The sequence below is a fragment of the Nyctibius grandis genome, chromosome 1 (assembly GCF_013368605.1).
Source record: "Nyctibius grandis isolate bNycGra1 chromosome 1, bNycGra1.pri, whole genome shotgun sequence".
Taxonomy (NCBI): Eukaryota; Metazoa; Chordata; class Aves; order Nyctibiiformes; family Nyctibiidae; genus Nyctibius; species Nyctibius grandis.
The window spans coordinates 79,876,925-80,006,870 of NC_090658.1; the positions used below are offsets into that span (position 1 = coordinate 79,876,925).

At 42.5% G+C, this 129,946-nt stretch overlaps 1 protein-coding gene across 1 annotated transcript; it reads left to right on the forward strand.

The window, feature by feature from the left end:
* The first annotated feature begins 30,160 nt into the window (after nt 1-30,160).
* Nucleotides 30,161-93,165, forward strand: SEC63 (SEC63 homolog, protein translocation regulator). Its single transcript, XM_068409504.1, has 21 exons — nt 30,161-30,354; nt 50,560-50,659; nt 51,520-51,634; nt 55,351-55,463; nt 58,080-58,141; nt 61,720-61,778; nt 62,520-62,570; nt 65,083-65,191; nt 66,745-66,839; nt 69,560-69,692; nt 70,867-70,959; nt 77,451-77,605; nt 79,400-79,547; nt 81,316-81,398; nt 82,954-83,013; nt 83,239-83,397; nt 84,109-84,267; nt 85,221-85,322; nt 90,485-90,583; nt 91,439-91,543; nt 92,047-93,165. Exons 1-21 carry the CDS (start codon nt 30,231-30,233, stop codon nt 92,188-92,190), a joined length of 2,268 nt encoding a protein of 755 aa, XP_068265605.1. The 5' UTR covers nt 30,161-30,230; the 3' UTR covers nt 92,191-93,165.
* The last annotated feature ends 36,781 nt before the right edge of the window (nt 93,166-129,946 follow it).

Here is a 129,946-nt window from a genome sequence, read left to right on the forward strand (position 1 = left end):
CATGGAGAGAGCTGGGTGTCTCACCTGATGGTAGTAGCCTTGTGCACTAATGGTAGGATGTGGCTATTGGGAAATTTAAATCTCAGTGTGTCACTTGTAGGAAGGCTGGGAAAGTTGCAATGCCAGCGTGGGAGCTGCGGGTTCAGCTGGAAAACTAGAAATGGTTCTGGTTGCCTGTATGCTTGGCAGAGGGACTTGAGAGGGAGTAAGCACAGGAGAAAGGCAAGCAGGTAGATCGGGGGATTTACCCAATGAATGGAGCAGGGGCTCAGAGAGTGTGGAAATGAGTGTCTGTAAGCACACTCAGAACAAAGTGTTTTGGAGGGAGAGGCTGCTGAAGTTCACAGGTGGTTGAAACCCTGAGAAAAGGGTACAAATGGGGCCTTGATTGCAGCTGAGCTGGAAAGGGGAGGCTCTAGCTCCTTGGTGGAGGTGAGGTTGGGGACTGGTAGCAGGGAGATGGAGCATCTGAGCCCAGGTCCCCCACTGGGCTGTGAGGGGACACGCAGGTGGGCTGCCTGCACAGGTTGGGAAGGGGAGCAAGCACTGGGGTGGCAACAGGGACTTGCTTCTGAGTTACTTAAAAGCAACTGCTTTCTTCTGTGAGGGTACCTGAATAGTGTGATGCTGTGGATGGTGTTGAAGTAATCCTGGTTCAAAGGCTCTTTACAAAGTTCCTGTTCTATTTCAGGCTGAGTAAGGGTTCCTGTTCAGCACTAAACAGGGGACTTTCTTTAAAACAAACCAAAAATAGTTGTTTTGTGTAATGGCTGCTTTTTTCCATCTTTATTAAATGCCTGCTATGATCACAAAATGGCTTCAGTTTCCTAGTGTTTTGTTTCTGGTGCTTACTGTCCAGTTAATCAAGTACCGTTATATCTTCTTGCTTTTCTGCTAATTTATACATTAGTTTTCATGCCCTGATTATAGAGTTTCTCTGGAGTGGTAAGCTGTGTGATCAGCAAAGTCACTGCTCTCCTTATCAGAATGTATAGGTAACTTTCCAATTTTTGTTCGTATTGTGAATTTTCCTTCTGGGACTGGTGTAAGCATTTTTAGCCCGATCCTCTCTAAGTTTGTGCAGGATGCACCTTCTGTATTTTTGCCAGTGTAAAAAGTTACACATTTGGAAGAGTGGAGCCAATAAATTCAGCAACTTCTCTGAGGCGTTGCTTCTCCCAGCATCGTGATCAGTGTCTGTTGCTACTTGCTGGAGTCAGCCAGGATGATTTATGTGCAAGTAGTAGCCTTGTGTTGTGCCGAGAGTTGAAATGCGGTTGCTATGTTGGAGACCCTGGTCTAATCCAAGGCAAAAACAACATGTAAAGAAAGACTGATGACCAGAGTCAGTTGTGTGATAACTTTTTCCAAGTGCAGGTGTTCAATACAGAGATACCAGCATCTCTGCTGGCCATCAGGAGGGTTTCTAGCATGATCAGTACCTGGGACTGGGTGTGGGCTTAAGGAGCTGTCAGACCAGCATCTTCTGCTATGACACACAGCTTCAAGCCCTTGCAACTGTTCTGCTTGAAAGATGGTGCTGATCCAAACTGGTTGCCCCCAGCATCTGCTTTGGGGCCAGAGAAGCTGCCTGGGGCACTTCTGATTTCGCTGCCCAACATGAGCGTGTGGGAGCACCCACGAGCACGCATGCTTCTCCGGACGCACAGTGGGCTATGATGGACCTTCCTATCTTGCACAGATTAGAGGTGAGGGAAGAGGGAGGTTTTTGTTTTGCAGGGAGATTTTGTTACTTTCAGCTTTACACAGAGAAGAAAAAGCTGCATTTCCCTCCCCCTCCCCCCTCCCCGATAAAACAATTTCCCCACTCCTGTTTCCTGCTGAATCCTTGCTTTGATGTATTGGTGTATGGTGTGCGGGATGGGAGCTTGCTTACCGCAAATGTCATTGGTGTTTTACAGGGCATCTCCACTCTACACGGACACAGACAAATTGCTGAGGCTGAGGGGAGGCCATTTGGCATTGGTGAGCGCTTTGCTCTTTCACCCTAAGCCTTAACTGTGTTTCTTTTCCTCTTGTCAGACCTACTTAGAGACCCCTGGAAATCACCTAGTCCAAGTCCCTGCTCAAATAGGGCCATCTCCAAAGTTGGATCAAGTTGCTCCTACTCATTTCTCTAAGCTGTGGCAAGGATAGCGCCAGGGAACTGGCACCGTGGGGAAGGAATATAGGAATACTCGAATAGTATAGTATAGCTTTGAAAGGAGCCTGCTGCTTGAAGTGTGAGCTAGGTTTGGGCTTTTTCGCTTCTGTGCATTTTCCTTGCAAACAGGACCGGGCAGAATAGGGCTGACGGGGTGGCAGGACGGCAGGGATGCTGTTGCAATGTTTTGCAGTGTCAGAGACGCAAAGTTGCATCAGGTAAACTGCGAATTATTTTTTTTAAAATAACTTAATGAGTTGTGGTGGAAATAAGTTAAATAGTTAAATGAACTCTGAAATTTTCCCCTATTCCCATCGAGGTGAAAATATTGGAAAGCTCTTTCAAATATTTAATAAAAGAGAGATACTCGCTGGTAGCTTGGTTGAAGTTTTAACTTTTAATACTGAAAATTCCCCTCTGGTGCCAGCACAGTAAGTATCATGGATTGCTGCAATTAAACCAGTGCCTTAAGTTATTCATAATACCCTTTCTGGGCAGCATTCCCACCCGCTTAATCTGTGCCATACAGGCGTTTATTAGAACTGACTGTTGAAAAACGCCAAGCTAAATCGGACACTAAAAAAAAAAAATCAATATGATGCCCTAAACTGGTTTAATATGTCTTTCCTCTTCAATAATCCTACACGTTACTGATTTATTTGCTGTAATGAACATGCCATTCAACTGAAACAAGATTAGCTGCTTAAACCGCAGCATTAAGCAACTTTAATGCTGCTTTATGTTTCATTGTAATGCTCAGCACTTACAGTGGTGTCTCTTTCTCTCCTCTGCAATAAAGAGTTTGTGTGAGGATCACAAAGGGCTCTGGAGTGGTGTTTTGTTAAAGCATTTGAAGCAGTAAATTTGAGTCGGGGTTGCAACGCGGCACCTCCTTCATCCAAACCTAAGTGGAACCAAACTGGTGAGCAGGATTAACGCATGAATTTATATTCCCTGCAGGATTTTTCCGGGGTTAACCATGAAGTAAATGGCTTATGTCAAACTGATCTAGGTTAAGACAGAGAGAACAGCCACTGGCGATCAGAATATTCCTTTGGACTTCATTCAAAATATTTTTTTCAAGCATTTGAAACAGTAGCAATTTACTGTGCTGCAGGAAAAACAGACTGCAAGGAGCGGGCGTCTTGGTTTTGCAAGGAGGAGTCCTAAAATAGATGACGTAGACTGAAGATTTTCAAAAAGGAGTCTATAGAAGGGGCAGGGAAATACGAGTGATACAGATATTTTATACCTGTCCGGTATTGTATAATGTATAACAGAAAGTCTGTTCTATTGTATTATACAGGCCAGGTCTGAAAAGTTTAAGCTCTCCAGTTTCCAGGTAAAACTGTGTGTTCTTCTCTTCCTACTACAGGGGCAAGCCTCGACTGGGAGTCTCTGAAGTGCATGGGTTTCGGTTACTGTTTCTTTCTTTCCCTGTCTCATGAAAAGACAGCTTTAGACAATTACTTTCCCTTCTTGTTGATTAAGAAGCAAGTTGTATTTGTTAGGGCATCCATATATTCTCCATAGTTCTAAAAATTGCAATGAATTTTCTGTTTGCAGTACAATGTTATATTTCTCTTTCTTTGGAAGACTATGATGAGTTGCCAATATATATTTCAGCAGCTTTTTAGGGTCTTGGAGTCAAACTTAGAATATTAAAACCAGAGAGGTGAGCTTCAAAGTATTGCAGAAGTGTGCTGAGTTGAGAGCAATTATTCAAATGTGTAGAAATGAGAAAAAATGTCAAAAGTAGTGTGTTTGCACCGTGCTGGAGTAGGTTTTCAAAGGGAGGTTGTGGTTCTCACTCTTGGAAGTGCATGTTTCTTCTGAGGAATGCTGCTTTTCTCCAGGTGATCAGAACGGAGGCTCGAAAGTGATCTGGCAAAGGGAAAGTCGAGGGATTGAAGGTAGCTATTTCTGCAGGAGGAAATGCACTCTGGAAGCCTGTTAGGAGGAGCAGCCTCACTTTGCATTGCTCCATTGAAAAAAAAATAGCCTGAAGATGCTTTCAGAACATCTGCCTGAAGGGTTAGTGCTGAAATGCAAAGAGAGTGCTGGTGAGTGTTGGCAAAGATATTAGTTTGCCACTGATATGACACTTCTTCATGGAAAAACAGAATCTCAGGGTGAATGGGATGGAGTGCCCTGAGAGGAGCATACATGCTTCAAGGGGAAAAAAATGTCCTCAACAGGTGGTTTAAGCTGGTCAGGGGATGAATAGTAACAGTATGTCATTTCTACAAAACTTGCATGCGGTGCATTTTTTCTCAGTTATCAGGAGCCTGCTCAGCACCGTTTGCTGTTGTTGTCCAGCCTGCGCAGGTCCAGGTGATGCTTGCATCTAGCCCCTGGGGTCTGGTTGCTCTGCATTACAGCAGCCTGTGTCCCTAGTGCATAATATGCTTTTTTTTTTCTGTTACACAGATAAGGAGCATATAAGGAGCTGCATTTATTGCAGCCACTCATGTGAGTTACTTTAGGTCCACTCATAAGCTCCCATGCTCGTATTTAAAGACCAAGTGCTTTCCGCGATCTCCTCAATCACGGCGATGGAAGCACTTGGACCGACCTGTCTGATGTCCAAGCAAGCATCAGGAGAAGGGACAGTGAGAAGGAAGGAATGAGGGAGCAACAGTGAAACCGAGCAAGAGGAAGCAGGATTGAATAGTCCTGGGAAAGCCTCTCCCCTGCCTTGGCTTGTATAATGGGGGCTTATACAACACGTAACCCAATCTGACCCTGACCCTGCCAGTGCTCAGGGACTATATTTTTACTAAGATTAAGCTTTTCTTTTCTTTCTTTTTCCTGGAACAATTTCCTTGGCTTTTAGCTTGCCTGTTGCTTAGCTGGCTGGCAGGGCCAAGGCAACCTCACCTTTTTATTTCTATGATATTTAGCCAGCTGCAGCCCAGTGTGCGCCCAGCTTCCTCTGTGAAGTCCCACAGCAGCATCTCACCTGGGAAGGCTGCTGGCAGGAGGTTCACCACCCACCAGAAATGGTGTCTGATCTCTGCTGGTAACAGCACTGTTGGGGAAGGAAGGAAAAATGTGGCAAACACAACACCACCCTTCAGTTTAGCAAAGCAACTGCAAGCTCCCTAAATAAAATGGGTGTCTCACTGCTCGAAAGGCTACAGGACCTGCCAGAGCTCAGTTTCTCCAGGAAGCTCAGGGCTTTCTGCCTTTTGGATTTTTATTCACGATAACGTGAGGGACTAGAGGCTCTGGCCTCAGGCTGCCATCAGCAGCGCTGCTGCGTCTTTGTGCCCTGGGCAGTTGCTGGGGTCTGCCTCGCTGACAGCCCCTGCCAAAGCCCAGCAGCCTGGTTTTACGCTGGCAGCTTTAAAGCATCTTTCCCTGTGACAGCTGTCCCCACATCTATGGTATCCATGGGGGAACAGGTAGGACTTCTGAAGGGAAAAACGATAACCATTTTCCCCCATAGTGACTTGGGAGTCCAAATCCAGCCTTCAGAAGTGTGGTCAAACCCACTGACCCACAGTACAGTGTAGTATCCCAATAGCCAAGTTACTTAGAAAGCTGAGTAGGGCTCCTATGAGACTTACTATTTCTGAATAATATTCCTTATTTTTCAGCTCTAAGGGGGTTTTTGAAAATACTTGGTCAAGTTCAGCATTCAAATGGTCTTTAGTTCATGTTTGTCAATCTTATTTCAATTGTTAGTCTCCTGTTTTTTCACTAGTGGGGCTTTGAACTTGCTTTATTCAAGGTTTGCTGTATAGGTTATGTGAACTTGCTTTTCCCGCTCCCCTCTCATGGAGCCCTTCTGTGCAATGTGTGGCAGCCCTGAGGTTGAAAACTACAGCTCCAACTCAACCACAGGCTCTTAGGGTCAATGCAAGGGTGAGCATCCCAACATCCCTGGCTGGTGCTCTGCACCAGACCATCCTCAGCTTCTCTGTCTGTTTCTTCTGGCTTTAAAATCTACAATCAACATGTTTCAGGTGTTCTCCTGTTCTCCCAGGCCTTGGTGTCACGTCTTCCTGCTTTAAAGTCCATGATGTTTGCTGGTTCTTCTGGCTCCATACCACTGAAACGTAACGGAGTAACATTTGCTATCTCAGAATGGTTTCTGTACCCATGCTGCTCTATCTTCAATATTTGCAATCCTGATTCAAGCAGGGCGGGTGCAGCATCCTGTGGTTTCACCAGATGGGAGCTGTGTTCTCACGATAATGCAAATGACTACGGCAGCTTTCCCCGAGGAAGCGTTATTCAGCTGACTGCGAGGGACAGCAGAGATCCACGATCACTAGGGTCAGAAAGCAAAGAGAGGTCCATAGCCTGAGAGGGCAAAAGGGACTATCGAAGGTGAAAGCAAGTTTACATAGACTATCGCTCAAAGTGCTGAGCAAAGATGATCTTGCAGCAAAATCAATTTAACACTTGATATTTTGCAGCACAAGCAGATTGTAGCTTTTTATTAGGAAGCGTTGCTTATCCCTCACAGGAACCCAAATGTTTCAAAAAGAGCTTTACACCTGAACACTGAGATTTTCTTCCCAGTAACACTTTCAACAGTAACTCCAAGTTCACAGTCACTGAAAGCTACAAATCCTTGAGCTTTGCAGGGGGCTGCAGGGTACCGGAGCCCTTAGTGAGCAGAGGCTGTTCCTGCACACCCGTGGGGCACAGGGCTGAAAGAAAAGCTGCCCACAAAGCTAATAAGCAAATTTGAACGTGGCTCTTCTCAAGCAGAGAGCAGGGAGGCACTCCTATCCTGCCTGGTGTCAGTTTAGAGGTTGAAGCAGTACTGACAGGTTTCATTTTCTCTGCAGAAGCACCAGGCCTCCCTTTGCAGTTCACTTGGCTGTAGGCTCCTTTCCTCATATGGCTGCTGTCTGGCACCTGCAGCCTTGCTGCTATTGGGGCTGCTAGCAATGCTCCCGCTGCCCGTCCGTGCAGGAGGGTCACAGGCACCAGGCGTTCATCATGGGTTGTGCAGCACGAGCATAACGAGGTTCTGGTATGGAAGTGGACGTCCAAGGCACTAATGATAACAGTAATCGTTGGCTTTACGTCTCTGCATAGAGGCTTAGAGAGTCCCAAGAAGCAGTGCCATCAGTGTGCACAATACCTGCATCCTCAAAGAGCTGTGTAGTGGAGGCTGCTTTGACCCAGTGCCCCATGTGTGCCAGCCTTGCTGGGGAGCGCGCGGCCGTCTCACACAATGGCTGGACAGTGAGGAACTGCTCCAAAAATGGAGCTCGTGAAGGGGCTTCCCATGCCCAGTTAGAATCATAGAATCACAGAATGGTTTGGGTTGGAAGGGACCTTAAAGATCATCTAGTTCCAATCCCCTGCCATGGGCAGGGACACCTTCCCACTAGACCAGGTTGCTCAAGGCTCCATCCAACCTGGCCTTGAACACTTCCGGGGGGGGGGCATCCACAGCTTCTCTGGGCAACCTCTGCCAGTGTTGGCTTTCTGGGATGCAAGCACACGTTGCTGGCTCATGTTGAGCTTCTCGTCAACTGTCACCCCCAAGTCCTTCTCCTCAGGGCTGCTCTCAATCCATTCTTGGCCCAGCCTGTATTTGTGCTTGGGAATGCCCCGACCCATGTGCAGGACCTTGCACTTGGCCTTGTTGAACTTCATGCGGTTCTCACAGGCCCAGCTCTCAAGCCTGTCAAGGTCCCTCTGGATGGCATCCCTTCCCTCCAGCAGTTCCTTTATAACAGCTTTTCTCTTGCTTCCCTTGGCAGATTGTGTATGAAAGCTGACCCCCAGTGACTGGTAACAGGGGCAGATTCCTGCTGCTTATGCATACAGATGTCTACTCACTTCAGTTCAAGTGAAAGCAACCTCTGTAACAAGAGGTAAGAAGTAAAACCACATGTTCTTCGCTTTCCACTGGCGATGCAGAGGGACTGCGGCTCTCGGATGGGGACCAGGCTTCTCCCTTGGACTCTGGGTTTATCCCTAGGTGGGGTGACCGCCCCGCAGCGTGCACCTTGCTGTACAGCAGCCAGCGGTCTTGCATGGAGGTAGGTAACCTCAAGAAAAAAGCAAAGCATATACAGATGTGCTCTGCTTCTGCCTGATCTCTCGCCTGCTCAAGGTTTTTGCTGCTGCCATGTCAAGAAGGCTGTAAGCAAAATGATCACATCATGGGGATTCGGATGCATGGCTGCTCTGCATGAGGATGCCAGGATGTGACCCATGTGCTCTGAGTTTGAACTATTCTGCATCAGCTATAAGATCTTGAAGGCACTTAAGCTGGGCAAAACCATGTTTTCTTCTCTGCTATGGTTTGTATTTATGAACATTTCAATTCAAGATCTGCACATTTCTTTCCTGAAAATGTATGTTGACCCAGCTGCAAGTGCTGAGTAAAGGAACAGCACCATCCTTTGCATGACTGGGGCAGGAATTAAGCTGTATGTTATCTTAATGGTCTGACACTATGAAGCTCATATTTTTACACTGTAAACTCATTCCTAGGGGACAATAAGCATAAGACAACATGGACAGGTATAGAAGTGACAGATAAAAATGTCTAAAATAGGTTTGTAAATATGTATATGTATTTCTTTTTCTGCTAAGTGCATCTTCTTGATTTCGGAGTGCATTACTGCTTAGCTCCTGTACCGTGAGTCAGACGATCTGTGAGATGGGGGTGCACAGACTGTACTCGCTTCCAGCATCTGAGGGGGAAGATGAAGGAAAAGGGAAAAAAAAGTAGAGATTGTTAGACCTAAGACTAAGAGACCTCATCTTACTCACTGGTATAAAAAAAGGTGTATGCTGCTAAAAGGGGATAAAAAGAGCATAAATTCCAGTCAGATGTGCCTCTTGTGAAAAATGACTAATTAAATGACATTGGTAGGTTAAAAATAGACCTTGCTTTAATGGGAAAATATTTCAGAGGTCATTTAAAAAGAAATCAAAAACCCAGGAAAGATGAAGAGAGTATGACTGCCTGCCTGGGTTTTGTTATTTCTTAGAAGTAAATCTCATTTTGGGGGCAGCTTTCAAGAACAGCAGTAAAGCCTGGTACATGTACAATAGCTGTGCTCATACAAACAAGTGCTGTCCGGGGCTCACAAAGGGGCCGCAGAGGTCAGAAAACAAGTGCTGAGTGGTGGGTAAATGAATTCAGTCTCTCCTGACCTTGGAGCAAAGCCTCCTGTGCCTACCAGTTTCAGAGGGACCGACCCAAGACTTGCCCTCGTGGAAGAGGAGCCTTTCTGCCCTCACCCCACACCAGGAGGGATGCTCTGGGAGGAGGAAAGCCACCTGCTCCCTGCACACACTGGCAAGCCCATGTCTTCCCGAGCCTGGCGTGAGCCCAGGGGTGGCCAGACAGGGTCCCGGCCGGCGGAGCAGCCCGGCACCGCTCGTACCCTAGTGCAATGGAGATGCTTTGGTACATTTCTTGTGTTGTTGAAACACATGCCATGGGCATCTGCAGGTTCACAGCGATGAGCTTTGGGGTGACGACTGTGTAAGAGCAATGCTGATTGAAGAACATCAGAGCTGCTGTAGCTCTGATGCTGTAGGGTCATCTCTAGTCCAGGAGCCTGCCTCCACTGTGCCTGACAGTTCTGGCACGATGGGTAGGACTCATCATGTTCAGTTCACACTCTCTATGCTGGTCTTGATTTCCAAAACCTTTGCCATTTCTCTTCTGCAGTTGCCCCAGTAGCACATACGCCCCAAATAACTATTTCTCAAACCATGTGCCTGAACACCTGCAGGATGAGGTTTTTTTGAAAATTAGTTTATACACTGAAAACATTAAAAGGATTAATGCAAAGGGGAGGCGTTTGATCTCTTTCACCAAATAACCATATCAAAAGCTCTTTTCAACGCCTTTTGTTGAAACATATAAAAGTCATGAACTCCTCGGCTGCTAGCCAAATACATCAGAGCGTATGGGCCAAAGTGTTGTCCAGTGTAAGCTAATGTCCCTCTGCTGATCTCCAGCGACTGAACTTTCGCCATGCCTGGATTCAGCCTCTGGGGATTAACAAGACGTTTGTATGACCGATAATGCTGTACGTTCTGCAAAGAAATGGGATAAATGTGTTTGAAAAAAAACTGTGAATGTATTTGAGAAGAAGAGCTAGCTCCTGAAATACAACAGATATTACCTCCAAGAGAAAGAGACTGACAGACTGTCTATCTTTGAGATGATTAACAGGAAAAAAACAAAACTATCTTTTCTAAAAACCTGGGAAATTTTATTCAAAACCTCACTTTGCTCCGAATACTCTGATTTTGACTTCCTGGTGTTTGCCAGGGAAGGTTGCTCCCTGGTAAATGAGAAGTTCCCTTCAGGTCTTGTTATAATAACAGCAAAGCTTGATTGTGGGAAATTGTCCCTCTCCTCACCTGAGCCAATGGTTCAAAGAGAAAGGAAGAGGTTTCCTACTTTTTCACCCTGTATTTTACTTCAGAGCTTTTCCAGCTAATTTGGAGGAGTACTGAAAAAGGCAAAGTTAAAATTACGAGGGTGCTTTGCAGCTGCAGTGAAGTTTATTACCAGGAGCAGGACTGGCACAAACACTTGGTGAACACTAAGGAAGCCAAGGAAGCTCCCGGTGCAGCCAGGAGGAGCTGGTGGAAGAGGTTAATGGTGGTTTCACAGGTCCCAGAACAACCACAGCCACCTCCTGGGGACATGTGCCACCAGCCCAGGGGCATGGTGAACAGGAACCACCAGGGAGCTGCCATGCTCAGGCAATCGCTGCCAAAATGGGCAGGAATGTGGAGGGGAAGCAGGAGCTCAGAGCAGTGCATGGGTCATGCAGGGTTGGGTGTCCTAGCAGTAGCCCACCTCTTCACAGATGTGTACCCAGGGCAGGACAGTTGGCACAGCTCCTGGAGTCCGCAGGGTGGAAGAAACTCTTCACTGTGTCCTGTAAGCAGCTGCTTCTGCCCGCTTTTCACACAAGTCCTTGGTTCTTCCCTCAAGTGCTTCCTTGCAGCCTTTCAGCCACATCCATAAGCAGCCCTCCACTTGCTGCTGCTATGTGAGCCTGCAGGGGTGGCTTTAAAGAGTCATCCATCATCATTCCAACGGTGGTTTGATTCCAGAATCATAGCCCTTACTCCATGCAAGCTATAAAATGAATCCACATCTCAGTATTGTTATGTACATCAAATATATGCTGGTCCTCCTCACTGTATCACAGAACCACAGAATGGTTGAGGGTGGAAGGGGCCTCTGGAGGTCATCTTGTCTAACCCCCACCTGCTCAAGCAGGACCACCTAGAGACGGTTGCCCCAAGGTGAGTCTACGCTGAACTTCCTAGTTACCTGCTTTTGCAGGGGCACCTCTGAAAGTGAACCCGGTGGTTCTAGGAAGCTGCTGAGAAGGGACAGCTGGGTGTGAGACCCCACGCCCAGCTCCTTGCTGGGGCAGGATGGTGTCCAACATCATCCTACAAAAATCTCTTCTTGGTCACCCCGGGTCCTTCAGGGGCTGTGGCTCCTTCTCCTGATGCTGCGGCTGTCCCATGATGTGTTTCTGGTGGCACCTGACCCCAAACGCAGGTGTCTTTGGGGCAGATTTGGTGTCTAAGCTCCTGCTGTGGTCACTGGAGGTTAGGGTGGTCCACAGTGCGGTGGCTGGGAGCCCCACGTCTGTGTCAGGGTGAGCTGAACAGCTCCTTAAATGCTTGCTGACCCCAATCCACGGTGAACATGGGACACCTGCATGGCGGCACTCCTCCGTTTTGGAGCCAACCCTAACCTGGGTCTTGACTCAGCTTGCTGTTTTAAGTGGTGTTCATTCCGTCAGTGTCTGATTTATCCTCACATAATAAAAAAGAGACATAGCAAGCCATTCCCTGCTTGTTTGTCCCCCCTCTCTGCCACAGCCCAGCACTTGGCTCTCCATGATCTCGGACTGTGAGAGCTAAATATGCATTTCTTTCCCCATTCCTGCCATCCTCTCTGCCCAGGTCTTTGCAGGTCACTTAACCATGAGAGAAGCTGCCGCTGCTGTTGTGTGACACTCGATGCCTGTTGTAAACATGGGATGGTTAAAAGTGTGTTCTCAAGATGGTATTTCAACAAAAAAAGCCCTCAATGAGTAACAGGGCAAGCACATTTCTGAGTTTGGCCTCCTGGGGAAAGCAGGCTTGTGTGCTCACTGGGTGTGAATGCAGATTATGTCCTCCTAGCTTTTGAACTTCTTGACAAGTCTTAATCAAACTGGACTTGGGGGAGACAATGCAAAGAAAAATGAGTTCCCACAAGTTTCGTGATAACGGCAGCTGAGAAAAGGAAAGAAATTACCTAGAAATTACCCCTCAGAAAGGTTGCAGGCTGACCTCACTGTCGGTTAGACATGACAAAATTTCCACATGATGGAGCCTGTACAAGTCCCAGCCTCAGGGAAAGCTTCGATCAGACTTCCCATCTTCCTGGGCACCACAATCAATTGACCACAGAACACAAACGTGGCTTCATTAGTTCCAGTACTTGGGAGCTACCTAAACCAGCCTGTCAGTTCTGGTTTACCCCCCTGGTCTTTCTGTGCCATGCTGGCAGCACTGCGGCCTTCCTGGCCCTGGTGCATCTCCCAGACTGGTGTGAGGGCGAAATGACCAGCCCCAGGCAGTGGTGGAACCACTTCAGCAGGATCTCAAAAAGGTCCGGTCCATCAGAAACTAAGTGCCCACAGTGCTGACTACTGCTGTGTTTCTCTAATACAAAGGGATTTTCTTTCCCCTTGGTACCAAGGAGTTTTATGCTGAGTTGACTGAATAAGACACTCCGGCAGAATAATTTCCCTGAAAGATTAGCAAAGTCAAATATTTCCTAGGATTCCTATCATGTCTGAAATCTCTTTATCCTGCATATGAATTACTTTTTTCCTTTTAAACTGACACACACACTAAAGCTGAACCCAATACTTCCTCTCCCAGCTGTTGCTGTTTAGCTGCTCCCCTCTCTACTTAAAAAAATTTTAATTTTTTTTAAGGCGAGAGCCTGAGAGAGGTCAGCTGGAGTGTAAGTGCTCTGCTTTTCCCTTTCATTAGTGCAAGTGATGGCTACCCACGGATTTCAAATTTGTTTCAGCTCTTACTGGGAGCTCTTTGCAACCTGATGCAGGGATTGATTGTTGGTGAAGAGGCTCTGCAGTAACAAAGGCAGAAGTCAGGCAGGGAAGGTCTGACATGTGAGCTGTCAGAGGTGGTGTCACCGCCAGCTGACCCATCATAAGACCTCCGGGGAAAGCCAACGGGCGCCCTGCTCGGGAGGTTCTAGTGCCCTGCTTCCCGCTAGCTTGTGCTTGGAAACAGATTGACTAACATAATAGAGTGATTTTGTAATCTGTCATAATACCATAAGCTACAGATCCACAGACTTTGACCCCTCGCAGGTATAATGAGCTCCTTTATTCAGCTGCACATGCTCTCTCGCTGGGGAAGAGAGAGGGGGGCTTTTTCTAATTATATATCCAAAGCATATGTTTTGCCCAGAAACAAAGCATTATATTCATTAGTAAAATCCTATAAGCCAGGCTCTTTTTATTAGCCAGTTAACTAATTGACAGTTAAGAACGTGTATTAATATCACGGTGTAACCATGCAGTCACTTAATCTGACAGCTTTATTAAAATCGTAGCATTGCCCCTCTAAGTTGCTACAGCGAAAGGCTGTAGCATTTGCATTAGAAACCCCGGTGTTAAGAAATGTATAGCTCAGCTGTAAAAAAAATCAACATGACATCATACAAAGTCCCAGCCTAGTGGCAATATCCGTTAAATCCTTTGACAGAGTTGGAGAAGAGTGCTAAAGGTCCTTTCACTGGTCTTTAAAAATCTGCTCAATCAATTTTAAGTAGGTTTTAGGAGCACACAAAAACACGTTAGGACATTTTCCTTTTTGCTTACTAATTCAGAAAACGATCTCATTGTAGCATTACACACCTGAAAGAATAATGCGGAACGCTTGGTGCAGTTCAGGCAGGGGGTGTATGCTATGCCGGGCAGAAAGGGGAACCCGAGTACAGCCATGGATGTGGCACTGGACACAGCCCTTCCATTTGCTGTGGTAGTTTAAAAAGGTAAATGACTTGTATATGGAAAAACTTAGAAAATAAATACTGGTAATGGAATCAATGTCATCATGGTATGATGACATTGTACAAATTAATCTTACATCCTCACTTCATCTAGGTAATAACTCTCTATAGTAGCCCATGTTTGAAAAGGTTGTGGTCGCAGATTTCTGTAATGAGTTACAGAGCTTTCATGAGGAATGATAATAAAAGCTCTACAGAATTACATTATTCCCTTCATTATGCTTGCACAGCCTCTGCATTTGGTTTGCAGATCTTTGTCACCTGGTGCCTGATATATAAGATGGAGAATACAATATGACTTTGGGTTTGTCAGCCTGATAGTTACAGAGAGGAAAAAAAAAAAAGCAAAATGGAAATCAGTGAAAGAAAAATAAATATGAAAACACATAATGGTGTTTTTACAGGTCTTTATTTCATACAGGTTGGCAGAAATCAAGTTAAAAAAAAAAGCTTTAAAATACACCTTCACTGAGCAGCAAAGCTGCCTGTTGTCTGGGCATGCCACCCCCACTGCAGCTGCGAGAGTTGTGTTTAGCTGGGCTGAAGCTATTGTATATCTATCTGATGACCTGGCATGAATCACTAGGTGGCCAGGACCTTCTGGAGTGGTGGCCTGGCCCCGTCCATAGCAAAGATGTGCATGTCCCTGTCCCCGCTAGGTTAGGCTAAATCCTTCTGATTCAACCATTTACCTGTGCTCCCTGCCTTCTGCACCTCACTCTCCCATGATCATTATTTTAGCTCACTGAGCAGAAGATCAGAGTCTGGCAGCAAAGGCCATCTCGCTCCTGATGCTCTGGGTACACAAATCAGGCAGGCACTCAGCGTGCCCAGAGGTGCGCAGCTGTAAGTTGCTGATGTGCCATTTTTTCATGAGCTGTCCCAGCTCCTCACCAGTAAATCTCACTGCTGCAGCTGCCCCATACTGGGAGTGTCACAGGCTGGGCTGCTGCTGTGATGCACCAGGACAGTTTCAGAGCACTCCCTGGCTCCACTGCTTACAAAAGAGCCTTCACCCCAACTTCATTTATTGCAGACTTCCTACTTTTTACCATGGGCAGCATTGAAGTACGTGTCACGGAGCTGTGTGGCCAGGCCAATCCTGCAGCCAATTCCCGTTGCAGGAAAGGTCTCAGCTGGGATGGTCGGAACCAAGTGGAAATCACCTTGGGCTGGACATTTCTGACACAGAAGCAGAAAAGTCAATGTGTCCTCAGGAGGTTGTTGATTACACTGCAGACAAGAAGGCTGTTCATGAAAAAGGCAGTTTTCTGAAGTGAAGAAACCTCTCTACCAGAGGGAGGGGGTTGAAGTGAGTGGGTGTGCATGAATATAAGCACGTCTTGCTGCTTTCACTGGGCAGAGGCAATAGGAGAGGCTATCCAGAGAGAGCACGTGAGCCTAGCCACCTCCCGTAGCCCGTTTCCCCCTTTCTCTGCTGTATCTAGTGCTGCAGTCCTAGGGATGTTCAGGGGTATGTCCTGGCCTAGTCCTTATAGTATCCCTCCATGGATCTATTGTCCATCTAATCCTTTATCAACTTGCTGATACCGTCTGACTCCCCCAGCCTTGTGTAGCTGCCAGCAACAGAAGTTCACTACCATCTGTATAAAGAATGTCTGTTTTAAACCAATATCTCCTCCTCGTTTCCTCCAGTTCCCCCCATGCTGATGCTGCAATACATGCGAGCAGCTCTTCCGCTGGGCTGTTGTTGCCAAAGCTTCGTAAACCTCCAACACGTCCTTTCTCGGCCACCTCCCCTGCAGAGTCCCAGCCTGCCTTCTTGCTCCCTGTTAAGACGACCGTAAGAAGATCTCCATGATTGTTTTGGTTGCCCTTCCCTGTGCCTTCTCTGGCTCCACTTTCTATATCAAGGGTATATACCAACAAGCGTCTGCCACAAATGCGAGGTGTAGATCAGTTCAGCCAGTAGGTACTATTTTTAAAGTCCTCCTTTTTTTGCCATGACTTCTCTTTGATATTGCTTTTTAATCTTAATGAAAAACAATTTTTATCCTTTGCCTTCTGACACTTTAATCTAAACCCAGACACTCTTGCCCCTTAAAAATAAGCAGTGGACAAAGTAAACCAGAGAACTGTAGTTAATTATAAATCGCTAATGAAAGCTGATAAAAAGTCTCTGGAAGCCAGCACAAGCCCCTGTGCATAACATTGCATTCATGGTTTTGCAACTATTCTTTGGGCAAACCTTGCATTGGTATCAGCCAGGCAATGGTGTCAATGGGAGTTTCGCCTGATCACTAGCAGCATGATTGAGATTATTGAGGAATAAACAAAATGTCAGGGAAAGTCCTTCTTAAACGTTCAAACAATATTCGTTAACAAAGCCTAGCCAGGGTGAACAGTCGGCAGCGTTATGCTGTGCTAAGCTGCTGTACCTTGGAGCAGGCTTGTGGGGTGGACCATAATATCACACTTCCTGAGCATTTTCTGAGCAGCAGAGGAGTAAACAATACCTCTAATGCCAAATCAGAGGTAAAATGAATTAGGTGGTGATAACCCTTTAAAAAGAAAAGGTATTTTGTGAGTTTCTGTGCAAAGACCATTTGAGCTCTAAGCTTCATAATCAGCTTGGAAAATAGTTTAACCCGCAGGAATCTTTGTGACTTACTTCTGTCTTCCCCAATTTGCACGGTCAACTATCAAAACAGATGTTGTTTCAAGAGCTCTGAATGCCAAGTAGTAAGTAAAATTTACAAATTATTTCCTGTTTCTAAAGGCAGTGCCATCACATCATTTTTAGGCCATTTAAAATTATGGCATAAAATAGTTAATTTAAACAAAAATGGGAAACTCGGAGGAAAAACAGGGGGGGAGGACTTTTCAGATAATCCACTTACTGCATCTTTGTTGTGCCTATTCTCCTAATACCTCTGAGTCCCAGTTGCTGGATTTAACTGCAACACTTATTAATTTCCAGAGAAGCAGCAGACATGCTCCAGCTTTCAGCGTGAGTATTCCCAACGTTAGCGCTCTGTCGTGGTGCCTGTGAAGCCCTGTGGCAAAGCCTGCACTTCCTCAAGGGCAAAACCCTCACGACTGCTCCCTGCGTGAGGCTGGGGGAAAGGTAGAGAAAAGGAGAGAGAGAAAGAAGAGAAAGAAAGAGAGGAAGAGAGAAAGATGAGAAAAGAGAAATAAGAAGGATGAGAAAGAGAAGGAAGACAGAAAGAAGGAGAGAAAGAAGAGGAAGAGAAAAGGGGTTTATCTTCACCAAGGGCCTAGAAAGACTGGAGAGAGACCTCCCTTGGGCAATGTGCTACAGGTCAGCGTTTTGGACCTAGGTCAGTGGAAATACTCAACCCCTAAAGCATTGCTCAACTTCAGTATTGCATCCTTACAATTTCTCCCTCGCACTCAACAGGAAAGAAGAAAGTAGGCCAAAATGACAACCAAATTGATTCCTGATGTAACTCAATCACTGGATTTTCTCCTAAGGGTATGACTCCAGGGAATCACAGCCCAAATGACTCAGATGAGCATAAGCTCTTATCTTCCCCCTCTCCTGGCTCTTCTGGCACCACACTTTGTTCAGGAGCATTGTGGGGTTTTGGGCTGCCATTAACCTCTATACAACTGAGATACAAGCTGCCAGCAACTTGCTCCAGTACTTTTTTCCTGAATTTGTCACCTCTCAGGAAAAAAAACCCTATTTCCTGTCATCTGTAACTACCCACTGCATGAAGTTCTGCGGTACTTAACACACTGCCCAGGAAAGCTCTGTTTCCACATCCTACTGATTTCCACACCATTGCCCTTCAGCGCTTCTCCGCTGCCTCCCTCACGCCATTGCTATTGGTCTGGCCAAATCCTTGTGCCTAGTCGGGGGTGGATCTAGAGAAGTTTTTGTGGAAATCGCACCAAAATATTAGGAAGCATGCCAAGGAAAATATGATATATATCTTTTCTCACCCATGTTTGGAAGCAAATCAGACCTTGGGGGGGACAAGAATGTGGTAATCCCAACCAGAGGGAGTTACACTCTTGTAGGCAGCCCAATAAGAGGTTAAAACATGGGACCTTTCTTCCTTGTACGGTCATGTTAGATGTGTTGTACAGCTCAACTCCTCTATGGTCCTGCGCAACTGATAGTTTTATTCCCATCAAAGCCAACATGCAAATCTGAAGAAGACAGGTCCACTGTGGTTCCAGGGTGGATCACTGGGCCATCAATTTGAATCTGGCTGCTCTGCCAGAAATAAATAAAATAGCAGCAATAAAAAGTGCCAGTGAGAAAGGTATTTGCAGGGAAGTGAGTGCAAGCACTCACCTGCCCTAGTGGAACTAGCTGCAGGCACCTTCCCTCCCAGAGTGTATTTCTCTTCATGAGAGTCTTCTTTTGGTTCTTGGCTCTTCAGGTTGGTCACACACAACTTTTTCTGACTGGAACTAATGGAATGGACCATCTTGTTCACAGAGGAAGAACATTTCTAAAATAGCTGGGCCAAACATAAAGGCTCCAGTGTGACACTGCCTGCAGAGTGGACCAGAGGCAGAACAAAGGCAGGGATCTGCCTGGCCACCCCACACTGCTGGGCAGCCTGAGGTGGATCCCAGCTACACACACAGTGCAGATCCTGATGCCTTCTCATGCCTGTTGCTTTTCCGAGGCTACAGGTGCTTCTGAAGCTCTTACAAAGAGTTATTTTGTTAGCAATGCCCATTTCAATGAAATATGCCATGCAAACCTGTTATCTTTTCTCTTTCTCACCTACACACACTAAGTGCCTTCTTCCTTTGTTGGTTTAATGACCCAGATATGCTAGACTTATATAATGTCACATTGCATTTTGCAATATATATACCTATAATATATACCTATAATATACACCTATATATATATATATACCTATAAAACCAGCAAATCATTGGAAATCCATCACTTTCTTATCAGACTTGTTTGGCAGCAGTGTGAGCTGGAGAACTTCCCAGTGCTGTGTTGGATTGCCATTGTTGTAGAAAAAGTTAGTCCAAACTTAGCACTAGCAGCTTAAACATTAATAGCTAGAGTAGACAAAGCCTATAGATTGTGGTATATGAACTGTAACAACCATATTACATCATGCTGAATAGCTAACTACAGAATGGGCCCAAACAGACATAAGAGGATGTGAAATGGGATATAGAACTGTATATTGTATAAGAAGATGACCATTTAGCAACTGCTTAGTAACGAAACAGCAAGTAAATCAAAGCAATAAAAAGCAAGAAGACCCCAGACCTTAATATTACTATTGGTCTGAAGTGTTGCGTGAAGGGTGGGGAACTTAGATTGTAAGGGTGTAATTGCCCAGGGATTTCTTTGTTCAGGGTACCTCTTCGGAGGCACCCAGCTTGAGTTGTAACGCTACTAATAAAAAGGACTTTATAGAAGAATCTCTTTTCGGCTTATTGATTCAGCGGAAATGTAGAGTTAAGCCCTGTTACAGTGGCTGGCATGCGTAATTTCCGTAATAGTTTGGCGACCCAGATGGGACTCTAGGCAGCCACCACTGGACATTGGACCCTCTTGTCTCCAAATGTCCAGCAGCCGGCATTGGGTGAGTTCACCTGGGAACTTTGGGGACAGGAGGCACCAACTGGTGAGTGTTAAAATTCCACTACTAAATTCTGGATATTCTGGGTTTGAGTGGGTTCAAGTCCGATCTCGGAAGTGTGCTAGGAGAGGTGTGCACAGCCTGATCAGCGTAAGGGGCACAAATTTGGCATACAGATATAGGGAACGTACCCAGCACAGAGAAGGGGATGCCCTTAGCCCAGCTACTAGAAGATTGGAAGAAAACAGATGGCACTGCAAGTCTGTCAAAAAAATGAGCAATAGCATTGTGCCAGGAGGAATGGTCAGTGACGACTGGATGGGGGGGTGGCCCCATGAAGGATCCTTTGGCCAAAACAAATTAACTTTACTATGACATATTCTGGAAGATGAAAAACCTTATCAAATGGATTTTTGGTATGTATGGGACGACTGGGCATATAACCGCCATAAAGAAAGTGGTTGGAAAAGTTCACGGAGAACCCGGGTTACGACTCTAGCTGCAGCAGTCATACGTGATCCAACAGATATGCTTGTGGAATCTCCTCCACCCTATGCACTCCCCTCTCTGCTTTCTTCTAACCCATCTTTTGCTACTGCTTCTGCCACTTCTCCAGCTACTGCTTCTGTTAAAGTTCTTCCAAATCTAGCTGCGATGCAGCCTGTAGTAGGGGGAGCTAATGCTCCCCCTCCAGTATTGCATGTATTTACTAATGAACTCTGGAATCCAGGATATTTGGATGTGTGGCAAAGTAAAATGCCTAAATTGAGGGAAGATGAGGATCGGTGTACCTAATTCTTTTCAAACATTTGTACTGGATATAATCCGTCACGGGGGGATACTCAAATATTATTGAAGGAGTTATTTCGACCTGATGAAAGAGATAAAATAATTGAAAATGATGCAGAATTGATGTGACAAGCTGGGGGAAATGGGAATCCCTGGCTGGCAAATGATCCAAATTGGGCTTATAATAATGCAGGAGACAGAGCCAACTGTCAGACAGCAATTCTGAATTTAGTGGAAGTTATTAGAGCTTGTGGAGCATCGGGAGTGACCTGGATGAAAGTACAGGAACGTAGGCAGCAGCTAGATGAACACCCTGGTGACTACTGGGGATGATTATGGCGGGCTTTATTACAATACGGAGGAATGACTTTAACAATGAGCTAGCAGCAAGTGTATTTGTTGAACAAGCCACCCGAGATATATGGAAATATTTTAAAGAACACATGCCTGGGTGGCAAGGGGAGACATTACAAAAGATCCTAAGTGTGGCGGTGTTTACGTTCGATGGACGGGAGAAAACATAGAGCTGAACTTGCAAAGGAACAGAGGAAAAGCAACAAGAAGGTGGTCTTTTAGCAGCAGCACTGGCACAGAGTTTACAACTAAGAGGCCGAGGGAGGGGATTTCCCCCTTGAAGAGAACGAAGCAGGGAAAGAGGGAGGTCGGACCCAAGATTTGAAAGAGGAATGAGAAGACTTGGAAATAACTGGGAGGAAAAGTCTCATTACTGGGGGAAACTTGGTCACTGGCAAAGAGAATGCCCATTTCGTCCAAGGGAGCCTCGAAGGGAACGGGACATGGGAGGTGTAAGACAGGAATCAAGAAGTAATCTGCAACGACTGGAGGTGGGGGACTCAGAAGATTCTGTGGAAATTGGAGTGTGTGGGATGTGGAAAGCTCAGCCGAATCGTAAGGGACATAATTGGGAAAATAGAAGGAAAGGAAGTGGAATGTTTAGTTGACACGGGAGCAACACTATCCCTTTAAAATTTTGTACCAAAGGGATCTGTATCACAGGACGAGGTATTAATTTAAGGGCTAACGGGAATAAGAGAACGTTTTAAGTAAACCATTACTATTAACAACAGGAAACGAAGGGGTGTGGGGAAGATCTGTAATAGCAGAAGAGTCCCCAGCTTGTTCACGAGTCAGAGATCTCCTCCAAACCCGGGAGGTACCATCACCTCTGTCACCCGGGGGCACTGATTCGGTAATCGCGGCTGGTGCGTAATACCCCGAAGGCCAGGACCCCGACCTGGAGATGCCCAAAGCCCTGGAAGCGGCGCGCAGGGAACCGCGGAGCGAGCGGGGAACTGACGTGGGAACCGCGGGAACGGGCACCCCCGGGCACGTCACAATCAGGGCAGGGGCGCCCCCTGCTGGAAAGCGGGGTCCTCTCCCCGGGAAGCAGCGAAAAGTACTCAAAAGCAGAAAGATCCGAACCTTGCCCAAGGAGTCTTGAGAGTGTGTAAATCACAGAATCAACCAGGTTGGAGGAGACCTCTGGGATCATCGAGTCCAACCGTTGCCCTGACACTACCCTGTCAACTAGACCATGGCACTAAGTGCCGTGTCCAGTCTTTTCTTAAACACATCCAGAGATGGTGACTCCACCACCTCCCTGGGCAGCCCATTCCAATGTCTAATAACCCTTTCTGAAAAGAAATTCTTCCTAATGTCCAACCTGAACCTCCCCTGGCGAAGCTTGAGGCTGTGTCCTCTTGTCCTATCGCTAGTTGCCCGGGAGATCCCCACATAACACCCCAATATTACCAGTGAGAAAAAACAGATCGGCTAAAGCTGGGGATCCCGAGTGCCGACTTGTTCAAGCTCTGAGAGCAATTAACCAGTATGTTAATTAACCAGTGCCAGATCCCTCTACTGTACCCTTGCAAATACCGCGTCGGGCCAAGTGTTTCACTGTGATTGACCTGACCGCAGCATTCTTCACTGTCCCCATAGATGATGAAAGCCAGCCCTTGTTTGCTTTCACTTGGAAGGAACAACAGTTGACGTGGACTCACCTTCCACAGGGGTTTACTGGGTCTTCCACCATATTTTCTCTGATATTAAAAGAAGATTTGAAGGATATTGAGTTACCTACTGGATCAGTTTTAGTGCAATATGTAGATGACTTACTAATAGCAAGTAGGAATTGTAATGACTGTTTAAAAGATACTATACATTTATGTACTGCCTTAGCAACCAAGGGACATCTTGCATCTCCATCCAAGCTCCAGCCACGTCAAAATGAAGTAAAACATCTGGGATTCATTTTAAAGGAAGGACAGTGGGTAACATCCAGAAAGAGTAAAAGCTATAATTTAAATTCCTCGTCCAGTTATGAAAAAACTGCTACGAGGAATTTTAGGTGCAGTTGGGTTTTGCTGACCGTGGAGACCATGATTAGGGAAACTAACCAAATATCTGACAGAGGCAACAAAAAATGAAGAAATAGAACCCATGACACAGGGGCTAGAACAGGAAAAAGCCTTTGGAGCTATAAAGGGGGCCTTGGCTTTGGCACCAGCTTCCAGACCACACAAAACTTTGATCTGTATATACATGAACGAAAAGGGGTGGCTAGTGGAGTGCTAATGCAGAAATCAGGACCTAACCAAAGACCTGTGGCATATTATTCTGTTTAACTGGATTGGGTGAGAGCTGGAGCTCCAACATGCATTAGATCAGTGGCAGCGGCAGCTACAGTAGTGGAAAAAAGTCGATCTTTAGTATTAGGGCACCCAATTACAATTTATGTGCCACATGAAGTTGAATTACTTCTCAAGCAACACGCGACATATGCCTTGTCTCCCCAACGTGTACAAAAATATGAACTAAATCTTTTGAATGCAGATAATGTGACTCTAAAGAGATGTAATATGTTGAACCTGGAAACACACCTACCAATACCTGGAGAAGGGGAAGAGCATCACTGATGTGACATGGTAATCCACACCATTAGGAAGCCACGAGCAGATCTCACCAACCTCCACTTACAAAACCCAGATCTTGTTTTATTCACAGATGGATTGTTCTACTATTTACACGGGCAAAAAAGACTGGCTATGCAACTGTGGACCAATGGCAGGTTGTAGACACCAGACCCCTCCCAGCAACGGTTAGGGCTCAAGGGGCAGAGTTACTCGCGTGAGCCCAAGCAGCTCACCTGGGAAGCAGAAAGCAAATAACCATCTACACAGAGTCAAGGTACGCTTTTGGCGTACGCCATGCAATAGGCATATTGGGGAAAGAACCGGGGTTTCTCACCTCCTTGGGAAAAGCTGCGGCTAATGGAACAGAAATTTGGCTTTTGTTGGACGCAATTCAACCTCCCAAAGAGATTCCTGTGGTTCACTGTCCAGCCCATACAAGGGACACTACCGTAACCAGCAAAGGGAATGCCTTAGCTGATACAGCAGCGAAAGCTGCGGCTTGTCCACCTGCGGTGAAGATTATGGCAGTTACTTCAGGTAAGAGCTCATGGCCTGATGTTGACCATCCAAAAGAATTATACCAATCAGATGTGACAAGTGATGAAAAGAACAGTGGGAAAAGTGGGACGCAGTGGAAGATGAAGATGGAATATGGAATTGGGAAATGGACCATGGGTGTTCTTCCCATTCCAAAGACTGCAAATAGATTATGCTGATATGCCTGCAGTGTGTGGATACAAACATTTGCCAGTGATAGCAGAAGAATTAGCAGGATGGGTAGAGGCTTTCCCAAAAAGAAAAGCAGACACTGGGGGAGTAATAAAAGCTCTCCTTAAAGAAATCATTCCTAGGTATGGAGTACCAGATTCTATTGAATCAGACAGAAGGTCGCATTTCACTGCAGAAATAATTAACTGACTTTATAAGAGTTTAGGGATAGAAAAAAGATGGCACACTCCTTATCACCCTCAAGCATCTGGGCAAACAGAAAGAATGAATAGAACTATTAAGGAAAGAACAGCTAAAATGTGCACACATACAGGGTTAAATGGCCAGAAGCATTAACTTTAGCCTTATGGGACATTCGGAACGCCCAAGGCAGCCCTTAGGACTATCACCCACCGAATTTATTTTTAGGAGACATTTAGCTATACCAGGAACTTATACCCCAGCCAAACCCAGCCTCCTGAATGGAGATGAGCATTTAACACCCTATGTTCTAAATTTACAACAAAGTTTCAAAACTAAAAGGGAGCATGTTCAGTGGTACCAACCCACCCTTCCAGAGATACAGGTACACAATTTGCAGCCTGGGGATAAAGTTTTAATAAAAGTATTTTCCCATAAATCTAAACTGGAACCCAGGTGGGAGGGGCCATTAAGTCTTACGAAGTTCTTACTTTGCTGTAGAGGTTACAGGGAAGGAAGCCTGGATCCACCATTCACACGTTAAATGGCTACCTGAGGATCATTTAGTAGATGAACAATGACCGGTGACAGAGGAATCTACCACAATCATTACTTTGGAGACTGAAACCATTTGAATTTCCGAAAGATGAAGGAGGTTTGAATTTTGTTTCTTTTCCAGAGCTACTTGGACATGGGACTCCCCAGATCTCTGGTTTAAGTAGACCGTCTGAGACTGTTAATAAGGGGTTTTACCCCACTTGGTATATATACCACCCTTATAGGAGAGATTATGGAGACTTTATGGATAAAGTTACTAACATTCGCTGTGCTTATTACACAGGTAAAGGGAATATCTAAGTCTGTACAGCCCCATTGCGAGCGGAGAGAAAACCTCCACTTTAACTTGTCACAAACCATAGTCCAAATTACTAAGAAAACAAACTGTTGGATATGTACTCACCTCCCAATTCACTCAGCTTCCAGCACTCCCCTGTTAGGGATCCCTGTACCAAATAACTACTTTCCATCAAGACCACTTTGATTCCCAACAATGGGAGGTGGTGGTCCCAGGAGCAAAGAGCAAATACGCAACATGTGTAAAATTTCAGGCCCTCCCCGGTCAACTTAAGCTCCTATACAATGGTACTACCCTTGTTGGCAACTTTAAGGATTGTAACCAAACAATGAAAATAGGAATAGTAGGAATACTTGGGGACTTCTCCAATACACCTTGGCCTGTACCTGAGGGAAAAGGGTGGGTTTGGATCCGTGGTAAGAGAGCTCACAAAACATTACAGGAGATCAGTCAGGAACTTCTACCTTGGGAGCTGTTACTCCTAACATTTCTATGTTCTCAAATTTGACTATGGAAGCAGGATCATGGCTACAAACATTTGTTCCCAGGACCAAAAGTAGTATCCACTAATAGAAAGGCCAACTGTATTCCACTCCTTCGCTAGACGACTTCTTCCCTGGTTGGGAGTAAGTGAATTAGAAAAGGCTTTAGTTAACATTTCAGCAGCAACAGAAATTCTTGGCAATAATACTGCTGATGCAATTATGGCATTACAAGAAGAGGTTTCACAACTCTCCAAAATTACACTGCAAAATAGAATGGCATTAGATACTTTGTTAGCTTCACAAGGGGGAGTATGTACAATTATTAATACCGGTTTTTGTATGTATGTTAACCAGTGTGGAAGGATTTCAGCCGATGTCCAGAAGTTGTGGGAACAAGTAAAAAATATACATAAAGTACAATTGGACAATACTTCAGCAGGATTCCAAGAAGTATGGCCTTGGCTCACCTCCTGGGTACCAGATTTAGGAGCTTGGGCAAAACAAATTCTTTATGGGTTACTAATTTTTATAATGATGATTGTACTATTGTTTATTTGTATTCAATGTTGTAACATTTGCTGTACTCAACTGTGTTCACATCTTAGAGGCTACAAATATTCTGCTCCCATACGATAACAGGAATGTTAATAAAAATAAAGGGAGGACTGTTGTAGAAAAAGATAGTCCAAACTTAGCACTAGCAGCTTAAACATTAATAGCTAGAGTAGACAAAGCCTATAGATTGTGGTATATGAACTGTAACAACCATATTACATCATGCTGAATAGCTAAATGCAGAACTGGTCAAAACCACCCTAAGAGGATACAAAATAGGATATAGAACCACTGTATATTGTGTAAGATGACCACTTAGCAACTGCTTAGTAACGAAACAGCAAGCAAATCAAAGCAATAAAAAGCAAGAAGACCCCAGACCTTAATATTACTATTGGTCCGAACTGTTGTGTGAGGGGTGGGGAACTTAAATTGTAAGGGTGTAATTGCTATTAATAAAAAGGACTTTATAGAAGAATCTCTTCTCGGCTTATTGATTCAGCAGAAACCTAGAGTTGAGCCCTGTTATGGCAGCTGGCATGTGTAATTTCCGTAACACCATCTGCCAGCCAGTCCCTGCCTCTGGAAATGCCTGCTCTCCAGACTCCATCGGCTGCGGGAAGGCAGTCCACCACCTCACAGAAGATCATGAAGGTCATGAAATCTGGGACACCACTTCCCACAGCTGTAGGCATATCTGCTAGATTGTAATTTCCATTTCACAATAATAAAATCTTCCATTCTGTTTGGAAACTACATATCTGTTACAGCCAAAACGTTCTAAATTTCACCATTCCTACACGCTAAACCAGTCTGACTGCCGTCTTTGCTACCTTAATAGGTTTGTTGTTGCTTTTCTTCTACAGAGATTATGGAATCTTGTCAAAGCACTCTTTCTCCTGCCAGTAATTTGGGTCTCTGTCTTGTATGGTTAGGAATTAAGGTAAGATCGAACTCAGTAGGCTGCATTTTTGTAACATTCCCTTGATAAAAGCCTGAAGGTGCACGCTTGGTAGAGGCAGTCGGCAGCTGACAATCTCCCATGAGATTGGAAACATCATCAGTGGGTGTCATCATACTGGTGACTGTGAAACCACTGTGCAAATGACCACGTTCATAACACCGAGCAATCTGAACCTGGTGCAGAGTGCTGAAGGGAAGCCAGGTGGACCACAGAAGTGTGCTGCCAGATGCCAGGGCCATCCCCGTGGTCGCAGTAACCCATTTGAGCAGACCCTGCCCACACGGAAGGGCCCGGTACGACTGCTAGTAGCATGACAGTGTTGTGTTGTGAAAGAGTGCTTTTCTGAGTTGATACAATGAGTGTTTTAAGTATTCAGAGAGCATTTTGGGAAGATCAAATTCCTCTCGTTTAGAAATAGTTATCTAATGGGGAGTTCCCATAATGCTATCTTCAGCTCCAGTGGCCCCAGCTGCCCCTGAAATCCAAGCAGGTGTTTTTTTTTTTAACCTGGATGACCTTCCAGACAGGCTGTGAGTGGAAAAAGCAACATTTCTTCTCCCTTTTCCCTGGGAATTAAGGGATCACCATCACTGTTTATGGGGAAATCGTGTACATAAAGAATGGCACTCCAATAAACCTTTGGGGTTTATGCTAGAATGGCCTCTGCTCACTGCTATTCAATTACTGGGTAACCCACCTCCTGCCCGGGGAGCCCTGCACTACTGGAGCCAGGCAGCAGGAATTATAATTCTCAGGTCCTCCTTTCCAGTGGCTCCTGGCTAATAGCTGGAACAGGCTGGCAGGAGAAAGTGGAGACAGGATGAGGCCACACACACCAAGAGGGCAAAGGAGCGATGTTGCCAACAACTAATAGAAACTCCATAGCTGGATTCCAAACCAATGGCATTAAGAAGCAGTCGATCACATCTGCAACACAAGCGATGCCTGCTTTCCTCCTGACCTGGCTCCTGGGATCGGCTGAATGCATTGACCAGAGATTTTCTACAGGGCACTTACCCACACTGTCTCCTGTGTGGGTTGTACAGTGTCTAGTAAGATCCTAGCTCACCCACTGCTGGGCCTTCAAGCTGGTACACTCAACGAGCCTTCCTCATCTAACAGGTTGAGTTCACAAAACCTGCAGGAACTTAATTGTTTTTGAGAGCTCTGCCCCTTTATCTGACTGAAGTAACAGACTCAGCAGATGAACACAGTTGCAGAAAGAGCATTTTCTCTGCTTACAAAACTGGGCTAAGTACACCTGCAGGTTTTTACCTGTCTTGCATCTTTTTTACTGTACAGAAGCTTTTCACTGCCTCACTGTGAAACATTAAGGACCAGAAACCCACAGAGGGAGGCGAGTTTCATGCATTCAGGTATCTTCCAAAACTGCTACCGCAAGAGTTGCCGTCACTGCAGAGGGTGTACAATACTCAAAGGCAGTGTATATAGTAAAAGACATAGAAGGAAATGTCTTAAACTTTGTCTATGAGCTCCACAAGGATCTAACTGGGACCAATTACAATGAGTATCAATGAAAAAAGTAAAAAAACCTTTTTAATTAACATAAAATCCTTTCCCAGAAAATGTAAAGATATTTCGTCCATCAATGGGTTACTGTGTCATGGCACCAGGACATTTGGTGCCACCCATTTGTTATTACCTTTCTCTCTTCTCACATCAGTTTTCCTTAATGTTGCAACAGCACTTTTTTCCCACTAAGGTATGCCTAATGACTCCCTCGCATGTGATGCCATCACAACTTCCGTGTCATGTTTTCTCATACTCTCAACTTAAAAGTACTGCAACTGTGAGATATTTATGAGATCACGCTTACGAGTGGCTGCACACTTGACTGTGAAGCTGTAGAGACGGGCATATTCTCATGAATGGGCATGATTAGCAGCCTTTTCTACTTCAAAGAGGTAACTTGCCATTAATGGCGTGATGAATGCCAACACAGTATCTGCCTTTTGATTTCACACCTTTACGGTCACATCCTCCTGTAGAATGTGATCATTCCTGCAACTTAATTCAGAACTAGACACATTTTAAATATTTGCCCTCACATGGCTGCTGAGGGTCCACCTTCCAAATCCAGAGGACTTCATGTGCCTGAACTACTTTCCTTACCCAAGTTCTTACACATCTTAAGAACACGGTGCCTTTTGGTCCCTTATTTACCTCCTGAATGCTGCTTCCTGGTTTCTACCTTCATCGCCTTCCTCTCTCCCCTAGCCCTGTCCCCCGCTCCCGTCCCCATCGCAGCCCTCCCTGCCCCGTGCCCAGCGCTGACCCCAGCCGCTCCCGCAGAGCAGCCCATCTCCAGTCCCACTTGGGATAAAACCAGCGCTGCCCCCACAAGCTCCTCCGCACCCCTCCCCGGCCTCCAGGCCCCAGCACTGCCCAGGGACACCGACTTCGCGCGGGGCTGAGGGCACGAACAGCAGGAGGCGGCCGGGGCGCCCCCCCACGGCAGGGGCGCCATCTTGCGGGGAAGCGGCGGCGGGGCGGGGGTCAGCACCCCGCTCCCTGCAGGCCACCGCTTTCGGCCAGTCGCCCGCGAGAGCCGGGGAGGGTCACGGCGCCCCTGGGGACAGGGACGGGGTCACGGACGGGACGGCGACGTGAGGGAACGCGACGTGACCGCCCCCGCCTCTCCTCAGGCGCCTCCCGCGGCGCGGCGGAAGGCGAAGGGCGGAGCTTTCGGCGAGCCATTCAGCAGCCGGGCGGGGGGGGTGGGCGCGCGCGCGCGCCGCTACAATGGCTATGGTGGCTGCACAGTGACACGTCTCCTTCCGCGTCGGCGCCCGGGAGGGGGCGGGGGAGCGCCCGTTCTCGCGGGATCGCGCAGCAGCTGGCTCGGCCCCGCGCGAGCCGGGACGGCGAGACCGGGTCGCCGGCGGGGACGCCAGCGGCGGGGGTGGGCGGGCGGCGCTGAGCGGCCATGGCGGGGCAGCAGTTCCAGTACGACGACAGCGGCAACACGTTCTTCTACTTCCTCACCAGCTTCGTGGGGCTCATCGTCATCCCCGCCACCTACTACCTGTGGCCGCGGGACCAGCACGCCGGTGAGCGGCCCTGCCCCCGCTCCGGGCCCAGCCTGCTCCTCCACCTGCCGCCGCGGGCCCCCCCTCCTCTCCCCTCCCCCTCCCCTCCTCTCCCCTCCCCCTCCCCTCCCTTCCCCCTACCCCCCCCCTCCCCCCTCCCGGCGCCGCGCGCCCCCCGCCCCCGCGCCGCGGCAGAGCGGGGCCGGGCCGGGCCGTGCTGTGCCGGGCCCGACCCGTCCCGCCCCGTCGCCGCCCCGCCGCCGCCCCGCCCCGCCCCGGCTGAGGCGCCCGGCCGGCCCTGCGGGGAGCCCGGGGGCGCGCGGGGGCTGCCGCTGTGGGGGGCGGCGGGCTGGCGGTGTGGGCGCTGTCAGCCATTGAGCGATACCGGGTGCAGGCGGCGAACGGGAGGGTCCGGGTCCGCCTCCCCGACAGCGTGCCCTGCTCCGCGCCTCTGCTCCTGCAGAGTCATTGCTGCGCTGGGGGCTCAGGCTTTGTTTTGGGGTTTTTGGTTTTGTTTCTTTTTTTTCCTTGTCTTCCCGTGGTGTTTCAGGGCAGATGACCTAAATTTTCGTCGTGGGAAAAGAATAAACTATTGAACGTCGTTTTGGAGTTGAGGCCAAAGAGAAGTTACCAGGCTCTGCTTTTGTGTGCTGTTAAGGTCACAGCGAGCATGAAAATGGGGCTTTAATTTTTCTCATTGCAAGGCACAGTTCAGTGTCCTAAGTGCTAGATTTCGATTCTGCCTCTTGGGATGATGCTTTGTCACCCAAATAATGGTAGAAAGTTTCTTTGAATACTTACTTATACATTTGATTTCCGCGGTCGTTTGTTTCCCTCTTTGTCTTTCCTGCATCCCTCTGTTCTTGGAGGAAGAAGGCATTTTGGTATATAGGCTGCCAGGAACACATTTTTAACTGCAGTTTTGACATGAAAAAGGCTGTAGAAAGTGTGTTTAAAGGCAGGATAGTAAATGCTTAGTAGAACAGGGTTGCTTGGTGCTGATTCCCGTCGCTGAAACTACTGACCTTTTGACAACACTTGTGCTTTGCAATCTGAGGAAAATCGCTTTCGTTCACTGCATCTTTTTACATTCAGTATCTGGTGGTTGTTCAGTGGTTTCGTATGCCATTTTAAAGGCTTGAGTGGTTCTGTTTAACTTACTTTTATATGTAAAAGAAATAATCAACAATGAAATCTTACTCCTATACCTTCTAGTAAGGAGTAAGTAGAAAAAAAAATTGATAGAACAAATGCTGTTTTGGTGCTAAATCATAGCTGTTTACAATCTTGGTTGCTGACAGACATGCCTGGGGCTTCTGACAGGGCACTGGCTAGAGAACCTCTTTGGAGGATTGATCTCTGCCCTCCCAATACTACCTGCTGGATGGCTGAGGAGTGTTCTTTCTGTTGGAAAGAAAGGTTTCTCTGCATTGTCTTGTTGAGTCCTGACTGTTGCAAGAGGAAGGCATTACTGTTTTGAAGACATTTTGTAATCTTTGGATTGTTTTTAACAAGTGGGGGATCAGAGAGAGAAGATAACTCTCCTTCTGTAACCTTTCCCCAAAACTCAAGATTTTTGTTCTGGTGAAGGGTGGGAGGCAATGGGGGAGAAAATTACTCTTTCTCTTGAATAATGTTTTACGTCCTCCGTAGTTCTTAGCAGCTGCTTCTTGGGAAAACCGATGTGACTTGTTTGAGAAGCTGCGCAGAATGGTATGGCCAGCAGTGACACTGAGTGCTGTTGACTTCACAGTTTCAAGGGGCTGACAGCAGCAGTAAAAGCCATAGAAAAGCTGTCAAACTTGGAAACACTTTACTAGCCTTACAGAATCACAGAAAATAGAAAAGTAAATTTGGAATATGGCTACACAGCTATATGGATTATACTCAATTTCCAAGGAGGCCTGCCATTAAACATGATTCATTTCTTTCCCTGTAGCCAGCCTTGTCGTGCGTGTGGAGGGCCTGCTGCATACTGTTCTGCAATTAGTACTAGATTCTTACAAAGCTGTATCAAACCATGCTTTCCAAAACACACGGTAAATTTTATTACGCTGTTGGTACAAAAATGAGTCAACGAAGTGAAAATCACCAGGCATGGCAGTGAATGGAAATGAAAGAATGATTTCTGCCTCATAATTGTCTTAATGGATTTTAAAATGTGAGTATAGTCCAATTTTTAGCATATGGTTTAATAGTGTGCCTACAGTTTCCTGGTTGAGTTCTGTTCTGCAGGCTCTTCTTTGAATAAAGAGTTGAGGTGTTGTGCAGATCACATTTAGGACTACTGGAGCGCTCCCATGCTGCATTGTGGTGTTGTAGTTGTTAAAGTGTATGGCTCCTGTGTGACATGTTTCCAGCAAAATCCTCTGAATAGTCTTCACATGACTTCGTATGTGTTCAACTGTACCTGTTCCAGCATTGGAACCAGGTTTCAGGAATAAGTTAAAACCTTGTGATGATCCAAAGTACCAGTTGTTTAGCCATGACTTCTTATTTTCAGAATAGTTCACTAAAAAAACCCCAAACAAACCAAAACACATGTATAATTTCAGAAGCTAAGAGAAGACCTGTGTCTTCAGAAGAGAAATTTTCCAGCACTGCCAGCTTCTGATTCCTATAATGAGCAGGAATATCTAGACTTTGGTAAGAGATGTTTATTCTGATACTAATTTAGTGCAGGTTTTCCAAGCAGTGAGGCACAGTACAGGGCCAAACTGAATAGGCTCTGCCAAGACCTCTGCGCTCTCTGTGTAGGACCAACTAACATTTTTGTTCTGGAATTGTGTTTTGCACTACCTCTGCTAGAAAGTCCAGCATAGAGGTGCCTTTGTGGTCCTGGGCAGAGTTGGTGAGGTCCAGGTGGACTAGCTAGCTCTTCCAGCATGCTGGGAGTGAGAAGACTGGATCAGAGCGAACTTCTGTGAAGGAAATCACGTGCTTATCCTCCTCACTTCAAGAGCCATTTGCAATGAGAACCGGAGTGCCTGAAAGGCACAGAACAGATTCCTTTTTTGGTAAAAACTAGGTTGGAAGATGTGCTTCAGCCACATTGATTTGTGAGAGCGGACGAGAGCTAGTCTGAAGTGAGAGTGTAAGGTTGAGCCTTCGGTGCCTGCTGCTTCCTTCTACAAATGCACTGCCATAAATTGCTGGTACTTGGTACAGTAGAGAGTGCCAGAGGAGGGAGAGGAACCAGAGTGCAAAACATTTCACAGCTCTCTTCAAATGAGATTTAGCACCAAAAATCTGGGAATTGCTGATGGTCTGTAACATTTTAGGATTTGTTCTGTGCTGTAGTTTTGTAGTAAAAGCCCATAGAGTAAACTAAAGAAAAAAAAAATCAGCGTTTGTTTTTGCCATAGTGAAGATTGAAACGTAACAATATATCTATACTGCTTTACTACTTTGAGAAGACTCAAAGTGTGTTACCTGGTGTCAGATTTGTAGCAGGATAGGTTTTTGTGGCAAGCCATTAAGATTTTTCTCTTAGTTCTTTTTAAAATAAGCTTTTGAAAGGCCTTTTCAATACTACTGCCTTGAAGAACAGCATGATTTAACTTCTTGTCTGTCTCAAGTCCTGAATAAAATTTGAGCTGCTTTTATTTCCTGGGTGTCTAAACCTGCTTCCCCCAGGCATTCCGAGACAGTCCATATGAAGTGTTGCTGCTGCCTGCAGCAGGGATCAATATTTATATTTGGGAGGGTTTTGCTGTGGTGTGGTAGTCACCCTGTGAACTGTCCTATAATTTCATTACCTCAGCTTTGATAAACCAAACAAACAGGTAATTGACTTTGTGAAATGGATTTGTTCCAATGACTTTATCTCCTCGGTGTTCATTGTAGCAATAATAAGGCTCTTGTAAAAGGTTAATTGTTCAGCTTTGTGTCTTGGGCTGCAGTTTCATAACTGCTTCAAGGTAGCAGTGCTCTAACAGAGCAAGGCTTGTATTTCTCCTCCTCCCTTGTGCCAAATGGAGCACCTGAGCAGTGTGAGGGACTAGAAGAAATTCATTTGAGCTAAAACTAATTTTTGGTGCTTTTTTTTGTGTGTTACTTTTAATGTGTATTATTTTCTGTGTAGGATTCACTTTGTGGATGTCTGGGATGGTGCAGGATGTGGCTGTGAGCTGGGAGGGGAGAAGACTTGTTTGGTGGTGGTGATGGCTTCAGGTGATGGTGAATCACAGAATCGACTAGGTTGGAAGAGACCTCTGGGACCAACCTTTGACCTAATACCACTGTGTCAACTAGACCATAGCACTAAGTGCCACATCCAGTCTTTTCTTAAACACCTCCAGGGATGGTGACTCCACCTCCTTGGGTAGCCCATTCCAATGCTTAACAACCCTTTCCGTGAAGAAATTTTTCTTAATGCCTAACCTGAACCTCCCCTGGCACAGCTTGAGGCTATGTCCTCTAGTCCTGTTGCTAGTTGCGTGGGAGAAGAGGCCGACCCCCACCCTGTTACAACCTCCTTTCAGGTAGTTGTAGAGATCGATAAGGTTTCCCCTCAGCCTCCTTTTCTCCAGGCTAAACAATCCCGGTTCCCTAAGCCCCTCCTCATAGGACATACCCTCTAGACCCTTCACCAGCTTTGTTGCCCTCCTCTGGACTCGCTCCAGCACCTCAATGTCTTTCTTGAAGTGAGGGGCTCAGAAATGGGCACAGTACTCGAATTTGTGAATTTGCAGTGTTGTTTATCCTTGACTTATATCTTTAAAACATATATGTGTGTGCGTGTTTTATTATTAAAAAAACCCCAGTTCATACTTTTTGTGGATTACTTGCATTTTGTGTAAATATTGGTATAACTTTAACATAATTACTGTGAGGAAAGCTATTGCAAGGACTGTTCTTGATTTGGAACAAAAAATATGGTTGCTAAGAAGTTACTTTGTTGCAGATTCATTTCTTAACTACAAAGTATTTTCTGAAATGAGATTTTTTTAAAGTTTTTCAAAAAGGTAATTGTAAGAGTTGAAGCAAAGATGTTTTTTCGCAGCAGTTAGGGATGGATAAGTGCCCATCAAAGTACCTTTGTGGTGTTGGACTTGCTTTGAACCAGTTTCACTTACGCTTGTGTGGATTAAACATCAGCATCTAGAAAGGAAATGGAGAGCAAGAGGTGAATGAATTTAGTGGGATAATGTGCCAGTTGTTGCACAATGCTGATGAGTTTGCTGAACTTTGAGTACCTTTTGACTTATACCTGTGCTGCTGAATAGAGACACATAATTAACAAAGCTCTGCTGAAACAGGTGGTCATAGATTGTGATGTGCTTCGTAGTTAAGTACATGTACCTGTGAAAGCTTGTCATTTCATTCAATTTTTTAGTTGATTTAGGTCTAGATTAAATAAATTATCCTGTTTTAGGGCACTGGGTATTCGTAATGTGTTACAAAGCAGCTGGAAAGAATTAAAGTCTCTATCCTGAGTCTTTGACAGTTAACTTGAACAAAACAGGATGTTGAGAACAGTTCAAAAAACCCCAAAGAATTATAGCTGTGAATGCAGGGATAATGTTAATGAAAGTTTTCTCTTGCAGTCTTGTCTCTGAGAGAAAAGAGGCTGTAGGAGCTATTCTGCTTAGAACATAGATCTTCCTTCTGGAAGTGTAAGAACAGAAAAACCTACTGTAGTAATAGGAAAAAAAAAAAGATGAGCTGCTGCATTTTCATATCTAGGAAAAAATATTGTTACAAAATCGATAAAAGCTGTTCAGTTTACTTTCATTGTGATAGGAATCCATATATAGTGTGTGGGGTTTGTTTTTTTGTTTTTTTTGTTGATCCTCATCCCCCAGAGCTGTATGTTGTCCTGTTGCTCACTAACCTTTTTCCCCTGCACCTTTCCATCTCAAATGTTTCTGAGATGTAGCTGAAGTTTGCTTGAAGAACTCTGGGCTAATACAAAGAAAAACTGAAAAAAAAAAATCTGGTTAAAGGAGGCTATTGCCTTCTAATCTTTGAAGACGCCATGCCTCTAGAAAGTAGCATAGACAGTTTGAGAACCCCGTTCTAGTCCAGCCTTTTTGTATTGAGGCTGGGCAAAGTACAGAAATACTTAAAAAATATAGCTTACAGGGTGACTATTAAAAGGAAGAATAGAATATAATGGTGATACTTAATATTATTTTGTTAATTTTTTACTGTGTTGCTATTTTGAAGCACTAGGGTTTTTTGCATACTACTGTAGATGGGTAGTACTCGGCACCCACGTTTAAAACCTTGAATAGAAATCCTGAGAAAGTCCTTCTGTAAAGGTGTACTGTATTAGGAACCATACTTCTCTGTATATCTGCCCACTATACTCGATATCCATATGTAGTAGTGTAAATATGAAGATTTCTCTAAAATTTTTTGGTGTATTTTTCATCTGTAGATCTCAAGGCTGTCTTCAGAGATCTGTATGAATCCCCTCCTTTAAGAAGTAAGTAGAGGAACTGAGGCTATTAAGTTTATTTGGCTCTTTAAGGACAGTGAGCCTGCAACGTGGATGTGACTCAAGCCACTGTAGAGAATACAGGCAGCATTTCTTCTATTTTATCTGTAATGGAGTAATGAGCACTTGTACCTTACAGCAGCTGGGGGAGAGGAAAGGCATCTTGGTACTACCTAATACTGCTGCTCCCGCTCTGGAGTAAAATTATTCCGTGCTGCTTCTAATCCTCTGGTGAGGTAAGATTGGTTGGCGTGGGTTGCCTGTGACCCCTGTCCTTGCTCACAGCTCACTGAAATCTCATTAACCTTACCTCAGAAGTATTTCACAGCATTTTGGTATTTGGTAGTGTGGAATAAAAGTACAGGATGCTGGTAAAGGACATGATAGAAGGACAGGATAAAAACACAGTATGCCATGCTCATTGCTAGTGCTTATGTGGTGGGCAAGCATGGGTGTGAAAACTTGGTATCTGTGAATATAAGCATTTTGTGCCCCGATGTGCATGTGCTTATCCTTTCCTGTTAATATAACCTTTGAGCATTGTGTCAGGAAGTGGGAGGAGAGTCAGTGAAACTCAATTACGCATTTAAGAACTGTTATTACATAAAAATTGATTTTTTTTGAGGTATTGAGAGATTGAGTGTACTATGGTAACATAAACCATTTCAAATGCACAAAAATACAGCTTATTAGGTGACTATTAAAAGGGGAGAATGGAGTATAATGGAGATACTTAATACTATTTTGTTAATTTTTTACTATATTGCTATTTTGAAGCAGTATATTTCTTTTGCAGAAACATTTGAAGAAAGGGCAAACAACATGCTAGTAATGCCTAGCAATTATCTCTAAAAATACTTTTCAAAACAAAGTGTTTGGCCAGAGTTATCTGAACTGCTCTGTTGTTTGGAAAAAAGGCATGTCTTTTAATGGATTTTTTTTTTTCAGTATTGTAATCTATTATAGGCATTGTAGCCTTCTAGCAGTAAAATAAAATTAATAACCCTGCATTAGAGATTAGTTGAGTAGCTTCAAGATTGTCCAGAACACTTAATTCTGAAAAGCTTTTTGTTGCAAGGCAAAGATCAAGCTTTTGGAAGACAAAGATCAAGCTATTACAAGAACTTTCTCTCTCATTACATGTACAGGAAAATAAAGCTGTTTCTGTTTGTTTTTTTTTTTTTTAAATCCAGCATTTGTTGTGAAAAGTTATGGAAACAGCATTGTAAAAGTTTTATTATATACCTTGTTGTTCATTTTCTACTTGCTGCAGGGATATTTTGACTGCTCATGTAGATGACACTGAACTACTAGGATGTACAGGCCATGTATTAGAGAATTCAACTTAGTGCTATTTAACCTGATATATCCAAGGGTAAAGTGTGATGGTTCAGTTATGGTTTCATAAGCAGCTAAACCATTTTTGCAGTAGGAACTGGAACTTGAGAGAGAAGAGCAAGGTAAGTGACAAGGAATGGGATCAACAGCAATTCCGAACTGAGGATTTGGGGTTTGGTGGTTTTGTTTGTTTGTGGTTTTTTTTTTTTTTTCCCCCCTTCAAATTCATGCCTGTGAAGAAGGGTGCAGTTTTGCAGCAATTTGAACAAGTCTGGACTGGGGCTGCTGTGTCCTTGATCCTGTGGTGCTGCCTTCTCTCACTGAGGGAGTTTTGGTCCTTTCCCTCAGTTGTTAGCCAGGACCCGACACACACGTGGACCTCTATTTCATGATGAGAGAGATTGTGCTGGCTGGACCATATCAGGAGTAGGGAGAAACCCGAAACAGGTAGTTCATTTCTTTCCTGAGCAAAAAGATTTGTGTCTGCACATTAAACAGGTGGACAATTTAGAAGACTGAAGAGGTGTTTTCAGATTTTCACTTAGTATTTCCCTTGTACAAAAAATTACTTACAAGCATTCTAAATATATATCTGTTGGAGGTGATGCATTTTAGATTCAAAAGATGCCTTTATCTTCGTTGGCTGGTTGAACTGTTTGAAACTAGGATATTTGCTGGCATTGTTACTTCTACCAAGGCTTACCAATAAAGTTCTGAATATTGACAATTTGTTTTTTTTTTTTAGAAACAAAAGAGTGGATATACTGGGTCAGGTCAGATGTCTTTCTTTCACACAATATTACAAAAGTGTATGCCTTAAGGAGGGAATAACAGGACAAGCATAAATTATGCTTCCTTTGCGTATTCTCACAGTTTCCAATGGTTTGCAGTTCAATGACTGTCTTTTAGGATAGCATCTATACCATCCTATGACAAGGAGCTCAACAGCTCTGCTGCTCATGCTGCAAATAATCACCTTTCTTTTGCATCTGCTTCTGATTTTATTTGACGATCCTTATTTGCTCTGCTGGAAGAGGCAGTAAACATTCAATCCTGTCTGTCCTGGCTGTCGCTTAGGTTTTTTACAGCCTTCCATTGCCTCTCCTTGCACTTCTCTCTCTCCCAGCTGAAATATTTATAGCTTGTATTTTGGACATAAATCTTCTCTTATGGTCAGTGGCCCTTGTTCACCTTAATTGAATGTTTTCTAGTTACCCCTCTTTGAAAGGTGGGGACTAGGACAGTGCATCATATTCAAGGTTGTACATATCTTGATCTTACATGGTGGAACAGTGTTCTCTTCCTTTCTTCACCAGAATGCTCTAAACATTTGCTTTGCTTTTTATAACTAATAAGCATTCAGCTGAGGTTTTCATAGAACGGTTTCTCACAACACCAGGATTGCACTCCTGAGAGGTAATGGTCAGCCCCAAGCTCATCCTTATATATGTAAAATTAGGATAGTCCCCATGGCTCTTTACGTTTTCATACCCTGAATTCCATGTGCCATTCTGTAGTCCATTTGCTTGGTCTTTGCAATTCTTCAGGCTACCATTGCCCTTGTTACCCAGAATAAGTTAGTATCATCCAGAAGCTTTATTTTACTGCTCACCCCTTACCCAGGTTACTTATTAGTGAAATGTGAGTATTGTAGTTCCAACACAGATTCCTACAGAACTCCTGGTGATTTCCTTTCACTGCGAGAACTGGCCATTCAGTCTCTCTTCTAGTTACATATTTATTTTTGCAATAGTTAGATGGTTGTCCTGAAAGACTTTTAAGAGGAACCTTTCAAAAGCCTTTTGGAAACCACAGACTGTACCAGCAGGATCTCCTCTTACATGTTTAAAATAAACATGTTTATTTCCTTTAGAGGACTCAAATTTGTAAAGCTCACTTTCCCTTGACAAAAGCCCCACTGATGATTAACGGATGTATCATACTAATCCCTGTGTCCACTAGTTCTGTCCTTTATTATAGTTTCTTCAAAGTGTGCATCAGAACAATACCGAATACAGGTATTTTTAGTGATTGGTGGTATCCTGAGTGACTTTTGTCTACGTTTGTTTTGGATTGAATGTGTTCTGGTTTCCTGCCCACACCAAACTGATAAAATAAAGCTAATAATTAAGGATGTGTAAGTCTTGGAGGCCAGCGTTGTTGATTTAATCTGAAATTGTTAACCTTGACTGGTGTGGGTGTCATTCCATATTAAAATGGCCAGTTTTATGATTCTTCTCAGACTGTATTAAAGTTTTGCTGATGCAACTGTAGGCTCAGCCCTACTGTAAACTTGATAATTGAGGTGATGTCACTTAAAAGTTAGTATAGTTAGTCCCGCTAACACTTTTGTCAGCAGAATGAGGCAGTAAACTAATAGGAAGGAGAAAGTTTGGAAACGGCTTGATTAGAAGAAATGTAATGTAGAACTGTGCCCTGAGACCAGTGAGGCTGACTGTAAACAGAAAGTTGAAGTAAGTAATCTCTGAAAAGAAGTTAACTTTTGAGATGTTGAATCACCTTATGTTGCTATTTATTAAAGTTGTTAGCAGTAAATCTTTTTGGTCATCAAATATGTGTGAAACAGTATGTGAATGAAAAGTTAGGTTATGTTTTGTCCCTTTTACACTTAATCTAGTTGCTGCAAAACATGCTCTAGAAAAGAAGCAGCCTTACTGGTAAGGTCTTTCACAGGGCTTTCTGTAGTTTATGAACGGCTTGGAGTTTTAATAGTTAACAACAACATGTTACTCAAAACACTTGATTTTTTTGATTACTTCTATGAATATTTACCAGACAAAAATATCTTTGGAAACAGCTGGGCTCAGATTATTCAGCTATGAACATTTTAGTGAAGACACTAATGGATATGTCCTCTTTATAGATAAACTTGGGATAATGAGGACAATCCTTACAATAATAGACAAGAAAATTGAAAAGCGTCTGTTCAGATCACTTAATTCTTCACTGATATGATCAGTTCAAAGTCTTTCACCAGTGTTTTGTGTGACTTGTGTCCTGAAACATGCTTTCCAGTTTAAAAAAAAAAAAAAAAAATCTTAGCTGAAACACTGGTGGTCATTTAAAGGCTTTTGGATTTAAGCAACTGCATTTTGGAAAGCTTTTAAATCATTTTAATTTGCTTCATGCCTTGTAAGTTGGAGTTTTATACTATAAGTTAATCCTATTATAATAGGGTTTGAAATTATGTAGTACTTCGGAGGAGTTGCTGACTTTGTGAGTTATTGTGAGTTTGAATCCTGCCTCTTAGTTGCTGGGGAAGATGCTGATTTAAAACATGGTGTCAGTGTTTGTCAGTGGCTTCTTTTGAAAGTAAGTACAGCACTTTTTCCTAATCCTGTGGTTTTTAAATTATTCCTGGATACCATATTATGTCCATGCAGCATCTATTTTATAATAATTATAATGGAAAATGCCAATAGAGGTAAGCTGAAATGGCCTAGTAGCGTTTTCATACTTGCATTCATCACCTGTTATCTGAGAAATGGTTCTGTGATTAAAAAGGCAAATTTGTTCATAGAGCCCCAGTTCAAGACCTCAGTAAATAAATTGTCCATAACGTTGTTTAATTTCTGTGATTGTGAAGTAGGAAAAGGTCCAAGACTTCAGCCTTTGCATATGTATGTGTATACATAGTGTGTATGTACACATATACGTATACGTAGCTGTTGAAAGGAAACTGGAACCTTTTTAGTGGACAGTTTGAGGATTAAAACTGTAGAACTCTGAATTAAACCCAGCAAAATCAGAAACTCCAGAGCAGTGTTTCTGCTAAGCCCTGTTACCCTCAGTTTTAATGGAACGGATTTAATGCTTAGAGCTGTGGTACCCTTAGGTTATAACCTGTACTCAAGGCTTGCACACTCTGTGTTTTATTTGTATCTCTTGGTGTATTTCACAGGCACAAATTTCCAAGGCAGGGGTAGAGAGAGGATGACATGCTGCAAATACATTTTGTGGAAGTCCGTCTTTCAAGTGGTCTTGGTGTTTCCTAGGCCCTAAAACTCTGCCGCTCTGTGTTCCTTGCTGAAAGAAGTCCTTTCCTTTCGAAGCCATGCAGTGTTCCCCTTTAGGTGAATTGACCACATCTGGTGTGTAGGATGTTTCATATGCACCTCTTCATGTTTCTTTTTCTGATAGTCCACTGGAGCTGTATTTTAGACTTGCTGCCTTTGTTTTTCTCACTAGCCTGAAGGCAGAAAGGATGCAGGAGGCTAGGGCATACTTCTTTTCTTTTCTGTTGTTTGAGGTAGAATGATTGAAAACCTGTGGCTTCCATTTATTCTCAATAATAGGTTTTTTGTTAGTTTTTGGCTGTCCTAAAAATTGACTATCATTTTTTTAAACTCTTATATGCTTTAGATAAGAAATAAGACTATTGGCATTAGTGCTTGTGGTATTTTTTCCTAAAACTGGCCTGTGTTTGTGGCAGCTGAAACAAGATTCTGGTGATTAAAACTTTTATCTACAATTCCAGGTGTATCTCCTCCCTCTCTTCCAGAGTTGTCTATCTCCAATAAATATGTAATATCATCTCTTTCCTCAAGAAGATGTAAACAAATGAAAAAGCATCTCCTGTCGGGTTTTTTTTTTTGGAGCACTTGTTGGATCCTCTAGGAACTGAGACAAAAAGGTTAGGTCTAGGTAGGCATAATTTGTCAAGCATTCCTAAGGATAAAATGGATCATCTTTTATCTTCAGAAACAAATAAATAAAACTTCTCAAGTACTTTCAATAGTAGAACAGTGAAGACCACTTCTGGTTCACTGTCAGAAAGGAGTAGGGCAGAAATTATTTCTGAAGTGATGACTAGGTTAGGTTACCTTAAATGTGTTACTAAAAATGAAAAGTCTTGCAGTGCTGCTGTGTTTGCATTGCTTTATGGTGTTCACCCAAAAATGACTTGTATCCCAGATCTTGCATTTGATGACTTGGCATAGCTCAGTTATCTGGTGCCCTTGTCATTGCCCACCAAAGTGGTTCATTCTTTCTCTGGTACTTTTCTGACGATATTTCATGCCAACACGTGTGTCACAAATTCTTCTGCAAACAGAAGTGCTTGTGTTCTGAGCTGCCTGGCTGCACCCATGTTGCCAGCGTCCTTTGTGTTCTTCAGGTGCTGACAGAAGCATGTCTGCTTCGCTGGTCATCAGTAGTGCTGCTGAGGTGGACATCGGAATGTGCTAAAACAATATGCAGTTGCTGAATTTCATAAAGGCCTTGGTTTTTGAAGACAATATTTGTATGAGAAGCCAAAGACTTTGTATTCTTATGATGGAGGGGCAGGGGAAGAGTGCAGAAAGGCAGTGAGTGTGCCAGTAAGTAAGGTATGGGTATGGGTGAACATCAAAACCAAACTTATGTGAGGCATGGCTGAGTTGTAGGCCACAGGTTGTATGTAACCTGTGGAAACAGCAAATCCAACCTGTGATGAGCTTCCTTCTGTGTTTGTGCCCTGTGTTCCTCACCCATCCTCTGATGGGTAAATGAACAGATGTTGAGACAGACACGAGAAAAATTTTTTACTCTCTGAGGGTGATCAAACACTAGAACAGGTTGCTCAGAGAGACTGTGGGTCTCTGTCCTTGAAGATATTCAAAGGCCTAGAGCCAGAGCCCTGAGCAGCCTGCTTTGTTGACTCTTCTCTGAGCAGCAGGGTTGGATTAGATGATCGCCAGAGGTCTCTTCCAACCTCAAATGTTCAGCTGTTCTGTGATAGCCAAGAACTGTGAGGTCTGGGTTACCCACCCAGAAGAAGCAGACAGCTGGCTTATTCATCCTAAAATCACTCTTTCTGAATACCTGGATATTCAAGAGGCATATGTAAGTTCTGACAAAGAGGAGTCAATTGTTTACTCAAGCATTCTCTACCGATAACTGGAATACAAAGGAAGAAAACCTTCAGTCACCAAATAAAGGAAATAAAGATTGAAGATAGTCTCTTTTTTCCTCCTTTTTTTAAATAATTGCTTTGAGCTTCTCATTCAGATGCTGCATACCTCTTTGGATTCAACATAAAGTTGACTATATCTCAAATTTACAAATCTGTGATTTTTAGTCATTCTGTAGTTAAGGTATGTAGCCAGATGGACAGCTACCTTTAAGGAAGTCTAAAATACTTGTTAATGATTTTATTTTAATGCAAAATCACTAAGCAGATTAATGTAGAAATGAACTTTTTTTTTTTCTTTAGTTATTAATAGCCTAGCTGTTGTAGGTTCTTGAGTTTATTTTCATTTGATAAAAGCTTTAGACAATGTTGGGTCAGTTGATTAAAATACCTACAGTGTAACTGGAGGACCTGATTAGCTCTTTCTGAGTAACTGGAAGAGATGGCACTTAGTTTCCTTTTGTACTAGTAATTGTGTTATTTCTTGAGAACTTAAAATTTTGAGTGTATTAAGATGTAGTTTTGGCTGGATATTCACATACATTATAATAGGCATTTGTGAAAACCCTCTGAAAGTAAGAGTGTTGTAGTGATGAAAGATTTTTTTTTTTGTCAATCTCAGGAACTTTGGATACATCCGGAACAATTTTTGGGGAAATGGACGGAATGTGGGATGCTTCCCCATATTATTTCCAGGAATGAACTGGCATTCTACATCCTTATCTGGTAGGAGTGCTTTAACAGCACCTCGATGTATGGGTTATTGTTAGTGAGATCAATTCAAAAGCCCAAGGATGCATTGCGCCTTTGCTTTTCAAGGCTGTTTATTACCTATTTTAAAAACCATAGGAGAGATTCACTGTTGTTAAGGGGTTTGCCCATCAAATGAGAGGTTGTTTTGACTAGAGGAAAAACATTTACTCCCCTGACTTGTCTTCCAGTAATCCCATATTGAAGGACAGTGTCTGAAGTGCTCTTATGCTTTAATGGGGAACCATGATCTGGAGCGAGAAGAAACAGAGAACTTGTATCTGCTTCTCGGACTCTGAACCTCTTTCCCTGACAGAGCAAGGATTCCAGACCTAAAACCCAAAGATGGTACAATTCCTATTTCACTGCAAAGCTTTACCCTGAGCAGCATGTAATGTATTTTACTCCTGCGTGCTTGGGGTCTGCAGGATATTGCAAGGGCATGGTGCCAGTTCTGTGGCATGGCAAATCCACTTGTGTGAAAGAAATCTCCTTGGGAGAGAAAGGCAAAGCAAAAAAGGACCTGTTTTATCCACAGCTTGCTCATTAGGGATACATTGCTGCTTTTGTTAAGCACAGTAATTATCTTCCCCCCCCCCACCCCCCCAATTTCTTCCTGATGAGATGAGTATTTTCTTTGGAGCAATCACATACATTGTCTTAAATAAACAGGAAGTTTTGTGTTTTGGATACAGCAGGAATACAGCTTTCTTACTCAGGGTGATGCTTTTCCAGTGGCTTTCTGCCTAAGCTGGGAGTGATGCTGTCTGTACTCCTCCTCCTTTCTCCCAAGTAGCTGCCTGTTTTTGAATTCCACAAGTTAATATGTGTTAATGATGACACGTGACAGAGGAAGTGCCTCAGGATAGCTCCAAATAATTTGAATAGTCTGGACTTTAGCCTTAACTTGGGAAGGATTTGATTCTCTCTTTATGTTCCAGACAAATAACTGTAAACAATCATCCATGTTTTTAGTGTCCTGTTTCCTTTTGGGTTTGTTAATCAAATGAGACCATTGCCATCCCAAGATTGGAAAGAAATTAATGAGATGCTTTTGCTTTGATGTGGTTTAATCAACTGTAGTTAGATTTGATCCAAGGTTGTTCAGATATGCGTGTAAAAATGTGATGGCTGCTTAGCATCATGTCTTAGTTTGGTATTCATCTGAAGAGGTCCCCCTGTGCAGTATAGCTGTTCCAGGACATCGTTGCCAAGGACTCCTTAACTGGCTTAGGTGTGTGGTGTTTACCTACCCAAGGGGCTCAATTTCTTTTTTTTTTTTTCCCCTTGGTGCTATTGTCATACTGGTCACAAAATGTGACTCCTGCAGCTGTTACTGGAAGGCTGTTCCAAAAACTCAGTTCTCTCGTTACTGTAAAACACCTTTAGTTTCTAGCCTCATTTTCCCCCGTGGTCAGTTTTTGTTTAACCTTATGCCAACTCCTTGATGTACCTTGCACAAATATTTTTCTTTTCTCCACAGTGCCTTCCCCTAAGGGCCTTTTGGAAGCTTTTTGGCATGGTAAGGTGAAGGCTATTGGCTGTTCTTGCAGGGAGGATGCAGAGCGGGGAAAGGAGAGGGTCATCTGGCACTTGCGGGGCTGGACAGTAGGCAGGTTTGAGAACTGGAGCTTTGTGTCACAGCGTGGCACAGATTTTTAAAGACAAGGCACAGCAGCTTGTTAAAAGCATCCTAGCAAAAATACTAAAAGGAGTCATATCCTGTTAGGCTTAGTTTTACAGGATTAAGTAAACAAAGTTCTCGTAGTCACTTTCTGTTTCTCCAAGCGCACTGGTGATCATTTTCATGTTAGTTTCAGGTATTTCTGCAAGCAGCATAAATCAGTTAAGACAGTCACCAACAGCACTGCCCCTTGGTTGTGCTGGAGAAATGGCTGTGGGCTGTGATACGGATTGGATCAGGTAGCAGATATTGGGTCAGTGTGGTTGAACTGACCAGTTGCTTCATCTCGCTTCAGTACTGCACAACTGAATTCATCGACAATATTTGAAGTGAGTGATTTATGCTTAACATAAGCACGTGTGTGTTCTGTGAGGCTTGTGATGCCTGATTTGTTCAAGTGTCACTGCTGACTTTTTCATAAAAGCATCACACTATGGCTCATAGTTGTCCAGTGACCGTTTAAAACCCTCAGAACATTTTCCTCCTTGTTTCTGTAGCAAAGCTCTTTAGTTCTCAGAACTTAAATGTCTGTCTAGTCTTCAATGCCATCAGCTTTTGTTGAAATCCCAGTTCTATGTGCTGGTAATGTCTCTTAGTTTTGCATTAAAAAAATGTAGTTTAATTTAAAGTAATAATTAGCTCACTTCTAGTTGTGGTGGATCCAATTCTGAACCAATAGAGATCTCCCACAATTTTTGTCTTAAAAGAAAAAACAATTGCAAAGAGGAAATGACAAATTAATTTGCATTCTATCAGTAGGGAGTAAGTGTTGCATTTTAGCCCTGTTTTCATTGTCTTATGAATTTTTCCTTCACAGTGCTTTCTAAAGCCTTACACAAGTGAAACTAAGTGGGCTGTTGCTTAACCAAATATTAGTCATATCCTTTTTGTTTAGAAATTTTCATGTTTAGTACCTGTTTTAGGTATGCGAACAATCTTTGCACGTCAGGAGAACCACCAAATACTTGCATAGTTTATCTGTTGCACAAAATTGTGAGACAAGTTTTGAAGCCCTGCAAGAGTTGGATCAGATGCAAGGGACTGAATTATCCTCCCTTATCTCCATCTCTCCCTCTTTGGGGGTGATGGGGCTACTAATCTGATCTTCTCAAGGAATCCCATCAAGCTGTTTAATGTCATATTGAGTTTTGGAGAAGATATACTTTATAGAATTAAGTAGTTCAGAATAAGCTGATATACTTTTTCTGGTTCTGGTACGTTGCCTCTGCAAGCTTTAATCTGCTTTACTAGTTTGTGGGTGGCCAGGTATCATCTATGTTCCCACTCTATTTCTCTGCCAAATCAGCCAGAGTTTGAAGTACCATCCTGTGCTCTCATCTGATCCGAGTTAAATCTGACCTCGTGGTTGATCCCTTGCACAATATTGGCATTTATGGTCGTGTTTCTCTGGCCTCAGATAGTTTGGTGACTGCAAATTGAAGTTCTAGATGTTTCAGCTGGATTGCATCCTTGCTTAGAAATTCAAGTAGATCACTGAGCACCATATCCCACCCCCCCAATATCTTTAGAATAACTAGACAGAGGTCGTCACTGTGTTCCACAATCACCTTTTAGAAATTTGCCAAAGATGGTTTCCATGTATCATAACTGCTATTTTAGTTGAGATGAGGATAGCCTTTTATGAGGACATAACCCGGTGGATAGATGATGGTAAAGCTGTGGATGTGGTCTATCTTGATTTCAGTAAAGCATTTGACACAGTCTCCCACAGCATCCTCGCAGCTAAACTGAGGAAGTGTGGTCTGGATGATCAAGTAGTGAGGTGGCTTGTGAACTGGCTGAAGGAAAGAAGCCAGAGAGTGGTGGTCAATGGGACAGAGTCTAGTTGGAGTCCTGTATCTAGTGGAGTCCCTCAAGGGTTGGTACTGGGACCAGTACTACTCAATATATTCCTTAATGACTTGGATGAGGGAATAGAGTGCACTGTCAGCAAGTTCGCTGATGACACAAAACGGGGAGGAGTGGCTGACACACCAGAAGGCCGTGCTGCCATTCAGAGAGACCTGGACAGGCTGGAGAGTTGGGTGGGGAGTAATTTAATGAAATATAACAAGGGCAAGTGTAGAGTCCTGCATCTGGGCAAGAACAACCCCATGTACCAGTACAAGTTGGGGACAGAGCTGTTGGAGAGCAGCGTAGGGGAAAGGGACCTGGGGGTCCTAGTGGACAGCAGGATGACCATGAGCCAGCAGTATGCCCTTGTGGTCAAGAAGGCCAATGGCATCCTGGGGTGTATTAGAAGGGGTGTGGTAGGTCAAGAGAGGTTCTCCTCCTCCTCCTCCCTACCCTGGTGAGGTCATACCTGGAATATTGTGTCCAGTTCTGGGCCCCTCAGTTCAAGAAGGACAGGGAACTGCTAGAGAGAGTCCAGCGCAGAGCCACGAAGATGATTAAGGGAGTGGAACATCTCCCTTATGAGGAGAGGCTGAGGGAGCTGGGTCTCTTTAGCTTGGAGAAGAGGAGACTGAGGGGTGACCTCATTAATGTTTATAAATATGTAAAGGGCAAGTGTCAAGAGGATGGAGCCAGGCTCTTCTCAGTGACATCCCTTGACAGGACAAGGGGCAACGGGTGCAAGCTGGAACACAGGAGGTTCCACATAAATATGAGGAAAAACTTCTTTACGGTGAGGGTGACCGAACACTGGAACAGGCTGCCCAGAGAGGTTGTGGAGTCTCCTTCTCTGGAGACATACAAAACCCGCCTGGACGCGTTCCTGTGTGACATGATCTAGGTAATCCTGCTCCAGCAGGGGGATTGGACTAGATGATCTTTCGAGGTCCCTTCCAGTCCCTAACTTTCTGTGATTCTCTGATCACCTTGTTAAAAGTGCAACATTGAGCTTTAAGACTTTCAAAGATGTGATTGACATGTGCTTTGGATCAAAGTTGTTAATATAACTCCTGCATTTAGATAATTCACAAACTTTTAAATTCACAAATTTAGTCACTTTATTCACCAGCAATATCTAAAAGTATTGAGACAGGATGAATTTTTTTTCTCTTAATTCTTTCTCATTTAGTCTGAAAAGAGCCAAGTGGTCTTATTCTTTTGCAGGTAAGGTAAGGTAATTACAGTGACCTCCTCACTTCAGAAGTGTTGCAGGTCAGACTATATAGTTTATGGACAGACAAGTTACTTAAAAGGTAAACAGGATTGAAGTCACTTTATAACATATAGTTTCAGTGCTTACAGAAATTCTGTACAAGCTATTTACTTTCCACCACGCTTTTCTTAGCATAAAAGACTTCTTTGACCAAGACTAAGTTGGTCTTGATTAACTCTGAAATACAACTAAAACTCTCTTAACAGAGAGAGCTTCCGTGCCATGTCATGGTGATGTTTACAGTATAAATACAATTTCCTTCCAGCCCCATCCTGTCCTGAAAGGACACGGGAGGAAATCTTCTTGGCTGGTTTGTTGTTAATGCGTATACTCTATTTCCAAGGGCTTGTATTACTGAGCTACATGGCTTACAAATAGCTGTTATCTTACTCTTCCTTCCTTTTCCTCCTCAACAGGAAAAACCTAAATGAAGGCAAATTACGTAAAGCAGATGTTGCGGAGGAAGGTGCATCATATTTTGAATGGAGGAAGTACCTGTTGCTATAGCTGCACTCTTTAGTTGTATACAAACACCGTTTTGCATGTAGGTTAGGTTTTTGGGGGGTTGTTTGCTTGCTTTTTTTTCCTGCACACAGTAGCTGACATATTGAAGTGAGAGTCTTGTTGGAGCTGAGTATAAAACGGCAGAAGTAAAATTTACAGGTGCACATTAGCCAGGCAAAGGCTGGGTTCACAAGTGTTTCTGGGTTCACAATGGTTGCTATGTGGCATGTGGAAAATGCAATGTATTCATTTCAGACAGTGGAGAATAATCTGACCCACTTCTTATGTTTATGGATGTGCAGTATCACTTAAATGGGTAAAAAACATTCTTTCTTCCAATATTGCTGTACCTTTTTTTTAGTCCTCCAACTGACCTTGTACTACCTACTCCAGGATGAAGCGAGCACGTTTGTCATTCTGCTTTTTGTCAGATTGGTTAATCACAATCTTTCTCTTTGTTTTTATAGAGCAAATTCGATTAAAGAATATAAGAAATGTGTATGGAAGATGCTTGTGGTATCGTTTGCGACTGTTAAAACCACAACAAAACATAATTCCTACAGTGAAGTAAGTACGTTTCATTTGCATGACTTTACATTAAAGCAATTCCTACATTTTTTTTATAAAAATACTTTTTTTTTGGTATTCAAAGCAGCTGGAATTAGTTACATAATAATGGTTTTTGTGTCACAGAAGAGACGCTTGCAGTCTGCCATATTTGAATAATTAATGGTTAATCGTTATTATCTAGTAGGGTTTGAAATCAAGATGGATGCTGTTTGTCCTTTATAAAATACATGCCAAATGAAACCAGTGAACCTCAGCACTAATAAATCAGTAAACAATGCATTTATTCCAAGAAATAATCCTCCCTCACTGAAATTAGTGGTGCTAGCAATGTCTTTTGATTTAAATATTTACTATGTAAACACATACGTTCAAGTATACAAGAGTAATAACCTGTGTGTTTAACGATGATGGTTTTATATCCTTCAGTTCTTTGTTTATTATTCCCACCCTCAAAATATTTCCCTGTCTGTTATGCATCTGTTTCAGCTTTTTGTTTTTTTTAGCATTGACTTTGTCTAGGATAAGGTTAAAGTCATCCTTATGCAATAGTATTGCCTATTTCTAACCTGCTGAGCACACACAGTTAAAGAATGGAAAGAGTCCATTGACAGTGAGTTGCCTGTGTTTAGAAAAAAAAAAAAAAAAGAGAAAAGAAATTAATTAGAAGTCAGAGCAGCTTGTCTCATCTGTGTCAAAGATGGTGATGTAACTGAAATACTTTAAAATAGCTTTAATGTTTTTTGCTATTTTAATATTGTGTCTTGAAGGCTGATATCAAATGGCTTCTTATGTTACTTGTAGAATTATACTAGAGCTTAGTGGATTTGTACATTTAAAAAAGTCTTTCTTCCAAACAGGAAAATAGTCCTCCTTGCTGGCTGGGCATTGTTTTTGTTTCTTGCATACAAAGTTTCCAAAACGGACCGAGAGTATCAAGAGTACAACCCTTACGAGGTTTTACATTTGGATCCTGTAAGTAATAGCATCTTTCACTAGTCTGTAGTACTGTGACTGTATATTCTATGTCTAGATGTCCAATTTAAGACTTATTTTTAAACAAAGTTAACTTTAGTGAATGTATATGGCTTTGTTCTTTTTTGGCATCTGAAAGTTGCTGCTGCTTATTGTAAGGTCATTTGTTAGATATTCATTGTCTATATCTGTACTAATTTATAACTTCTGTGTCTAACTCCTTCAAAATTCTAATGACTTTCTTAATATAGTGAGGTGGATTTTTTTAATCTGTTTTGAATCTTACTGTGATGCTGTTTTCCTCGCTTGGTACAGGAAAAAAACATTCTGTCTCTTATACTCTGTGAAAAACCTCTCAATAGCCATTTTTAGGGATGTTGCTGAATAAACTATAAGCAAGAATGAGGATTCATTTGATTTATAGTTGTTGTATGGCAATGTTTCTCTAGTAAATGAAAAGTTTCGCTAAAGGGTGTTGGTGATGCACATTTTGATGTGGTAAAGGTTACCTTGAATCTCAGTTGCATCTGTGAATGCAAACAACAAATTCTAAGTAGTGATACCAGCCAATTGGTTTATTAAACTGGAAAAAAAAAGGCGTAGTCTTTATCTAGAAAACAGATGTAGTGCTTTATTTATATTGAAGGTCTGATTCAAAATGGATATGAAAAGTTATATATCATGAGGAGACAAATAGACCTTCTGGACATCTCTTAAACTCTTTACTTAGTCCTGTCAAACTCTTTTCTTCATCTTAACCAGAACATTTCAAGCAAATTATCTGCTTATGGTAATTATTTCCTGATACAAAGCTCCTCTTTCGAATAACAGTAGAATCATCTTTTCAGTTCAGAAGTGTGAGATATGTTTTACTCTCCAGTCTGAGGAAATACACTGTGGATACAGCTCAACGCAAGAATATGGAAGAACTTTGAATGTACCCGTTTTGATTAAACGATGTATATTGTTAGTGTGGGAGAGCTTAATGTGTATATGAACATTAACAAATACATCGCTTGCCGTTAGTGATGTGGCTTGTGAGCATAAGATAGGCCTTGCTGGTACTGCTTTTCTATGCTAAGCAAGCCATTACAGCAGGTAAGTAGAGTCCAGCCTGTTTCTAGCTAGACAGGTAGAACAAGACCTGCCTGTCATTTGTGGAGGTAAGCTATGTAAATTCAACCTCTGCTCAGTTCCTCTGTGAATGACTGATTGCTCTCTTGCGTTATCTCACTGATGCACAGGAACAAGATAAATTTTTACTATTGAATGGTATCTGTTGGAACAGTGCAGTTTAAATGTTCGTGTATCTGGGTTAACTTTGGTTAAACAAATGAGGCTAGGGATTAGGTAATCGGAGGATTTCCTTTTGTCATCTTTGGCAAATTTCTGCAAGTAGCAGCCCTGAGGGGGAAAAAAGTGTGTATGTAGTTAATTGTAACTTAATATTTATTAATGAAAACTTGTATGCATGCTCAAGACACATGCAACTTATCCAAGCAAAGAAACCAATACTGGAATGCTTTGAGAACTGATAGATGGATGGAGCATATTGTCATAAGGACAAGTTGAATTAAAGCCAGAGATGTTACAGGGGAGATGAAGAGATGGGTGTGAAGGTAGATCAGTTGAAGCAGGGCTCGAAATAGAGTCCAAGATTCCAGAGCATGTTTGTTTTTTGTATTTCTGTGCTATCGGAGGATGTCTGTTAAATCCCTTTGAAAAACTTGTAGTTCAGACAAAATGAAAGTTAACAGCTTTCTTCTGTTACCATTCAAGTGGAACCTTTAGAGTTGTTGTCAGCCCTGCTGATACTGAAGTGATACAGATGTCGATACAGATGTTGAAGTGTTGTTAGATAATGGAAATGTTGCTGTTAAATAAAAACAAACCCCCTCAAACTTAAAAAAAAAAAAGGGGGGGGAGGGTTTGCAGACAAGCACTTGAAAGTTTTGGAACACGGTAATTCTTTTGCCTACTTGTATTCATACTGTGGCCAAGATTTTTTTTTTTTTTTTAAATCTTGCGTTAGCGTATCAGCTTATAAGAGGCTTTTTTCTCCAGAGGAGAACTTGTGGTTCTGGACAAAGTCCAGACAACGTACATACACCTTATTTTATATAAAATATCAGCACTTTTTTTTTGAACATACACTAGCTCCTTTTGGAGCACATCACTTAAATTCACTAACACATACGGCACTCAGATAGTATTACTGATTTATTGAATAAGTGTCCTTACTCTCATTTTACAGGTAGGATCCAAGGCAGAAAGATGAAGCTCAAAACTGATTATAATTTTGGATTCTTTAAGACAATCAGAACCTTATTTTTTTTTTTGTAAGTAGTTAATATAGGTAAGCTCTGTGTTCCAAGCAGAGTGCTGACTGATACCAACTGTCCTAGGCTGCTAATAATTTCTGTAAGTCAGGCCTAACCTCTGTTAGCCTAGCTTTTGAAAATGAGGAGAAAGCAATTAATGATAGATGCGCAAAATTTGTCATCAGCTTATCAGGGATCCCGTGCACCCTCTGTGGCAGAGAGAAAAAATGAGGATTTTTTTTTTTTATGGGCAGCATTCATGTGAGCCATGAAAACCCACCTCTTCTTCAGCAACCTGATTTTTTTTTTTTTCCCCGCTTTCCATGAATGCTCTCTGGCATTCTTCATCTAGTCTTGCAATGGCTGTTTTTACTTGAAGTCTAATTTATTATGGAGTAAATTCATCCTGTGCATTAAATGAGGCAGGCATGCTGTTGAAAAATAGTGCTGGAAAGTGATAGACATATTGTATAAAGAGAGATAAAATAACAGCAAATGAAGCCTCGGGGTAGTTTAATTTCTGGTTTAAATTTATCGAAATAGTGCAATCATCTTTAAATAACTTCTTGTGTGTTTATTAGGCAGTGAAGGTCAGCATGCTGGCCTCCCTTCCACAAAATGTCGAAAAGTCCTATGGTAATGGTTCTGTGAAACTTAATAGCTTACTAGAAAAACTTTATCTGCACTTACTATAAAGTTTTGTGGGGTTTCTTGAGTGAAGTTCACGGTCCAACCTGAAAGTTGATGCACAAGGGGTTGTGTTGGAGGCATTTAACAATGTGCTGTGGTAGAATAAAAATTGATCTCTTTCTCAGGAATAGGTGATGTATTCCCTTTGTTCAAGGAATTTGAAATAATTTATGGGTAGGATGATTCTAGTCAAAGGCATTCTTAAGCAGCACAGCAATCCACTGTTCCTGGTGACTGACAGATTTATTTCTGCCTGCAAGTTAAAAGTGAAGCATTACACTTGATCTATGAACTCTTGCTTAAATAGAAGAATATTGCAAGTGAGAATTCCTCATATTCATTAATATGTTTAGGAAAAGATAACATTTGTCAAACAGATAAGGCAGCCTTACATTTTTTTTTTCTATGGATGGATAAGCAAGGTAATCCAGGAAGAAAATGATACCCAGCCATCTGAATGTCTTTTTGTTAGACTATGGCTTCTAACTTGTTTAAAAAATATAATGGTTATAAAAATGTTGTTAGAAAAATATTCATGTTTTGATGAAATGCATGTGTAGTTTTGTGATCATATCATATTAGAACATAATTCTTTAGTTCAATGAATGGTGCAGAGAAATATTGTACAATGTGCTTTAGAATATAGGTATAGAAGAATAGATTTAATTTAAGATATTTATTAATAACTCAACTTTCCTTTTTAAGGGAGCAAGTATATCGGAAATTAAGAAACAATACCGTGCACTATCGCTAAAATACCATCCAGATAAAGGAGGAGATGAAGTTATGTTCATGAGGATTGCTAAGGCCTATGCAGCGTAAGTTTCTTTTTTGCCTACCAAAAATGGGAACTTGATATTATGGGGAGGGAAACCTCTAAGGTAATAGCAGGGGTGACCTAAGCAGCCAGGAAAAATGTGTTCGGATAGGTAACGAAAGTCAGGACGTGTCTCGGTTCAGTGCGTACTTGTTCTTTACAAGTTAGGAAGGATCACTTAATTGTTTAGCAACTGTCAGAATACTGCAAGGTGTTAGGTCTTTGTGTTAAACTTCCATGTCAGCTAGGAAAAGTGTTTCCAGTGCGATACCTATTAAATCTCAAAGATGACATGTCAAGAACAGAAGGAGTGTTGCAATTTTTAACCAGCCAACCCTGTTGCAGCAATTCTGAAGTGTTGCTTAGAAAATAAATATACTGTTCGTTTTGCTTGGTGATAAAGCCAAAGAGCAAGAGACAGTATTTTAACTCTGTTCCCATCTAGCGACAAAGATGTTTCATTCTGGTTCTGACTCAGTTTTCTCTCAGCTCCCCCACATCCCTTTTCATTTGTGCTTGCCTTGCAGTCCTGATTTTTCACTCGGTGACTTTCATATTACCTGTGTAGTTCTTAAAAGCTGAATCCTCAAATCCTCTTTTCCTCCAGAGTATTTTTTGGCCTTATCTCTGCTTATAGCTTTTTTTTTTTTTTTAATCTGAGAGATGATGTCTAATATTAGAATTAGGTATAAAGGAAATCCCTTTTTATTGAATTTTTCTGTAATCAAGATGTGGGTTTGGTTTTTGTAGTGCTCTTCACACACGGAATGTTAATACAGCTTTATATTCTTTTCTGCTCTAAATGATCATCTGTCAGAATTCAATACGCTATGACCAGGTTCTTTTTGGTATTCCACGTGTGGAGCATATAATGTTTAGTATCAAATTTGCTTATCTGAAGATAGTTGATGTTACATGGGTTTTCTGATTTAGTGGAGTGATACATTTGTATTGTGTGTTTAGTATATTTTGTAAGCTAGACTTAGCAAATTTCAATACACAGTTCCATCATGATACCAACGTGATTCCCATTACTGGTCTCTCTAATAACTCACTGTCACGACGCTGGGCATACCCAGGTGCTCGGAAGGCATGTGTGGGTTGAAGCCAGCTCAAGCCTGTTTTTCTCTTCAAAATTCTTTTGCTAGTTGTCTAGTTTTTATACTCTATGTTAGGCTGAGCTCTCGTAAACTTGGAGACATTCATCCTTTTTTAATGAACTCAGGGAGAAATGATTATGCTACTAGTTGATCTGCTCAACTGTTGATAGGTCTTTATCTAAAACAAAGGCCACCTTCTGGTCCCCTTTGTGTTGAGACACAGCCAGCTTCTTTGCAACAGCTGTAGTGAGTCACTGTGGTCAGTCTAAGCTTCTCAACACATCGCCCTTGCCCATCCCCTCTGAGCCTTCTTCCATTGTAGGGGTTTATTGGGTCAGCCACATCATCTGAGAACCTAGCAAGTTGGTGATTTCTGCTTTTAAGTCAGTTGTGTATGTGGTTGACCTTACTGACTGTTTTCAGAGTCCTGTTTGGGATGAGGTGAGAAGGAGAACCAACACCATGCTCACGTGAGCAGTTTTGAAATCATCCTTTCTGCTTAAACACATCTTCATTGCTATGAAAGTCTCTTCAATAGGATATTCTGGTATTGCTTTCTGAACTCCTGAAACATCTTGCTGCATTGCTTTACAAGCTAGCATTCAAATGCTTGGTAATACAGTTTGATACTCAAACGCTGGTGCAAGGGCTGTGGCAGAGGCATATCTTGAAGTAAATGACAGTGAAGGTCCTTAGCCATGCTGTCTTGAAAGAATGTAAAAGCTACCCATTCAATGAGTTGCCTAGTTAACAAATGTGAGACTTAGAAATGATCAGGAGATGTCTGACTTGTTCACTGGGTTACTTTTGTGAGACAAAATCTTCTGTGTAGTGAATGCCTCATGTTCTGTTTCCTAAAGCATCATTCTTCCTTCTAGTAACAGGGATTCTGTTTGAGGTGTTATATTATTGCCAAGAAATTGTCATTACAGTATAGGCATAGAAACTGTAAGAGTTAGGAGGTGATGTCTTAATTTATTTCTGTCTCCTTAAATATGAAACTAGGGAGTTCCAGAGGAAAAAACAACCAAACACATGCCGTCAAAGGCTAGGAGTCTAGAATAAGAGAATTAAAAGCCCATATGGACAACTTCTGCTGTATCAACTCATCTTGCACATTCACCTTCCTTCCAAAAAAACCAAAGGTGTTTTCAACCTTTGTTGTCTTTCAAAATTTGCCGTACTGTAACCTGGCATTGAAAAGCGCTCTGTGCTGATGGGTACGCAGTCACTCTCATGAAAGGGAGATGTGATTGTTCCATCTCCTGTATGAGGGTGCACCTTCTGTGTCTGATTTCTTTTGCTGTCAGACTGCTAAAAGAATTCACCTGTGTATCATGAAGGAGCACAGCTGTATTGTTCCATATCAGATTTCATACAAACAGTAACAGAAGCTGTTTAGCTTGCCAAACCATCTCTGAAGGTTAGTATAAATGCCACATTTTAAAGTTTCTGCATATTAATGATTTAGAGAAATTTCTTTACTTCTGTATTAACATCTTTCTTCTTGAAACTAGCTTAACTGATGAAGAATCACGAAAAAATTGGGAAGAATTTGGTAATCCAGATGGACCACAAGGTAACAATTATGAATGACAGAAGTCCTTTAATTTCTGTACATTGAGCTGTGTAATATCTGATCGTTTGAGAAGCACTCAGATCTTAATGTATATAGAATAAGTTTTTCCTATGATTTGAAGCATTATATCTGATCAGTTCTTTGCTTGTGAAACTGGCTCTGGGGTGGTGGTGGGAGGGAAAGGCAGGAAAGAGTTTGCTTTCACGTTTCTCAAACTTAATAGGGGAAAAGAGAATGATATTTTTTAATTCATCAGCTTCAGTAAGTATCTAGGGAGACTTGGCAATATTAAAAGGAGGTATAAGCCAAAAATAGAAAAATACTCATCAAAGTTGTCAATTTTAAACATTTTTTTAGTATTTATGATCAGATACTATAAATGTATAATGAAAAATTAACGACTAGCCATAATGCAATAAACATACTTTGAAGGGATGTACGTGAGTATATGTATGTATTTAAATAAATACTGTATATGCATCTGCCTTCCATTTGCTGGAAGCAGTACTGTTTGAGTGTAGCTCTATGCCACCTCCATCTTGAGGAGTCCTGGTAGATTGTTCCTGGGCAGGTAGCTACATGAAAATAATCCTGATGATGGTGTATTAAAGTCTTACAGTAGATGATCCAAGCTAAACCAATTTAAGACTAAAAGTTAATGGATTTTTTCCCCTCCTATTTGCAGTTGCATGAGTCGCTTTTAAAACATATTTGTGACTGTTGTTTAAGTGGACTAGTTGTGAGGAGGAATATTGTGTACTTCTAGCTGCTTCTGATACTCATTACAAGCTAAAAGGAAACCTGCCATCTGTTAGGACGGACCTCCATAGATCTCTGCTCATTGATGTTCTGCAGTTTGTGGGACTAAGTTATACTATATATCTACATGGAATGAGTTAAGGCCAGCTTGGAAGTAATAAATGGAATTTGTAAATTAATTGTGAAGTTACAGGATGATGTGAGGGAATTCTAGGCTGGAAATTCTTCTTCTGAATTACATCCATCCAACATGGAAAATTGATTTTAAAAGTGGAAAAAAACCCAGCCCCCGAACCAATGTTTCAAAGAAACAGTCTTCCCTCTCCCTTCAAAAAAACAACTGTGCCAACTAAATCATAGTCTAACAAAGGCATTTCTGATGGACTAAGGTGGTGGTTCAAATTCTTGAACCACTGTGTTTTATAGCATAGCAAATTTCTTTCAGCTCCTGCCTTCTCTTGGTTTCCAACCCAGGCAAGTAGGAGGCCTCTGGCCCTCTTGCTGCAAAATACAAATAAGATTGCTTCAGAAATGCTCTTGCAATATCAGCAAAATGGTACTTTAAATTTTGGACTTTATAAGAATGAAGAGCTTTCCTAGGACCTTTCCTGATGCTAAACTGTTTTTTGCATCCACAAGCTACTAACTTAGTGTTGCCAAGGCCTAGTGTCCTTGAACGGACCTGAAGCTATGACTTCAAAAGAAAACTCAGACAAAAGCTGAGAATTTAAAGGCATGAAGATCCTTGTGTGGTTGGCTCAGAGATCACTTTCACAAACTTCAGGGATTCTGGGTTCCCAAAGGGCGAAATGAAACGATTCTTTGGTAGGGCAGCAGTTCGTACTGTGAGTGTGAAGCCTTCTGCTCTTCTGAAACCCTAACTCGGACTACAGTGGAATTGGAGTTCTCTGCTCTGCTTCTAGATCTCTCGTTGTTGCTTCATCTCAAGGGTGGGAAGAAGCCCGAAATTTTCTCTCTCCCATCCTCTATTCTGTAACCTTGTTCCACATTGAAGTGTGAGGAAGTTTCTAATTTAGTAAAATTCATCTTCTCTTCATTTATACACCTGTAGTGTAAAAATCTGTATCCATGCTATATACTCTATTTTTTTAGTTCTGTGTAGTCAAAGAATGGAGACAGTCCCTTATAGAGGTAGATTCTGGGATGAAATGAAGCACATCTGGTGTTAGACATGTCTAACCAGGTTAGATGAGGTACATCCCACCCTCTGTGCCCAGCACAAAGGAACAGCAAGCAGCATTCCTCTCTATCCAACTGAAGAAGCACGGAGGTTAGAGGCAGGCAAACAAGATTTTCTTGGCTTTGGCATGACTTGCTCCTTTACTAAAAGTAAAATACTGAATGTGCAAAATCATTTGAAGAGTGTTTAAAAGCAAGTGAGGGGACCTGGAGACTAAAAAAATAAGCTTTTAATAATGTAAGGCAGTTCTAGTAGACTGTTTCCCCTTGGTATTTGCTAATGCTTCAGCTCAGCAAGCATGGATGGGGGCAAGGAGACTCTCAGACCAGAAGAGAGAGAGAGAGCTTTGCACTGAACTGCTACCGTTCCGGGAACGGTTTGAAGCTACAATCCTAAAGGTCAAAAATATTGTGGGAAACTGAAATTGATACCACCTATAAAAGATGCATTACATTTTTAGTAGTTTCTTCTAAAAATCCATAACCATAAACAGATAGGGAGGTGTCTCCAGACTCTTCTGCAGAGCAGGGCATTTCCTATAACTTAATGTGGTAAATTCACTGGGTGTTAGTCTATTGAACTCCTAAGCTTGAGGTGTGGTCAGATTGGTCAAATGTTTAATTTGAGTCTCAACAAGTAGTAGTTTCCAACTTAACTATATAGAAGTCACGATAGGCTTGTGCATAACAACTGGTTGTCTGAATTGGTGGCTGTCATAAGCTGTTGGAGACAGTATCAGAATAGTATTTAAATATATAGGGGATCCTAGTCTGGACTTCCTTAAGGCAATTGATGCTTGCTAGTACTGAGGAAAGCATGGTTTTTTGGTTTTGTTTTTTTTTAAGCAGGCTCTAGAAATTTGTAAAGTGTGTATTTGTTTTTCTTTTCTTGATTTCCTAGAACTTTGGGATAGGTAGTGTTTGCGAGGTTCAATTTATTACTGCTAAAGTATCTGAAGACAAGCTATTTTATGCTATTCTGTATTCAGATTTGTGTACTGTAGAAGTTAGTTAGAGGATCATGTCTTCTATTTTCTGCAACCTAACTCCTTTTGAATTGAAAAGTGTTCCTTTCTCATTCTTACCAGTCACACAGTGTGTAATTCAAACTGGCAGAGGGTTTTGTTTTTACAATTTACAACTTAGAACACTTTCCTAAACTTAAAAGCTAATAAAAGTTTTTTCCGTAGAATTCATTTGCTCAAACAATTTTCTTGCAGTTCCTGTATTTACTGATCTGTATGTATTTAAACTGCTGAAAACTCAGCAAGGCAAAGCTTGTACATCTTTCCATCTGTGAAATCTTTCTCTCTTTTAAAAAATATATTAATAAATCTTGCATATCTATTTCACTGCAGTATGTTAAGCTAAAATCTTTGGTATTTCAGATGTTGCATTTAAGTCTTGTTATTCTATTGCATACTTGAGTATTTCTAATTTGTTTTTCAGTTTTGCTAAATTTGTTAGAATTTTGCTTATTGATGTGATAAACGAGGGTTTTTTTTGTGGGTTAGTGGTGGTGTTTGTTTTTTGTTTTGTTGTTTGTTTGTTAGACTTAATGTGACTTTAAAACAATTCCTTAATATTTTGTAGTGAATTTCTTTTCTTTTATCCTACAGCTACAAGCTTCGGTATAGCTTTGCCAGCTTGGATTGTGGATCAGAAAAATTCAATTTTGGTGAGTCAACTTAACTTAGCTCAAGATTTTAAGATGAACTTTCAAGCGTTCGCCTTGTGCTTAATATTGCACATTTTAGTCAAAACACGTAGTTAATAATACTTTGGTCCAAGTGTGCATCTTTGAACCAATTTCAGGAGTCAAAAGTGTTAAGAGTAGCTTAAATCTAAGTTTTGAGAGTAAAGTATTAATATGCTTGGAAGGATCTCATTGCAGTAATGATGAGGTTGTACTGTGGTCACCCCTGCTACAAAGTGTGTGTTTGCTGTTGCAAGGAAACACATACAGAACTGTTTGTTTGCTGGATTTCTGTGGTTCCGTTTGGTTTGCTAGTGATGCTGTAATCATACAGTGTCTAAATGTTCTTTCTGTTGCATTTGTTGCTGTAAGGTATTTGGCTTACCCGCTTGATTTCTTTTAATGCGGTAATCATCTCTGTCCGCTGCATCACAGTTTAGCTGCCAACTCTTTTAATTATTAAAGAAACCTTCATGAGAGAATGCTTGGATCATTTAAAAGGTTACTTAAACTAAACTAATACTCCTTATTTAACACTACCAAACTGATAATATTACTTGTAAGTTGTTCTTCAGAAATAATGACAGGTATTACGCAGTGAGCTTGCATTAATTTGTAGTAGGCTTGTGGTAATAGTACTTGACTGTATTCTAGAATAAAGATTAAACAGGAGTGGTATTAAGTAAATTGTCTAATGCACTATGTTTCATAATTTTTCTCTAGGTGTTGCTTGTATATGGATTAGCGTTTATGGTTATTCTTCCAGTTGTTGTGGTAAGTATTATGTAAGTAATATTCTACCCTCCGTAACCAAGCTGTAAACAAAGCTGTCTTAGACATAAGTAGAGTTGCTCATTCTTGCCTTTCATGGAGAGAGAGCGTGAGGAAGCTTTTTTTTTTTTTAAGTGTAGGTGTTTTCTTTCATTATGGAAAAAGTGTAGCTGCTGTAGAGTTTCCAAAAAAATGCAGTTCCATGATAGAGGGCTGTAGGAAAAATACTAGATATCACAAGAATTAGAGACTGAGTTATGTAATTTGTCTTGCACCTTCTGTCATTCATCACATGAAAACTGATGTGATGTGATGAACTCAAGAGTGTATTCAGTAGTGTTACTGTAGAGCCAAGACTGAGATGTCTGTATCTGGTGGTACTAGAAAGATTACTGCAAGGGGAACAGGTTGTTGCTTTGGTTTCTCCTGGCTGCCCTTGTTTTCATAACTTTAATTTTTATTAATCTTCTGTACACCATGAGATGTCTGCCCTTGAGATTTCTTTGTGTGATAAATCAATTGCTAGGTGAGTGGTATTTCAGGGCTCGGGCTTGCCCTACAGTATTGCTTTTGAACAATCACAGTATCCAGTGATTGTACATTTGTGGTATGGCATGAAGAAAGACTCAGAAAATTGACACCCAGAAACCTTCAGCTCTTGGGAAGAAGATTTGCATTTGAGAAGGTGTCCGAGGGTCTTGGCAACTGCTTGCATTTCTCTGTGTGGAGGCTCAGCCAGGCATTATCCCTTCTCTTTGAGAGTCTTTCTGCATAATTGAAGATTCAGTTTAGAAAATTAGATGTGGTGATTTCAACACGTTGTTGAATAAGCCTGAAATCCAGGGTACAATGTCTACATATTTTTTCCATCTTTCCTTTTAGGTTTCAGTTGGTGTCTGTTGATGCTTTTTTGTATACATGTACTTTTAGTGATTTATAGCTAAATAGGTTTATCATAGCTCAAGTGAAAGTAAACATCCTTTCTGTTGTTATGAAGAAATGTCCTGAGCAGAGAAAAAAATAAGCTGCCTCTTCTTGCCCCTATACCAGATGTAGGCTTCTGCGTTCAGACTTGTCACTGTAAATTTCTTTTATAGTCAATGAAGAGGAATAGTAATTTTTATGGAGCAAGTTATTTTATCATTTCATTCTAAAGTAGACATACAAGATGATTCATGCTTTTAATGGGCCTGTTTCTCTTTTATGAATCAATAAAGAAGCTGAAGTTAACTACAGTGTAGTCATCCTATCTCTGAGATAGGCATCTAAAATAAAGTAAGCCTAGTTCCACCCTCTGGATCCAGAACAACAAAAAACCGAAAATACTGATATATAGTTCTTCCTAGACCTCCACTGACCTAAATAATCTTCCATACATGAGGTGAGAGAGACAAGCTGTATCTGCAAAAGCAGTTAGGGCAGCCTTTTTCATGTAGATTTGGGCTGGCTGTAGTTATATTTTTCTTCCAATACCTATACTTGGACAAAAATTTGATAGCTATGGGATTATAATTAAATTTTTCTGCAGAAAAACTTTTTAAGAAGTTGTGTACTATTTTGTGTCAGAGTTCTTCTATTTGTGGAAGAATTAAACCTAATTTATTAAAAAGAAATTAGGTAAATTGCAGAGTTCTTGATGTAGTAGGGGACTTTACACTCTTGCCTATTAAATTAATAATAGTAAGCATCACTTACTACTTTACGACTTGTAAAGTTTATCACAAGTGAAAAGTCACAATAGATTGAGATGTATCTTGGATGTTTTTTCTCATGTTAGTGAGCTTTGCTTACAAGGAGGAGTTTAACGAACAGACTGCAGTTTATAACCCAGCACACCATTTTTCTTAAAATATATTATAGACTACAACTACTGTACAGTGAGTTCCATAATTTGAAGTCACTGGTGTAATGCTAATGAGGGAACTACTGGAGTGTTTCTGAAGGTTTGGAAAACTTTTTCTGTCAACCTGAAGGCATATGGCTTAATTCTGAAAATTTGCAGCAAGGGCACTGTGCCACCTCCAGATTCCCCTTCTGAAAAGCATTTTCTGATTAGGTGACTTAAATTATTTTTTGCAGATTTTCTTATAATGAAAGAAATCTCTTTATTTTGTTCTTGGTTTGGCCTTGGTCTGCCTAAACTGAATTTAATTTGAATGCTGTGTTGCACAGTGAGGAGTTACTATGGATGTAGAAGGCGGTAAATCCAGTGGATTTACTGTTTAATGGATTCTCTAAAACACCACCAAAAATAAACAAAGCAGTGTGTATGCGTGTGCACATGTGTTGGGGGGAATTCTCTAGGCTAGAGATAATCTAAAAATTTTTAGCAGTAGATTCTCTCAGATGAATATATTGGTGTGCTTTTAAAATTTGTGTTGGCAAAGATTTTTTGTTTCCTTCTCCTTTCTGAAATTCAGTTGGCCTGATTGTGAACAGTCATGAGGTGATCCAGCATAGCTGCTTCAATGCTTCATCGTAGCTGATGTCATTTTGTTCTTGTTAAATGTCTCAGGGTTCCTGGTGGTACCGATCAATACGATATAGCGGAGATCAGATTCTCATTCGGACAACTCAAATATATACGTATTTTGTCTATAAAACACGGAACATGGACATGAAACGTAAGTAAAAGGCATCTTGAAGTGTTGATGCGTTCATCTGGAAATGTTGATCTGATGTTAAAATGCTTCTGCTTTATAAGCCTTTGTTAGATTAAAATAACGTTTCTTGTTCTTTTAGAGTGTTTTTAAAAACTTCATCTTGTTGCAGGTGAAGAGTACTCTGTAAGAAGACTTAAGTGTTTGGGAGAGGGAGTTACGTAGATGTATATTTATATCTGTGTATCTATATATTTAAAAAAAAAAAAAGGAAAGAAAAAAGGATATTGTATGTTGGGAAAAGCATGCTGACCTGCCTGTGGTCCTGAGTTACTACGTGGCCACTAGGAGCACAGCCTCTGTCTGTGTGTTTTTTTCTGTTAGTGTAACAAAATGGGCTTTGGGAATTTTCTAGGGGCTGTCATAAAATTTTTATATGGCCAAGGAACGAAGTACCATTTCTGGTTCGCTGTTCTTACTTATTATGTTATAGCTAAATTTCTGTTTAAAAATTTTGCTCCATATCAATTTCATGTTACTTTGTTACTCGTTTATAGTTTTTGATCTACTTATTTTTCTTATCTGCTCACTTTTAAAGGAATTAAAAAACCTTTTTCTGGGGAAATCTGTAGATGCATTATGTTGGTGCAGAATTAGATCTTTCAGTTTGGAGGCTGGCACGGGTCTGAAGAATTAGTGTGGTACTAGTTAGTTCTAGATTGGATTTTACTAGATTGCATGCTCAGAGCAATTGAAAAGCAGAATAAAAAACCCCAAAAAACCCTCTTAAAAGGGTTCATAAATATATTCTCTTACTCCTTTGAATTTCACTGTTGTTCAGCTTTAGATTTGCTGGAATCATCCACTCTTGGACACATCCTTTTCCTACCAAACAGAAATGCTTTGCAGATAATCCGAGAGGTCTAAGGAGATAAGAGTATGGAAATATGTTCGCTTTCTAGTCACAGCACACATGGATTTATGTGTGTGGGATTAATTCAGACCAGTTTATGCTCTCCACCTTGTCATACTCATGCTTTTTCCCCTCTCCAAACAGCTAGGTGAGAAAGGAGGAATGGGAGAGTAGGTGGGACTTCTTTAGACGTTTAGGGACATCACTGCAAACCTGGTCTCTTCTTTCTCCAGACTTCTTGTCAACAGTAGATTATTTCATGTTGAAACTTGCTCAGAACCACAGCTTTGATGCTTGCCTTGTGTCTCCTACAGATTGGTTAAAAAATTAACCCTAATTTACTGAATTGGCGAGAGGAATGGTTCTGTGAGCATGCAGAATAAACCTAACTGTGTTTTTGTGAAGACATTTAGAGTAAGATGCTGGACTTTATGCCATACAAAATGTAGCCTTGAGTGATCTCTTTTGTCTTGTGCCAGACATTGGTTCTTGCCTGCTTTGCCCTGTCGCAGTAGTAACTGATCCACTAAATAGAGAACATGGATATTCATGGTTCTTGGGGGAAGAGTGGGAATAAGTTTTTATGGCTGAGGGTTCTGAAGATACCACTCAGTGGCATAGGATGTTGCTGACATTTTCTGTCTGCCTCCAATTATCTTTGCAGGGCTTATCATGGTTTTAGCAGGAGCATCTGAATTTGATCCTCAGTACAATAAAGATGCTACGAGCAGACCAGCAGACAACATTCAGATACCACAGGTTAGTTGTATCAAGAGATGTTTTATAAATAACTGACCCCTTCAAGGGAAGAGAGAGATGGTACTTCTGGGTGACCAGCTGACCAAATTCACGTTCTCAAGATATTAATGTTGTTGAGATGCAGCTGTATCTCTTTAGAAATAGGAATTAGAAGCTAGAGTTGATTTTTTTTTTTTTTTTTTTTTTTTAAGAAAAGATAACATTAATTGGTGGTAATGCTTATCTTAAATGGAATCAGTTTAGTATATAGACTGCTGGGTTGGGTTTTTGGGTAGGGGTGAACTAAATAGGGAATTAGTGTCAGTCCTTACAAATTTTGAGTATTAATATAAGGAAGTGATCGCCATTTGATAAAGTTCTTTTAAATCATTAACACAGATCTGGTTGAATATGTTAGTACTGAAATAAAATTATGATCTGATGTCTGAATTAGTAATCTCTTGAAATATTACAAAGGTTCTTTCATGAATGTCAGTTCCCCTCTCATTGCCTTTTGTTTTCATTTCCACTCAAGTCTTCCCAACAGAGATGCCATAATGCATACTGTGACAAATAAGACTTCCTAAAACTCTGCTGGCAATAATTATTTATCAGAAGCTTGACACTTTGGTTTTAAGGAGTTTAAAGCACAGTGTACAAAATGCCCCAATGCACGTGATTTGAGTTTGCAAAATGAGGGGGGGTAGTCTCACAGGTTTAAACTTTGCATGCACGCAATTGAATTTTCAAGTCGTAAACATACTTTCATGTCCCAAATATAAAGAAAATAGACTGAGATACCTCTTTACTTGTCTTTTGTCTCTTTCACAAATTCTTTATCACCTTGTGGACTTTAAGAGAAGGAGCTGGAATTGTGTTTAGGTAAGGTTTTTCAGCAGGTTTTGTACTTGGGAGCACATGACTGGGACAGATCACCTTGATCATTAGTCCTTCTCCCGTGCTGTTGCAAGCATTGGCATTTGCAAGCCCTTTACATTTAATAATTCTTTATTTAAAAGGCAGTCAAGCCTCCTGTAACCATATCCTACTGAGAAGCTGTTCCAGAACTTGCTGTTCTAGTGATTAGGAGTCTTGTTTGTGACCAATTTATATCCATGGTTTTTGTCATCATTATTCTTGAGTCTAAATGATTCTTTCTGTATATATCCTTAATGCATTTATAGACAGAAGCAATAGCCCGTTTGTTCTCTTTTTGTCTTTACTTTGCTAAACTAGAAAAGCTGTTGTCTTTTAACCCCCTCTTTCCCTAAAGGCTCCTCATTTCCCTCATGCTGCTACGTGCTGAATGGGGTACTGTTCCCAGTTGATGTATTTCTAAATTTTACATTATTTTTTATTTTCTCTGCTCAGAATTGTCCACCATATAACATGTTAAGTCTTAGCAGTGCCTTACTTGGTGGCACTACTATTCCTTTATTTCTGCAGGGAATAACTTTCAGCATGCTGTTTTCCATGACTGTTTCATATGTTGGTTTAATACAACTAGTGATCCGACGATCACTAAGTTTTCTGTATTTATCCTGTCTTATGTACCACTGTTTTCTATCTAACAAGCTGCCATCTTCGAGCTGCAGTTCTTGTTAGCATGCAAGTGCATGACCTTGCATTTTATACTATTGGATTTTGTTCCGTTTCTAAAGCTCCAGTAATCAGTGTCATCCGTGTTCTTTTTTTTCTGAGTATATAGCAGCGCAAGTCTCCAAAGCATCAGTACAGAAGGGTATTGCTAATAATTTTTATTAGTGTATCCTGCTTTTGGGGCCGTGATTGTTGTTCCCATTTTTATTTCACTGTTTTATCATAAACCCAATATCAATACTTTTATAAAAGTTTTCTTATCAAAGTTTCAGTCGTCATGGTCTGGTGTTATATCAGGATGTGCTTATAAGTAACTTCTTGTTAGAAGATATTTTTCAAGTGTAGGGAAAGACTGGCCAAAGGTCAGTGTAGCCTGGCTGTTGACATCCTAACTTCCCTTTGTGGCTGGAGATTTTGGAGCCTCAGTCTCTCCTCAGGTGACTTGTTGACCTAAAAAGTGAAGCTTCTAGGCCATATATTGATTCTTATAAACTATGAGCTTCTGTTACTCAGCTTTGCAGCCTTTCCCTCCAGGGTCTTCAACAAATTCAGTTGAGAGAAACCTGTTTGAACTGTGCATCTTGGTCTAGTCAGAATCAAGGCAGGTCATCCTAAATAAAGGACGCCATGCTTTTTTCAAGTTGGTGCTGTTTATAAAGAAGTTAAAATACTTGATCTTCAGCCTACCAGGGAGTTCAGGCTTATAACCCTCCTTCCGGGGATACCTGAGACTGTTTCTGAGGAAGTTGGCTTGGTCTTAGACGGGTGAAAGGTCTCAAGGTTTTGAGTTTAATATGTTGAGTTTAATATAAATACCTTAGAAATATGGTTGAATCTAGTAAACCTTGGCAATAAAATCAGTTTTTTTAAAATATTTCTCTATCAATACAAATTTACTCAATGCTGTTCAAGGCAAGTTTCTTGTGTGCAAATCTTTACTTTCCCCCTCACTCCCACATTGAAACAAGGCATTTAAAGACACTTTTTGGAACTGGGTTATGAATAAAAATGGCTAATATTCACCTCTACAGAACTTTCCAGGGAAAAGTGAATGTAACGTTTTTTCCTTGTAAACTTTTCCTCCTGTATTTGTTTCTCTTTAGCACCAAAATAGCTATTTGTGTTTAACTATTTTATTTTAGCTAATCAGAGAAATTGGTGGCATAAATTTAAAGAAGAATGAGCCTCCGCTCACCTGCCCTTACAGCCTGAAAGCCAGAGTTTTGCTGTTGACTCATCTTGCCAGGATGAAAGTTCCTGAGGTCCTTGAAGAAGGTAATGGCTTCTCCCCTAATCGGATATTGTTGGAAACAGAGCAACACGTTGCATGCTACAGTACTCATAATTCTTGTCCATTGAAGAGTTGCATGGATCTCTGCTCAATAGCCTCTACGCAGTGTACTTAGTTTTTCAACTTTTAATGACTTTAAAACATTTACTTAGCACTTACTCATTCTCTTGACAGCCCTGTAATACTGATATCCTACTTTTTAATGCTTTTTGGCTGCAAATGTGACTTTATGTGACTTTGAAAATTTTTTTTTCTCTTTGTAATAGAACAAAAAGTTAAACATATGAAGTATATTTGCTTTGCAGAGTAAAGAAATTCAAGATAAGCATAATATTGCTCTCTAACATTTCCATGCATGGTTATTTTTGGAGTTTTTTAGCCCACTATGTGAAGAAAAGATGACAAGATTAGAACTTTAAATATCAGTTACATATGGGCTTCAGTTTGTGTTTTGCAATTTTTCATACTAGTAAATATACAGACTGAAATGTTTCTAAATACAGTTCTTAAGTTTCAGCCATGAAACTCATGGTTTCTTAGGCTGACCAGCGAACTTGAGGTGTTCTATATTTTAATGCAAATTAAAAAAAAACCCCACAACAAACCAGTGAAGATTCTTTGGTTCATATTTTCCAGTTTCTTTCGAAAGAAAAATGATCAGTTTTAAATAGTGACTAAAATTCTCTCATCTTCCTTGCTACTTAGTTACTGTTTGTAGTTACAACTTCACAGATCTGTATTCAAAAGTAGTTAGTACTTTACAAATAACATTTTTCCCTAAACTGGTTTTTCTCTTAAAAACTAAAAATCCTTTTTTTAAACTTGTGATTACCTAAAGAATTCATGCTATTTTAGTAAGGCTGGTAAATTGTCTGTGCCATCCTGTTGCTTTCTTAGATGGATCTAATAAATATTCTTCATTTGGTGTGGAAACTACTTGTCTGGTATATAAATTTTTGTCCCCTCTCAGCACTTGCTCTTTCCTGTTTCGTTAGGGTATGTTACAGATGCATGTGTCAATGAGAATAAAGTGGTGTTTTCAATAACACAACAAGTAATAGAAATGAAGACAGCACCATTAAATGTCCAGCTCATGTAAACTGTATCCTTTTTCCCTAATAGAAGTGCAGCATAATTTCAGCCACTTATGTCTTGCAGATCAGCAGTTTATCCTGAAAAAGAGTCCTGCACTACTTCAAGAAATGATTAATGTGATCTGCCAACTAATAATAATGGCTCGAAGCCGGGAAGGTAAGAAAAGAAACTGTATAACTAAAACTAGTAAATATGATTCTTCATTGCAATACTTCATAAAGTCTTTGGTTCTTGTGGGAAGCTTAACCTGTGATATTTACAAATGCCTAAATACACTTTCGCTCTTTTTACTGTAATGAGAGAGTTCTCTATTTTGAGGATTTAAATGCTGCCGTTACCAAGCCCTGCTCTGAAATCTTGAATATGCATGTTCAACTTGCAGGTTTTGCAATTAAAAGTTTCTCCTTAAATGCATTGAAAACCTTTTCTTAAAGTTCTGGTCCATTTTTGGTAGCAAAGCACTTAGTGTAAGACAAATTAAACCTTGTGTTCATCCATCTTTTAATTTGCACTTCTACAGTTCTTCCTTTCCTATTGTGAGTGTCGCTTGTTTTTTGGATCGTTTATTTGCTGTCATTTCTTTGTATGTTGCTCCTATTTCTCCATTTCAGGATCCTATGCTGAAATGTAGTTTCAGCATAGGATCCTGCTATGTAGCTTTTTTTTTTCTGTAGGGGCAGGTGCTTTGCTGTAATTGCCATAGAAATTATGATTTAATTGAAATGTAATATTTAAGCTTTTTTATTTTTACTGTAAAAAGGCAATTACGCTGAAGGTGGTTGCTTGCAGTATGAAGAAACAAAGACTTGGATCTCATTCCTTTATTGCAACAAACATAGGCAAGGCTTTTTTTTTTAATGCCAAACTGGTGACCATTTTGTTTGCTATCAAATAATACTTATTGGTTGATCTTTACTAGACCAAAACGCCTTTAACAAGCATTGAGATCCTCCTAACAAGAATAGTTGTGGGGAAGATCTTTTGCAACACTATTGCAAGTGGTGCTGGAAATTGTGGTCCGTAACCAAATAAAGTATGAGAGAGGGGACGTGAGCAGATAAAGACGTTGCGTGCTGGCTTACATGTCCTATTTTAGAAAGCACTATTGATTAAGTATATTTCTAGTTCTCTTTCAAACCCTATCTTTACTGGTCTGTGAGACTGCTGGGGAGAAAACTTGAAACCTGGAAGTAAACAGGAGCCATATTTTTCATTGTAGAAGTAAACTTCACCTAACATTAGATATATTTATTAATGAGTATCATATTAAGAGCTCAGCTGTGGATATGTTTTTGTGAATATTCTCTAGACTAGCAATGTAACAAAGTTGCAAAGACTTGCTGTGAAACTTTATTAGTTTAATAGTTTAATAATTTATTTCATAAAAAGCTAAGTAGCTGTTTTGGAAGTGTGCAGGGTTTTTTTGGGGGGGGAGGGTTGTTGTTTGGTGTTTTGGTTTTGGTGTGGTTTTTTTTTTTTAAGTTTTCCTAGCTCAGCCCGACCAAGTCCACATATTATAGCTAATTATGAAAAGTGCTTAAATGGAGACAGCTTTTTACTTGTTTATAAGCCTTTGCATATGTCTCTGAAATACGGCTTTTAAGATGGCCTATGTATATATTAGTCAACTAGCAAATACTTGGGGTTTTTTTTTTGTGCAAAATGAAACCAAAATAATACAGCTAGAAGCACTTTTTATGCAACAAAACTGGAAGTCTTTGAAAAATGAGAAACACCTCTATCTCTTCCTGTAAAAGATGAAATAAGATACTTAACAGAGTGCATAATATACTTTACAATTTGAATGACCTTCAAGTAACTGTATTCTCCTCTAGTTCTGTACGTGCATGGAGATACCTTTTAAATTTGACAGTAAAATGATTATTTATAGATGTAGTGTATTTAATAAACTGCTTTGAAGTTTCAGAAAATTTAGATTTTAACTTAAAATAAAATCAAACAGTATTTTGGAAGACAGTAGTGTAAACTAATTTTCCATTTGCATGTGAAATGGAAGTTATTTATTAAAAAAACAAACCTAAACAACCTCTACTACTAACAATTTCTAGAGATTATCATCATCCCTTCCAACCTCAATGAGTCTATGAAAGCAGATGAGAATTTATAGCTGTCATTATGTATGGTAGAAGTTACTTCCATAGATTTGGAAAAAAGGTGGAAGAGTATCATAGGTATAGGTGAAGATTTGTTTGGTATTTCTCTAGCAGATTTTCTCGGAATTATTGCCAAAGTTTTAAAATGGCAGCATTCAGAAATTTGTACCAAACATTTCCTCTCACTTCCACGCCAGCGCTCTCAGCACAAAGCGTTGAAGGGAAGGTGATACCGAACAGTTGCCCATCAGGCCATCAGTAATGAATTTGAGGACTTGAAGGTAAACTGTTTCAGAATTTTGGTCTTTGATCTAGAGGAAGATCACCATTTTTGCTACTTACCAGTTAGCAAATTTAAAATGGTGACCCTATTTTTGATGACCGTACATGTAGAGAGAATTTTACCCCCTACTGACTATTGTTGGGAAACAACTGGAAATTGAAAAGGTATCATTGGTTTGGTTTTTTTTTTTTAAGATATAAGTAAACTTAAATATAGACATTTTTGAGAGACAGTTTTGTGTAAGTTTGTGTATTTGTCATCTTAACAATTTTAAGTAGCTTTAAACTTGACTACAGATGTTTCTGGGTTCAGTTCTAATTTTCACTTAAGTCAGCCTTGACATGGTACATAAAATTGTCACGTGCTATAATTAGCCGTAGATGTTCAGCAGTCCTGATCTGTGAAAATACAAAGATGGTGGCATGTGTTAATATTATCTAAAGAAATATTTTGGGGACAAATGTTATTTTGTGAAACTTAAATTGATGGTGGATGAGGGGTCTCCTTTTGCACTGCATTCATTTATGTCTTTCAAATGTCATGAATTATTATTATTATTAGCTTAAAAATATCTGTAAACATTTATGCATACTTTGTAATCAAGTCTTCTGAAGAATAGCACCTTGGATGAATCTTCAGAATCTTGGCACTTAGTTTTCCTAGTTAGCTTTAAAAATGTCCATATGGCATTCAACTATTGGTCCAGTATCAGCTGTTCTTGAAGGAGATGAAAGAAAGACTGAGAAACACTAAGAACAGCACATCACAGAATGAGATTTATGAAGTTCTGCTGTCTGAGCCTTTCACAGGGACAAGAGTCCTGCCTCCCCAGAAGGCAAAAAGTGGTACCTTAGGCTGCTTATGCATCCCCATAAAAGCCATGGACACTGCCTTCCTTATCAAACCCTGTTAGAAACAGTCTGTCATGAAAGAATGAGTGTAGGTTTTGCATAAAAATCATTTAATCATGGTTACTTCTTAATTTTTAACAGAGCTATCATTCTTTGCAGATGAGTTTGGATTCATTATTATTTGGATTTGTTGTGTGCAAGGAACAGTTTTAATTTGCTTTCATAAAAACAAAATTGATACTATTTTCATTTCAGTCCAGTCAGTTTTTAGTTATGGCTAAGCTTTTTCCCTGGTGAAAAATGTGGCAATTGTGAGCTACCTTTAGATAAAATGTCTGGTACTCCCCTGCCTGATTTCTCTATAGTCTGTGAGATTTTCGTTTTACATCCCTGAAAATACGCTTTGCTCTGTGGTATCCCTTGCTTGCATCGATTGCTTTGTGATGATTAACTGGTAGTTGATAATCAGGAGGTCTAAATTACCTTTATGGCTTCTTTGAGATAATCCTTAAGTATCGTAAGTAGCTGAACTGCCAAGCGACGTGTTTGCTGCCAAAAACATGGAATGGGCTCTAGTAACTGTCTGCAGAAAGGTTGGGCATCAGTTCAGCTGTCCAGTCAAAGTGCATTTCTTAATTCAGGTTGTAAGCTGCAGTGTAATGTAGAGGTTGTGGTTTGGCCCGAGTGTATACCATTCCTTCACAAGCAACTATGATTTGCATTTAAATTTGTGATTGACTACTTTAGTGTCATATGTTTTGAATGACTTTATGACCTTAAATTAAAGGTCATCTTGTCTTGTACACTTTGACAAGCAGAAGCTGTCAAAATATGTGTAGTAATGGTATTCATTTTATGGGGGGGGGCAGTTGTGTGTTGTTAAAAGCTATACTGTCCTCAGATCCGCTCTTGGGGAATATAAAGTGCTATGCTATTTTCAGGAAACCAAAATAATATTCTCCAATTTTGTTAAAATATTTTTGTACTGTCATATGGATTATGGGTCAGTGCTTTAAGAAAGAAGAATTTCTGCTCTGACTAGTGCTCTGTGGTCTCAAAGCTCTAGGTGAATTTCCTGCAAAAGCCAGTTTGTCAGAGAATATTTAGGATTCTTTTATTAACTGGGTTTGCAGTGTGGGTTTTTCTTTAATTTAAAAAAATCCCATGACTTCTCTTAGCAGCAGCCAAAAAAATTACAGGGGAGGTGGAAGATAGGTAAGATGGAAAGTAAATTTTGTGCTGTTTAGTTGGGAGATTAGTCTTTCCATTCCTTTTTTTTTTTTTTTGAAAGGTAGAACTTACATCTTTGTTACTTATCAGTATGTCTAGCCAGATAGTTCCATTTTTGTGTTATTTTTCTCTTTGCTTTACATATAGTCTTCACAGTGTTCGTTAATATACTGGGTTAAAAAAAAAAAGTCCTGCCATGTAATTTGATTTGATAGCTGATTATATTTATAGCTTGGTGTAATTAATGAAGAAACAGGCCATTTGAAGGGAGAGGGTCAGGTGGAGCAGAGGTGGCTGAGTGATCTTTCAGGTGCATTTAACATGCCATAGTAGCTGCTTATAAATTTGTAGCAAGGTAGTGGTGTAAAGGAAGAGGAAGACATACTGAAGACACCTAACTTGTCTGTTTTTTTGTTTTGGTCAGATTTATTACTTTTTCATATTTCCTCTGTACAACGTTTTAAAATTAACTTAAACTTGCTTTTTATCAAAATATGTGGCCATTGGCACTTAAATTAAACATTCAGCAATTTTTGCTTTGGTACCCTTTTGGTCAGGTGCAGATTACAGCCTGTCTGCCTTCTCACTCAGGTGTAAGTAAACCTTCATTTATCCACATCTCTAATTGCCTTGCTAGTGTGGTAAGCTCAGTCACACAGCCCTGGCAGAGTGGGCATATTCCTTCTGACGGTCTGTCTAATCCATCTGTTGAAAGATGCCTCTATGCCCATGTTGTAATGTCCTAACTATAACGATACCAGCCAAATATGTCCATAACAAACACATGTATTTGTATACATATATGAGTATATTTGTGTATGTACACACAGAGATGTTTGTATTCAGACTTATATATTTATATGCAGAATATACCTGTAACAGTCAAGGTGATGAAAGGTTGATTTTTTTTTTTTTTTTTTTTTTCCTGAGAAAAGAAAAGGTTTTAAAATATAGGGAAAGTACATATGCTGATCCTTAAATAAAATGACAGGCATCATAAATTACAGGTGCTTTCTGTGACACGTTTAAAATTGCCTTCAGTTCTTTCGTATGCCACATATGAGTTCAGAAAAAATTTAAGTAGCTTAAACTCCTCTTGGCTCTCTAAAGAGGATCTAGCTTATTTTTCTGTTTCATGGTAAAGTATAGATAGAGGGACCTGAACATTTCCAAATCTGGACTTGCAGCAGCTCTTGAGCTGCAGGGGAGTTCTGAAATGAGTTTTCTAAACAGGGTTTTTAGAAGTCTTATTTATGAATGGAAGGTTGTCTAACAGAATTAAATAGCAATATGTGGAAACCTGTCTGCTTTGCTTTTTCATTGCTTTTCAGACATGATGAAGAGTATTAAATTACTTTTTTTTTTCCCCCACTCTGTTCTGGTTAAGACCTTTTCCCTGTCTATCTTTTAATAATTTTAATTATGTAGAGTGTATACCCCTTTGTATTTTAAAACATTGAAGGAATTATAGGAAATTTCTAAAAGAAAAGTCAAATAGATGTTTGCTGAGACACCCCTTTTAGCTTTTAGGTTTAGTTATAAAAGCCATGCCTTTGCTATTTTCACAGCTATTCTTACTGCCTCCTAACATAATATACTTTGCTTAGCTTCAGTTATACCTACGTTTTTTTCTTGCATTTAATAGGCCACTGCCTTTATGTTCATCTCTCAAGATTAAAAACTCATAAGTAATGTATTTTGTTGTTAAAGATTAATGTCTACTGATAAACTATATTTAATGATGTTACAAAGTAGAGCTAAACACATTATACACACACAGATATATATATATATGTTACACAAATTTAAAATAAGTTAGTTTTGATGCTGCTTTTTTTTTAAACTTAAGTAGTGGCATTTTTGTCTATAATAATTGCATAGATACATTGTGCTGTTGTTCCCTTGAGACAATGTTAGATGGAAGTCTTTCCCTTTCTTAGTATTCAGCTGTGATAGCCTAAATAGAGGGAAGAAAATGTCTGCTGAGCTGTGTGACTGCAATGAGAGCAAAAAGGCTACCTGGTTAATTATGCTGGACATCTTAAGATGCCTCTTTCTTTTGCTTGGCTGAGAACAAGGTTTTCTGCAGTCTATAACACAAGCATACAATGTAAAAGCGTAAGAAGAAAAAAAAATAAAAATTATGTTGTCTGTTTAATTCTCCCCAAGAAAGGGAGTTCCGTGCTCCATCTTTGGGATCTTTGGAAAATTGCATGAAGCTTTCCCAGATGACTGTTCAGGGACTTCAGCAGTTCAAGTCTCCCCTTCTGCAGCTGCCTCACATTGAAGAGGACAACCTTAGGCGGGTCTCCAATCATAAAAAGGTATAAAACTATGAATGATACTTGGTAACGTCTCTGTTTTTGTTTTCTGTTACTTCTTTTACCTATTTGCCTGTAAGGAAGCAAGGTCATGAATTAACTAAGAGAATAAAAATGTCTTTATTTTTTCAGGAATTCAATACAATACTTCCTAAATCTGTGTTTATCTTTAAAGTCCATCTCAGGAGGTGGGAATTAAAATCCGAGATCTTACAAGTGTAAAAGATCAGTCTACGTTGACCTCACAAACAGAAAAAAAGAGTTTCCTTCCTATTACAGAGTACTATCTCCTATTTAATATAACATTTTTCCAGAATATAGCTGGAATATCCTACTGGGATTTTTTTTTTCCTTGTTCGGCTTTACATCATTCTTAATCTATTTTGACAGAAAATATATTTGGAAGGTACCACAGAGGAGTTCATAAAAGGAAAAAAATATCAATTACTGTGGAAAGTATTTCAGATGTTGTGATCCTTTATGTATGAAAGAGGATGCTTTAAAAAGCTATTGCTATGTAGTTGTAGTTGGATAAGTGTAATGGTATTTGTAGAATTGAAGGACAAAAAAGAATAGTCTTGTCAGAATATCTGCATACGTTTCTTCACTCTGTTTCACTGACTGTATTCAAACCTGCTTGTTTGTTTGACTGTAGGTATATTCTAGGAATGCCTGGTTAGAAACAAGCAGCTATCTTCTAGTAGAAGCTGTTGACTTTTTTGATAGTCTTATTACAATGGTTAGTTTGAATCAACCTTAAAAATACTCTTTTTATCTAATGGAAGTCTTGTTCAGCTTTAACTACAGCCTTAGGTTGTGGTTAAATGCTTCTGTGTTAGTGTGAAGATAAAGAATTCTTAAGTACTGCATTTTTTAAATTCCCTTTGAAGATGCTTGTTCATCACATAGTCAGGTAGACTTTTCCTTTGGATGAAATAAAAGAATCATTCTCTTACAGGCATCATAAAACACTTTTCTTAATCCAGCCCTAAACTATGGGAAGCATACAAAAAAGTACACAATTTTAGATGTATTTTTTGACATGTGCCGTGTAACTAAGTACAAAAATCAAGAATTTGGCTATCTCATAATCCCACCTGTCCTTCCCCTGAAAGAGGGAGGAGACTATTTTATTAGGTTTGTTTGTGCAGGATTCCCATGCATTGAGCTCTTCAAAAATACAGACTCCTAGATTGGAGGTATGATCAGTCTACCTGGATGCATGAAGTTGTTTTTAATGAAATACGTACATTTATAATGGTGGGGTAATCAAGTGTTCAGACAAATCTGTGTGTGTGTTATCCTTTTTGCTCTGCTCTGCAAATGTTAAAAGGAATGGTTTTAGATTTGTTTGCAGTTCAGTAAAAAAAAAAAAGTAACTTGTACTTAGTTGTTCCTGCTAATATAAATCTCAAAGCACTGAAGTACTCTATCTAAATAAAGAACCTGATTAGTAAGATTTCTTGACTCAGCTTTCGGAAAAAGATGGCTGAAGTGATAGTTTTATAAGAAATGTATCCAGTTTCTAAGGGGTGACATACTAAGGAGCACAGCAATGTCCAAAGCAGAGCTATTTAGAAGGTTTGAATGCAACTTCTTTGTTTTATTGTTTCTCAAAACATATGCTTGCTGGTTTCCTACAGTATGTTTTTTTTTGTAAGAACAAATCAAATGGTGTGTATGTATTAGTAACATGGGGATACAAGTGATGTATTATCAAGAGTTCATTTGTAGACTGTGTTCTATGCTATCATGTCACTTCCTTTTTTCTTTTTTTTTTTTTTTTTTAAAATTCAGTATAAAATCAAAAGTATTCAGGATTTGGTGAGTTTGAAAGGTTCTGATCGTCGCAATTTACTGCACTTCCTAGAAGATAAGAAATATGATGAAGTTATGGCTGTCCTTGGCAGCTTTCCGTACGTCACTATGGATATAAAACCACAGGGTGAGTGGGAGGCCCTTTTGTTCTGTATATGTTGCTCTTCTGACATTTTGATAGTCTGTAGGCAGTAGGCTTTTGGAGGACGCTGGAACACAACTCGCTGTTATTTATGTGGCCTGGAAATTACATACTTTTTTGACTGGCGGGCTCTTGTACATGAGATTTATTATAGTCTGAGGAGATAAAGTACATTGAAGCATTTCACAGATTCCCAAGCCAGCAGTAGTTTCTTCTACAGGAGCTTGTCTGATATTTCATCTGTTGATTTAATATTTCATGAGCAATGTGGAATTCTGGTTGAAATACCACTTTTATTAGCTATCTTAAAAAGTTGTGCTTATTTCAGAATTTATGCTCAGCTTACTCCAGCATGGGGAGTCCTTTGTGAGATTTTGAGTTGGAGACCCTGATGACTAAATATTCATGGGTTCTTTTGTGATAATCCTTGTATAGTTTTTATATCTGGCAGAATTTGTCCATGCTGTGCTCAGCTTCCTTTGTGTGCACTGTTTCAATGAATGTATAATGCTCTTCCTTTCTGAAGATTAGGTATATTGTCAAGCAGTTCCTGTTAGGCAGCTTTCAGTGGAAAGTGAATTGGTTCTGCGGTCTCCTTTCCTTTGTAGAAGATCAGTGCTAATAAATGTGAGATATTTGAAAGGTTGTTCTAATACTTGTTGCTAATTTATATTGTTACTGTGGTTGCAATGATAAAATTCAAAATGTGATATGTTTTATTTGGGTAGCCTAATTTGTAATTTGGCTTATGCATCGTCCTCTGTGAGAAGCAAATGTTAATGGAAATATCTGTTAAGGAAGCAAATGTTTGTTAATCTTGATATTTCTAAATGTTGATTATGTATGTTTTTTAAAAACAAACAAACAAAAGACTTATTGTAGCACAGGATTGTGCACAATCCTGTTAATCTGCTTAAAATTCAGTCTTGGAGTACCTTACCCTATTTTGGCAAGCAACCCTTTTCTGTCTGTAGTCTTCATTTGTCATGCAACTATACTCATGTGTGGTATGGAGGATTAAACAATGCATATGCATTTCTGTTTAGCTCAGTATTACCATTATATATAAATAGTGAATGGTAAAACTGCTTTCTCGGGGCGGGGGGTGCGAAGAAATAAAATTTCTACACTGGGATATAACTCTGTTCCTCCCCAACCTGGGACATTCTCCAGTTCATAGGTTGAAGATATAAACTCCTCAGTGGCTTTCCTGTGTGTTTTATGTTTGATGTTTTACTTAAAGTAATCATTGCTGTTCTTTTATTTTCCTTTGCCTTCTACTTAAAAAAAAAAAAAATTAAATACATGATTGTTAATGTGGCATTGAAATTGAGTTGTTAATCATATGAAAGTCAGGAAAATCAAAGTTATGATTCCCAGAACAAATATAACAGGGTCCCTTTGGTCATGTGTGGTATTTCATGTTTCTGAAGTTTTATGCTTTAATATATAATGCACAATATTGCAGAGTTATGGTTCCCACAGCAGCTATAACTTTGAGTTTTCTAACTTTCCTGCAATTAAAATTTCAAACTGAATGTTGCTGTTTTATAGCTTGCTGAATTACCAGCCCTCATCCTGATAGTATGTTTGAGGTTGTAAGAGATTTATTAAATAATATTTTTAAATTATTTTTTGTTAATAATTCTGGAATTTGTATGCTTATATTTAGACATAGCAGAAACAATGTTTAATGGAAAAAAAAGGGCTTTAGAGAAGTTTAATAGATGTGTTGCTTTTCTTTTTACACTAGTTTTGGATGATGAAGACAGCAACAATATTACAGTAGGTTCCCTTGTCACTGTTCTGGTCACACTAACAAGACAGACCATGGCAGTAAGTATTAAGAATACTTGTTCTTTCAGGCTAACTGCAAGTATATGCTAATAAACTGGCATTTCTTCTTTGTAAGCTAAGATAGTGTTTTGTAAATATAACTGTAAAATTAAGATTTGAAATTGAGAACTTGTGCTCTTAATCCTCCCTTATGTTTTTGTTTCTGAATGAGAAAGTTTTCCTGGAATCAAACCAAAGTTCAGTCTGACCCGTTGCAGTTGTCTAGGGAACAGTAAAAGGATATGGCAAGTGATACTGCCCTGAGGTTTGTAAATAACAGGAAAAGAGACATTCAGAAACTTAGTTCCTGAACTAGAATAAAGTATTCACTCAAGTCCTTAGGACAGTGTTTGATTTCACTTTATGTGGGCTCGTAATGTTACAAATCTCTTGGGTGTTTTAGACGCTTTTATGAAAGAAACTCAGTCCAGCAGAATGCAGAATATACATAACTTAATATGAAGGAGGTTCACCAGTGCCACATGAAGAAAGTGGACTGCTGATGGGTAGCAGTGTGGCATAACCAAAGTAATACTACACCCCAGTAGTTAAATGTCTGACTTGTGCTTATTTTTTAGCCTAAAATGCAGTAATTACTTTCTTTGAACATAAAACTTAATGCACAGAAACTAAACAAACTTTTACCTAACAAAGCCTACAGTGTCAATTTTTTGCACCTGTACCATTCAGATAATTGTCTTAAGTAAACAGAGGCGTAACTCATGTAACTGAGGATGCAGTAGGTAGAAAGTAAAGGCATCATATCACTATGCTGGATTATGAAAATGAAGGAAACTGAAAATTGTGAGCATATTGAATTGTACTTAGAAATTAATTAAAATGTCTGACAGCATATAGAAAACTCATTTAAGATGTTTTCTACATGAACTCTGCTAGGCAGTCTGGCATTGAGATACATGACCTAAAACCTAGAGCTAGCCTTTTACATGTTGCTTTTTTGTGATGATGTCTCATATTTGCCATCTTTGTATATGAGAGCTCATTAGGACTGATTTTTTTTTTTTTTTCTTTTTAAATGGCATATCGTATGGTTTGAAGAAAGAAATGCATGAAAAAATTCCATTTGCATAGAGATGTTCTAGACTACATAATACTAACATTGTGTTTTCTCTTAACGTTTCATATTTCTGGTTTGATTTGTTGTCCTGTGTCCCTGAGTAGCAGTGCAGCTGTTGAAGTTTTTAATGCTCTGGCAACTGGAGCGGAATTTGCATTTTACTACTGCTTGCTTTTGTGATACAGGTTTTCTATGCTTTATAAAACAAGTAGATTCTTTGGAACAAGATGACATGTTGTTAACTACATTTCTTTATAATGCTAGTGATGGAAAAATCCTAGACCAAATGTTCAAAATAGTGTTTAATTTTGATCTGTTAATCGCCTCTTGTGTTTGTCACTGATAAAAGAATTTGCTGTAATGAGTAAAACCTTCAGACCTGATTAAGGTGATTTAGTTTAAGTTCAAATATAAAATAATAATTTGCTCTTTTGGTACAGAAAGGCATTAATAGTTTTCACATATTTCTCTAACCAGGAAGTGTTTGAAAAGGAACAGTCTATATGTGCAGCGGAAGAGCAACCAACAGAAGATGGGGTAAGTGAAGAACGAATGTTCCTCTTGCTAGCCAAAGAGCACTTTGGTTCAGATCTTGAGTTGCTAATTGTGTGCTTCTCAAGCATTTTTTTTCCCCAGAAATGCCTGCTGAAGTGTCTTGAGCTATGCTTTCTAACTTTGTTTCTAAGCTTAAAATGCTAAAATACAGTGAATGCCTGAAATTTAATTAACCGAATAAATATTTTAAATATTGCTTTCTTACAGCAAGGAGATGTCAACAAAGTTAAGAGCAAAGGATGGCAGCAAAGGAATAAAGGAACCAAGAAAGCTTCAAAATCAAAGAAAAAGAAGCCATTGAAAAAGAAAGCTGTGCCACCTTCGTTGCAGCCACCAAAACAGCAGAAGCAAAAACAAGCTAATGGGGTAGCTCATAGATTCATTGATATTTTAATATTCTGTTCAGCTTATTGCTCCTAATCTGATGGGTTTTTTGTATCTGTCAGTTATGTTTCATTCTATGCTTTTGTAAAGCATATCTCCTAAAATAGCATTTTTTTCTTTACATTTAAAAATTACTGGTAAAATAATCAGGGAACCACCACAGCAATGTTTCCAGTGGCCTGCTGAAAGTTGTGCCTAACTACTTCAGAAGTCTGGTTTCATAGTCCCTTCTTATTAGTTCTTGTTATGCTGCCTGCTGGGAGGTGAATTGTTCTGTACAAAGGAAAAAACTGAAATGAGACTTTATTCTGGTAAATTCAGTAGCTTTAATACCTTTATGTTCCCACTGCCTGATGTTTTCTCCACCTTATGGGCTATGTTGTAGGTACTTTCTTACATTATCTCTAGTTTTCTTATGACTTTTTTGAAATGCAAGCCCAGAATCGAATACTGTTTTCTCCTATTTGTGTTGTGGATGCTGTATGGAGAAGGAAAATTGCTTCCCTGCTCCTCTTAGCATGTGAGGTGAAGGGTTAATCTTCACTGTAGACATACTCTGTGATGCAAGAAGAGTGTAGATCAAAAAATAGGAAATAAGGGCTATGACCTTAAGACAGGTGCTGTGAATGCTACAATAATGCAGACAAACTGAGTTAGAGGTTTGGGGTGTTTTTTTTTTTTCTTTCCCATTAGGAAGTAGTTGCGAAGGAAGAAGAGGAGGAGATCTCTGATAAAGGAAGTGAATCTGAAGAAGAAGAAACAAACAGGGACTCTCAAAGTGAAAAAGATGATGGAAGTGACAGAGACTCTGACAGAGAGCAAGATGAGAAGCAAAACAAAGATGATGAAGCTGTAAGCCTTACTTTTTCTTGAAGAGTAATGTTGCCTCTGGGGTTGAGAGGAAAACGCATTTTAATCCTCTAGCATCCCCTCAGGCGAGGCAACACTAGGATGAAGGAGTAATATCAGTTCTCCAGAAGTTTTCAGACCTCATTTCTGACATAAGAGCTTTGTCATTGCGAGTCTGTTTCAGAGAGAGCAGTGAAGGGTCTTTAAAGCATAGACAGAAAACTTAAAAATGACATGAGAAAAATAGCTTAACTTCAGGGAAAGATTGTAATGTTTCTTTCAGCTTAATTTGATTACTAGCTGCTGCAGATTTTGAGGTAAAGTCTCTCCTTTGAACTTTGTTCTTTGCATGCAGTGGCTGTTGCATACTGTGTAATGCATACTATAAGCGTGCAGTAGTTGAACGAACTTGTACATGTGCTTACTGAACTCTAGTAACTGTTATTAATTAAGTTAGTTGTTCGAAACTGTAATTGTAATTGAGAATGAGGCATTGTGGTGGTAGATTATTTCTGCACCACAGGTCTTACAGTGGAAGACTTGAGAGTGACAGCTGGAAGTCCTGTACAGGGTGAGAATAAGCTACTGATGGGAAAAGAATCATCAAGCTTGTAATTAGGACTCTTACAGCTCAGGTAGTGAGTGTTTATAGCCAGTGCTGTAGAAGTGAGTTTTGAAGAACGTGTGTAAGCCCTGCAGATCTATGTTTTGGGTTGGTGTTTTTTTTTAAATATTTACATGAAAGGTCTCTTTAGTTTTACTGTTGCTTAATTTTTTTGCTTTTAGTTGTACTGTATAACAATCTCTACGTGCCTTTCCCTTTTATAACCTGTAGTGTAGCACAAGAACTTGTCATATGTATCATTTCCATGGCCTAAAATTTCTTTCTTTTTTTTAATGCAAAGGTTTAAGTTACTGGCTAGGGCACAGTAACTCTTTAAACTTGTCTTTGACAGGAGTGGCAAGAATTACAGCAAAGTATACAGAGAAAGGAGCGAGCCCTTCTTGAAACGAAGTCAAAGATAACGCATCCCGTTTACAGTCTTTTTTTTCCTGAGGTCAGTAATAGAAAATATCCCAGTTGTGAAACATGAGAATTAATATAATACACATTAATTGATCTGTTTATATTTTTACTGTAAATACTGGGCTTTTAAAAAAGTCTAATACTTTAAAATATTTTAAAAGTCTTAATTTATAAAAACCTCTTAAACCCCTTCAGATACTTTCCTAAAAACTTTTAATGTATTATTCTTTCTATCCAGTTCCCAGAGACTTGCAAACTTGTATAGAATTTAAGGTTCTTTTTTGATGGCAATAATGCTAAAGTTTGTTTTTTCTTTTTTTTTCTGCTGATCTGCTACATATAGATAGATACAGAATGAAACCTTTCAGATATATATATAGGAATCTAATTTATAGTCCTTTTTTTTCCTATGCAATGTGAAAGCACAGCAGTGGCTCTAGTATAGAGTTAAAGGTAGAGTATTACTTGCTCTTTATCTAACTGCAGGTGCCTGTGAGTGGGGGAGATCCTGACCCCTCCTGTGTTAACAGTAATGACAGGAGAGTTTGGGGGTCATTTGGATCACAGATTATTTTGGCTTGCTGCTTGACTTCAAGTCGCAACGCAACAGTGTGGTGGCAACACAGCGTGCAGTTGTGAAAGCTGGAGAAGGTTGGCAAAGCTGTCTTTTTCTACCACAGTGTAGTCTGGAAGTGATGGAAGCCAGTTGTGGAACAATCTTCCCCATAGAGCTCAAAAATACAAGGTCAGGTGTGGATGGGTATCAGAGAAAGGGATGTATTGGAGAGTGGTGACTCAGTGTAGTAGATAGGCTGAGGTGTCTCCACAGCAGCCGTTGGTCTTGAAAGTGTGTTCCAATGTATCAGTTGTTACTTACACAAACAGCTAACTACTCAGTAAGTGTCTGAAAACAAAATACAGCAATGAAACCTTGAAAAAGATGGGATTTTTCAAAGCATGGGGTTTGTGTTCTGAGCAAATAAGTTAAGTCTTTGGGAGGTGACCAGATTGGAACCAGGAGGAAGGAGTATTTGGCCACACTTTCTTTCCAGGCCAGTGGTTCAGAGGGTTTCCTTTGCTTGCCTGCTGTCTGACTAGGGAACTAATCTAGGATCTCTTCTCTCATCGTGCTGTCTCCGATAGCAGGGAGCGGGGATGCAAGGCTTATGCTTCCTCTTGTGGTTTAAAGGAGACAGCTGAGACAGGGAAGAACAGGAAATCAGGAGAAAAAAAGACGACATTGTGTATATTTGCTCCCTCTTTGCAGTCCCCAAGGGTCTTCATGTCTATACCCTGTACAGCTTGGGGTGTGTGCAAAACATATCCATTGTCCCCACGCTTGTGATCGTGCTGTTTCTGCTGTTTTCACTTAGTTCTGCCATCATTAGAAAGCAAAGTGTGGGAAGCAAGACCGGTTGCTAAGGAGCCAAACAAGATATACAAATAAACCAAATAAATTGTTTTCCTGAAGGCCTTAGCAGAGAGTTGTGTGGCCTCACGACATCCAGTTTTGTAATGGCTGATCTTAATGCTGTATTTTCCTGAGGCTGTTAGGTACCCTCACATCTCTTAATGCAGCTTCCAGCAGTAGAGCAGCATAACAGAAAAAGGTGTGCTGGCATTCTGCTCTTCTGACTGCCTCAGATCATGTCAAATATGCAGCAGAGTCTTAATGCCTCGTGCTGCAAAGGCAGCTGGCTTTGGTCATCAGTCTAAGCTCAAAACAGTGAGTATGTGCTATGCCCAGTGTCACAGGGACACTTAACTATTCGTACTTCTTTTTTACTGCACTGAGGGTTCCTTCAGAGACTTCGCTTATACTTACTCTGTGCAAAGCTGCTAAGCTTTGGCTGCGTATAACCAAGCTGCTGATAGGTTTTATGATAAAACCTAAATACAGTACTATGCTAAAAAAAAAAAAATATCTAGGGCTGAACTGAATGCTTGAACTTGAAAGACTGTAAATTTTCCAGCCACTCTTCACTGATTTCCTGAAAGTTGAATGCAGCTGTACTTAGTGCTGTAGCTGCAGTTGGAGCATGTTCAGATAGAGTTGATTTGCAACGTCTGAAGAACAAAATCTGTTGTACTCTCTGGGTGTTTTTTTAATCTGTGATTTAGAGTATTACGTGTGTTGTGACTGGCCAGTTCAGAGATGCAGAGTTAAGTATGAAATGCTGTAGTTGTGTGGATTTGTGTATTTCCAGAATTTACAGATGTTTGAGTGTAGCCCAGGCTAATATACTTCTTCTCAGGAGGCAGCCTTAACACTCTTTCATCTAAGTTTTTGGGCAGTTGATTATTCTGCCAGAGATACATCTTTAATCTGTGCAGGTTCCTAAATAATTATCTTCTGCTCCTGCATCCATCGATCCAGAAACTGCACAGATTGTAGTTTTGACATTTTTAGGTAGAAACTGGGCCTGGTGTTCCAATTTTATGAACATACTGGTTCCCTGGCATGCCAAACCTTGCACCCATCTGTTAAAGGGCATTTTGCCCGCTTGGCTGTTAGCTTGCCAGATTCTCACAGGCATAAACTTTAAATTCCACCCAATAACAGAGAGGAAAATGACACCCCTGCACAGTTGTCCTTTCTATAAAAAAGCAGTAGGCTGGCGGTTTTTTTTTCCCCTAAAAGAAGTGATACTTTGGGGTCAGGAGCTTTACTTCCAAAGAGTTTACGCTGTAGATTCCTTTGAGCATTAATGAATGTAATTTGTCCTGGTATTTTCCCCCCCCTGGCTGTGTTATTTTAACCAGTTTTTGTGAAAATCCAGTTGACGCTTTTGATCTTTGTTTAAAAAAAAAAAAAATTCCTTGCCATTGAGAGTGATGGAAAGCCACAGAATGTATATAAGTGAGCACAGTGTTTTGGCAACATGAGAAATAATCTGTTGATGCAAATGCAGATCCTTGTTTCTATGGTCAGAGTCCTTATAGGCCCAAAATGGTGAGTAGTCATTTCTGTAATGGATTTAGCTTCTGTAGTTCTTGCTCATCTGTCCTATTGATACTGTTTATCCTTCTATTCCTAGAGGCCCCTTGGTTAGGAAATAAACACTTCAGCTGCCTAAGATTCTTTTTTGCTTCAGCTGTCAAGCAGATTGACAGTATATTTATTGTTGAAACTTACAGATAAAATAACTTATGCCTTGTAATCACATGGGACAGTTTTTCATGAAGAAAATCACTTAGAATAGTTGTAGAAAGGACTTCTTGTAATTCTACAAATTCTGGTCTTAAATAGTGTATGAATAGGTTTCTGTCTTGTTCTCAGTGCCTGTTGTTCTAAACACATGAAGGAATGCTGTTGCTTTACTGTGATGCAGTTGCTTTTACTTTTATACACTAGAAAATGGGCATTAACATACTGAGTTAATTTTACACTCCTCTGCTCTGGGACACAACAGTGCTAATCAGGATGTTTTGGTTGCTGGTGTGAGTGTCTTGCTGTTGTAAATCTGTAGTTTACTAGTTGAATATTTCAGTGAGAAGGTGATAATTATTACCAGCATAACAATTAGTTACTTCAAAAGAGAAAAGGAGTTAATTTAGCTTTTGTAATTTTTCAGCCTGCATTATTTAAATTTGAGATCACCAAAGATTGGCTTCTGAAGTGTTTAAGAAAAAAGAAAACCAAACACAACACACCAAAACTACTGAACTTTTGACTCTTTGAGTAGAGACAACAATTCTTCAAATTCTACATATTAACAGCATTTGCTTCCTCCACATGTGGAATTTGGAAGGGGCTCAGTGGTGGTGTTAAAGTCTACTGTATCCTTTCATTTAGTCCTTCTAATGCAGTTAGATTCAAAACAAAACAACCACTTTCATGTGACACTGAAGCAACCATGTGATTGTTATTGGTATAAATATACAAAAAAATCAGCCTCTTGGTTTGGAGCTTGACTTGTAATGTTTCATAAGATGCACTCTTTAGGGCTCCAGTCTGTAGTAAGTGTGATCAATTACCAGACCATCAGGGGTGGGTAAAAATTGTTTTGGAACACAGTTCAGCAATCTAACATTTGGATTGTCTAAAAGGTGTGGATTTTCCTTCTTTTTTTTTTCCTAAGGGTTAAGATTATGTTGTTATAACTATTACCTGTCTACTAAAATACTTCTTCATAAATATGAATAACTCCACACGCCCCTCCCTCCCCTTTTTAAGAAAAGACTGAAGCAGGTAAAGGAACAGAAACTTGCTTTGCAGTACTAAACTAACTTCTTTGCAATAGAAAGATTTCAGCTTCTATTAAAACAAAGTGGATTTTGCCTAAAATGTGTGCCTGAGGGTTAACCGAAAAGGAATAGTGAATAAATGAAGAGCAGCTGATGTTGAAGAGCCCTAGACTTTCCCATTTGAGAATGGTTGTGTCTGTGTTGCTGAACTGCACCACAGTCTTAAAAATTTGACTCCAATTGAGGGATAAACTATCATTTTTGTACAGTGTTGCTGTCTTTTATTAAGAACTGCACTCATTTAATTTCATTTGATTTAGAAACTCTGTTTTAGTGCCTGCAGTGGCAAGACCTTTGAGACCTGTAGCTATTTTGAAGGCTGTGTGTGTTAGGCAGCAGTTGTTGGGTATCCTTTACGAATACCAATACTGCACGCGGTTCATACCTCCTTGAAGTGAAATCTCAGTGTGTCCAAATTCCAGCTTTCAGGAGATTTTCACTTATGGGAGGGGGAGAGAAGTGGGGTAAAACATACTTTCCTGAAAAGGATTTTTTACTGGGGAAAGTACTTTATCTGTCTTTTGGCATGCCTTGCTTTATATGCTGACCTTTTTATCCAGAATGGGTTTCTGTTGAAGGACCTAAGGCAGTATTATATTACATCAAGTTGCTTGTTAATCCTCAGTGGACACAATTCCTCAGAACAGTTCTGTGTCTCACATGGTAGCTTAGGCTGAATATGCGGAATGAAGCCTTTGGAGACCAACAGTTACTTGTGATAACTTGTTTGCTTTCAGTGTGCAGTGTATACTATATATTTTACTCACACGCATCCAAGAGTTTAAAAAAAACCCCCTGAAACCAAAAAACCAAACACAAACCCCCTCCCTTCTATCTGTATTATAAAGGACCAGTGAATCATAATTACCTGTTATAAAGTGTAGGGGTATCATTTTTTATGACTTCAATAATCCTGTTTTGTTGGGGTTTTTTCTTTTATGAAAGGAAAAACAAGAATGGTGGTGGCTATATATTGCAGATCGGAAGGAGCAGATGCTAATATGTATGCCATATCATGTTTGTACACTAAAAGATAAAGAAGAGGTAAAGTACTTGAAGAATTTTCTTTTCCGGTATTAGAAAACTGTACTGAAGTGTCTTATGGTATGCAAATACATTTAGATTTTAATTTTTTCATACTTATCTTTAAGATGGAAAACAAATTTTACTCTTCTGATAAAAGCAGAGAAGAGCGTTTTAAATGTGAAAATTGAATATGGAAAAAGAAGTAGTAATTTAAAGAAGACTTTCAAGTTTCTTTGCAGAATTTTTTTTTTCCCTGATATGAAAAGCTGATGAAAACCAGTATTCGTACACAGTGATGATTCTTGAAGTTTTTCACGAGTGTGAGAAATACTAAATGTTCTTTTTCTGTAAAGCAGTGGCTGTGACAAATTAATTAGCCTTGGCTCATATGAACCTTTCTGAGACCGTAAGCTTTGGCTGTGTTCTTTGCTTTTCTGAAAAATGGAGATTTGATGTATTTTGTTCTTTCAAACTAGATTTATGTTCAATTTCAAATAACAGTAGAGATAAGCTAATACTTTGGGCAGACTAAATATTTTAACCTGTTTGGGTTTTTGAGATTTAGCAAGCATACAACAGGGTGAAATTGTGTACTTAATGTAGAGTTACTTGGTCTAATTCAGAAAAAAATGTCACTTGATGATTATTCATCTCTCATGGAAGGTATTGTGCTTGGGTATTCTGTCTCTCTTCCTGTGGGTATTTTATTATGTAGAGATTTTCAAAGAAGTGCCACTTGCAAGAAACTAAAACTTTTTAAGAAAAAAAAATTATTCTGTAGTAGTATTTATGGCTCATTAGAGTACTCGGGTAGTTGTTCTAATATGTCACTTGAAAGTGGTAAGAACTTACAGTGTGAATTCTATTCTGTAGGTAGAGCTGAAGTTCCCAGCACCAGGCAAGCCTGGAAACTATCAGTACACAGTTTATTTAAGATCGGATTCGTATATGGGCTTGGACCAGATTAAACCGTTGAAGGTGATGTTGAATTGTGTTATATATTTGTATTATATTGAAAGCTACTTCATGTGGCTCTTAAAACCCCAGAAGTGCTGTTATCTTTAAGAATTCAACCTGTTCTAATTTTAAAACTGTGGCAAGGAGGGACTTAAAAGCAGCTTCTGCCTGATCCCAGTAGTGTCAATTTTTTGATGGATTAAATGGAACTAAAGTTTGTAATGCTTTCCAGTGCCTGCATATTTTAATACATGTTTTCTTATATTTGTTCAGTTTCTGCAGTGTGGTTGGCTCTGGCTTTACACCTTGAGGTCTGGCATGCCTTATTTCTGGAAGCAGGGTTTTTTGTTTTTTTGTTTTTTGTTTTTTTGGTTTCTTTTTTTGTTTTTTTTTTTTTTTTTTGAAATGTCAGTTTTGTGTGGTATGTCACTTGCTTTGGGGTTCTTTTGTTTTCCCAAATTGGTATGTATTGTCTGTAACCTTTTTCCCCCCTCTTTTCTTACTTTGTCTTTACCCACTTACAGCTGGAAGTTCATGAAGCAAAACCAGTGCCAGAAAATCATCCACAATGGGATACAGCAATAGAAGGTGATGAGGACCAGGAAGACAGTGAGGGCTTTGAAGACAGTTTTGAGGAGGAAGAGGAAGAGGAGGAAGATGATGATTAAACAATGCTATTGATTGACTACAGTAACTGCACACACTGCAAACTCTTGGTCTGACTGTGGAACTGTACAATAACCAAGAAACCCAGTAAAGAAGCTTTGAAAAGGCTGAGTTTAATTTTTCTTTACCAATTAAGAGTGCATTATGTAACTTCTCAGTGGAGGTGAAACAAATATGTTGCCATTGATACACCTTGGAATATGCTTATGGCTCATTATAGCCTTCGAGTGCAGGATGGTGCATTTGTTTCAATTGACAATAAAAACTTTTTTATTATAAATGTCCGAAAGTGTGGGCTATGTATTGTCTGATCAGTTTAGGGTCCAATTTAAATAAAAGGTACTATTAGCTAGGAGCAAACTTTAAATCAATTTTTCTGCATTAGGAATTTATTTTAGAAAATGTTTTGGTATATTTGACATTACAAATCTCTGTTGATGGAAACAACATCTGCTCAACTTTCAAACTTGGTTGGTTCTGTGGTATTCATTAAATATTTTGCTGTGATACTGCTCACATCATTCATAGCTTTAAAAATCTGTTTTACTTAACTTGATCATTATAAATTGGCATCATACCCATTGCCATATTCCATATATTCTGGAGGGCTGCTTTTTTAGGACTATTGCTTTTTTATGCCCGAGATTATAATGGAAATCATAAACTTTCTTGACTCTGCCATAGGATACTTACTAATGGCTTAAAACATTTTTAAGCCTTTATTTCATCAGATCAATGGAAGATCTGAGTCTTTTGATAAACAAAATGTCTGAAAGCGATTTTGGGACCACGTGTTATGTAAGTTGGTGGCTTTTGTGTGATACCTTTATGAAAGGTACATGCTAAAAGCCCATGTATATTCTTAACTCTGAATCTACCTGACGCTGTCGGAAGCATTTTAAGGGTAAAATACAACATGCAAAGGGGGCATGTTTTGTATCAATTTTGAATTCCCATCAATAAACTGGACAATTTGATGGCTGTTTGCGTTTGTAATAGTGTGCATCTCTCTGAGTTTTTTTTACCTCAGTCTCCTGCAGGCCTGTAAACAAGACAATGATTCTATCCCTACCCTTGTTTTAAAAAAACCCCACAAGTCTAATCAGAGAAATAAATTCAGGGAGGAGAGAATCAGGGCTGTTAGTGTATTGCATGACTTCACAAAAGCCACAAATGGATTCTTCCTTTTCTTCCTCTCAATAAAACAAATGAAAGTGATTTAATTAAAAGTTGTATTTCTATATTTCAGAAATACATATGAGTATTCTGCAAGTAGGAATGGATGTATTTCTGTTCCTATATATTGAACTATGAAAATACAATGCTGTAAAACATGACAAATGGTCATGCAGGGAAATTTCCATCCTATGAAAATTGCCCAAAGCCAGAATAGTTGCACACTAATTTGTGACCTTGTTTATTAGAAAGGGTTTACATTGTTATATTCTTTGTAATTGCAGTAGTCGCAAATAAAATTTGAAAATGTTCTGAATGAGATTATGGTATCTTTCAAAGTGCTTCTGAGGTGTATATTGTGCAGGAAAAACTCTTGTAAATCATAAGCAGCATCAGGCGTTCCAACTCAAGAGTGAACACTAGGTTTAAATTAAATGGCTTGTACACTTGATGCCTTTTAACTCCAGTTTCTATTTGCAAAATACAGTAGAAAAATAACAATAAAAAAGCACTAGTGCATTCCATAGGCTTTCAAGCCAGATACTGCACTGATGAGAGAAATGCTTGAGGAAGAGTCACTGGACCCCTTATTATCAAGTAGGCGAAATGAATGCTAAACTTACACCGTTCTGCCAGAACACTTCATAGTGAACTGCTGTGGCTGTTAGAAGTTGGGAAGTGATTACAGTTAGGAGATATAATTGATAATAAGAGCATGGCAAGGGCGGGGGGGAGTGCTCTCACTACTGATCCCTAAATTTTACTATGAAAAGTCAAGGTACATACTTGCAAGATGTGAATGCATTGAAGTGATTTAAAAAAAAAAGAAGAAAGAATCATGTCCCTGGTCTGAACACCTGAAGTATTTTCTTTGTAAAGATTGATGCTGACAGCTGGGATGACACTGAAAGTCTGCAAACCAAGGATAATTCTGGTGAGGTAACAAAGGCAAAATCTAATACTTCTTCAAATGTGGGTCTCCTGTAAAGTCAGGGTAACTTAATAGAAGGTGCAAGGAGAAGAATTGCAGTGGTATTGGAAATCTTCGTAATGTGAAGAAGGCATGCTGATACTTTCTTTCCTAAAAATATCAGCTGTAGAGTTATGCACTGTTTTACACCACCTTCCAAGACAGATGCAAAAATGGGGATGAGGACGTATTTTAAGAGCTTCATGCAATTGAAAACACCAACTGCAGGTGCACAACTCTCATGAGTGTTACTAGATTATTGAACTGTTGGTTGGTCTATTGTGGTGTGACCATTAATAACCATTTTTTTAAGAACAATTTGAATTATCATTCAAAGATTTAGTAACTGTCTTGAATAAGAGTTACCACGATGGGTAAAAGTTTACAGGAAGCAGCAACCTTTTCTATTGACTTGTGTATATCTTGCTTTTTGATGGGGTTTGGGAAGTAATTCCACTGATTTTACACCTAACTCTTCTGAAACTCTGGAATAGAAACTGAAGAGTAAAAAAGTTATAGAAATAAAATCTACTTTGCTGCTGCACCCCCCGTGCAATAGTGGCCCACGCGTGATTTGGAAGCATCTAGTATCGTTTCAGTGTGAACAGACTCATTTCTGCCCTTCTGCTGTCATGCTCCTTTTTGTAGCCTCTTGTTCTAGGTCAGAGTAGGCATGCGCACAGCCCGAGTGTGCTGCAAATACCTTCAGGGCTTGCAGAAGCCACTTCTAAGGGGAAAAATTTGGACTTGGCTAGAATAGGCAGGAGGGCAACACAGTGCAACTGGCCCTGCTCCTCCTGGCCCAGCATGTGTCGATACAGGGTGCGGTAACTTGCAATTCGTAGATGGCAGTACCACGAGTTAGATTTAGGGTAGATAAACACCGCTTGTTAAAATGCGGGATAAATTTGAAGTAGATACATGTAGGTAAAAGGAACAAGTTATGAAAGTGATTTTTTTCTTGTTGTGTAAAATGATTTAACGCTCCCGCCCCCCAAAATGTTGGCAGTGGTTGATTAATATTAAAGGAAACATCACTTTTTTCTAGTCTAATGCTGGGTGACTAGAAAGTTACGCTTGTGCAAAAACCTGATAAACTCTCTACATTACAAACGTCTTTTAAAGGGGGAAAACCCTTCATCTGTGGAGGAAGAGAAGGGGCGTTTCACGCGTTGGGGTGCAGTTCCAGGGCGCACCCCGGTAGGGGGAGGTAGGGGCTTGGATTTCCTCAGGAAACCCTGGGATTCTTCCAGGGGATACCCAGCATGTTCTCAGCGGTAGGTTTGGTTTTGTTTTCCCCCTTTCTGGAGGGAGAAGGCACAGATGGAGGTTTCTTTTCTCTATTTCTTTTCTTTTAAAGAAAATCTACTGTTACGTGTGCATTCACTCTCTTTTTATATCTATTTATCTGTGGGTTTTTTCCCTCAAGCTCCTTGCTGATGACTTATTCAAAAACTGCTGAAGGAAGCCCATTTTAATATTAGAATGATTATTATTATTTAATTATTTAAAAATAAAAACCTGTCAGAGAAAGAAAGGCAGAGCTTCCTTTTGTAGCAGGAATTGGGGTGCTAATGAGTCCATTTTGAGCCTTGAATGTTGCTTTGCATTAGGTTTTGGAAAAGTATTTTTGTAAGGTGGACATCGTGAGGGTATCTCCAGTTCAGCTGTATTTTAAGCTCTGTGAAGTGAGATACATTAGGTGCTTCTACCGTGAGGGTGCCCGTGCCTCGAAAAGCTGATTTACGGGGTACCTGGTGTGCCTTGCGGGCAGCCGCAGTTTGCCGTGGTCACTCCAGTTGTACATTTCGTGCAGAGACACATTTAAAAATGCCACTGGCAGTATTGTCTTTAACATCTGCGCAGGGTGATGGTGCTGTCTTCTCAGGGTTTGTCGAAGACTTGGCAGAGCACCCGAGTGCTGGGTTAGAGGTGGAGCGTGTGCTTCAACTCCTTTCTATTCAGTAGGGTAAGCAGATGCTCTCTGGGCCGTGCGATGTTGGGGCCTTAGCAAGTTGGGGGACAAAGAGAAGAGAGAACTTTGGGTGGGTTGTGTTTAGTATTGAACTCTAGACGGCATACCAGATTTGTACACGCTGCACATCTGGGTGATGTTCATGGCTTGCAATTAATTTCTTTCCTGTCAATGTTTTGTTTTAAGATGCAATTTGAGCCCACACAGACACTATTTTGTTGGTAGAAATAATCTTCTGCCAAAATTGTTTGTATTTATCATTCAGTTACGTAACAGAACTGTTAACGGCAATAAAACCTATTAATAAATCTAATTAGCACAATATGTTGTAAAGCTAATGATAATACTTTTAAGCCAAATTGCATACACTCTACTTAAAATTTAATTTCAAAAGTGTGCTGAATCAGGAAGCATTTTCAACCTTTCACTGTGTATAAGCCTTCCACGTATATATATATGCTCTAATAATTAAACAGGGAGGACTTTACAGTTACATTGCATGTGTGGAATTTACTGGCACAAAGGAGAGTGCATGGACCACCTTGAGTGATTGTTTTTAATTCGTCCACCTTTACTTTAAAATAAGGTGTGAGTGCTTCCCTTTTTGTGCAACCAACATAGCTTCACGTCACAAATCTGGAAGCATTCTGGGGAGAAATCCTAGAAAAGCTGGACATCTTGCAGGTATCTCCTGTAGGGCAGTCCCCAAGCCAAGAGAGCCCCGATGCCACTGGGCCATTCCTAGTCCCACATGGGCCAGTGAGGATCACCCAGGCGTTGCTTTTGGCTTTGCTTGGGCATGGTTATTAGATGCTCCAAAGACCAGGCTGGTATGAGGCCACCTTTAACTTCAGGTGGCTGAAAATGAAATGCTGTCCTTGCCGTGAAAGGTTGTCCTGGCTTTTAGGCATGGTTTTCCATCACCGGAGTTGTTCCTGTGTATGCCACAGAGGAAGCATCTTTGCTGGCCGTTATAGCTTGTACCATTATACCCCATGAACCCACCCTGCTCTCTCCGATGGATACAGACCCCAAATGTATGCAGGGATAAGAATTAGGCCATATTCACTAACACACCAGGCTGATGTTCCCCGCAGCTGAGAAATGGGATAGCAGTGACAGCGGGGACTTTGCCTTTGTACCTCCAAGCATCCTTACTGACATGCCCAGATTTATTTGTGCGCCGTCCTCCCACTGAGGAGACTCTTCAGGAGCGGGGGCTGTGGAAGGCCAGTGGCGTATTGTTTATTGGGTGTTTTATTTTTTCCTTCCCAGCACACAACCCTTTCTCCGTGCCCAGATCACAGCTATGGAATTTGTGCTTTCTAATGTATGCGCGTGCAGTAAATTAAACTCAAATTGAATGACCAATTTCCTTACAGCTGAAGCTGCATTAATTAGTATGTGTAAATCACATTAGCTGAGATTAGGTTATAATGGCTGTAAAATAGACACTGGCCATGACAGGGTGGCGAGGTTTGTTGGCCCAGGTGACAATCACTTCATTTGCTTGAAATGAACAGATGAAATGTGATAGTCCTTGCTTCATTTTGCCCCCAAGCTCTTGGTCTGCCCATGTCGCCCAGCTGTGCAGGTCCCTCCAAATCAATTTAGATGCAGGAGAGCCTGCTGCTCTCTTGGTCCTGTGTACAGCACATGGGTGGCATCTTCCCATCGTGAGGCAATTTCAGCAACCTCATTTAGTCATTAGCTTCTCTCAAACATCACGTGGCAGAAGGGGCTGCTGCGTACACGTACTTCTTCCTGAAGTTATGAGGATTTACTCTTCGCAGTTAACTTCCTCACATAAGGTTTTATCTTGGTTGTATCTTTTTATGGTTCCCTCCTAATGTGGATTTGTTAGGTGTATTTGATCTTTTTTTTTTCCCTTCTTCATTGCAATCAGGGCTGAATAGTTCATTCAGATGATGAAAAGCTGCCCCATTATATTTTACATTCAAATTCACGTTTAATATACGGTATGTATGCTAAAAGTTACTGGTGATTTAAAAGACTGAGACTTCTCTACACAGGCTCTTCATTTCTTGTCAAAATTTCCTTTAAAACATCTGGCCCATCTCTCAGCAAGCTTATAAGACTCAGAGGCAATGAGGCAGGGCAGCTGGGGACGGAACTCACAGTGAGGTGCAAGTGGCCCATGTCACCTGCTTGTCCCCCGCCCTGTCCCCCCCAGAGACCCTCTGCCCCTGGGTCCCAGTGTGGGGGGTCAGGCTGTTTTGGACAAGTGAAGAACCTCTTCTCCCATCTGTATTTTTGCCTGGTAGCCATGGAAGTCAGGACAATGGGCCCCCACCACCTGAAGGGCTGTTGGTTTTGGAAAGAGGGTGTTGGTGGGGGTGGCTGGGTGCTGCTGCTCCTCACATGATGACGTTGTCCCTCCTGTGGTGATACCAAAGCTGGCTCTGCCAGGCACACAGCAGCAGACAGGGTGCTGCATTGAGCACTATGGAAGCAATGAGACAAGCCAAGAATTAAAGGCAAGAGAGGGATGGGTGGCAAGACCAGGGAGATCATCTTCATTATGAGCTCAATAGAAGCAGAAGGCTTAAAAAAGAAATAATTGGGATGAAAGCAACTTAGTTTGTCTGGTCTGTTCCCTCCTTGCAGCATCAATGCCAAAGCCAGCCCTGCCCGGTGTGCCTCTAACCCTTTCCTCCAGAAGGCCATTGATGGAGATGCCTTGAGTGGTGCCTGCGAGATGTCACCGGGGCGCCAGTGCCAGGCAGCAGCCGCAGGTCAGCATGAGCTGCCCACACGCTGCCCAGCCAGCCCTGCCCCGCGCAGCATCTTCCACACTCGCTGCTAAAAGCCAATTAAAACCAAAAATAGAGCTATATTGTTCACATCCCAGCGTCTCTTAAAAGGGAAGCATGAACCTCTCAGTCAAATGTGAGCCAAGGAGACTCGCAGGAATGACAGCAGTTAATCACCACGCCGCTTTGAATCTTTTTGTAAGTGCTTGGTGTTAAATATTACAACGCAGCAATGTGGAGGCTGACACCAGCCTTTGTAATCCAGGTCTCTATAGATGCGAGGTTGTAGACTGGGCAATAATGAAATAATTCAGCTTGTTAGACACAGGCAAGGCTTTTTAGTATGCACATCATGCCAGCCTCAAAAATGATGGAAGTGTCAAAGTAGCAGAGGAGGGAAATAAAAGGAAAACCCTAAAATCAAGCCTTTTGTTTAAGAAATATCACCACTAAATTGGATTAGTTTTATTATAAGCACAATATGATTTCTGAAGTTTAGCTTGTGAGCAATTAATCAGCTAGCTCAGGTAACAACTGGGAAGTATGTTTTGGTTCTGTGGGTTTTCTTTCCCCCCTTTTTTCTGTCAGCAGCTATTTCACAGCTGGAAAGAAAATTCATCCCATCTCTGGCCTAGAGCAGAGGCCACTTGCAACATTTAAACCTCCTTTGCTAGGTCAACTAACTGCTCACCTGACAGGATCCAACAAGTCATTGCAGAGTTTCATGTGGATGAAGGACAACAGAGCCTGTCCTGGGATTCTGGATTTCATATGACTTTGAGGTGCTTTGGGGCTGGACTATACTAAGGTACTTCCCACCACCAGTAAACCAAAATCCAGATACAGATCATCCTCAGAAGCTAACTGAATGATGAAACTTTGATACATTTCTGATCTCTGCTAGTATTTTTTTTTTAAAGAAAAGTGGTGTATGGCCAAAAGATGTAGCTGGTGCCTGTCTGTTAGGGAGGCGAACGTGTGCGTAGGTGCCACAGCTGCCTGGGTGGCTGTGTAGCTGCATTTCACTCCAGCAGCAGGACAGTCCTGCTCCTCAGCTCTACTCAAGGGTATTGAACCTGTCAGCAGCGCGCTGGGTCTGCCCGTGTCTCATGCAACCATCATCAACCTCTGATGGAGAAGAGTCTGTATTGGCTCCAGCTTGGGGATATGCATGGCGTGCCCTGGGCAGAAACTGCCCTCTATGACCGGTGTTGGACGTGGCATTTTGATAAATGACAGAGGAGGGATGCCTGTCCCATGTGCCCATCAGTCAGGTTTTTGGGAAGTGGAGCACTGCTTTTATCATAGAATCATAGAATGGTTTGGGTTGGAAGGAACCTTAAAGATCATCTAGTTCCAACCCCCCTGCCATGGGACAGCTTCCCACTACACAAGGTTGCTCAAACCCCCATCCAACCTGGCCTTGAACACTTCCAGGGATGGGCATCCACAGCTTCTTTGGGCAACCTGTGCCAGTGTCTCACCACTCTCACAGTCTAAATCTGCCCTCTTTTGGTTTAAAACCGTTACACCTTGTTCTATCAGTACACAGCCTTGTAAGAAGGACCTCTCCAGCTTTCCTGTAGACCCCTTCAGGTACTGGAAGGCTGCTAGAAGGTCTCCCCGGAGCCTTCTCTTCTCCAGGCTGAACAGCCCCAACTCTCTCAGCCTCTCTTCATAGGAGAGGTGCTCCAGCCCTCTGATCATCTTCGTGGCCCTCCTCTGGACTCATTCCAACAGCTCCATGTCCTTTTTCTGTTGGGGGCCACAGAGCTGGACGCAGTACTCCAGGTGTGATCTCACGAGAGCAGAGTAAAGGGGCAGAATCACCTCCCTCGACCTGCTGGCCATGCTGCTTTTGATGCAGCCTAGGATACGGTTGGCTTTCTGGGCTGCAAGCACACATTGCCGACTCATGTTGAGCTTCTCATCAACCATCTCCCCCCAAGTCCTTCTCCTCAGGGCTGTTCTCAATCCATTCTCCGCCCAGCCTGTATTTGTGCTTGGGATTGCCCCAACCCATGTGCAGGGTTGATTCCTAAATCCATGCTCATCACTGAAATACCTTCATCCACCCAGGTCCCCCTTCTCTCCTGCAAGTGAAGAGCTGTGGTGTTTGAGCCCTTGGATCCTGATTACCATTCAACAAGCTCTAAACTGTATGAGGGTTTGGCTGCTGGAGAGGGGCTGCTCCTCCTCAGTTGTACAAGCAGATGTTGTGTGGGGAAGTTTCTCGACTGAGTTTGTATGCAAACAACATACAGCTCCTGACTGCTGATGCCTATCCAACTTCCCTGGTAATTAAAATCTATACACTACGCTGGCATATGTAATTTAAAAAAAATAGCTATGCTATAGTATGACTATGCATGCGTATTGACTAAAAATAGCACTTGCCAAGAGAAAAAAAAGAGATAATTGCAGTGAATTTGGATAGCGAGTGATTTTATTTTTCCTATTGAATTAAGGAAAAGGAGTGTGCAAACATAGCTTGTATAGAGACATAATCTTTACTGCTCTTTTAACTATGGAGAAAAATCAAATCTACTGGATTTGGACATTTGTATAAAATTTTATTATACGAAATTGCTATTAATGGCTTTCTCTCTGACGAGTTTTGCTTGAGGGCGGCAGCTGAGCCCACCCCAGCTAGTGAGCTGCAGCGCTGCTCTGGCAGGAGTCAGGAGATGGCACCATTGCACCTCCTCTGCCCTCGCTTTCTGGTGTGTGAGCAAGTGTTCAGCCTGGGGAAGAGACATGGCCGTGCGGTGGCTGCTGGGCAGGGCCTGCGGTGGGACCATAGTTTCCTCCTTGCTGTAGCCATTAATGTTTGGAGACCAAATTTTTGGGACTGAATCCCTGGCTGGAAATGGCTTTCTTGGCCTTCATTCCCCTCAGGTGTGGCACATGTCAGCCGCTATCACCACCCTGCCTGGCCTCTGCAGCACTAGTTCCTCCAGCATTTCTGGGCTACTCTCAGGAGTGCCGTATTTTTCAGGGTGGGTATAACACCTGCTTTCCTGCCAGAGCAGTTTTCCAAGTCTGAGGGAGGAGAGGGGGAAGCCGGGGAGGGTGTGATCCTGCCCTGGTCTGATGCGGATGGCCCACGGGAGGGCACAGCACACACCGCCGTGGCTGCTGGGATGAGGGGCTGCAGAGGACGGGGAGCAGAACCCTGTTAGGTATCCCCCTCTGCCAGAAAATAGCTCACCATTGCTTCTTTTTTAATTGCAGCAGTGCCAGCAGCTCAGGCTTTGTGTCTGTAAGGCAGGGACGGACAGGGTGGAAAGGTGCTGAATGGGGGACGATTAACAAAACCCAGTGGTACCTCGCGCAGGAACGGGGATTGCTGGCCAAGATCTCCCGCTGCCGAGTGGGGAGCAGCCGTCTGCTGCTGGGCTGTAGGTGTTTAATGGGTTAAGTGCCTGGGGAGGGCCCTGGGCTGGAAATGACTGTAAAACCAGCAGAGTAATCCAAGGAACAAAACCCCTCATCTGGAGGATTTTTTTTTTTTAATTACTGCTGAGATCCAGTTATCTCTACTGTAGAAAGTTAGGCTATTTGAGCCAAGTTATATGAGAAAGATGCTCAAAATAGGAAATGTTTAGATCACTGCTTCTGTTTTCATTTCATTGAGCTATTCATTGGATTTGTTATTGTACTATGATATTATATTTGTTAAAATAGATTCCTTTTATTTGTCAAATGATAACACTTCCCAGCTCACAATCCCTCGCTATACAAAAGCCAAAACATAGAGCTAAGACTCTGGTGAATCAGCTCTTGGAAATTTCCCAGAATCAGGAAAATCCCCATTTGGGAAAGACACTCTTTTAGGAAATGTACCCTAAACATTGTTTAAACCATTTTGTTTTCCATGATGATAAAAGGACAATTGAATTTTTCCCTGTAGCAGCAGTGTGCAAGCCTCGGACCCTGCAAGATATGAGCTGCTGTAAGATGCACACCCAAATTGCACCCAAGCTCCCTGCTCCATCCTGCAAGCTCTGCTGCGAGGACAAGTACCTTTCATGTCATGCCCTGTTCTCCGGGCATGGGAGGGAAATGGGCTGCATCTGCTGCAGGGTCACCCCTGGGTCTGCCCCGGTCAGCCTGAGGAGAGCACGGTGCTGGTTATGCCTGGTGTCAGCTACAGTATCTGCAGGGGGGGTAAAATATACCTGCTGAATGAAACCCTCTGTCTGCGTATTGTTGTGGTTCTGACAAGAAAAAACTAACGTTTCAGTGCATTGCCTCACAAATGACGCTTCTGGTGCATACTCAGTGAAGAGTTTCTAATTCAGCCTTTCAACGCCTTACCCTTGTCAGGCACTTCTCATGTAATTAGCAGCAGAAAGTCATGCAAAAAATAGTCCTGACTGCTCCTTCATCTTTCCATGGAAGGAGATGTGGTAATTGCCATCCATCTCAGCATTCCTGGAGCAAGCCCCTCTGCCCAGCCCCTGCTGAGTTAGTGCTGAACAAAGACTCTGGGCTGTGCCATCCTGCGGCAGCACCTCCGTGCTCCTGGGAACAGCCTCCAGAGATGCCAATTCGATAGCCACTGGGACCTTTGTCAGCTGTACAGTGGCATTTGCCAATGCAGAGGCCCAAGGCTGGCACCACGTCCCTGTGGGGCCGTCCCTTTTCTGCTTCTCCCCCTTCACAGGAGGGTTTGCTGGGTTGTCGACACTTAGGATGAAGCCTCCAGCGGCATCCAGGAGCTGAACGGTGAGGCTCTTATCCCACAGGGTGACATGCAGAAGGCTGGAAGTGGGGCCGGAGGGGAGAGTGGGGCTCCTTCCCCTGCACCCTGTAGCTTTTCCCTATGCCAGCACCAGAGTCACCTCTGCAAGGGACACAGATGCCACACTGGGGCAGTGCCACACACCTGGAGCAGGCGCTGGGTGCATGAGCCGGGTAGGAGCCCAGCAGCCCAGCTGCTTCGGCTCTGCCCCAGCAGATCGCTGTACACTGGGTCTCAAGGGAGTCTCATTAGAAAATACTTGCAGATAAGCAAGTTAGTGTGTTACACCCCGGCTGGCATCGATGTGACCTCCTTGTGCCGGACCTGGAGGCACATTGCTGTTTTAGCATCACTGCTGACACCGGACAGACAGAGATGGTCCATGGCCAGTCACCTCAGTCATATAAACCAACACACCATATGTGTCAAGCACCTTAACCAAGGGGAATGAAAAATCTTTCTCTGTTTCTTTGCCGCAGAGGGTTTCTTTGGTGCCCCAGAGTTTTGGCTACAGCTTATTCTACCTGCCCGCTTTGGGTGCGGGGATTTTGCCCAGGCGCTCGGCCTCTTGGGTGCAGTCGCTCTTGCTTTTTTTGCTTGAAAGAATCTCAGAAAGGAAGGGAGAAGGCATGACTTCTGCAGCTCAAAGGATTATTTCTTTTATCACTAAGGATGCTGCGTGACTTTATTGCCTTTCTGAGCTCTTTAACACAGCAATAAACGAGCCGTTAAAATATCTTAAAATCAATAAATGTAATAAAGAACCAAGCAAATTGCAAAGCCGCTCCTGATGTTTAGTGATTTGGGAAATAATCATGTCCTCAAGCAAGCAGCGAGTCGGGGTGGGGAGGTAGCTGGGTGACCTTTCAGGGGCTGCTGTGCTGGGGGATGGAGGAGGCAGAGCTGGTCTGGAGCCTGTCCTGGGGGAAAAGGGGGCTGTGGGGTGGCTGGTGGGCGCAGGCTTGGCTGGCTGGGGGTCTGAGTGGGATGGGAACCCTGCCCTGCCACCCATTGCCCATCCAGGCTGCTGCGAGGCTTTTATTTGGGAGCTTCTCTTTGACTCGGGCACAGGCTTAATTTTCAGCTCAGCCTCCTTGAGCAAATTGCTGGCGTGGGGCTTTACTCAAATTTAGCAACACGCCTAAACGAAAGGTGACCTCCAGGGATGGAGTGGGCAGGGGGCGACTGGCGGGTGGTCCCAGCAGCCCCGGGATTTCCCGCTTGCCCAAGCGCTGCCATCCCACCTTGCCTCCTCCGCTGGGCAAGTGGGAAGGAGCCGAGGTGTCAGCGGGGAGCAGTGGCAGCCAGGGCTGGAGTCACAGCCCCTCTCACCACTGTGTTCAAAGTCTCACACGTCTAAATGACTTCTCAGCAGCTGTCCTCCCTGGAGACCCGCTTGCTTGAAAGATGATACCGCTCTTGTAATTAAGGTAATTGTTTAAATTCATTCCCTTAAACCGGACCCCATCATAACTTAACTAACTGCATCTACTCAAGCATGGTGGGGTTGAAGAGGGTCGGGGCGGGTGTCACGAGATTAATTCAGCATCCGGAAAGATTTATAGGTAAAAATCTTGTTAAACTGAAATGCCTGATAAAGAAAGATGCAGGGAAAAAAAAAAAATCCCATACAGGGCACAACCCAGGCAGGCAGCGGCCCCAAAAGAGCCACTGCCGCTGCCGCTGCCTTTTGTGCAGCACTGAGTGATGGGGTGACTGTCACCCCCGCAGCCAGGCGTTTGCTGATGGCAGAAAGAAGGGCTCCAAGCCCCCCTGGCCCTGCTTATCTTCTGCCCAAATAGCAGGTAGGGTTGCACATGCTTAGGCTGTTTCAGGATATTTAATTTCCTTTCTCACTTACCCTGAATGCTTTCTGATTTCATGGAAATCTGAGGGTAATTGAATGTAATTGTTTAAGGAATCAAATTATTTAAATTATAGGGTAATGCTTGAAATAAAATGACAATCTTTGTGAGATTATTAATGTTGGTGGTGGATGCAGAGCGGTGGAGTGCTGTGTGCCATCCCACCCAGTGCGGGGCTGCAGGGCTGGGTGTGCCAGGGAGGTGGCTGGGGAGGGACGATGGTGTGAGTTGAGGATCTGGCACACTCCTGAGTGGGTGGCAACCTCTGGGATGCTCATCCCTTGCCAGGAGAGCCTGGGCCATGGCCAGGTTTGTCCTTGGTCCAAAATGGCCTGGGCTGTTCAGCAAGAGCTGGTGGGTCAGTCCCTCTTTGAGGGTGTTTCAGGGCATCTACAGGGGGTGAAAGAGATAAGCCCTGGAGATAAGGGCTGTTCCCCATATCCACGTGGATGACGATGGACATCTGTGACCCCAGCCAATGTCACTAGCAAAAGAGGAGCCCACAGCAGGCAGAAGGGCAGGGCTTTGTTATGGCTGCTCATATTTCAGATGTGACTTCAGGTGGCCAAGGGTAAAATTAGGGTAAACTTTATATCAGTGGCTCAGAAAAATACCCAGCAAGTCAGGACGCAGGCAAGCAAAGCCCTTGCACCCAGGTGACTGGGCGAGCTAGGGGCTAATCCAGCACTGAAAGATTCATGTTGAACCCTGGGTGTCAGGCTGCCTCCCAGCTGGTCATTAAAGCCCTGACCCACACCCCTTGCTGTGCCACCGCCTGCCCCAAAAGATTCACTCCCGTGTGAAGCTTCACTCCCTGCGGCCCCAGAAGAAGTCAGGATAGAGGAGGAATCTGTCTTGGTAGATGAGGGCTGGGTCAGGGACCAATTAAGCAACCTGGACGTCCATAAATCCATGGGCCCTGATGGGATGCACCCGCGGGTGCTGAGGGAGCTGGCGGAAGTCATTGCTAGGCCACTCTCCATCATCTTTGCTAAGTCGTGGGCAACGGGAGAGGTGCCTGAGGACTGGAGGAAAGCGAATGTCACTCCAGTCTTCAAAAAGGGCAAGAAGGAGGACCCGGGGAACTATAGACCGGTCAGCCTCACCTCCATCCCCGGAAAGGTGATGGAACAACTTGTCCTTGGTGCTGTCTCTAGACACATCAAGGATAGGGGGATCATTAGGGGCAGTCAACATGGCTTCACCAACGGGAAGTCTTGCTCAACCAACTTGATAGCCTTTTATGAGGACGTAACCCGGTGGATAGATGATGGTAAAGCTGTGGATGTGGTCTATCTCGATTTCAGTAAAGTGTTTGACACGGTCTCCCACAGCATCCTTGCAGCTAAACTGAGGAAGTGTGGTCTGGATGATCGGGTAGTGAGGTGGATTGTGAACTGGCTGAAGGAAAGAAGCCAGAGAGTGGTGGTCAATGGGACAGAGTCTAGTTGGAGGTCTGTGTCTAGCGGAGTCCCGCAAGGGTCGGTACTGGGACCAGTACTATTCAATATATTCATTAATGACTTGAATGAGGGAATAGAGTGCACTGTCAGCAAGTTCGCTGATGACACAAAACTGGGAGGAGTGGCTGACACAACGGAAGGCTGCGCAGCCATTCAGAGAGACCTGGACAGGCTGGAGAGCTGGGCGGGGAGTAATTTAATGAAATATAATAAGGGCAAGTGTAGAGTCCTGCATCTGGGCAAGAACAACCCCATGTACCAGTACAAGTTGGGGGCAGACCTGTTGGAGAGCAGCGTAGGGGAAAGGGACCTGGGGGTCCTAGTGGACAGCAGGATGACCATGAGCCAGCAGTGTGCCCTTGTGGCCAAGAAGGCCAATGGCATCCTGGGGTGTATTAGAAGGGGTGTGGTTAGCAGGTCACGAGAGGTTCTCCTCCCCCTCTACTCTGCCCTGGTGAGGCCGCATCTGGAGTATTGTGTCCAGTTCTGGGCCCCTCAGTTCAAGAAGGACAGGGAACTGCTAGAGAGAGTCCAGCGCAGAGCCACGAAGATGATTAAGGGAGTGGAACATCTCCCTTATGAGGAGAGGCTGAGGGAGCTGGGTCTCTTTAGCTTAGAGAAGAGGAGACTGAGGGGTGACCTCATTAATGTTTATAAATATGTAAAGGGCAAGTGTCAAGAGGATGGAGCCAGGCTCTTCTCAGTGACATCCCTTGACAGGACAAGGGGCAATGGGTGCAAGCTGGAACACAGGAGGTTCCACTTAAATTTGAGGAAAAACTTCTTTACGGTGAGGGTGACCGAACACTGGAACAGGCTGCCCAGAGAGGTTGTGGAGTCTCCTTCTCTGGAGACATTCAAAACCCGCCTGGACGCGTTCCTGTGTGATATGATCTAGGGAATCCTGCCCCGGCAGGGGGATTGGGCTAGATGATCTTTCGAGGTCCCTTCCAATCCCTAACATTCTGTGATTCTGTGATTCTGTGTCTAGGGTCTGTTCCTGCTCAGAGGCGGCTGTGAGGACAAGCAGCAGAGGGAAGGGTTGAAAAATAATCAGTACAAAATAGATGAAAGACAAATACCAGGGCACTGATGAGAAAAGCACGGAAGGGGGATGGAGGACACAATTTAACAGATTTGTATTTAAAAAAAAAATTTTGGAGATTGATGGTGACCCCTGGCTCAAATAGTCAGGGAAGCAGCAACAGGAGGCAGGAGACTTCAGTCGTGATCCTTGCTCTGCTATCACCTGCCTCTGTGCAGAGACCTTAATATTTCTCTGCAGTGTCATCTTCATTTGCAAGCCCTATGCCTACAGAGGAAAGTATTTTAGCGTTTTTGAGGCGAGCTGACACCCAGGGCCTCAGGTAAACAAGACTTTATTTTTTTCCCCCTACTTTGTCACCTTTTTCGTTTCTATTTGGAAATGAAGCGAGTGATTACCTCGCTCAGCTGTGTTTCTATTGTTGGTGGGCAGATTTACTTGGGTGGAGATGTAAAGCTCCATCCATCTCCCCCCACATCAGTCAAGCACGTCTCTCTCTGCACATGTGAGTGGCATGGGGAAGCCTCAGGCTGGAACCTGGGTTGAAGCCAGCCTTGGATTGAAGCACACCAATGGGCGACCATGGCCGCTCACGTGGCGGCTGACGCTTGCACAAGCATGTTGTGAGCACGCAAAGAGACTGTTCCCCTGAACCATCCTGGGCAAAACCTCCCCCTTGGCCCCACCGCTGGCTCATCTCCCTTTGTCCCTCACCCCCGTCTTGTGGCGCCCAAGATCTGGAAATGAGCCTTGCATTTGACTTCACAGCAGAGGTAAATGCTTTGAACCATTCCCCTGATGCTGTCTCCTCCTCCCTTGATTTTGGCTGAAAGTTAAGCTGCCCTACACCCAGCTGTATGTTTTAAACCAAAATTAAGACCCTTTAAATGAAACTTTATGTTCAAGGCTGTCAAATAAGCCCTGCAAAGAGCACAGTCCAAAGAACCGTTCTAGAGGAAAGGTGTCCCTGCCTGTGGCAGGGGTGTTGGAACTAGATGATCTTTAAGGCCCCTTCCAACCCAAACCATTCTGTGATTCTACGATTCTAACTCTGCAATCCTTAACTAGCAAAACTTGCTCCCACAGCGGTGGGAATTTGGATGGTTTGAGGCCTGCAAAATTATGCACGGCATTAACAACAGCAGCGATGAAAAAGAAAAATTTCCAATCCCCTCCCCAACACTTCGCTATTGTGTTGCCTTGTGTTAATATCATATTTTTTTGCGAGAGGCCGCAGCTGATGCCTCTGAGCTGTGCTGTTGCGCCAGCCCGCCCGTGCTAGATGACATCAGTAACGTGGTGTGACACAACAAACAGCACCGGGTGTGACATGCCACAGCAGCAACGTATCTGCTGCGGCGATGTGAAATGGCAGGGAGGGTTAAGACTCATGCTCAGAATTTAAACAGCTTAAAAGAGAAGACAGGCTTTTTAAAAGATCCTGTCATGATTTTTCTTAATCGCTAATACTTTGCCCCATTTATCCTATTAAGGAACTTAAAACTGGAATTTGCACAGTGCTCCAGTTCCCTCCATTTTATTCTGGTGTGGGAATCCATGAGTGCTGGCCCACTGACCTTGATTTTGTCAAAAAAAAAAGAGAAGAGGTAAAAAAGGGGATTAGAGGACTTCACCAGGATGAAGGCTGGACTGAGGAGCGCTTGTGTGCTTCCTTACCCAGCGTGTTTGCGGGTACCACAGGTTTCATACACCAGTAGTGGAAGACAGAAAGCAGTTGTTCCAATTCTGTGCTGCTAATACATTTTTTTCACACCTACAACATCTGTCAAATGTATACTAATGCAAGAAAAAAAAGAAAAAATGCTGCCTTGTTTCTCCTGGAGCTACCCAAGTTGATTTTTTTTTCTTTAAATGTACAAAGTTTTTCTCTACCTCTGATTTCAAGAAATAAACACCCCAGCCATTCTCCCAGTTTTATTCGGCTTGCAAGGGACAGGTGGTGTGAGCTCGAGCAGCTCACCTTGCTCGCAGTGGCTGGTGGGCAGGTGCTTGGCGTCCTCCCCGCTGCCCGGGAAGGGCACCAGCAAAGCCCCAGCTCTTACTGGTATGAATGGCCCAGGATCTGGAGTTCCTCGCCTTTCCTCTTCTTCCTCGGTAAATACAACAGGCTTAATGCTCATCTCATCTTCTGTGCTGACTAGGTGGAATTAACTCCCCTAAAACCCGTAAAGCCAGGCTAGCACAAAACCAGTGTGCAGGGGCCACAAAAACAGCAGAACCAGTGACCATGGCTGCAAGCCCGTCTGATGAGGCATTCACAGGAGCGGAAGCAAAGAGAGGTGAGGAGCACATTTTGGCTTGCGATAAATACCGAGTAACAATATACGTGAGCATGTGAAGCGGGCAGCGGGGAGCTGTGCAACACTCGCAAAGAACTGTGACAAATCCCTTTGCTGGGATAATTTGATCTAGCACGGTCAATGGAGCATGGCAGGATTATGATGATCATTATTTATTACATGTATTACAGATATTTTTTTTTTTGGTGGTAAGAGCTGCTGGTGTGTGCTAAATAAGGGAAGACCTGGTGCCTTCTGTGATGAGTGACTGGAAATGCAGTAAAAAGCCGCTCCCGCATCCTGCCCAAATGCTGTGGCATGGCTGCAATAACTGATATTTCTACATATTATGGATACCATTGCCTGGCCGTACCTGTAATATTATCTGCACAGGCGACACCGTGTGTTTGTGTACAGGTGCGTTTGTGTGTGCATGAGCAACACTATGCACACACACCTAGTGTCGCCAGTAGAAAGATCCCAAGCCCTATTCCCCTGATTTCCACGTAAATTATCCAAACCGAAGCGACCGGTCCTTCCCATCTGTGGCATCACATAAGCTCAGCATTGGGCCAGGCTGCTGCAGGAGCGGGACAAAGGGCTGATGCTCCGGTCCCGTTTCCATGGCAACAGAGGAGGGGAAGGGAAACCAGAAATGTTGCAAACACCCCTTCTGCTCTTCGCAGCCCAATGCACGGCGTTGAGAAAGATACTGCTGTTTGGGGTGTGTGCGTGGAGGGGGAAGAGTCCAAATGCCTTTACCTTTCAGCTTGCGGAATTTCTGAAATAAAAAGAAACGGCATTTTTTTTCTCGGTGTAGTTGTGGAGAGAAAGGAAACGTGACACGCAGGCCTCGTTTTCTGCGTGTAAAATGTGTGTGTTCTTTAAAAGGCAGTGGTTGGCTGCTTTTCCGGACATGATGTGGTTGAAGCTGTCATCGTAATGGAAATTCATTGCTGTAGCTATGGTAAATCGAGTTTTCTGCCTGTGCTGAATGCATTAGCCTAATGAGGTGTTTGCAGCTGGAGAGCTGAGCTGCTGGAGACTTACACTGTGCTAAGAGACAGGGAGAAGATGGCTTTTGCCGGGGTCTGTGTGACTGTGCTGAAAGTCCTCTGCCCTTTGGGTCCCAATGCCCGGGCTCTCTAAAGACACTGCTCGGTGCTTTAACCTAAGCAATAGGTAAGGGGAAAGCATGCTTCTTCTTCTCTGCCTGATGTTTGTCGTTGAGCCTTGTCAGAGCAGCTCTCATTCTGCTTGTCCCTACGGTAACTTTCCAGCTCTTCAGTTGGAGACTCTCTTCACCCAAGCACACCCCCTTACTCAGCCCCGGGAGCGGTTTGTGTGAGGAGAGGGGCAGCAGATCAGCGTGTGCTGCCGGCTCGTGCTGCACGGCAGCAGGACTGTGTATGTCTGTGTGTGTGTGTGTGCACTAGTTGATGAAGACTTCTGGCTACAGAGCACTCCGCATGCAGAACGGCTTCGGGCTTTTCCAAACCTGAATCCAAGCGGGGTTTTTTTTGCTGCCAGGTAAATGCCTCTTCCATTTTAAAAGCAACTTATTTTGCAGTATACGTAGCAGGCAGTATTTATAACACAGATTTGGGGGTTTAGTGCAGCTCATAGAGCAGTTAGTTTAATTATAAACTCCTCATACCTTCAAACCAAATGCTAAATTGAATTTTTATCTTTAACTGAAAACTGAAGGGAGTGATGCTGGGTTTTTGCTTTGAGACTAACAGGCATCTAGCTTATGAGAGACGCCAAGGAGCACACCTTAGCAGAGTTGTTTATGTTTGTCTTTTCAGGTGTTTGAAAGGTAACTTTGAGAGAGGACAGAGCACAGGGATGAAATGCACAGGGATGACCAGCTAGCCCTGCCGGTCCCTCACCAGCTCCCCAAGCCTCCGCCGCCACCCCAGCCCACAGCCCACCGTGTGCTGACAGGGGGAGAAGCCCGGCGTGGTTCAGTGAGTAACTCAGCCTTTGGGATCTGGGTGCTGTTCGCCTTTCCATAGCTGGTGAAAGGCGGCTGTGAGCGTTGGTTTCTGTGCCTCGGGTTCACCTAACGGCAGTGGTCTGGCAGAAAGAAGTTGCTTTTGGTTTTGGTGCGTGTGAGGTTTGTGGCAGGAATATGAAGTTAATGTGGTGAGCTGCAGAAGGAAAGTTGTTCTAATCCGCTGCTTGGAGGGGGATTGCTTTTTAACCCGGGTTTATTTTGAGAGGCTTCTGCAGGCACTTTGCTCAAGGATAGAACAAGGGCTTTTCAAATTGAATATAGGCACAATAGGAAATGTAAGGCACGTAAAGGGGGGTTAAGTAGCAAATACTTGGAAAGCACAGGGAGGTTGTTATTTGTAGGTGCAGGGCTGGAGTCTAAAAAGTGTCTTTGTGCTACAGGAGTTCTTACAGCATCCCCCACCACACTGTGCTGCCAGTCCCTGGTCCAGCTAAGCACACCCAGCTCAATCAGCCAGTGGTGTAAATCAGCACAGCTTCCTTCGCTCCAGCCTCGTCTGACAGCGGCTGAGGATATGGCTCAGAGATTCGCAAGTTCAGGTTTTGTGATTGTATTTAGATGAGGAGTCTCCCAGTCCTCTCCAGCTGCAAGTGACTTTTTATTTTAACTCAGGTGGCACACTAATTTTCCCAATAAGGCAGAGCCCCTCTAGCCCCATAAAAGTTATTTAGCCGATGCACGTGTTCTTCAGATTAGAAAGGCTGGCAGGGGTATGAGATTTTTAATGATGGAGCGTGGAAGAGGGACAGGGAAAACATCTACCAACAGAAAAAGTACATGTGCTGAATTAGCTCAGAAACTCTGCAGAGGGTATATCTTGATAAGTGCTTTGTTGATGTAGCACAGTAACTCTGATATTTCTGTTATTTTGTTTATTGGAAATGTTTAACTTGAGTACTTTCCTCTGTTTTGTGGAAAAGAGTGGGTAGAAAGAGGCAATTTTATTTTTGGGGCAATCAGTGCTTTGCCCTGAGGTTTCTCACCTGCTGGGAACACATGACTGTACAGGTGCTGGATGGTGGCTACAGTACCTAGAAAGAAGAAATTGCAGTAGGATGTTTTTCCCTCAGCCATTCCCTTAGCTCTGTGCTTGACACAAAAATTTGTTTTTTTGATATATATTTTAAAAAAAAAGTTTGAAAGAGGAACACTGTAGAGCACCCCATCATGGTACATGGGTAACACTCTGAGTTTCAGGAGGCTGAGATGTGACCTTACACAGACATCCCTCTGATGCCTTCCCTCCCTTGAATTTAAGGTAACATAAAAAAAAGAAAAAAAAATCAAGAGAGGGCACAGATTGTAGGGTGAAGCGAGGAAGCGGGGTGTGGGATGGTTTGCCGTTCACAGCCTGGGAACAGGAGCCAGGTAAGCCCTGCCAGCTGGGCTCCTGCCTGCTCCCTCACCCAGCCCCACTGGGACAAGGCAGGATAGCGAGGGGCTCACTGTTGGGATGTGGGCTGCCCTCGGTGGGGACATGTCCATCCTCCTCATCCCTGTCTGTGCCGGGACCTCTTGGCACCCTTGCAGGCTTCCCCAGTGCCTAGCTCTGGTGGGAGCCGACCCAAACCCCGCAGTAGAAAAGGTGATGATTTAACTGATTCCCCAGCATCACCGCTTCTCTCTGGGCTCTGACCAGAGGTACCCAGGGGCTCCTTCCCTGCTGCGTACTGAACTTGTGTCACTAAGCCTAGCCAATAGTCCTAAAGTTAGTTTGAAAACATCTGGGGTACTTTAAACTAGAGACCGAGGCATGCCCTCCTCCTGCAAACCTGGAACCCACGCAACCTGGCAAACAAATACAAGACATAAAAGCATGGTTCGGGTAAGGAAGACCTTCAGGAAATAGTTGGTGAGAATAAGACAGCAGTGATTTCTCTTAAAAATCGAATGAAGCAAAATGTTTATATTTAATAACACTGAAGTCAGCAAAGCTCTGTTATCTTCAGGGGATTTTAGTTCACTTTTATAAGTATACTCAATGGCATCATGGTGATTTTTAAAAGAAAAACATAACGATGAGAAGAAATACTTCAATTCCCTAAAATCCTGCCCTACTTATCTCCCTACAGCTTTAAAATGGTGCAAAGGAGGAGTCAGCTTTATTTACATAAAACACTCCCAGCTGAGTTCTCCAGCTGACCATTAAAAGCAGCTACAGTATTTAACAGGTGACGGTCACCACTGGGCTCCCTGCAGTGACAATGAAAAATAATTGGTTTACTTATGCAAAGAAAAATATTCCAGGCTCATCTTAAAGGGAAAAATTAATTATGTGAATTAATTCTGTCATAACAAGTTGCCTCATGAGGAATTGGTTTCCTGTGCAAAGGAAGCAAAATTTTCTTTTTATTTTGCTGTATGTTAAAAAAAAAACCTCATTCAAAATTGTGCGTCAGGGGATTACACACTGCTCTGCCAAACAGAATCATGATATACAGGTGCATTAAAGGTACTGGCTAAATGTGCTATTGACTAATAAAATTGAAAATAATTTATAATCGAAGCTAGCATCTTTGCACCAAGTTTTTCTACTGGTGAGAATGAAGGAATTGACAAAAGAAAGGGTGATGTGCAGTGAAGGTGGGGTTAAAATTTACTAATTAAAGCTCTAAACTTCTGATATTCTTTTTTTTAATAAAGCCATATAAAGATGATGAAACTGTAAGTCGTTCATTAAGATTGACTGCTCCCTTTAGGAACTAGTGTAAATTTGGCCCGAATAAAGAATTGCCCAGAGAGAGTCTGGATGTGTAATTATGTTCCGCTGAAGGATGAATAATTCCTCTTGAACAGAACAGTTTGCTGTTGCCCTGCAGTTTATCCTGACACCATCTTTAAAGGTTATTCTCATCGTACAGGCGAAATGATGCTATAAATGCCTTTTGCCCTCCGTCTGTTTGAGTATGTTGCTCTGTTCAGTCTGGGTATAGGATGCAAAGGAGGGGGGTTTCCTTTCCGTCCCTGGGCTGGTTCCTGCTTCTCTTACCTGGCCCGTGCATGGATGCCAGTGTGCTTGGTGTTCGAAATGTCAGACCAACAAAAGCTTTTCGCCAGCTGTTGCTCTTGTTGCTTCAAATATTTATATATGTGGTACTCCCAGGAGTATTCCCTGGCATTTTCTTGATTTATGACAAGTGTGACTAAAATTGAGCATTCGTGGTTGTGCCCTAAATTGCTTTTGGTGCTTTGGTTTCCGTACTCCTCGCAGAGGGTCTGCTCCTTCCTGCATCACGGCGCACACAGACCCTGGGTGCCCACGAAGCTCTGCTGCGGCTGGGGGCAGGAGGGGAGGGGGCTGCACTTTGCGCAGGGCAGGGGAAAGCCCAAGGTCTCACTCCTCCATTAACCCTGCCCCGACATGAGGACACCACTCATCTTCTTGCCACCACACTGCAGCTCCTAGGTCCCAGCTCAGGAGACAGGCAGCTGGCTAAGGCCACCCACAGCTCTACCCCAAATGTATGCCAGTAAAGACACGCTTTTGTCCACATCTGGAACTGGCACTGCACCTGAAGCAGTGCCCAGCTCCATCCACCGGCTCCCACCTCGGCACAGGGTGCTGGGGAGCGACAGCAGTTTGACTGCTGAGGCTCAGCTAGCACGTGTGCACGCCTTGCTGGGTTAATCCCACAGCACGTGCAGGAATAGACGATTCCAGTGTGACCTGGTGCAACTCGGTGCTTGCAACATCCTCCATGATCTCAAGAAGCACAAGTAATTTGTAGAAAATTATCTGTATTTCTCTTTGACGTGCTCTTCAGAGGTGAGCAGCACATGTGCTTGTGCTTGTTGCTGAGGGACTGGACTCTGAGAGCTGCCCTACCTCTTGGTTGTGCACATACCTTTTCCTAACACTTGCCTCCATCTCTCCACGCTTCTGCTTGTGTGTCAACGGTGTGAAGGAGGTACCGCAAAATGTGGCATGTTTTCCTTGCTGGGAGGTGCGTGGAAGTTACAAGATGCTTTCTTCTTTCACCCCACCCTCCTGCAGGTGTCATGCACCTGAGGTTTCGATACAGAAGCTAATTGTGAGTGCTTTTGCTTTCAAAATGGATTTAGATTTAATGGCAGGCGAGGACATGCTGTCCCTACACCCCAAGCCTTGCAGGACAGACTCCCGAGAACCAGTTTCCCCACAGCTGACAGGGCTGTCTGCGGGCTGCAGTAGCCTTTCCTACAAGGAAAGTCCTCCCAAAACAGGTCCCTGGAGGAAGATGCCGCCCTGAGACATCTCTGAGCTGAGCGGGCTGGCTTACAGGCAGCTGTCTGTGCCAGGGGCTCTCTCTAGCAGGAGGCAGCTGCCACAGCCCCATAATGCAGAAGTCATCCTTGGTGACCTGAAAGCCTCTAAGCAGCATTGGCCCCCAATGATTTCTTCCTGCCCTTCTGCCAGGGAGGACACCACAGACAGGTAAGTCTTTAATCCAAGACCTTGTCCTGTGACACAGGCAGATTTATTGAGAATAATGGTCATTGTCATCCCGAGAGGCTCCAGCGAATGTTTAGGCACTCTATAAACTCATGGTTGGAGGGAATGTGTCACTCAAACATTGCAAGTCTATCAAGGCAGGAGACAGGAAAGGTGGGAGAAAGGGACCACCGCTGGTCCCATTTGCTGGGTGTCCTGTTGCTACCTCCTGTCTTTTTGCCACAAAATCAGTCTCTCAGGTGTTCTCCTGCTCCCTGAGTGCCTCCTGCTGCTCCCTGGCCCCACAGCATGGCTCAGATTTGGGGCAGAGCAGGCACACCTGAGCTATGAGGCCGGCACTGCACCCTGCAAGGGGCGGTGGAGGCTCTCCTGGGGAGGCAGTGGAGGGGCACAGCAGCACCAGGATGGACACAAGTGCGTTTGGGGTGGTGGCTCCTATTTGTAGAGTTGTTTGTAGCGTAAAATGATCTGATTTCCAAAGTATACATTGGAGGTTTGCAGCCATCTGGACCTGAGGGCACTGTGGGGGGAAAAACATGTCTCAGGGGAGAGAGCAAAGATTCAGGAGGGGGCTTCAAACCTGGCCAGAGAAAGTACTCAGACAGAAGAGATTTTGAAAGGAGAGGTAGTCACTGAACAGGGGAAAGGTGAGTTCTGGGGTCTTAGCTGAGGACAATCCCAAAGAGCAACACTACAAGAGAGGATTCCCCATTACAGAAAGAGATTGCTTGGTGTTTTTTAACTCTGCTATCGTTTTTGTTTGGAGCTGAGCTGCCACCGTGCCTGGCCGCCCCTGGCTGTCCCACCAGGCAGCCAGGCAAGCACGGCGGCCAGGCTGGCAGCTCTGTCTTGGCTCGCACACGGCTCTGCACACCCTCACCGCTGCGCCCTCAAGCTTGGACAGACGCACCAGCCCAGAGCCGACATGGGGATGCTGGAAAGACCTCAGGGGTTTTTTGGTGACTCCTATGGAAAAGCCCTGCAGCATTCAATAGGGAAGCAGCCCAGCAGAGTGCTCTAGAGTTTAATGGTAGATAAGGCCTTTTAAAAGATGTATCTGCATACTTCCATGAGTATGCATGCGCATAGGAACCATCCTATTGAACTGTGCAGTAGAGATAGGGAATTTTTCCTTGTTTTCCATCTGAAAGAATAAACAAGTAAATCAGTGTTGCTTAATTTATTACCACTAGGAAGAAATGTCTTGTGGAGGAAGAAATGTCTTGTGGAGGACATGTCTTGTGGAGGACACATCCGTTTATCATGGCATCTTAAAAATCTTACACAGGGAACTGAAGGAGGACTTCAGTAATACCATATCTGATCCATTTTTAAGATCTGTTTACCACAGAACAGATCTTTCCTCTGCCTCAGAAAAGCGCAGACCTGGTGAGGGCTCTTGTCTTGCAAATGTCAAGTGAAGCTTCTCAAGAGAGCATCCATGAGAAGAAATGATGCAAAAGGTCTCCCTCCCTTTTTCTGCGCCAGGTGCCACTAGAGGAAGGGCTCACATTTTGGTGCCAGGAAAAGACAGAGTTGCAGTGAGTGGCCCATCTTTCCAAGGCAAGCATGCTCCTTTCCTGCAGCTGGGCAGCTGCCTAGGAGGCGGTGAGCAGGGACGGTGCATGGCCCTGCTCTATCCCCAGGGGACGGAATGGGCTCCAGTGCCACCAGCAGGGAACAGCAATGCAACAAACAGAGCTTCAGAGAGGATGTGTAGTAGACACACACACAGAGAGTAAAAATAAGTAGAAGAGAGGATGTCTTCAAGAAACTGTTTATGATCATTATTTATGTATATGTACCTCAGTACCCTTTCCCCTGCTGCCTTAAAAAAAATGTTTACAGCATTTATCTGCCAATTTCATCTGGCAGCCTCCATCTACTTCCCTATAAACGATGAATGAGAGATGTGCCTAGTAACTGTCTCTTATGGCTCAGTAAATGCTTGAATTTTTTTGCATATGAAGTCAGCCACGTTTATATTACGCTCGCTAAATGCAGCAACACGAAATACTACACAGAGGAGGCTAGTCGGCCATTAATGTGCCGAGGATTTATGTGAATGACTCCCTTTAACATTAATGGAAGTTATTTACACAAATCGCCTTCCAATGGGGGAATAGACCATAATGTATGTAAATACACATCATTCACTGCCGTTTAAGCATTCAAAAGGATGCCTAGCAATCTAAAACACCACTCTGGTGCTGATAATCAGTTTTCCTTAAAATGCAGGGAGGGAGGGTGCTGCTCGTGTAGGATGTTGTGTCACATCTGAGCTGGCACGCACTCGGAGGTGGCTGCAGTCCCTCAGGCTTCAGTGGGACACGAGAGAGAAAAGCTTTACAGGGTTGAGTCCTTGCTGAACCAGTGTCCCGTGCGGGAGTGGGGGCAGCTCCGCTGGGTGGGATGCAAGAGCTGAGAAACTTGGGCTTCTCTGTTGCTTGTAAGTTCCTGGTGCAGCTGGGTGAGGCATTCCCCGCTTCTCACCCAAAGGCCCTGCTCTGTGTCCTGATGCTGCCCAGAAGGGGCTGCAGTGACCCTTCTGGTGTCGTTGGGCTCTGCTCTCCTGCCATTCACCCTCTCGCCCGGGAGGCCACGTTCGTGCAGCTCAGTGAGCAGTGTGGCTGGGCTCTACCCATGCATATGGCATATTACATCTCCCTTCCCAAAACCAAAATGACATCCCCCCTCAATGCCAGGAGCTCTGCTGCCGGCTGCCGGGGGTCCCTGGGGGCTGCTGGACTGGCCTTGCCTCGCTGCTGAGGCTGCAGACATGGACAAGGTGTTCTCCGGGGGGAAACCAGCTTCGATCTCGCTCTGTGTGTCTATTTTTCGCTTCTCCCATCTGGGTGGAAGGCAGCAACATGCCTGGCAGGTGCCAGTCCTGCTGTACCTTCAGCTCGGCTCAAAATCCACTGCACAACCAGGGCAGGAAGGGTCCATGGTGAAGGCTGAAGCCAGGTGCCCTCAGCCCGCCTTGGGGCAAGAGCTTTTTTGTTACCTACCTGCCGCTCAGCCCTGCTTGGTCCCCAGGGTGGCTGAGCTGAGCAGAGCAGAGCAGCTATTTGCTTTACTTATTTGCAATTGCACGCCTGATATTGGGTTGGGCGCTGAGGCTTCTCTCTGGCTTCCCAACAACGCCAAGGTGAAGCGTGGTGGCTTTGATCAAGTTTCACAATGAATGTTAGAGGGAGCCCACGGCGCTGAAACTGAAAATCCGCAAGTCCCGGTGAGGTGACAGGTTTCTCAGAGGCACGTTTTTAATCCAAACTTGCCCTTTCTACAGTTCCCTGGCTCCAACTTGTCTCTTGAGGACCTCTGCTCCATTTGCATGGGTGTGTGTATTGCCCTGGGGCGAGGATGGGAAGCCCCGCTCTTGGCTTGCCGGTGAGGACTGGGACTGGACGGCCAAACCTTGCTGTCTTCTCGGCTGTCTCAGCTGTGGGAGAGTAGTGAGCTGAAGAAGGTGCTCTCACCTTTCTGGCCATGCTGTCCTCCCCACTGGCCCTACCTGCTCAGCCACAAAGCCCTGTGCAGCACTGAGCATCTTCTTTTTCCTCTTGGCCAGAGGAGACAGCAGCCAGGCATTTGAACAAAGTGAACCTTGTGGTAAGAGGATAAGCTCTGAGGGCATCTTGGCCCTCACATAGGTGCATGTGGCACTGCTGCGCCACTGCTCAGGAGCCACCTCGCATCTCTGATAGTCCGGGGATATTTATCACTTGTTGCTCTTCCCTTGATGCGTTTATTGGACACACATTGATGTGTTTTGTTCCTCATGGGATTGCTGTAGTTGCATTAGGCTGCTGAAGTTAAGCCTGTGCAAATATCCTTCCCTCTCAGAACATGGGCTTTTTGAGTCATGCTAAAGAAAAAACAGAAAATGTAGCTCTTCTGTTCTTTACAGCTGCCTAGGTGAAGGTAAATTTGCTCTGAAACCAAAAATCAAGTAATTAGGCTAATGGGACCAATCACAATGTTACTATTTCAGCCTACTTCCCAGGCAGCCGCTGCTATCGCTCCAAATCCCCATCTGATTCTGGAGATGGGCTCATTACCTGGCATTACGTTAGGCAGCCTCATGTCCTCACCAGCCTGCTGGGGTACACAGCACCCCTCACCCTGGACTCAGGGCCGAGTGGCAAAATCACCCCTCATCCCAGATCCAGCTGAGAAAAACTACGCCAGCAAAAATGTAGTTTTGCTGCCGGGAGGCACTTAGGTGATGGATCTTTTGCTCCATGCAGCTTGGTTGAGTCATGTCTCACCCCATCCCTGAGTAGCCACAGGTTTGTGTTTGCTACATGAGCGCTCAGGAGCCTGTTCAAGCCAGGGCACCCTGCAGCAGACATGACGGTGTGCTGGTGGCCCATGACGGTCCTCTGAGATTGTTGGTTTTGATCTGTGAGGTATTGAAGGAGACTCCTGGGACAAACCTTCAACTTCAGAGACATTTTTAGTAACAAGAATATTAGAAATGGTAAAATTCCTGCAATCTCAGGTGTTTCAGAACTTATATTAAATTTACCTGCCATGGTTGCTACCTATGATTTCTAATTAAATGAGGTTATTAAACTGGGAGACAATATTGCAAAAATTATGATTGATCTCGTATCCTCACTCATTATTTTTACACATTAGCAGTGGCTGTCTCTGTTGACAACAGGGAACGACGATGAGCCAGCAAAGAGACTCAATTACTTGTCATTGCCAAAAAGAAAGATCTGCTCAGGTGAGCTACCATTAATCTCGTGGCAGGGCTTTGGTCTCTCCATCAGCTTAGATTGTGCACAGCAAGAGGCTCTGTCTACGGAAGGGCTGATACAGGTATTTATTTACCCGGGTAGGCAGGAGGCTGCCCCATGCTGAGGAGAAAATGAAGAGCCGTCAGGGTGTGTGGTCTGGAGGGAGGCACGCAGGACCATTCTCCTCTGTGAAACGCGGAGAGCAGGACTGATTGAGGCTTCTGGTGGGTGATTTCTTCTAATTAATTTGGAAGCTGGGGAGTTCTCCCAAACTCATTAATATTTAGCTCTGCAGATACAGAGGTCTCATGCATAGGGGACATAGGGGAGGGGGTGATGAGCACACAGAAGCCCATCATCCTGCCTGGGTGAAAGCTTCAGAGGAGGCAGGGAACCAGGAGGGGAAAGATGTGAGGCTCCAGCCCCTCTTGAGTGCCTTCGGGGACTCAGGGCACAGCTCAGCGAGTGCAGCTGACAGTGAGCCCTGTGGGATGCTGTGCCGAGGGAAACGGTCCCCAGGGCCAAAGAGAGGGAAAGCTCGCCGGAGCAGGCAAAAATTGCCATGTGTACCCACCTGTGTGCTTTAGGACATCACATGAGCTGGTTTTCCCAAACATCATGTGAGAGGATAGAAACATGTGATATATAGATCCAGTGGCGAACAGGGCTGTGCTTGCCCCTGAGTTATTTCTGCCATCAGTGCCAGTGTGTGGGTACCTGTATAGAAGTGAGGGCACTCGTGTCTGGCACTTGAACAGCTAAGTGAAGGCACAGAGGAGCTGGAAACGATGGTCTTGCCATGTGCTCGGCCTGTGTCCCAGGCTGTGAGTGCAGCCTTAATTACTGTTCCATTAAGAAGTGTTGCTAGTCAGAGATATTTTAATGATTACTGTTAGTAAGTCTGGGAGAAAATGCAGTACCTTTTATGATTCTTTTTTTGCCAACAGAGAAATAAATGGCAACAGAATAAATAAATAAAGTCAGCCTCTGAAAAGGTCACATTTGCCTACAGTCACAGTCAATGTGGCAGTCTCTTATGCTAATTTTGGGGCAGTGATAAACTTGACACTATGGTCCTGCTGCCTGGTGATTGCTAGAGAGGGCAGCTCAGGCTGGTCAACATAGGGGTGTTAAAGCATTGGGAGAGAAATGATGTGCTGGGAAGGCCAGGAGAGCATGCTCCATAACAGAATGCAAAATTAGAGGAAAGCAGAAGGAAAATGAAATGAAATAAATAAATAAAGTCTGAAATCCCTCTAGGTATTCAGGAGGCTCCAGTCGTCATGTGCTGTGGATGGCACAGTGCCACAGCCCCTCGGAGGCTCCTTGCAAGCATGGAAGATCTCTCTGAGTGAAGTATGTTAAAATCATCCCTTCTCAGAGATGATAAATGAGCTAAGAAAGCTTGGGGGGAAAGATAGGATAAACTCTGAGTAGAGAAAATGGCTTCAGACAAAGAAAGAATTTGGGGCATAATGATGACATTGATGGTGTTGGGTCCCATATGAATTACAATGCAAGAGAGTAAATCTGACTTTGGGCTTTAAGGTGCAGAGGAAGGAGTTTGCAGTGGGGCACTTTGTTCTGCTGTGGGTAACTGAAACACACCTGATCCACTGGCATTTAGAGTCTGCCTTGGATTTCCAAGGTACAAGGAGCATTTCAATCCAGTGTTTTCTTTCCTTTGCAATTTCACAGAGGTTTCATGAAGACATATGTACTAATTGTCTCAAACACTGTACTGCCCCAAAGAGCTTATAACGTGTCCCTGAATGATGTGGTCACACAGACACACCAAAAAAAGGATGACTAACCTCCATTCAACATCCCCATCCCCTGTGCAAGGGCAGGCAGAGTGAACTGTAACCTGCAGATATTTTATCTGTCTCATAATCACTTGTGTTTCTCACCGGCAGAAGAGAGGCGTTAAAAGCTGAAATGTTTTATTGAACAATTTGAAAAGATTCTGCAGGGGAGAGATGTGCCCAGGTCCTGGAGGCACTTATGAAGGCTTCTGGGTTAGGGAGATTTGTGGGATGGGGGAGCAGAGCAGACCACCCTCCTGACCAGGGAGGCACCCTGTGCGCTTCTCACTGAGTGCCTGCTGCGCTTGGCAGGTGGTGGAGGTCTCCCTTCCCAGGGAAAAGCAGGTGCCACTGGTCAGGACTGTGCTGTTGCTTCTCTAGTGATTCACCTACTGGGACAGTCCCCAGACACTGAGTGGCTCCTGGAGCCCCTGTCGCCACTGAGCATGAAAACCTCTGCGCTAAATCAGAATATGATGCAGTGGGTGGCTGTTGTCATGCTCAGGGCTGTGTGTACCTTGGTCTGTGAATGGAGACACTTCTTCCTTGGCAGCCCAAGGTATTTCCCAGGAGCTGAGACAAGTTGTCTTTGCTATTCAAATTGTTGTCCCAATTAGTTAGAAGAAATGTAGCCAGGAGTGGAAGACTTTGCCATTCCGTGCTGGATGCCTCTTGCCAATTTTATGATACAGACATAGAAAAAATGAAAATAATGACACCTCGAGAACCACTGAACAATTCAATGCGTCATGGGGAAAAAAATCGCCGTGTGCAGAGGGTGAGTACACAATATGAGCTCTTCTCTGGTCCTACAGAGTGCTGTTTTGGAGGCTTAAGAGGGACTGCAAGAGCATATATACCTTCTGCTAGTGCTCTGTGTTGCTCTCACCAATTAGTGTTGGAATTACACAGGGGCTGAACTTTGTGTGTAGTTTCCATAACATACCTGAAAGCTTTCCATTAGCTGCCCTTGGAGCTGGTTTGGAAGCATGCCTTCTGCTGACTGGCACTTACAAACCAACCAACTGACCAAAAAAACAACAAACCAACTGAAAATATCTTCAGTAGGACCTTTCATCTGGAGTGTGTTTTTTTGAAGAAGGTCAAAACAGCAAAAGCAGACATTTAATCAATACAATTTTGCAAAATCTATTGCCCAAGGTGTGTAGATGACAACACACAAGCCAGCTGGAGTGGTTTTGTTCTGAGTATTGAGTTTCTAGGTGATGAAAACAGGGTTGTTGCCAAACACAATGTAAAAATCATCTAGAAAACAGGAAATGGTGGTTTGTTGGAGGGGGAAATGGATCAAAACAGCTCATAAAATGAAGGCTGTATGTTATTTAGAAAATGAATTACAGATATAATCAAACGGGGGCAAACTTTACTCTTGGGTGATGCATGCTTTAGTAACCAGACCCAGTTAGCAAAGCTTTGCTCCCCAGTCACAGTGAGTCAAACCTTGCTAACTTGCCACATGGTGTTCCCACGTTTCAGTCTTAGGTCCAGGATATTTTGTAGTTTCCCAGCATTTTTTTATTCCAGACATGTCCGCTCTGTGTTTTGAGAGCCACCTGCAGCCTCCCCCAAAGAGAGATCCAACATCCAAGCAGACAGCAAGGCTGCGAGCGGCCGGAGCTTGCCTTCCCAAAGAGGAGTGCACCAGAGCACAATCACGGCTGATGGCCTCACAGACCTCCTCCAGCCTGCTCAGCATCAGTTTTTCTTCTGAAGTGGGGAGCAGTGGTGGCAGTGGGGTCACTGTCTAGTTCCCAAGCAGTCCTGGGTAACACAACTGACTCTAGCAAGTGATGCACATGTTTTCTTGTTCCTGAACTTAATGACTAAATGAACATCCTTTTATTTATGCCATCCAATTACAATGCTAAAATGTGTTTTGAATATAAACATAAGTCCCTTGTGTGGAAGTGAAAGCTTTGAGCATCTTTAGAAGCTGTGGTCCCTGAAGTCTCTAAAGACAGAAACATTAGCACTACTCCAATTTACACCAGAAAAGGGTGAATCTTTTATAAGTATTATTTCTCAAAATGTAATATAAAAGTGTAGCAGGTCCCTAAGGAATAAGGATAACTTTATATGAGAAATGTGTGAAATTCCTGCCCTCTGTTTAAGAAAAGATATTTCCCTATTGACTTTTGTAATATCACTTCTTCAGATTTAGGGGGTTAATTTATTTCCTGGGACAGATATCTGCGATGGGTATATCGGCTGGTATGCACAATCCAGCCAATTGTATTGGTGTTACTGAGAAATCATCCCAGAGTCGGTGGCTGGTGACAGAAAGGGAGGCAGAGCATGGGGTGATGTGGGAGCAGGGGGACCGGACACAGCTGCTGAGCCCCGCGGGGGACCCCAGCATGCTGCTGGGATATCATTTGTGTGGGACAGGAAAAGTAGCGGACTGCCTCTTTAGTGCTCAGACTGCCTGGAAAGCACATTTTAATGGGAAAGGCAGGGTGTCCAACCTCTTCTTCCAAAATGGGCGCATTAGCCCTGGTGATTTCATGCAGTAGACACAATTTGGCAAGGAAGGAAGCACAGAAGTTTTATTCCATATCGTGAGCTCAAGAAAAGTAGGCAATGATGGGGGTTGTACCCAGGATGGGAGCTGTCTCTGTGTTAAAAATGTATTTACTTGGCAAAGTAATTGAGGATGATAGTATGTAAGCCATAATAAAATGCCTGGAGTAGCACAGGAGGCAATAAATGCCAGCAAAGAGCATCTAGACCACCTCAAGCTGCTCATCAGGACAATTTTCTCTTTTCAGCTATAAAGTTCGCTCTTATTTCTTCTTACACTGATGAAGGTCCACTGGATCTGGAGAAGACAGGGATTTTTTCAACTTGACTCCAGTTTCTGTGCTAGTGACTCTTTCTGCTAATTCCAGACGATTTCAGGGAGCAGCCCAGGTCGTGTAGCCCAGGTCGGCCCTGGCACGGCAGACATTGCAGAAAGGCTGGGGCTGGGGCACTGTTGGCAGGGCTAGTGGGAAGCAGATTGCTGTCCTGCCGGCTTTTTTTGGGGTGGAAAATTCCTTCTCATCCTGCGCTGGGTTTAAATCACAGCCAGTTCAATGTGTGTGGGAGAAAGTCACCGAGCCAGTGCCCTCGTATCCAGCGCGCGAGGTTGGGATGGAGTCCCCCTGTGATGAATACACATAACATGGGAGAGCTGTGACAGCAGATGATGAGAGGCTAGGACCTCGCACTAGGTAACAGTTTGCCATTGAGGGGCCATCTCCTCATAACAGAGCACCCCCTTTTATAAATAGAAAAGGAGGAGAGATCTCAACCTTATCCACTCTGCTTAATATTAGTATCCTCCTTGGCTCTCATCCAGGCTGTTCCATCCAACTCTTCCAAGACAAATCTGCTGTCTGGGGGCCAACCTTAGCCATGTGGATGCGGGCTACACTGTGCCCTCGAGCCCCAGAGACAGACCTTACTCCTGCTTCTCTTTTATTTAGTAGTATAGCTGTAGTCAGAGAGACTCCTGCTTGGTCCTGAGTGTGACGAGGACTGGAGTTTTGTGCTCCTGTGTGCTGGGGAGTGCCCAGGCAGGGGCTGAGTGGGGCTGGGGTGAGTCTGCCTCTTTTGCTGCTTTCCAGCTCTTCCACCCTGATGCAGCCTCTTTTGCTGCTTTCCAACAAAAGTTTTGCTGAGTCTTACTCTTTACTGCAAAATGTTCACATAAAAAAGAATTTTTATACATTGTGGTTTCCAAAAATTCCCAGCCAGCTCTCATTGCCATGCACACCAGGCAAGTGTGATAAGCATCCCAAATCCTTGCACATCTGCTTGTATCACATTGATGAGACTTTCTCTCCACTATGTATTTCTATTTGCTCTCCTCCATCACCTCCATAGAAATGTGTACAAAATCCCTCCTCAACTTATCCTGTCCCAAATGTACCCCAGAGGGATTCTGTGTGGTGAAAGAGCACACATGATCTAGAAAAATGAGAAGTGTGGAGTCACTGCCTCTTGTCCCTGCCCATCTCCCACTATCTGACTTGAATACATTGATCTTCTGTGAGTTAGGTACCTGGTCCTTCTTCCTGCTACATATAAATGTCAAACTCTTTTTTCCTGCAGGAAGGGCAATGTATAGCTGGTTCAAGAAAACACTGGAAGCAGTTCAGGGAAATTATCTAGATAGTTGGATCCTTCTTTGAAGTGAGCTAGCAGCTTTGTGAGGCTAATCCATTTATGGCAGACACTGGTTGAAGAAGTCCCATAAATGTAAAAGCTATAGAAAACTGGGGGAGGGGGAAGGGAAAAGGCAAACCGTTATAAAAGAAGAGGCCAGAGAACTGCCAGACAAGCAAAAGGCAAAAAAAATGAGTATCAGCCAATTACAGACTCAGCTGGAGAACTGAAATGGCTATAATATAAATGTTGTTCATTTCACATTCATTTGTTCCAAATCTTTGCCCCTGAAAATTTAACACAGAGCGGAAAGGATCTGTGACTTATGGGTGATGAAAGCATCTGGCTTCTATGCAAGACACAGAAGATGAGAAAGAAAGTAACTGCATTCAAAAGAGAAGCTGGTGCTTTCTTTGCCGGTCTGAAGATTGTAGATAAACAAGATACTGCTTTGTGTGCCTGTAGTTCAAGGAAGGTTAGCTTGTTAACCGCGCAAGTGCCCTGGTAACAAAGCTAATGGCAGGAGGGGACTTCTGGAAAGCAACCTGTAAATTACACTGGCAAAGTGTGTGATCAGGAACAAGGGCGTCTCAACTAGCATTTGTTTGGCTGAATATGTGAAACAGGACCTGCTACAATACAAAGCCCAATTTAAATTTAATTGCTGGTTCAGAATCACTCAGCCTCAGTTTTACAGGCTGAAGCCCTACCAGAGCTACAAACATTCATGTATTTAAGGAAAGATTTGTTCCAGTGTCATCTAATTAATTAATAACAGACATCCTGGCCATCTCTGCATCTCCAGCACCTGAGGTTTGAGCTGGGGAAACTGAGGCTGGAGGATCTTGGCATTGGAAATCGCATCTGGTAGTTCATGGAGAAAAGAGCAATGTGCTCTGCATTACAGTCCTCCCAGTCACTGGAAACATCACTTAGTCCTGGACTGCAGATGGCCAGAGGCAGGGCAGTGGGGAAGGATGCGGAGGACACATGGGATGTATCTTCAGCCGATGGCAGCCTGGAAAGGCAGCAGCCCTCCATTACATCCCTACACCCAGAGGGATGCTGGTGCGGGAAGCAGCATCCCATCAGCCTCCTGAGTGGAGGGAGTGTAACAGCCTGTGGAGACAAGGGGGGAGAGGACCTACCTCCTTTGGAAACTTTGCAGCCCATCAATGCTGATGGGAAGACTCTCAGATGAGGTGGGGAAGCTGAGGAGATGAAGTGGAGGTAGGCTGGTAGGAAGGCTTGGCAAACAGTAATCCTGAGATTGCAAGTCTGCAGGAGTAAGTACTTGTATAATAAATACCAAGCTTATAATACACAGCCCTTGGCCTCAGCTCTCCATCCTGCCCCTTTGAGCTTGCAGAGGGAGTTCTGCATGGCTCTTTGATGGCTCCACCAGCAGCCTACATTTTACCACCCTCAGGATTTCAGGACAGGGGATTCTAAGAGGCTTTTTTTAGCAAACCAAAATGGCACCGCTGCTTACCCAGAAGCTGAGGCAGGAGACATCGGGGTAGTGAGGGCAGGGACTCAAATTGTTTTGCCAGGACCTTGTCTTGCAAGTGGTAAACCACAGTCTGAGGTGAAGACCTGCAAGAGAAACTCGACCCTCTCCTTCAGCTTGTCGAGGTGGGAGACTGAGTTCAGGCACTATTTTAATTCTTGTTTCTCTGCAATATCAGAGGTGGTGCTGCTAGCTGCATGTTTCTTTCACATAAGAGAGAGGAGCAGCGGGTTACCTTTGTTTTCTCCTTTTTTTTCCCCACATTTGGCTTGACCACCTCAGCAGAGTAACCCTTGCTGCTCAAGTGGCCTTGTCGCATCTATTTTTCACAGCTTTTCTTTGGTGGTCTGCCTGTGCTCACTCGCTCTGCTTAAAGTTTCATTTCCTCAATTCGCCGCCACAGGCTACTCGTCTGCAACAAAAATGTCAGGCCAAATGAAGAAAGGTAAGATTAGGAGGCAAGGCTGGCCTCGGCTGCTCCTGAGGGTCCCATTCTTGCCAGGGTTTTCAAGTTCTTCTGGCTCATTAAGCAAACCTGAGTGAGAGGGGGCATGCAGGTACTGCTCTACCTGCTGTCACCAGGGTGCTATCCTTCAAAAGAACACCTCCTCAAGGACAGCACTGCCGCTGCTGCTGAATTTCACTTAAAAAAAAAATATCAGGCTGTAAGATGACACCAGGAACCATTTTTTCCTTCTTTTGCTCTTAGTAATAAGGAAAGGAGCAGACACCATCAATACTTTTTTCTGGATTTT

Bases quoted from the DNA above. Each gene is read 5' to 3' on its own strand.
- SEC63 (XM_068409504.1), top strand. From the start codon at position 30,231: ATGGCGGGGCAGCAGTTCCAGTACGACGACAGCGGCAACACGTTCTTC. The intron at 77,606-79,399 runs GTATAAAACTAT...TTTAAAATTCAG, and splicing joins GGGTCTCCAATCATAAAAAG to TATAAAATCAAAAGTATTCA. The intron at 85,323-90,484 runs GTCAGTAATAGA...CTTTTATGAAAG, and splicing joins ACAGTCTTTTTTTTCCTGAG to GAAAAACAAGAATGGTGGTG.